This window comes from Arvicola amphibius, chromosome 6 (assembly GCF_903992535.2).
Source record: "Arvicola amphibius chromosome 6, mArvAmp1.2, whole genome shotgun sequence".
Lineage (NCBI taxonomy): Eukaryota > Metazoa > Chordata > Mammalia > Rodentia > Cricetidae > Arvicola > Arvicola amphibius.
In genome coordinates, this window is record NC_052052.2 from 138592023 (window position 1) to 138736201 (window position 144179).

The 144179-nt window shown below is 44.7% G+C and overlaps 2 protein-coding genes across 4 annotated transcripts; both read left to right on the forward strand.

Moving 5' to 3' along the window:
• Positions 1–24955: 24955 nt before the first annotated feature.
• LOC119817452 (N-acetyllactosaminide beta-1,6-N-acetylglucosaminyl-transferase-like) lies at positions 24956–116031 on the forward strand. 3 transcript variants are annotated; one of them, XM_038334685.1, is made up of 4 exons: positions 24956–26386; positions 50750–50844; positions 109332–109424; positions 113202–113396. In XM_038334685.1, exons 1-4 carry the CDS (start codon positions 25465–25467, stop codon positions 113244–113246), a joined length of 1155 nt encoding a protein of 384 aa, XP_038190613.1. In that variant the 5' UTR covers positions 24956–25464; the 3' UTR covers positions 113247–113396. The 3 variants fall into 3 exon arrangements, with proteins under 3 accessions (XP_038190613.1, XP_038190611.1, XP_038190610.1); XM_038334683.1 differs by lacking the exon at positions 50750–50844 and having other exon boundaries at positions 113202–116031; XM_038334682.1 differs by lacking the exons at positions 24956–26386; positions 50750–50844 and adding an exon at positions 78697–79621 and having other exon boundaries at positions 113202–116031.
• Gcnt2 (glucosaminyl (N-acetyl) transferase 2 (I blood group)) lies at positions 51956–52889 on the forward strand. The gene has a single exon (XM_038334686.1). The coding sequence runs from the start codon at positions 51963–51965 to the stop codon at positions 52887–52889; it is 927 nt and encodes a 308-aa protein (XP_038190614.1). The 5' UTR covers positions 51956–51962.
• Positions 116032–144179: the final 28148 nt, after the last annotated feature.

Below are 144179 nucleotides of genomic sequence, written 5' to 3' on the forward strand. Positions count from 1 at the left end.
GATTAACTGAAGATCATGCCAATAGAAAAAGGAGGATTTAATCAAGGATGCTGCAGAAGCTGCAGCAGGCCCAGTCCTGGAGAAGGGATGGTGCTTCCTGGATACACAGTTGTTCAAAGGTAGTCATTAGTCTTTCCAGAGGGGACACCTGCGGGACCCCAGTTGGGAGGGGCAGGAGGTGTCCTGGTCTGTGTATCAGTGCTGTGAAGAGACACCATGACCACAGCAACTCTTAAAAAAGAAAAAAAGTATTTTTCTTGGGGCTGGCTTACAGGTTCAGAGGTTTAGTTCATTATCAGCATGGTGAGAAGCATGGAGGCATGCAGACAGAAAACGCTGGTGTTGGAGTTGCTGAGAGTTCTACATCTGGATCCATAGGCATCAGGAAGAGAGAGAGAGAGACTCTAGGCCTGGCTTGGGCTTTGAAATGGCAAAGCCCACCCCTAGTGATACACTTCCTCCAACAAGGTCATACCTCCTAATCCTTTCAAATAGCACCACTCCCTACGGATTCAATTACAGGAGCCTAGAGGGGCCATTCTTATTCAAACCACCACATGAGGGCAGCTCGTTATTTTGGTGAGGAATGACTTTTTCAGTGTAGGTTGTCATTCCTTTGGGCTGGCTATCTGTGCAAAAGCAGGCATGGGTCGCTCACAATCAATTGCTAATAAAACTCATAAGGGTGTTAGCTTGCTACTTCAAGGGTGGCATTCTCTACAGTGGTGTCAGGACACCCTAATACAGGTTGCAATCAGGGTTTGTTGAAGTGAATTCCTTCTGGTCCTGTCTAGAGGAAGCAGAGATCTTGCTCTGAGTCTAGCATTCCCTGAGACAAGGCCAGTCTTATTCCAAGGTTAGTATACCTCTGCAGAACCATCCTCCCAAAAACCTAAAACAAATTAAAGAAAAATATTGACTTTTAGGAACTCTTTTAATTGGTTAAGTCTGGATCCCAGTGTATAAGCATTTGGCTCCAAAAAAAATATTGAACTGGAAGCTGGGCAGTAGTAACACATTCCTTTAATCCCAGCACTCAGGAGGCAGAAGCTGGTGGATTTCTATGAGTTTGAGGCCAGCCTGGTCTACAAAGTGAGTTTGAGGAGAGCCAGGGCTATACAGTGAAATCCTATCTGAAAAAGAAACAAACAAAACAAAAATATTGAATTGGGTGGGGATGCTTCTGCCTCACTTTCCAAGAGGATGGAATAGGAGGAAGGCAGAGAGTGGACCAGGGCAGGAACCAGGGTTTCTATCCTCCAACTTCTCACTCTCAGAGGACCAATAGGAAGACACTGTTTCAACCTCTTCTTCGTTTACTTCTTTAATTTCACTTAAGCTGAATCAATTTTTTCACATGAAAATGAAAGAAATAGTATATGATGCTTAATATCATTTATTTATTTTCCATGTTTATTATTATTTATTTCTACTGAAGAATTTCTCAGTCTTTACCATTATTGAGAAAGGATACGATCTTAGGATGCCAGCGTTTAGTACAATATTTTTGAAGTAGAGGTGAATAGGAAGTTCTAGAATTTGGATATATAACATACATAATACTACTGTACAGAGACAATTTCAATGGCAACTTTTGTTATATGTTCTGATTTTTTTTTTTTTTAACACGGCCAGAGATCTGCCTGCCTCTCTACCTCCCAAGAGCTGAAATTAAAGGCATGTGTCGCCACACCTGGCTTACTTTTACAACTTTTTAAAGCAAGTCTAGAGAGATTCAGAATATAAGTCAGTTGGTAGCATGCTTGCCTGGAATGCACAAAGCCCAGGTTTCAATGTTGAGTATCACATTAATGAGGCTTGGTAGCACATGCCTATAATTCCTGCACTCAGGAAGTGGAGGCAAGAGGACGAGGAGTTCAACATTATCTTCAACTATATAGTGACCTTAAAGTCAGCATGGAATACAAGATACACTGTATCAACAAAAACCAAAACGTTTTGACAATCCGTGATTCAGGGTGGACTGGGGAGGTCTCAGGTTCTGAAGGTCAGTATTAGGGATTAGAGAGAGATTTAGGGTCGGATTTTCCTTTGAGGGTACCTGATTAAAAGCTGGTCTTTCCTTCCACGTAATTTGGCAGAAGTACAAGAACATGTTAACATGTTAGCTATGCAACGGCAGGTGGAAGACCTGAGACACCAAGTCGTTGCTTGGGAGTTAAGCTGGTGCTCTAGGCTAACTCTGGAGTTTATAAGAAAGAATCCATTTACCGAGATAATTAGAATGTAGAGGACGTGCATACATATGACTTATTATATAATCAGCTGCTCTCCAAAGGGCATCTAAATCTACCTGCTCAGCCAGGTTCAAGAATCAGCTTGTGTTCCTTTGAACTTATTTACTAAATCCTGATAAGGTGGCCCCACAGTTAAGCATTATCAACTTTGTGTTTCAAAGTACAAATATTTTACCGGCCTCTGAAAAGCATAAATATTGCCTTTTGGCTGAGGTTGGTGTCTGAGAGTCTATGTAAGAGCAGATCTTGTGATGCTGAGATAATCACATATTTAATATGTCCTTTAGCCGGGCGGTGCTGGCGCACGCCTTTAATCCCAGCACTCAGGAGGCAGAGGCAGACGGATCTCTGAGTTCAAGACCAGCCTGGTCTACAGAGCTAGTTCCAGGACAGGCTCCAAAGCCACAGAGAAACCCTGTCTCGAAAAACCAAAAAAAAAAAAAAAAAAAAAAAAAAATGTCCTTTAGTTGAGTGTTAAATATCATGCATTGTTGAACATTAAGATGGCCCGTAGAGGTGTATCCTTTCCACCCTGACCAAAGATCAGAGAATTCAAGAATCCTTCTGTTCCTTCATTTGAGTTACAAGGTTTGACCTAGGGAGTCACTGCCTTCAGGATTACTTGGTCTAGGGTGGGTTCACTGCCTAAACAACAGAATGCTTTTCTCGAGAGTTAATGATTTGATGTCTCAAGTTTTGGGAAAAGAAACTGTTCTGGTTGTCCTTTGTATCATGTTAAAGCAGCCTTTTTCCTTCTTTTGTATTGGTGTGTAAAAGTGTATGAAAAATAAATGAGGATGAATTCAGCATTCGGTATTTGCTGAGTCGCCCTCCGGGTACTATCCTACGTCCTTGTAATTTCCTCTTATCTCTGTTCCACCTACTTAACATTTTCTAATCCTCACATTCCTACCCTGGAATGTACAAACCCGCCCAGCGAGGATCTCAACTGAAGTCACCCCAAATATAAAAGGTCTATGACGCCAGCGGGAGTAAAGCTGTAAATATCTGTAAACATGGGACAAAGACATAGTATTCAACTGTCTGTACAACTGCTTAAATGTGCTTTAACAGCCGGAGGAGCTGACGTGGGGCAAAAACAAATGCGGAGATTTTTAGAGTTTGTAGATAATGTAAACAGTATACTTCCTCCGCCTTGCTGGTCGCGTACCAGCAGACGTTTTGGGGCTGCTCCAGGACTCAGAGAGGCCAAAGTGCAGCCCCACCTTCGTCCAGGGCAAGCAGTGGTGCTTTGGTCTTGGAGCCACAGCCACAGTTACTGAGCAGATAGAAAAATATAAGGAGGCCAGGACATAAGGCGTGGCTTTTCCACCAGGCCCACGAGCCAGGCTGTGGTCTCGGAGCTGCAGTCTCTGCCACTGCTGAGCAGGTGAAAAGAGAAAAGGAAGCTCAGGACACGCAGCCCAACAATGGCCTGGGCTACAGCTAAGATTGTGGCAGCCTATACCACGCACACCGTAGCAATTGGGTCTGACCCCCGCAGTGCCGTGGAGAAAAAAAAAAAAAAAAAAAAAAAAGCAGATGACAAAAATGTTTGGAGGGCTGTGCTTCTCACAGCCAGTGCCCAGAGCCCCGGCAAAAAAATGGCTAGAGGCAGCATGGCCTGATAGAAAATCTCCTAATTTTGTGATTGCAAGATTTAAAATTAAAAAAAAAAAAAAAAAAAAACAATAGCAGGTAATTAAGAAAGAAAGAAAAGAAAAGAAGAGAAAGAAAGGAAGGAGGGAGGAATGGAGGGAGGGAGGAAGGAGGGAGGAAGAGAGGGAGGGAGGGAGGGAGGGAGGGAGAGAGAGAGAGAGAGAGAGAGGAGAGAGAGAGAGAGAACAACAGGCAGTGAGGGACCATCCTCCTGGTCCCAAGTCCCCAGTGAGACACAGCCTTGCAGTTGAGAGCATGGCTTGCGCCCCTCCCTGCTCCCAGCTTCAGCTAGCCAAGCATATCCTGGTCCTTATCAGACAGACAAGCTACAAAAATCAAAACTAACAGCTCTATCCTAGCAGACAGCTTGGGGTGGCAGCACTGCTCGGCCCTCCTAGACAGGTGTCTACAAAAATATAAATAAGCAAGTTGAGCCTGTCAGCTAGGCAGACTTATAGTTTGGATTTGAAAGATAGCTTACAAACATTTGATAATATATCTAATGGCCTTGGTTCTATTTATTGATACTTACAGGGGAGCATGAACCCTTCGATGAATCATTAAATAAAAAAAAATTATATCATCAGCCGCCACAAAATGCCTTAAATCATGCCCATTTACTCTAAACTTTTTTTGTGGATACTGGTGAACAGTCTGCCATGGATAGATTTTGGCATGATGGCACCAAGGAGACCTTTGCTAAAGTAAGGTGAAAAGACCCTGGCCCTGGGTTATAGAAAGGACCCAATCCAGTATTAATATGGGATCAAGGGCATATTTGTGCTTTTTTTCCACAGGAAATGATAAGATGAAGATGTGTTATACAGAAGGATGCCAGCCCTCCTGACACAGCAGCCGCTGACGACTCCACAGAAGTAGCAGAAAGGGATTCCTGCACCAGTGTTCCTGACTTATAACATCCATCACGTGGGCAGTCTGAGAAGGGAAAGAAGATCGTGCCGATGACTGGTGATTCCTAATTTCTTGGTGGACCTACTGCACAATCTTCCAGACCTTGGTGTGTCTTGTTTACTTTGGAGCCAGTCCAAAGACACTGACAAAAGATTTGACGGTTTATCCACACTATATCTTGGGACACAGAACTCATTTTGCCAGTGTGGTATTCAATCTGCTGTTGAAACAAAGGACCTAGAAAATGAGACCTCAGTTTTCCCCTCAGAGGAAAAAAGACTCATTACAAAGAGTGACTGAAGCCCCTCTTCAGAGGTGAGGAAGGTAGCCTAAAGTTTTTACTGCGGCTCAGAGACTTGGACAATTGCTTAGAAGAAGGAATATAGTTAAGAGTCTCACCCATCACAGAAACCTTTTCTTGGCCGGGTGGTGGTGGCACACATGCCTTTAATCCCAGCACTTGCCTGGCAGAGGCAGGCGGATCTCTGTGAGTTCGAGGCCAGCCTGGTCTACAAGAGCTAGTTCCAGGACAGGCACCAAAGCTACAGAGAAACCTTGTCTCAAAAAAACAAAAAAAAGAAAAAAGAAAAGAAAAGAAACTTTTTCTTGTCTTTTGATTAAAATAGATTTAAGAGTATTATGATTTGACAAATTGTATGTTTATTGTTAATTTCCACACTAAAATTATATTGACCTGTTAATGTTTGTAACTGCTTTGGTTCACTATAAGATGCTACTGATTTAAAAAAAAAAAAAAGATTACAATTTGTCTAAGAAAAGTTTGACCTTACCGACAAGTTCTTGGAGTGGACATGTTTAATAAGGAAAATTTAGATTTTGATACATCTGAAAACTGTTAAGAAACACAGCCTAGCAATTGCCGGGGCTACCTCGGACATATGGCAGTCAATGGCATGGCTTACAACATTGCCCTTCTTCGATAATAGCTCGATTAACTCTCACATGCCTTATGACATCTCTCAAGCATCATTGTGTTAGCTTTGCTGGAGGATGGGGCTGACTACACAGGTTACCTGGGGTTTAGAGCCTCCAAAGGTCACATGGAAACACTCCTCAGGTCTTCCAAAGCTTGTCCTTTTCTTCCAGCTCTTTACAGTGTGTTTGGGAATGAAATGCTGTAACGTTATGAAAAGTCTCGCTTCCTCCCAGGCACAGACTTCTGAAAAAAAAAGTGGAGGGAGTAATGGGGGAGGGCTGGGCCTGGTGGTATAGGCCTGTAATATCAAGTCTGCATGAGGCTGAATGAGAAAGATTGAAAGTTCAAGACCAACCTGAGCAACTTAGTGAAACTATTTCTTAAAAAAGAAAAAAAAAATGTTTTTAAGAAGATCAAAAGTTGCTGGGTAGTGTTGGCACACACCTTTAATCCCAGCACTAAGGAAGCAGAGGCAGGCGGATCTCTAAGAGTTTGAGGCCAGCCTGGTCTACAAAGCAAGTTCCAGGACACAGTTACACAGAGAAAGCCTGTCTCGAATCACTCCCCCTCAAAAAAAGAGGACGAGAGACTGGGGTTCGATGGTAGAATGCTTTCCTAGAGCATGAACTGCAAAGAAAGCAAAGCACATATTGAACTACTTCGTACAGGAACACTGGGTGGTAGCACCACATCTTGACCAGGTTGGGCCACAGTTGGGCCCCCATGGAGCCGTGGGGGATTTGGCACTGTTGGCAGTGCCGTGAATTTGCAGGTAGACCCTAAACGTGACTCGTACAAGTAAACAATAGGACCTAGCATTTGAGAGTATTTATCATGTGCTGGAGTTGAGTGAATTCCAGCTATTAACTCATCAGTTATCAAAACCATTTTCTCTTTATTTTTCAAAGAGATTGAAAGAGAAAGGTATCGTGTTGTGGGGTGCCCTCTAGAGATGACCTCTCAGACACGGTTTACAGAGGACTGAGCATCTTTAGTCTAGCGGGTTGGGACTACACTAAGGTCTTTGGAACTCAAGTGCAATGTCAAATGTTTAGAGTAAGTTGGCTGTTTTGTTTTGTTTTTAAAGACAGTATCTTGGCAGCTTCAGGGGAAGGTTTTGCACAAACAAGCAGTTTAACCAAAGCTAAGGTAAACAGCTAACTGGAGGGGGAAGTTCTTACAAGCAGGTTGTTTAACAGAAACTACAAGTTAGCTGAGGCAGCTTGACCTCAGGTTTCTAGAATAGAGTTAAACAATTTTCCATGAGATTTTCCATCAGAGAGGCCAAATTCTTGTTAACCTAAAATGGCCTCAGCAAGAATACAAGATGGAGGAACCTCTACACTGTTTGCCTTGTCAACAAAAAGAAAGAAGTAGCTGTGTGGTGGTTGTGCACACTCAGATCCCAGCACTCAGGAGGCAGAGGCAGGTAGATGTATGAGTTCAAGACCAGACTGCTCTACAGAGTAAGTTCCAGGACAGACAGGGCTACACAGAGAAACTTATCTCAGAAAAAGGATGCAGGGGTGGGAAGGCAGAGAAAAGAGACAGAGGAAGGGGCAGAAGGAAGACTAGAGGAAAGGGAAAATTTAAGTTTAAGTCCCATGATGCCATTCACTTATCGTTAGACAGTAGGTGCCATTCATTCATTGTTTTAAAAATTTTTATTTTTATTTTTATAAAATAAATATTTTATAAATATTTTTATTTTTAATTACTTACATTTTATAGATGAGTACTCTGCATATATACCTGCAAGCCAAAAAAAGACATCAGATCCTATTATAGATGGTTGTGAGCCACCATGCAGTTGCTGGGTATTGAACCCAGGACCTCTGAAAGACCAGACAGTGCTCTTAACCTCTGTGCCATCTCTCCACCCACCCACCTCCTTTTACTTTTTGTTAGAAAACTCATCTTTGAGTTTCACCTTCCCAATCTGCAAAATGGGTATGCAGTCAACATCTCTGGGTGTCCATGAGACAATGGAGACAAGTCTGCTGCAGAATATTGGCCACCGTTCACTTTCATTTTTCTTCCCTGGTAAATTGAGTTGACGTGAAAAATATTTAAGTTCCCTCCAGCTTTGAAAAGTAAGGCTTCATATACTTTATTTTTAGATCCAAGTATGGAGCAAGTGCGACCAAGGGGTTGTCAATGGGACCCATCTCAGCACAGCTATGATGGCCTGACTTGAAGAAATGCAGCATCTCTTATGTTGTAAAGTAACATCAGTGTTGGTGACAGTACTCTCTGTACTGGAAGTAAACTCATAGAACAGCACACATTCCATCGCCACCCACCCTGAGCTGTCTACCCTGAGTTGGCCACTAAGACCGGTTTGCAGGATCTTCATACAACATTGACCTAGAGGGAGAAGCCCCACTATTCTCCGCTCCTCTATCAGCGAATCGGTTGTTCCCTGTGTTTCATTCTGAGTCCCTCAAGTCCTTCCCTCTCAGATAAGAGCCACAGACTTGAGGTTGATAGATTTTTTCCATGAGACAATTTAATTTCTTGTTTCACTTCCCCTCCTTACCAAAACAAGAAGTTAGGACAGATCTGCCCCGACCCTGCGTCTGTATATAGATTAAGTCTGGCTGGCATTAGTGCCGAAGTGAAACCAGGCAAGTAGCAAACCTAGACACGAACATCATAGGAAAAAAAGGAAGCAGACAACATTCAGGTTTGTCACCGTGCTGACTGCTGCGTCCACAATTCTTGTACTCTCTTTTAACAATTTAGTTCCAGAAAAATCCCTGAGAATAAGAAACACCTCAAATGTCTCTGTCATTACAGAAGTCTGTGATGTGATTGCCACAGAGGGAAAAATGTATTTGGTGAAAATATACCCATGACCCCACTGAGGAACAGAACTGGCCGAGAATATTTGCATCAAAATCACTACCCAATAATCCTGTCCATAGAAGAGGCTGTGTTCCTACGGCTTACGTGGTAGTTGTTCACAAAGACCAGCACTTTTGAAAGGCTCTTCAGGGCCATTTACACAACCCCAAATGTCTACTGTGTCCACGTAGATGAGAAAGACACATTGGTAATAGGTTTTCTGCCACCCCTTCCAATAATAGGTTTCTCTGCTGATGCAGTAAGCCAGATCAAGCCAAATCAAAAAAGTATAACAACAGGTTTATTTGAGCAAAGCAACTCCCATGTAGGTTCCATCCCAGAGATCACAGCTGGGGTAGCCACAAGCCTCAACTAAAGCAGGGAGATGGGATAGCCTGTAGGCAAAAGGTAATGTCCTGTCCACCACAAGCTGGGTTTGTGCCCAAGTAAGCTTAAAAGCTGGAATACTTAGGTGGGTACTTGGGCTGCTGGTGGCAACAGGGAAGGAAGTTGCAATAGTTGCCAGCAATACAAACTGAGCCTTTTGGCATCTTTTCTTTGTTGAAGAGTCTCTGAGAAGGCAGGGTTTGGAGAGAGAGAGAGGAATGGAGCTTTCTGGATCATGCAGGGGTGAGCAAGAGGTTCCAACCAAACAATCCAATTTTATGGATTTGGTGAGAGGGCTTCTCACCTGCTTCTCAAATGCCTTTCTGACTTGAAGAGGGAATCCAAGGTCCTACAAAGGTTTCAGGGAAGACCTTGTGACCTCCAAAGTCCCCTGAAAGTACATCCTCAATGCCTGTGGGCAGGACTTCCTTCCCCCTGAAACTAAAATAGTTGGTGCCTGAAAGGGCTTAGGGGGAATAACATTACCCCAGGGCATTTGCATCCTCCTTATAGCATCAGAAGAACGAAGTATAAATACTTGGAACAGAAATACTGGCTGTTTTCCTTCATGCTGTGGACCTGTATACAGAAATACCCTTCTCATAACGTCATCATTCACTTTGGCTCTGTTTATGTGGCTCTGACAGGGGAATTTGTTAATTTTGTTCTTGTTTTGTTTTTTGTTTTTGTTTTTCTTTTCAAGACAGGGTTTCTCTACGTAACAGCCCTAGCTGTCCTGGAACTAGCTCTTGTAGACCAGGCTGGCCTCGAACTCACAAAGATCTGCCTGCCTCTGCCTCTTGAGTGCTGGGATTGAAGGCATGAGCCACCGCCACCTGGCTTGAGGAGAGGGCCTTTGATTTACTTGCGTGGTCAAAGGATACTTACTCTCCTGAAGAACACTTCTTAGTGGCTGCAGCTGAGGATGTAGCCTCTCAGAACCCCAAGGTCCAGCCAATACAGATGCCTGAATACTACCACCTGTGAGCTCTAACCACTGAACTAAATCCCCGGCCTTCGTTCATTTTCTGCATTGCTGAATGTAGTTTGGTCACAGTGATGACATAATCTTGTATCCCACTGCTTTCCTTAAGACAACTGCCACACGACTTCTCCCAGCCTCCTGGAAGCAGGAATCCATGGCTTCTGCTTTCACAGCCTGAGCAGACCACACCTTACTCTCCGGTCTCTCAGTACTTGGCGTCCCTCCTGGTTTGCATTGCTTTGTAGTGTGTAATGCTTGCATACAGGGTACTGAATTCCATGATGACACTTGCATTCACACAGATCATTCTGCATTGTAACTTCTCCCCCATTGCCTCCCTCGTTCCCTCCTTTCTGTTGGTCCCTTCCCCCTCTATGAGAGTCTTTCTTCTTCTGTATCTGCCGCCCCCAACAGCACTCCACGTATGACAGAAAGCATGATGTTTGTCTTTCTGCTGCTGCTGCTCTCCCATTGCTCTAGATCCCCTCCGCTCCCCCAGAGCTCCCTTCCTATCTTTGTGACATGTAAAATGTTATTGTCAGGGCTGAATAACAGCAGATACAAAAAAACATCTTTTTGCATGTACTAATTTCACCACAGTTAGGGTTATGTCTTTGTTTTTCAAAACAGGATTTATCTATGTAGCCCTGGTTGTAATGAATTCACTCTGTAGACAGGGCTGGCTTTGAACTCACACAGATCTGCCTGCCTTTCTGCCTCCTGAGTGCTGAGATTAAAGGTGTGTACCACCACCCAGCATGTTATGTTTTTTTGGAATAAAATTACTAGGCCAGGTGGTAGTGGTACATACATTTAATTCCAGCACTCAGGAGGCAGAGTCAGGCAGATATCTCAGACCAAATTCCAGAATAGCCAGGGCTACACAAAGAAACACTGTCTCAAAAAGCAAAACAAAATAAAAAAATTACTAGGTTAAATAATAAGAACAATTGAAGTTCTTGATACACATGACCAAATTGCTCTAAAATTAAATTTCCATCAGCCTACCAGCATATAAGAGGGCTTATTTTATTGCATTTCTGCTAACAATGGGAATTCTGGAGAATTTATTCTTAAAAGCTGTTTGAATTAAAAAGGGGAAAAACTACAGTCCCCCTTCTCATTTATAGAACACGGAGATTAAATACTTCTGAAACGTTAATTTAGCTTAATTTAGTTGTTTTTCAGTTGCTATCTTTCTGTAAGGTAGGAACTAAGATCAGCCACACACACATACACACACACACACACACACACACACACACACACACACACATACACAAGATCATCTGAGTACGTACAACTGAAATTAAGAAGTAGTAACTGCTCCTGAAAACCTGGTCCAGCAGGTGCTTCAGACTAACTGGCTCCTTGGCAATGCACAGACTGGGTCCCACCCCTTCAGAATAGATGTCCCTCCTGGCCTGACTCCACCTCCAGACTGGGTTTGTAAAACACTGACGTACACAGACAGGGCTGTGATTAATCGGAGGTTTGATTCCGCTGTTGGTTTTATTCCGCTGTAGCCGCTGATGAAGCCTTTTCATCCACCTCTTGTAAAATCCCTCCTGACTGGGGTCTGCGTCTTCCATGTTCCCTAAGGTCACAAAATTCAAGGACACGGAGAAGCTGTAAGTTATGTGCTAACGAGGAAGTTGAATTTTCTATCTGTGCCCAGCACAAGTACAGGGTATTATGAGGGAGAGGGTAGATGACGAGGTAAACCCACACAAAACGAAAATGTTTCCTAACTAGAAACATAATTAGAAACTGCGGATTTTTATCCATGTTACTGTCTTCTCTTGAGTAGATGGAAGCTTTGGAAGGTTTTTAAAAACAAGACAAAATGAAGAAATGTCAAATGGCCCCCTCCCCCTTTTATGTGTATGACCATTTTAGGAGGGAAATAAGAGAGTAGAAACGGTATGTAAAAGAAAGTAAGATCTCACCATGTCAACCCTCAAGAGACAACTGCCACCGAGGAGTCAGTGTCATTTAGTCTTTTCAAGGAGCAGACAGTTTAAAACCTGGGTGATCTGGGCTGGAGAGATGGCTCAGTGGTTAGGCAGACAGAGGACCCAGGTTCAATTCCCAGCACCCACAGGGCAGTTAACAGCTGTCTGTAACTCCAGTTCCAGGGCATCAGATGCTCTTTTCTGACTGCTGTGGACACCAGGCTTGCAAATGGTACCAATACATACATGAAGACAAACACTCATACACATAAAAGGGGAGGGGTCATTTGACATTTCTTCATTTTGTCTTGTTTTTAAAAGCTTCCATTGACTCAAGAGAAGATAGTAACATGGATAAAAATCCGCAGTTGCGCATAGTTCCTGTGGCCGGGTACAGTTCATTCCTGAAAAGGCGCGGGGTGGGGGGGGGGGCGGAACCTGCTTGCCTTGCCTTGCCTTGGAAGAACCCATTATCAAGAGAAAGTGGCAGCCTCAAGGTATACAACCAACCTTCAGACTTCCAGCCCAGGATTTGTACCAAATGCTTCTAGTAGCTCAGGATTCCCGGTCCCCAAAGGAGACATATTTGAGTGGGACACCCATCAAAGTTAGAGGTCGTTCAGGGCTGTGTTAGGTCTCAAACACAGGACAAATGGCTAACTGAAGTGCCTATTTAACATATCAGAGCGGACCTGGCCACCAGGTTCTGTCAGTATTCCTCAGTCCCTACCTGGCGTACCCCCTCCCTACCCTAAACTTTCCCAGTCCAGCAGCCCGTCCCTATATAATCCAGCCATTTTGGTTTCTGGGCCCCCTTTTGTCTACCCTTTACCTTCCTGGTCTCCTGGTTCTCTCCTCTCCCCTCCCCATCTCCTCCCATAGTCCAGCTCAGAGTCCTGTTCACTCTGGTCTCTCCCAGATGTCTCTGCTTCCAGTTATGCTCTCTCTTCATACTTTGGGAGGAGTCACATTCTCCTCCTTTTTACCTCTTTTTCCATGCAGTCTGAAACCACATAGAACATCTAACTGAGAACTAAATGTAAGGGCACAACCTGAAGTATGATGATAGGGTTTGAACAAGGAATCCAGAATGTTCTCTAGAGAGGCAAGGTCTGAGTGGCAAAGTGCCCCTAGGGTGACTATCCTGAGCCCTGTACCTTAGGAGACAGTGCAGTTACTGTAAATGGAAGTTTCTCTCCCACCTTCCAGTTCCCTAATAAACACTCTGAGGCTTAATATTAATTACAAACTGTTTGGTCTATTAGCTCAGGCTTTTTATTAACTAGTTCTTACAACTTACCCCATTACTATTATTCTATATTTTACCACATGGCTCGTGGCTTGTTACCTCACATCTTGCTTCCCTGGCAGCTGCTGGCATATCCCTTGACTCTGCCTTCTTTCTCCCTGTATGCAGTTTGTCTTTCCTGCCTATCTATATTTTGCCCTGCCATAGGCCAAAGCAGCTTCTTTATTAACCAATGGTAATAAAACATTCACAGCACACAGAGCGGAATCCCACATCCAGTCAGTTAGATCTTAGTTACTTCCTGTCCTCTTCTTCCTTGAGCACCTTCTGGAGCTGGGAGCCCTCTAGGGTTCTGGAGGGAAGGTCACACCCAGGCAACCATAGCTTGGGGAGTCCGAATCTCAGGTGGCTGCTTCCTGTGGCTCACTATTTTCAAAACTCTGGGGTGTGACGGGAGGCAAACAGATCTTTACATTTGCACATTCCAGCTTGTATTCCCCCACTTACAAGCAATGCAGTGAACTGTCTTTGCCTCGAAGAGGCTAAGAGGATTGGAGGGGGAGCCTCTGTGGAACACTTCCAGGTAATTTTATCCCTCTGGGAACCAGCTCTGCAGAGAAGTGGCTGGGAAAATACACGAAGGAGGACACTGTACGGACCTGGCTTGCCACCATTACATCCTTCTAACTCCCCCCATGGCAGCTAAGACTCAGGAGACTCGTATTCACTTGGGCTACACTTAGATTCTACATTCCCATAACCGAGTACAGTGTTGACTGGGGTGGGATGGGGGGATATATGATGGGATATGAATGAGCGAATGAATCACATTGGACTGTGACCCCGAAGATCTCTGTGTCTAAAGACATTTTTAACGAATAGCTTGTTGCAGGGACAGAGTACTGGAGGAGTTGGAAGGGGAAGGGGGTGCATATAATCAAAATACCTTGCATACATATATGAATGACAAAACAAAACAATAATAATAATAATAATTTGTTTCTTACTATAATTTTCCACTTTAACTCAGTAAATTCACATTTGGGATATGATAAAGGATTTATCATATGATAAAGTATTATCAACTACATTTACATAAATATGGGAAAAATGCAAAGAGAAGTTAAAGCAAATGATAATATGGGGGTGTGGAACAATACTGGGGTTGGTATTCATAAAATCAAAACAAGAACCCAGCACGTGTGTATGTGGTCTTTATTCTAGCATACGCAGGCAAGGCATTCTTTCTTTCTATTTATCCTTCTCTCATATATTGCACTATAATTGTAGTTTCTCCTCTCTCCTCTCCTCCTGACCCTGCTCTCTCCCCGCTACATCCATTCCTCCTCTTTCCCTTCAGCAAAGGGCAGGCCTCACAGGGATATCAACCAAACATGGTATATCAAGTTAAAATAAGACTAGACACATCTCCTTATACTAAGGCGGGATCAGGCAACCCAGTAGGAGGAAAAGAGTCCCAAAGGCAGGCAAAAGAATCAGAGACAGGCCTTGCTTCCACTGTGAGTAGTCCCATGGGCACTGTAAGCTATACGACCATAACATATATGCAAAGGTTATAGATCAGTCCCATACAGACGCCTTGATTGTTGGCTCTGTCTATGAGCCCTGGTTAGGTGATACTGTAGGCTGTTTTCGTGTGGTGTCCTGACCCCCCTGGCTCCTGCAGTCCTTTCTCACCTTCCTCTGCAGGATTTCCTGAACTCTACTTAATGTTTTTCTGTGGATCTCAGCATCTGTTCCTATTAGTCACTGGATGAAGACTCTTTGATGACTATTAGGCTAAACTCTGGTCTACAAGTATAGCAGAACATCATTAGGAATCATTTCATTGACTTTTTTTTTCTTTTTCTTTTTTGCCCGTCCTGTTCGGTTCTATCCCTGGTCTTCGGGCAACCCAGTCTCTGGTTCCTGGCCATCCAGGCATTGTCAGGCATGGGTTCCCTCTCCCAGTATGAGTCCCAATTCCGACCAGTCATTGGCTGACTGCTCCCACAGGTTCTACACCACCTTCAACCCCAGCACATCTGGCCGGCAGGACCAATTATAGGTCGAAGGTTTTGTGGCTGACTTGGTTTCCCAATCCCTCCACTGGAAGCCTTGTCTAGTTACAGAAAATGGCCAGATCACCTTCCATGTCTCCCGTTACTAGGAGTCTTAGCTAAGGTCACCCTCATGGATTCTTGGGAGTTTCCATTACATTAGGGTTCTACCTTGCCCCTGAAATGCCCCCCAATTATCTCTCTGAGAAGTCTCTCCCTCCATCCCACCCCAACCTAATCCATCCTGTCCCCAGTTCACCTGCGAGGGACATTATTTATTATCTGTTACTATGCCATTAGTATCCATTAATATCCTCAGTATTACATTTGACAACTTATGAAGAAGAATGCTTATATTATGCTCCCCAGTTTTCTTTTTTGAAAATAAGTTTTAAAAATTCTAGAAACTAGTAAACATCAAAGCAGTCCTTAATATAAAATTCTGTAGAAAGGGACACTGGCAAGAAGAAAGGCAAAGATGGTTTATGCACTAGATGTGGCTTAGGACACGGTTTTTTGTTTGTTTGTTGTTTCTGCTTTTTTGTTTTGGTTTTTCAAGACAAGGTTTTTCTGTAGCTTTGGAGCCTGTCCTGGAACCAGCTCTAGTAGACCAGGTTGGCCTCGAACTCACAGAGATCCACCTGCCTCTGCATCCCGAGTGCTGGGATTAAAGGCCTGCGCCACCACCACCTGGCCTGTTTCTCTTTTTTTTGAAGACTAGGTTTCTCTGGCTGTCCTGGAACTCGCTTTGTAGACCAGGCTGTCCTGGGTGTCCTGGAACTCAGAGATCTGCCTGTCTCTGCCTCGCAAGAGCTGGGATTAAAGGCCTGAGCCATCATAGCTCAGCAAGATAGTAGTTTTTAAAATTCTTGGACTGGACAGATTTCTATCCTCTTCTCCTATCGGTTGGAACTTACACTTCCAAACTCCAACTCCCCACCTCATTGGCTGAGGACACAAAGCCTCATCCAATGAAGAATTTGGGTTTGGGGTTGCCCCTCCCCCATTCTGATCTTTTGGACATGCCTTTGTCAGAAACCAGCTAGGAGAGGGAGGGCCCTAAAGCCTGCTTCAAGTCTTAAGAACTTAAGTGTATCTCAGGTTGCAAACGGACTGTAACAACTTATTTCTCACCGCCAGACAAGGAGAAAGGTTAAGAATTTAATAGATAATCGATACTCTGGATCTTAAAATGTACATTAACAAAATCCCTTCAAGAACATTTCCAGGGAAGCTTGGACTTCCCTGGATAAGAGGTTACAGCAAAAATGAACCCCTGAACCAGGAGCTAGTGGCATGGCTCACTGGGTAAAAGGGCCTACGGCCAAGCCTGAGGACCGGAATCCAATCCCCCGGATTCATACGGTAGAAGGAGAAGATGAGCTGTCCTTGATCACCACACATGCACACACGCACACACAAATGCACGCAAGCATGCACACATGCACACACGCACACACACACGCACACGCACGCACACACACACACACACACACACACACACACACACACTAAACCAAATAAAATGTGGGGATTTTCTATCCTTTTTTCAAATAAAAAGAAAGAAAGGAGCCGTGGCCCCTGTAAAGTTGCAAGTGTATACAAACCTTTCTTCTGATATTAAAGATCAACTAAGGGGCTGGAGAGATGGCTCAGAGGTTAAGGGCATTGCCTGCTCTTCCAAAGGTCTTGAGTTCAATTCCCAGCAACCACATGGTGGCTCACAACCATCCATAATGGGGTCTGTTGTATACATAATAAATAAATAAATATTAAAAAAAATAAAGATCAACTAAGCAAATCAACAGATTTTTTTTTTATTTTTTCTTAAATTTCATCTATTTTCGAGAAAAACTCTCATTATGTAGCTCATGCTAGCCTCGAACTCCTGATCCTCCTGTCTGTTCCCAGAGACTGAGAGGACAGGTGTGTACTCACACCATGGCCTTTGCGGAAACTTAGCGGGGCCTCCTTCCTCAGCGGGTGACACACCGGCCAAGCAGACTAAAGCACCCATTGCTTCACTGCGGACTGCTCTTTAAGACACAGGGAGACTGGACAGTCTGGGGTTCCCAGGCCTGGTGACCCTGCAGCAGGACGAGCTATTCTTTTGAGTACAATTCTGACTGAGCAGAACTGGAAGAAGGGAGGTGATGTTCCGTCTTGGCACTTTTCCTAGCTCAGTCTCAGCCTTGTACAAATTTCCATCCACAACAGCCATCTTCCATTTCTCTAACGTCAAAGTCAGATTGTGGACTCCATGAGTACTGGAACTTTCCCATTATAATACGATGATGGCGTCTGAGATACATCCCCATAATGTAACGCCAGTGTGTAAGATATATCTGATGCATAAAATCTACCCGACCTTTAAAACACCCGTGACAGCTAAGCCTGGTTCATCAACTTGACATATCTAGAACAAAGAAACCTCAGTTGAAGAATGGCTACCGTCAGATTGACCGGTGGGCATGTTTATGGGGCATTCTCTCTATTGCTAATGATGCAGGAGGGCCTGACTTACTGTGAGTGGTACCACTCTCAGGCAGGCGGGCCTAGACTGTATAAGAAAGGCAAGGCACCAAGGAGCACTCCTCCATGGTCTCTGCTTCAGTTTCTGTCTCCAGGTTCTTGCTTGAGTCCCTACCTTGCCTTTCCTTTGTGACGGACTGTGTTAGACCTGAGGGTTAAAACAAGCTGTATTTAGAAGTGTACAAGGAACTGGCCAGTCTGCCTCCCCCTAAGTTGGGGTTTCAGAGAGCAGTCCCTCACTGGCTTTTGAGGCCACTTTTATGGGGACAGGTTAGGTTTGAGATTAATTGGCTAGTAATAACGTGGAGAGAAGAACGGGAGACTCAGGGCTCCAGGATGCCTTTGGGGTGGATAAGCTGCTGTGGGATAATGCTCTTGTACACTGTAAAGATTTTTCACTCGTATTAGTTTAATAAAAACACTGATTAGACAGTAGCCAGGCAGCAAGTATGCGCAGGGCAACCAGACTAAGAGAATTCTGGGAAGAGGAAAGGCAGAGAGTCAGTCACCAGCCTGATGCAGAGGAAAAAGATGAGAAAGCCTCACTGAGAAAAGGTACCAAGCCACATAGCTAAACATAGATAAGAATTATGGGTGAATTTAAGCCATAAGAGCTAGTTAGTAATAAACCTGAGCATTAGGCCAAACAGTTGATGATTAATATAAGCCTCTGTGTGTTTATTTGGGACTGAATGGCTGTGGGACTGGGTGGGAAAGAAACTTCTGTCTACAATAAGTGCGAGACTATCATATAGAAAAATATAAATCATGTACAATAATACATCATGTACAATAAGTGCGAGAATATTTCATGTAGAAGGAGGGTCATCACACGTCTTCAGGAGTGTAGCAAGGCAAAGGGGGTGGGCATATATCAGGGGGTCACAAGTTCAATACAGTGAAAAACATGGTATGCAGGACACATTAGGCTTAGGTATTTTTATGATTTTTTTTAAAAAAAAATGCTGCAAGATCCTCAGTGGCAGTAGGCAGCAGAAATGCTGTAGGTCCCAAATGGTGGTAGCAGGCCATGTGGCACAGGCAGCAGGCTCTGGGAGCAGCCAGTCCCAGGCAGAGATGGCTGCTGGTCCACGGCTGCCGGTCCCCGATAGGTGGCTGGTCCCAGGCAGGGAGACACATGGCGGGCGGGCGGGAGACAGAGACATGGATAGACATGACATGCAGAGTGAGGTTGAATATTTATTCAGGGGTTTATGAAGGAGGAAGGGAGAAGGGGGGAGGGAGAGAGAGAGAGAGAAGGAGAAAGAGACGGTGGGGGGGGTGTGGAGCTGAGAAGTGGGGAGAGAGGCAGAAGCGAAGCTGCCTCTCCGAGAGGAAGATGGGAAAGAGAGCGAGCTCAGGCCAGAAGTTGAAGATCAGCCTGCCTCAGCCGATGGGGAGGGAGTGGGCGTGGCTTGTCTCTTAAAGGGACCAGGGACCAAAACCATAACAGGTATCAGAAACCTATTCTTATAAGGTATGGAGAATTAATGTCATGGCTAACAATGTGACTCCCGAACAACCATGTGGCTCCTGTTCCATTTCATAGAAGCTGTCAGATGAAATAAATGCTTTTGATCGCGGCATTTATAAACAGCAATAGAAAACTAGAACAACACCCAATCTAAAAATAGAAATATACCCAAGTCAAACCTGATCATTTTCTGCAACGAAGTGGGGCTGTCCAAGCTCCTGTGGTTTGGGGCTCACCTCCTTCCCCGGCACTCAGCACACGAAGTCTGCAGCAGCCAGGCAGAAAGACAGGACTCTCACAAGCACAGTTCCAGCCTTGTTTGCCTCAGTGACATGTCTTGACTGAACTTGACAAGATGGACTGACTTCTCTCCTCCTTCCCCATTGCTCTGTTTCTAGTCACTTTAAGTTAAATCATGGAACCTGATTATTTCTGCCCATTATCCTTTTCTTCCCTGTGGTTTGTCTTCAAGGTCTAAAATTAGCTTGGACACCACTGGCCAGCCATGAGCGGGTTGGGGGTGGGGTGGTGTTATAGTCGCCTAGCTGCCACGGTCTTCCCAGTACTGCAGGACATCAGGGTCGGTTATTTTAGAACTGAAAGAAAAGAAAAAGAAAAACTGAGACTCGTAGCTGACCTAACTCTGAAGAGAAACTAAATCCCAAAGTGGATAACCTGGAGAGTCTTCTCCAGTCTGAGACAGAGCGGGTGGGAAGGAGCTTGTCTTCTCAAGTTCCACCCAGACGGAGCTTGGGAGCAAGAGAACACATGACTATCAGAGGCTCCAACCCTGTGGAGAGAGCCACCTCTTTCCACCCAACCCAGGGAACTTTTTAACCAGGCTTCCTGGCTATTTTAAAACCCTGGCGCTTCAGGCTGTTTCCTGTGGCTGCAAACCCCAGGAGACTAAGATAGATAGGGCTCAGAGCTCAGCTGTAGTGGCAAAGTAACTGAAGAGGAAGGAGGAAGGCGATCAGGGAATGAGCCCAGCAAGATGCCCATGAACTTCACATTAAAACACGAGTTTAATCTAGGTTCTTCTCTCTCTGAAGCCTCACCAGGCTTTCCTAGATTCAGAAGTTCCAAGCAGTTAATTTAGCTTCAGATTTGGGCTCAGAGATGATGTCATGATGAAATGAATTGTGGGAAAGCTACCTGGGGTGGCATAGGTGAGCCAGATGAAATCCCCTCCCACAGGCGCTGGTATAAATTCAGCTTTCCGTGTAGTCGCCATGGTGTAATAAAAGTTGGTTAATGTCCTTCAGTGAGAGTTTGTGATTATGCCCTAAGGATGTAGCAATCTGTTCGGCTGACCTCTGAAACACCTGCGACCTGAGATTTAGTGAATGGTTAGCAGGTCAATACTGGTTCCTAACTTCTTTATTGTGCTTAGTCACCTCCTGAACTTGGACCATGGGGTGTCGACTTTAATCTAATGTTCAAGCTGGATTGAACTGTCTCTGATCCTTTGGGTCACTTATTGCCCTGCCCTAATGGGAGAGCTTAGAAGTCAGGATGGCTGTCTCCGGGGCAATGAATGACTCTAGATATGACCTGGCTGTAGAGATGGTTCAGGAGGCTAAGGGCACTAGCTGTGCTCACAGAAGACTTGGGTTTCGTTGCCAGCACCCACGGGGCAGTGTGCAGCTGCCTGTAACTCCAGTCTCAGGGAATTCAACAAGGCCTTCTGGCTTTCTCCAGCCTCAGGCACACACATGTTACACATACATAAATGTGGGTGAAATATTATACAATAAAGTAAACATGAGTATAAAAAATGAGAAAGAAAATACAATCGTCTTCATAATTTAATATTTATAAGTATGTGTGCATGCATGAGTATGTACCTCTGTATATATTTGTATATATTTTGGAGGTCAAAGGACAACCTATGGACGTCTTCTCTCCTTCTGTCCTTCTGTCCTGTGGGTCTCAGGGATTGAACTGAGGTGGTTTGGCTGGTTGGCAAGTGTCTTTCCTGGTTAGCCATCTTACCGGCCCCTACTCATTCTTCTGGAAGTGACTAGTATTATTCAAAATTATACTGTAAATAATCACGGGCATTTCTGGAAGGACCCTTGAGGCATTTCAGGTGAGGCATAAGATACCACTGCAACCAAGTACCAACTACTATATCTATGCCTTCACTGGACAGACCTAGTGAGCTGAAAAGTCAAGGAACGGCCAGGCGATTCCAGATGCTTCCGTGTCTGTAATCTCTGAAGGGGTAGAATTGAGGTACGCACCAGAACAAAGGTGACGTCATCCTCTGGCTAAATCAGGAGGCTAGACCGTGAGAATGGTTACCCCAGTTCAGGCAAGCACAGTGAGGCAATGACGTCTTCATGTCCCCTTCCCCGCAGACAAGTTCATTTAGTGTGTACAATGTCGGCCTACAGGGCTACGAAACTTGAAGTACAAATTAGAGAAATTGTTTTCCTCTTCAGAAAGATTTTTTTTTTCTGTATTGAGGTAGTGATATGTTCCAAAGTGTTGGGGGCTGTGGACCCCCAGACCCTGAATTTCTTGTAAACAACTTGTTATGCTTGCAGCTGCTCTGAGCAAAACAACTTGCTTTCCTATGTTTGCAGCTGCTCAGAACACGAGACCCTCAGGAGTTCCTGATGGCAGGGGAGTGGTTTCTGGTGGGTTTGGATGGGGCGTGGCTATCAGTTAAGGATATAAGCTGCCCCTGGATACAATAAAGGGGGCATTCTTGTTTCAAGGGTGACGGGTGTCTCTCTGTCTCTGTGTGTCTTTGTGTGTTTAAATCTCCAGGCACTTGCCCGAGACTCACTAACTGTCTCGTAGTACAATCACCTTACTATGGGCGTAGTACTGTAGTACACGTAGTACAGGCGGAGAGTACACCAAGCATTCTGGATGGACACCAGAAAGGCCCTGAAGGAAAGAGCGTAAGTGTTGGAGTCCTGTACAGCTGCACCACAGGAGACACACAGTGAGCTCCTGGAGCATCCCTAGACTGTCTCCGTCCTCAGGATTGGCCCACAGCTCCTTTCCACTCCCTAGGTCCCTGATGCATGTGACACAGAACTGGGAAGGGTCCCAATCACATTGCTTCCAGCTGCTGTGGGAAATCAAGCCATCAGTGACCCTGGCCTCGTCTTCTTAAACAGTGGATTCTGAAGTCAGTGACAAGAGCCACTTTGAAGGGGGATGGCCTGGCATCCCTGGTTTAAACAACAGGATAGAAACATGCACATTCACTTGGTTCGTCATTTCCTTATCTTTTAGTTGAGTTTCTTTACCGCATTTATTTGTTAATTGTGCGTGTGTGCGCACGCACACAAGTCTACCCAGATGAGAGAATAACTTTCGGGTATTTTTTTTTGTTATTTTTTGTTTGTTTGTTTTTGTTTGTTTGTTGTTGAGACAGGGTTTCTCTGTAGCTTTGGAGCCTGTCCTGGAACTAGCTCTGTAGACCAGGCTGGCCACAAACTCACAGAGATCCGCCTGCCTCTATGAGTGCTGGGATTAAAGGCGTGCTCCTTCACCGCCCAGCCGAGAATAACTTTCAAGAGTCAATTCTCTCCTGCTACCACGTAGGTCCCAGGCATTGAATGCCAGTCATCAGGTTTGGCAGCAAGCGCCTTCACTCGCTGAGTCACCTTGGTATTTTTTTTCTTAAGTTGGGAATGAACCACTGCTAAGTAAGTGGTCTACCAATGAGCTACACTGGGGATCCTCTCTGTGTTTTTAATCAAAATGTGTATGTCTGTGAGTGTGTGTGTATGGGGGGGGGTGTCAGATGAAAGTACAAAGTATGAAAATTTTAATTATAAATATTATCATGTTGCCTCTATAATTAAGACACATTGGAAAAGCAGGGATGTTTAGTGGGACACATTTACAGGGACAAAATCTATCTTTCACAAACCATCATTGCCTGGGATCCCTCACTAAAGTGAGCAGGGAAGCTGGGGCATGAAAGTGTAAGCGTTCAGTCTGTGTCTGATTGCTGTGAGCAAATGATTTGGAGAGGGACAGACAGATGAGGACACACATGTGCAAGTCCTTAGAGACACCCTCTCACACACATACCGCCGGCTAACCTACGATATTGCACTCATCAGTGGATTCTAACATGTAACACACTTGGCTGGAACTCAAGGAGGAGGGGTATGGGTGGAGGAAGATTTCAAACGAAAGTAAGAAACGGTGTCATTTTCTGGAAGTATGGGTGTTAGGGGATCTCCCCCGACCTCTGCTGTGTGTGTTTCCTGTCCACTGTGGTATGCTGCTCTTTCCCCTGTCTCAACTTCATTTGGTAAAGAATTCTTTTATACATTATCTGAAGTTTATTCTTATGTTTGACCTATGGTGATAAAAAGTCGTTCTTCCTCCCTGTGCTCAAAGAGACACCCTTTAAACTGTTTACAAATCTGTACTGGGATTAGTGTCCCGGCTTGGAGTCCCAGCTCTTGGTGACAGAGGAGGAACTAAACCAAACTTCACCGAGATTAACATGTGAAAGAAGTCGGTTTGCGGCGGAAGACTGAAGACCTTTCTAACCCCAGCTTCAGCGTGTGAATAGCGCATGCGTAGAAACAAAACTCTAAAACTACAACTCAGAGAGGGTGGGGACTGAAAATGACCATTTGCTGTCAGGATTCTTTCTTCAGCTCCCTAACCCACATCCATCCTTGGGCGAGCAATCCCTTTTTCTGTTTCTTCCCACCCTGCGCCTAACTTAAAAGGTAATATTCCCCCCCCCGCCCTCCACTCCGTGCGCCTCCACCGTTCCCTCCTCCCGACCACTGCCCGTGTTTTCGCTTGTGCTGTATTATAACCTGCACTGTACTCTTCTTTTAAACGCTAGTGAAGTAGTCCTGGTGTTTTTTTCCGAGTCTTTTTGTTTTGTTGTTTTTGGAGACGGGGTGTGGGGGGGGTGTCTTTTGCAGCCCTGGCTATTCTGGAATTCATTCTGTAGACCAGGCTGACCTCAAACTCGCAGAGATCCACCTGCCTCTACCTCCCAAGTGCTGAATTAAAAGCATGTGCCACCACCGTCCGGCTCTGAGTCCATTTCTAAATTCTTGTATGAGTGAGACTAAGAACCTCAAAAGGAAGCCTCAGTTTCCCTAGTAAAACTGAAGAGTCCCAGGAGGAAAAAAAAAATCAACTGAGGTCTGTCATTAGAAGTCAGCCTGGATAATAAGTAAAATAACTGAAGCTTCGGGACCTGAAAGTCTTTACGCCTGTACTATTTAAAATTGACTTGGCTCCTCTCCCTTCTCTGGGCATCAGAACATTCCGCCCGTATCCTGTGCAGGGAAAACACAGAGCAAGCTTGACATCTAGTAACATTAGCTTCCATGGAATTTGAGAGTGATGGGAAGCTGTTGGTTCTAAACGTTTTCCTGTTTGTTTGTTTTGTTTTGTTTTTAAACATTTAGCCTTTATTCAGAATGTCCAGTAGCTTCATGGGAGTTAGATGGTGAGGTCTGCATAGTAGTTAATATGCCTTTTTAAGGACCTTCTCTAGCAGCACAGAAAATTAAGCCCCGGAAAGAATTTGGCTCAACAGTCAGTCTTCTGCCTTGCTTTAAAGCACACCCAGCCAGGGAGGAAAGGGGCGGGGAGTACGGGTGGGAGAAGGCAGGGTTAAGCAATTTATTGTCAAGCATGACTTTTTTTTTTTAATTGACAGAGTCTCTCTCCAGGCAGTGTTCACATGCTCAGAACTTTAGCTGGGCAGAGCTGGTTAAGCAAACAAACCCAGTCATTTGAATGCAATGATTAACAGGAAGCCGGGGAAGCAGGCACAGTTACCACCGGCCGTCCACTGGGAGAAGAGGCTTGGCTCAGAGCTCCAGAAGGATGCATTGCCGGAAGGTCACTGATAGTGATTTCCCTGTGGGGACACGTAGGGTCACCGACCCCAGGATTCTCCCTGGAGTGGGTCATTTTTGTGTAGTAATTAATTGGAATTTTGTGTAGTAGTTGATTGTAAGTTGGTTGGAGGCTGGGCGACAGAGCTGCTAAGGAAGTCTGTCAACGAAAAATGAAAATATAAGCAAGCTAAGAAGAGGGAAGAGGAGAGGAGAAAGGACCAAGACATTACACACCGCTCATTAGAGCTACATCCAGGAGGGACGATGTTCGGACTTGGAGAAAATGTAAGTTAAAAGACACGCCTCTCCAATCCCGTCTGTAAAGACAGTTTGCTCGTTTTCTGGCTTTAGACCATGGGCTCCTGGAACTACCGGTGTCTTTTTAGTCTGTCTGTTTTTGTTGCCTTGATGTTTGTATTTATTTACAACAGCAAATTGTGGGAGAACAATCACTTCCCAAGGGTGATTCCCAACGCTTCTGTCTTAGCAGAAGTCTGTTTTCAGATAGTAAGTGGGGAGAATTTTTACCCAGCATACAGCCTGAGGACAATGACCCTGGAAAACTTCACCTGTTCCCAGTACAGGGTTCAAAACCACTACATAACAGAAACTCTCTCGGAAGAAGAAGCTGGCTTCCCTTTGGCTTTCATAATGACTGTCCACAAAGACTTTGACACCTTCGAAAGGCTCTTCAGGGCGATTTACACGCCCCAGAACGTCTACTGTGTGCACGTGGATAAGAAGGCATCAGAGACTTTTAAAGATGCTGTCCGGCAGTTACTAAGCTGCTTCCCCAATGCCTTCCTGGCCTCTAAGACAGAGGCCGTGGTCTATGCTGGCTTCTCCCGGCTTCAGGCAGACCTGAACTGCATGGAAGATCTGGTGGCCTCTGAGGTCCCCTGGAAGTTTGTCCTCAATACCTGCGGGCAGGACTTCCCCCTGAAAACCAACAGGGAAATAGTTCAGTACCTGAAAGGGTTTATTGGGAAGAATCTCACCCCAGGGGTGCTGCCTCCTTCTCATGCCATCGGAAGGACCAAGTACATCCACCAGGAACTACTAAACGCTAAAAATCCCTACGTGCGCTTTACGCCAAAATTAAAACCTCCTGCTCCTCACAATATGACCATTTATTTTGGCACTGCCTATGTGGCTCTCACCCGTGAGTTTGCAAACTTTGTCCTTAAAGATCAGCGTTCACTGAACTTACTCTCCTGGTCCAAGGACACCTACAGTCCCGACGAGCATTTCTGGGTGACACTCAATAGGATTCCCGGTATGTATATTCTGTTTCCTCTCATCTTCCTCTCAATGGTGTTGTTTATTTATAGCTTAGTTTGCTGTGTTTAGCCCGGGCTGGCCTGGGACTCATGAACTGTCGTGACTTCCTGAGTATCTGGGCGATTTCGGTTATAAGCCACTGTATCTGTCTTCATTTTCACATATATTTCGAGACTGGGTTTCTCTGTGCAGCTCTGGCTGTCCTGGGAACTCACGCTGTAGAATTGGCTGGCTGACCTTGAGCTCCGAAATCCACCTGTTAGGATCAAAGGCGGGTGTGCCACCGTGCCCAGAAGTAAATAATTTAAAATAACAAACCTGACAGTTTCAAATGTTTTTGAGCGTGGACTATTTATTTGTAATTTTTTTTAATTCCTAGTTTTATTTGCAAATCGTGATGTTACACATTGATACGAACCCACTGTGAGATGAACGACAAGCTGCTTAGGATATCTTGCTTGCCTGTCGTTCCTGTGGGGGAGGACATGACTCTTGAAGGCTGCTGTCTTAGTTGACGTCCAGTCATCAGTAGTTACCCTGCTATGCTGCCTTCTCTAACCTATTCCTCTGTCTGTCGGGGATTCTGTACCCTTTGACCAGCAACTCTCATCTATTATTCCCTTCCTAGAGCCATCATTCTGCTCTCCTGTCAATTTCTTTCTTTTTTTCTTATTTTTAGGGTCCACATATCTGTAAAATCATATAGTATTTTGTCTTTCAGTTTCTAACTTTGTTCAGTTTGCGTAATATTTTCCTAGCATGAAGGTTTTTTCCCATGTAGTTACAAATGACTGGATTCCCCATTTAAAAGATTTTTCTGTCTCATTTCATTCACACACACACACACACACACACACACAACACACACACACATACACACACACATACACACACACGCGCACACACACACGCACACACACACACGCACACACACATACACACTCACTCACAACACACACACATATACACACACACACAACACACACACAACACACACAAAACACACACACAATACACACACACGCACATCATTGCTGTTAATGTAAATAAAATATTCTTTACAGGCATTATGCTCACAGGCTGGGAGATACGACTCAAGCCTGTTTTATAGATGAACAAATGGATTAGCAGAGCCAAGGTGCAAACTTGATTGCATGGTTTGGTTTTGCTGACCTCCCCAGCCCTGGGCCTGTAGACCAATCCTAGATGTGTATTTTCTCATGGCACAGGCAGGAGATTGAGCAAACACTAACTACTCAAAAGGAAAAAATTAAAACTACTTCTATTTTAGTAGCACCAGAGGGGACACGTGTCATTAATCTCAGCATTTAGGAAACAAAGGCGGTCTGAAGTCTATAAATTCAAGGACAGCCTGGATTACATAATGAGTACCTGGCCAACCAGGACTACATTGAGATGGAGGGGAGGGGGAAGGAAGAGAGAGAAAGAAAGGCATTATAGTGCTGGAGAGGTGGCTCAACAATTAAGCTACTCTTTTTTTAATTTAAATGTTTAAATAACATTTTTTCATTTATTTTACATATTGGCAGAAGTTTCCCCTCCTCCCTTCCTCCCAGTCCCCCCCACTCCCACCCCCCCACCCCCCCCCCCCCCTTCCACTCCTCCAACTCCAGTCAGTAAAGGGCAGGCCTCCCATGGCCTTGAGCAAAGGTGCTCAAGTTGAGGCAGGACTGAGTTCCTGCCCTTGCCTCAAGACTGGGAAAGGCAATCCAGCACGGGGAACAGGTTCCCCAAAGCCAGCCAAGCCTCAGGGACAGGTCCTTATCTCACTGCTAGGAGTCCCACAAAGAGACATGGACTCTGAGCTTGCACTACTCTTGCAGAGGACCCAAGTTCAGACTCCAGCACCCACATCAGGTAGCTCACATCTACCTGTAACTGAAGCTCCAGTTGATCTGATGCCCTCTTCTGGTACCCAAGAACACCTTACTCTCATGCAGGTACCCACACACAGATAACACACCCACACATACAATAGAGTAAAAACAAAATAGCTTGTTTGAAAAGGGAATAACTTAAGGTTAAATAATATAAAAACAATTTGAATGGTGACTTGAATATTTTTACCCTTGTTACCCCATGGTTAAATTCCCATCCTTTTAAACGGGAAGTAGCTTGACACCAATGCTACGACCCTAGCATTTGGGAGCTAGGGAGATAGAAGGCTCAGGAATTCAAGGTCATTCTGAGCGGACACAGTGCCAGGAGTTCAAGGCCAGGCTAGGCTACTTGAGTGCCAGCCTCCAGAAACTAAAACTTAAAGACAAAGTGGGGGAGGGGATCGGGGGGGGGCTGGAGAGATGGCTCAGCAGTTAAGAGCGCTGGCTGCTCTTTCAGAAGTCCAGAGTTCAATTCCCAGCAACCACATGGTGGCTCACAACCATCTATAATGAGATCTGGTACCCACTTGTGGTCTGCAGGCAGAACAACCTAGAAAATAAATTAATCTTTAAAAAGTGGGAGAAAGAGATAACCTTTTCTTTATTTCTCTTCTTTTCCATCTATCCATCCTCTCTCTCTGTCTCTCTCTCTCCCTCCCTCTCTCTAGCTCTCTTCTTCTCTCTCTCTCTTTCCCTCTCTCCCTCCCTCCCTCCCTCCCCCTCTCTCTCTGTTGAATTAGAAACATAAACGACCCCAAGGAGTTCTAGACCAGTGCCTTCTTAGCAGAAACAAAGACATTTCAAAACTGTTAGATCACACACTCATCTCGCAGTAGTGAAGACACAGTGATAAGCCACAATCTCCTAAACTTCATCTTTTAAAATATTTTTGTTTGTTTGTTTTTCAAGACCAGGTTTTTCCACGTAGCCCTGGCTATCCTAAAACTCACCCTGTAGACCAGGTTGGCCTTAAACTCAGAGATCTGGCAGCCTCTGCCTCCCAAGTGCTGGGGTTAAAGGCGTGTGTCACCACCACCCAACTAAATCTTTTCTATTTTCTATTGTCTATGAGTTGCTCCTGAATTAACTCTACCTTCCTTGACACAAGTTCCAAATTATTTGAGTGATCTCAAGTTCCTTTCGGTGATTTCAGTCAGTGCTATTTGAACTCAACTGAAAAGCAGCTAGAGGCGGACTTGGTGGGGCACGTCTTTAATCCCAGTGCTCAGGAGGCAGAGGCAGTTGGATTACTGTGAGGCCAACCTGATCTACATAGTAAGTTACAGGCTAGCCAGGGCTACATAGTGAGCACTTGTCTCTGGGGGTAAATGTAGCTGCCATCAAAGTTCTGGTCAGATTAGAGTTTCTTTAGTTTGGAAATTCAACACATATTAAGAATGTTACCATCACCTGGAGCTTAAGAAGACTGCCAAAGACTGCCCCTCTGAGGTTGGAATGAGTGGGCAGAACTCCCCTGTTGGGTTATGAATCATTGAGAAGGGCTTGTTTTAGATCTTTGCCCACAAAGCTTCCTAGATATAGGAAGTGTTCAAAGTCTGAATTTCTCAGAACAGGAAGCAGGCAATGTACTGGGTTAAAAGACTCAGGCTTCAAAGACAGGTTGGAACCCCTAAATGTATTATATTTCTCCCCCTTTCTCTCTCTCTTTTCTCTTCTCTCCCTTCCTCCCTCTCTCTGGTTTGTCGGGACAGGGTTTTGCATGTAGTCCAGGCTAGCCTCAACCTCTAAGCAGCCTTCCTGCCCCAGTGTCCTCAGCACTGGAAGGATGGAGATGGACCTTTGTGCCCAGCCCTCCCTACTTTCAGTGACCGGAATAGCAAAGGTGAAATCCCCACTTCTTCCTCCCATGGTACTTAGACTGTGACATGGGTTTAGGTGCGCCACCAAACTCTAATGCATTGTTCCTGGGAGAGCAGCCAAGTGTTAAAAAACCAAACACCCCATTTCTGGTTTTCTCAGAAAGGACTAAGATAAACAAAAAAAGTACTCAGTCTGGGAAAAAAACCTGCAGTTTCTTAATGAAAAACCTTGTCACTAAAGGAAGAACAATCGCTGCGGTGTGGGAAAAAGAATCTGGGGTCAGGTAGACAGAAGATGGCAGAAGCTGAGATGCTGGGAACACAGTGGGCAGCCGTGTGACCCAAACCTAAGCCAGGGAGGTAGAGGCTGAGGAATGTTGTGGGGGAACCCCCTATGTTGGACACATATATGGCCCAGAGACTCTTCCATCCCGACTTGAGAGTCCAAAGTTGTTACCGGTTGGTTGAACAGAAACTATTGGCAACACCCTGCTTCTCTGCATGATCCATGCTTTGGACCTGAACTTCTATTTGAACCCTGGTGGGCAGTGTTATCAGCAAAGAAAGGGAAACCAAAGACGCCAATTCAACTCTGCACAGCCCCTGGGTTAAGTGGGTGGAGCTTCCCTCCTTGCTGCAGAACAGAGTCTGGTCTTGCCAACTCTTATCCTGCTTAAGGGAGGCCTGTAGATAGGTCTGGATCATGAGGGTAGAAGTGAACCAAAGATCTAGGTGTTTGTCTTGTTCAACTGTTAGGCTGCCAATGTGGGAAAAAGCGGCATTTTTGTGGCAAGGGCTCTTCTAGTGATGTGTGCAGCTTTGGGCAAGAGGATAAATTATTATTGTTAGGAATACTTCCTAATGCGAGCTCTCTGCCGATGCAAAAATCCCAATCGAGCCAAATCACAACAAGCCAAATTAGGAAATATCCAGGTTTAATGGGATTCCTGTGCTCTCAAGTGGTCCCGAGGGGGAATGGGATGTGGCAAATGCGACCACCACCGGGAGAAAGGAAAAAAGGCCACATGTTCCTCTTTTGGAAGTTGGTTTAAATACTCTGTGGGGGGCAGTCAGGACCTGGCATCCTGGAATTTGGAGTCCAGACTAAAACAACTCTCAAGCCTGGGATAGATGCGAAGGACTGGGGTCTACACTTCCAACTTAACATACATGTTGGTCACAGTGATTGGAGATTTATAATGAAGAGTCTCATTGATGGCAAAGACAGGAAAAGATGTCACAACTGGAAAGGGCAAAGGCAAGTGAGTCCAAAGGGCAGTGTCTGTGGATAGCTATGAGTGTGGCCCAGCACATTTGTAGATGACAAGGTCATGCATGTCATGATGGCAAAAGATTGAACACTCTTGAACTGGAGTAGACAAAAACAATATTCAATTTGAAAAGGGCTTGAAGAATCTTAATTTAAAGGTTTGTTGTCTGGGGAGTCAGAGGCTAGAAGATCAGGAGTTCAAGGCCAGTCTTTGCTATACAGCAAGTTCAAGGCCTATATGAGACTTCAGTTCAAAAATAAAAATCTGGAGTAGGAGTATGATTCAGTTTATAAAGTATTTACCATGCGCACATGAGGACCCGAGCTTGGTCCCTGCCAGCTACATGAAAAAGCTAGCCATGGCTGTGCACACCCAGAATCTCACCACTTGGGGTTTTCTGGCTGGTTTAGCCAGCCTAGCCAAACCAGGAACTCAAGGTTCAGGCAGAGACCCTGTCTTAAAAAAATAAGGTTCAACTAGCAACTGAAGAAGATAGCATTGACTTCTGGCCTCTGCATGCATGTGCTTACAAGTGCACACAAACATGTGAGCATAGAAACACACAGTTTGACCAGGCGGTGGTGGTGCATGCCTTTACTCCCAGTACTTGGGAGGCAGTGACAGGTAGATCTCTGAATGTGATGCCAGCCTGATCTACAGAGCGAGTTCTAGGACAGGCTCTAAAGCTACAGAGAAACCCTGTCTCAAACAACAGAAAAAAAAACAACAACAAAAAGAAATACACAAATTTTTAAAATTTAGATTAGAATAAATTAAGATTCTCTAATAAATGAAAAATGGAACCAACCCCAATTTTGGAAGAAGAATCTAGGATAACAGAGTCTAGAAGCTCAACTTTCATGAAGAACGAGAACACTGCCCAGGAAAAGTGAATGCTGACCACGTGTCTACTTTCAAAGTTCATAGGAGCCGCACTAACCCAAACAAAAGGAAACTGAGAAATTGATATAAATAACATCATAAAGTGTGTTCCTAACATAAATAAGTGTATGAATCAGAAATATCACTTCTCCATGTGGGTGGGGACTGTCACAGGCGGATCACGCTGTCTACATACCAGTTCTCTCTCTCTCTCTCTCTCTCTCTCTCTTTTTTTTTTTTTTTTTGGTTTTTCGAGACAGGGTTCCGCATACCAGTTCTTGCTGCCATGAAGGAACGGTCAGTTTGTCTGTCTCTGCTTGTCTGGCTTTGCAGATTTTCCTCGAATTCCAGAGTCTGCACCTACTGGGGCAATGCACTAACCTGTGACTCAGAATCTCTTCCCTTCCCTCCAGTGTATGCTTGATTCCATGCCCAGCCATCTCTGAATGCCACGTGCTCTAGATCCTGTAGCAGGAGTGTAGCGAGATGAACGTTAACTTCCTTGCATGCAGCTGCCTAAACCTGTTCCAAGCGGGACATCTTCTATAAGCCACGTGGCTGTGTCCAGTGCTTTAAAAGGAGGAAGCAAAAACATGGCTACCTGCACATAAAAACCTCTGAGAAGCTCTTTCCTTGTGTCTACTCAGGTAGACGGGATACCTGATTAGCAGACAGGGAATTCACACCAGGTTTCAGGGCATTACCCAATAAGCTTTGGTCACCATTGTGAAATAGGAATCTGTGCAAACAAATTAGGACCCACATTGTTATATACACTGTTATTAAACCTCCCTACAAGAATAAGTTTCTGTTTCCTAAGCCTAATGTATCCAGCAAACCGTGTTTTCCAACCTACACTAAACTTGTGGCCCCGTGATGTATGCCCACCCCTTTGTCTTGCTGAACTCCTGAACTCTGAACTCTGAGATTTGACTGCCCTTTTGCCCTTCTAAAATGTGTCTTCCCAGACACCTTGATGACTCTGCTTCCACAAGCTGTATTCTTGCCCTTATCTACCGCACAGACAGCCTTGAGCCCTGAGCACCCGACTCTTCTGCCCAGTTATCTCGACAGCTGATTTCTATCAACCCTAACCCTTTCTCATTAAAGGGACCTAAAAAATAACAAAAACAAAGCAAAACAAAAACCAGTAAGGGGCTCGTCTCTGAAACCCTGGCTGTTAGGAGAGGCAGCTGGCTGTGAAACTGTGTTTCTCCTCAGGTCTAATAGCCTCCCTCACTTCTTCCTTGTCTTTCTCTGGTCTATCCAATCCTCTCTAATCCAGTCAAGATGCTGTTTCACTTTGAGCTCACCACGCTACTGGATTGTCAGTGATTTCCACCTGCTGTTTTCCCCTGGGTGACTGCTCATCATCTAAACTGAATGACTCCACTCCCAATTAGGAAATCATGGTGGGTTAGTTTCCATTGGTCCTGTATCCCTTAGCATTAATGACTTCCAAACTGATCAATGGTTTCTACTTCCTTTGGTACAAATTAGTATTTTGAACCATAGCTTGTTTCAAATTTATGTTAAAGCATGAATAAATGAATAAATGAATGAATGAATGAATGAATGAGAGAAGAACCTTTAGAAACAAATCTTTGTGAGACGCAGGAGGGAAAGAAAAAGAATACCAAAGTCCCCATCTTAGTCAGCTTTCTGCTGCTGTAACAAAAACGGATCTTTATTTTTATTGTTTTGTTGTTTGCTTTGGGGACAGGGTCTCCCTATGCAACCCTGGCTGGTCTAGAACTATGTATACCAGGCTGGCCTGAACTCACAGCTATTTCCCTGCCCCAGCCTTCCAGGTGCTGGGATCAAAAGCACGCATCACCAAACACAGTCAAAACTGATTTTTAAACAATGATTGCACAGAATAATTGTTTTTCTGATATCTCCTTCACACATGGACTTCATGAGCTTTGCTCATTTACCCAGTTACCCATTCTTGTCCTCTCCTCTACCTTCCTATTTGTCCTTGTTTTCCTTCTGTGGCTGTCAGACAAACACTGACCAGAATCAACTTGGGGAAGGGAATGGGCTTATTTGGCTTACAGACTGCAGTCCACCAGCAAGGGAGCCAAGGCAGGAAACTGAAGGCAGGAACCAAAGCAGAGAGCAAAGAGGAACATTAAACACCAATCAAGAAAATGCCCCCAGAGACTTGTCTTTGGGCCAATCTGATGGAGACATTTTCTCAATTGATGTTCCCTCTCTGAAGCAACTCAAGTTTGTGTCCAGTTGACAAGCAACTAACCCAGCACACCATCAATCCCTCTCTCTCCGTTTATACTTTCATGCCTTATATATTTGAAATACATGTACACCCATGTGTGTATATGTATATATGTACACACACACACACACATTCATTCCCCACCTGAGAGAAAACACATAATATTTGTCTTCCAGAGTGTGACATCACTTGGCATAATGATCTCCAGTTCCGTCCATTTTCCTAAAAATGACACAATTTTATTCTGTAAAACTAAATAAAACTCCATTGTGTATAACAACACATTATCATCCACTCATCTGTTGGTAGACACCTAGGCTGACTTTGTACGTCGGCCCTGGTGAACCACACAGTAATAAACAGATGTGTGCACATCTCTGTTGTATGCTGACTTAGTATGGGCCAAAGGTCATACAGCTGGATCACATGATGATTTTAGTTTTTTGAGGAACTTCCATGCTGATTTTCACAGAGGCTGCACCTTCTCACACCCTCTCCAGCAGGGGGCAAAGGCTCTTCTTCACCCACGTCTTTACCGGCATCTGCTTTCCCGATGATGGGTATTCTGACTGCGGGAGCTGAAATAGCCATGTAGACTTGATTGGCATTTCCCCAGGAGCATCTATGTAAAGTAGTCAAGATTTAATTTGGCTTGCAGTTTCGGAGGTTTTAGCCCACAGTTGCTTGGCTCTGTTGTTTTTAGGTCTGAGGTGAGGCAGAGAGAGTATCATGGCCAGAGACACAGTGGAGCAGAGCTGTTTGGCTCAAGGTTACTGGGAAGCAAAGTATAGGAGAGAATGGATCAAGGACAAATCATACCCTCCGGTGTAGGATTTCACCTCCTGACATTTCTACAGTCTTCCAGCCTCCCATTAAACTGGGAAACCATTGATGAGGTCAGAGCCCTCATGACCCGAGGTCTTCACTACTACTCATGAACTTTTTTAAAAAAATTTATTTATTTATTATGTATACAATATTCTGTCTGTGTGTATGCCTGCAGGCCAGAATAGGGCACCAGACCTCATTGCAGATGGTTGTAAACCACAATGTGGTTGCCAGGAATTGAACTCAGGACCTTTGGAAGAGCAGGCAATGTTCTTAACCACTGAGCCATCTCTCCAGCCCAACTCATGGGCTTTTGCAAAGATGTTTCACTTCCAAACTAGCACAGTGCTGAAAAGGGAAGGAATAGAGGAAGGAAGAAAGTGGTGATGGTGAGCCGGGAAACAGACTCCTCTGTTTCTGCTTTCCGATGCCCTTGGATCTGGGCTCTGAACCAGCACTGCTTCACCCCATAGCAAGTATCTTTCCTGGACCCTGGACGTGGCAGGCTTACTGCATTTTCATTTTTAGTGCTGTCGATGTTGTAACCAGTTGAGACTGGTGTGTTCCTTGAGCCCAGGTACCAGGAGCTGAGATTTAAGTAGTGGAAGCATCTTGCCTCCAAAAGAAACAAGTAGACAGCACCTGAGAAATGACAGTCAAGATTGTTCTCTTGTCTCTACAGGTATGCATACACACACACACACACACACACATGTGCACACACGTACACGTGTGCATGCACACACACACACACACCTGTGTATTCTCACCCACATGACACACGAAGAAAAGGAAAGAAAACATGTTGAATAATAAAGATTATGTTGCCCCAGGGCTGGAAAGATGGCCCAGTGATTAAGAACATATATTGTTCTTGCAGGGCAGGGTGGGTCCCGAGTTCAATTCCCAGCATCTCCATCAGGCAGCTTACAACTGCTTGTGACTCCAACTCCAGGGGATGACACTAACCTCAGGTGCATGCACATATACAGACATACACACATGTACATGCAAATAAATAATAAAAATACTTTTTAAAAAGATTATGCTGCCCCTTTATTCTTATTTATATCTTTTAGAATCTCAAAGGATCAAACAGAGACACAAGTCAGTTTTTATATTGTATTGTTCCTCCAGCAGCAGTTCTTTCCTCCCTCCTTCCTTTGTTTTCTCTCTTCCTTTCGGCCAAGCATTTCTTCCTGTGGTGACCTATCTTAATTTTATCATGAGGAAGCTAAAAGTCGATTAGAAGACCCAACAATATGGCTCAAGTGGGTAAAGGCATTTGCTATCAAGCCTGATGACCTGAGTTCAATTCCCAGGACCCACACTTACATATACCAAATGAATGAATTTAAAAGCTCTTTTTAAGTTTAAATAAAATTTGAAGAAACTGAGAGTTGAGGACAATGTTATGGTTTAGATAAAAGCTGCTCAGTTCCTCGAGGGCCAGTGGGCCATGAGGGGCTGCGGGTCCCAGATGAGGAGCTGCGGCAGGTGAACCAAGACCCAGCATGTGAGAGAGAAGGATAGGCACACCCTGCACTGCAGAGAAAGGGTTTGGGTATAGTTTATTTAGTGGGTTATGGAGGGGAAAGGGGGAAGGGGAGAAGGAGGAAGAAGAGAGAGGCACAAAGAGAGGGGGGAAGAGAAGAGAGAGTGAGAAAGAGAGAAGGAATATGTGCAGGCTGGAGGAGGCAGGATATCTGCTTCCCTCAGCAGAAGGGTAGGAGTTGGGAGAGGGCTGGGTTTGTCTCTTAAAGGAACAGGGTACTCAAGTGACAGACCAGGCCAGCAGATCATAACAAACAGAACCAGAGCTGCTGATGTCAATTGAAATACATTTTAGATTTATGAAGACTATTGAGCGGGATCCATAGACACCCTACACCACATCTACATACTCTGCACAGTCAGATGGTACTTGTTGATGGGATATAATCATCATCATCACTACTGTGGTGCCGAAGGTGGCATCTGATCCTCACACAGGATAGGCATGGCCTGTGTCTGCCACTGGAGCTACCCCATCAAGCTACAGAAATGGGAGTTAGCAGCCAAGAATCCTGGCTAAAGCCTGGCTCTACCACCAACAGTCTTCACACAAGATACCTAATTTCTCAGAGCCTAAATCCTTTTAGATTCTGAGGATGAAATATCTCTTTGTAAGTCTGGAAAAGGGTTAAAGAGTTCACAAACTGAACATGACTCAAGAGATGCAAACATGTTTTCCTTCCTTCCTTCCTTCCTTCCTTCCTTCCTTCCTTTCTCTTTTTTTCTTTTTTGAGACAGGGCTTCTCTGTGTGGCTCTGCCTGTCCTGGAACCCACTCCATAGACCAGGCTGGCTTTGAACTCAGAGGTCTGTGTCACCACTACCTAGCAAATGAGAATTTCTTGCTGTTAACTCTTGAGCATTTCATATCACTCTTCTAAAACTCCTGTGTAAGGTTAAGAAAAATAAAGCAAAACCCATGCATTGGGTGAAGCTTGTGATGAGGAGGGGGAGGGAATGTGGCCACAGGAGGTCTCAGGGATTTTGTTTTCTCCCTGTGTCACCTGTGTCTGTATGGTCTTTACTTTCTCAAGGAAGTAGCACTCTGGGACTGGTTAAAAATCTCTCCTAAGAGCTTAGGTCACTTTAGGTTGTCGCTCCCAAGACAAATATTCTGCCCACTCTTGTATCTGCCCTCCCTTTGTTCTGGAATGTTATTGACATTATTCCTTCCTATCAGCTGCCCTTGGGAGCCAACCAGAGTGTCACCACTCCATTCCATTCTCCTCCCCCAGAACCAGCCCCACATACTTCCCTTTTGACACTCCCATGGCATCCAATGGATCTCAGGTCCGCCTATAGCTTGTTCCTCTGTTCTCTGCCAATACCAGATGTGAGGAAGTGAAGTGAAAGACTGAAATCACATTCTGTATTCACCTAACCTCATCATGCAGAAGGGGTGCCAAAAGCTTGTGGAATGAGGAACACGATTAGGGCAGAAAAGATCCATCATTCCTCTGGACAGGTTCGCTTTCCATCCTAGGAATCAACTAATCTTGGGTGGAAATTAGGAAAGAAACAAAAACAGCATCCTGGTCTTTTCCTTCTCATTATTCTCTAGAGTCTAGGGCCTAGACAATATGGTCTAATCGTATAAGCACTCATAGCACTGTTTTTACATTGTGTTAGGTATTTAAAGTCATCTAGAACCAGACAGTGGTGGCTCAAGCCTTTAATCCGAGCACTTTGGAGTCAGAGGCAGGTAGATCTCTGAGTTCAAGGCCAGTCTGGTCTACAAGTGAATTCCAGGACAGCCAGAACTGTTACACAGAGACCCTGTATTGAAAAACCCAAAATAAAGAAATAAAGAAAGAAATAAAAAAATTATCTAGAGCTGGTTTAAAATCTACGAAAGATCTTAGGCTCTGTGCCATGGTATAGAAGGGACCAGAGCATTTTCAGACCCTGGTTCCATAGAGGGGTCCAGAGACAGTCTGGAAAATATTGTCTATAAACACATTTTCCCCTTCTCTTGCATAAAGTTTATCTAATGATTTTTCAGCCCTTGACTCGAGTTTTTAAGCAGTTCTGAGGAAGAGTTCTATGCTACTGTGCCCACACCCACGGGCTTCTTCAAAGGCCATACCCTTTGCCACCTCTGTGACACCATTCAGAAAACACTCTCTGGCGGACGTGTGGGTGATCTGCGGGGTGGGGGTGGGGGCTCTCAGTCGTCAGACTGCTCAGTATAAACAGCCCTCTTTATGAGTCTGAAGATTGAAGTTGTGTGGTTTTTGTTCCTGTCTAGAAAAATGAGGGAATAAGAAAAAAGCATTTATGGAATTTTGCTTGAGTGATTTGGGTCCTGCAAGGCTTTGGTTTAAAATATCCAGAAAATGTAGTCGGAGTGGGTTGTTTGGCTCTGGCTTGGAATCTTGAGTAACTGATGTTCCCAGATAGACCTTTATGTTAGCTTTTTCCTTAGTCCTTTGCTTAGGAAAAAAAAAAGCCAATTATTATCATTGATTATTAAAATCATGAGTTATTTTGTGCTGGTGTCTGAGCCCACATGAACTGCTCTGGTGAGCCACCCTAGCCATCCTGCTGCCTCTGCTCTCTCCCCACTGAGGGGGCACCACCTTGTTTCCTCTGCCCCTCCCCAAGTGCTGCTTATGGTCACATATCCTCCCTGCAGGGCTGTGGTTTAGGACTATGTTAGATACAGGGATTTTTCTCTGTGTGAGTTTCCTTATGTTGCAAGAGAATGACCATGAATTCAAAGCTAGCCTGGTCTGTGCAAGTTTCACGACAGTCAGGGTTACACAGTGTGACCCCGCCTGGAAGCAAATCAGTGCTGTCTCCAAGGGAAACCTAGCCAGGTAAGATGGTTCATGCCTGTAATCCCACTCAGTGACAGCCACTTCCCACACTAATCCTAATTTAGAATCACATTTTCTCGAAGTTGTGTATGAGTAGAAGCATACAGTTAGGGGTCCTTAGTGTGGTAACTCAGGCATGGTTTTGAGTTTATTATTGTTTGGCTTAAATCTGTATCTCACTCCCCATCTGCTTTGCAGCATTGTTTCATGCAGCAGTGCAGGGCTGCGAGGATGCAGGGCTACAGGGGTGTAAGGATGCAGGGCTGCACAAGTGCAGAGGTACAAGGGTACAGGGGTGCAGGGATGCAAGGTTGCAGGGGTGCAGGGGTGCAGGGCTTTGTGCATCCCTTAGGTTACTCACAGACACTTGTGCTGTTCCTGCTTTTATCTCTGAAGAATGCTGCTGTTATAGACATTGCTGAATAACTTTTGGGGACACATGCTGTCATGTCTCCTTAGCAGATAACATGAGTGGAAATGCTGATCCATATTGTACCATTATGCTCAATGTTTTCAAAATTTTGCAATGGAACCCAGGACCTCACACACAGAAGATAGGGGATCTACTGCCAAGCTTGGGGTCCCCAGATCCCAAGTTAGTCATTCTTCTGTGTCAAATGGTTACATTTCTGCTAAATGAGATCCACGAAGAAATGGTCATGCTGGATGGTGGCACAATCTGCAATCCCAGCTATTTTACAGACAAAAGCAGAAAGACAGAACTCAATGCCAGCTTGGACAACTTGGAAAGGGAGGAGGGAGAAGGGAAAAGGAGATTAACTGTCCAACATAATATAGTTAAGGGTGAATCCAAGTTTTTGCCTGACCAGGCAATTAAACAAAAATAAATTAAAGGAAAAAAAAAAAACCAAAGCAGGTCATTTGATGTGAACAGAACACGTGGCTACTGTAATTAGGCCCTCTTTCTGTGGATCTGTAGGAACCAGGTGGTCTGTTCCTTCTTTTCAGGAGGGCCTGTCTCCAGTCTCTTCTGTCTGTCTGTCCCCTCTCCCAGCCCTAGCCTGGAGCTCTCAGGCCTGTCCTAGTATTCGTGTTTGTGACTTTTGCTATTTGGTTTCTTTCATCTCACAATCTCTCCTCTGACCACATTCTGTTGTGGGGGGAAGGGCGCTGTCTGAATCTGTCTTATTGTGGAGCTGAAATCCTTTTCTGTCCAGGAGTGCTTTTAAAAATGCTAAGCTGCAGCCGGACTAGAACTAAGGCTGCTTTGCCTTTTGGCTCTGCCCAGTCCTACATGTTGGAGGTCTGTTCACTGCCTCTGAGAGCCATTCTCTCCGCCCCAGATCCAGGGTGGGGTCATAGCAGGTCCGTGTTGCCATTAAGCAGGTTGTAGCATTCTGCTCACAAACCCCATTTAAATGCTCCATAGCCAGACCTCCTGAAAGAGTCAGACTTCAAAAGAACCCGCCCCAAAACTCTCCATGAACCCTAAAAATACTTCACCCAACAAACAGCAGGAAGCAGTTTGGAGAAAAGAATGTCCAAATTTCCAAAATGATTGTTTATAAATGATATGATACAAAACTGAATACTTCATATTGGTATGGACTTTGATGTACTGATACAAATTTAAGGCCAATTTTGTTTTATATATATATATATATATATATATATATATATATATATATATATATATATAATATATATCTACTGTTGTTTAAGGTATGCGTATATAGCTCATTTAAAAATGTAATATGTAATTTAAAATTACAGATTAATAGATAGTCACTTATAATAGTCAAATTTATAGTCATTTAGGGTTTGTAGATATACAGAGATATATTTCAGTTAGATAACCTTCAACACTTCAAAGACCTACAGAATATGGCATTTAAAATGTTTTAAAAACTTAGACTTTTCTCAACAATGAGACATGTCTGTTTCTGGCAGCACCAATTATTTCAGAGAGGTTGATGGGCATCAAAGAAACTCGTTATGGAATTTGCCTTCAATGTGGCTAGGCTAGTCATTTGGGGCAAGAAACTGCTCTTATCTGGACTGTTTGATGGTGTGCTGTATGAACTGGACATGCAGGACCCACAGAAGTGTGGAAGCTACTCTGTGAAATGATGTAACATTCTGGTGGAATTTTGTTATAGTATGTCAGTATACCTTTTATAGGGGAGAGGGGCCCAGACACGTTTAGCAGAAGAGATCAGGGGGGCAGATGTGTGAGGATGATGTGTAACTGGAGACACGAGAGTCGGAGCTGAGCAAGATGACATGGTCGTAGTGAACTGCAATCTGCAGAAAGAGGGAATAATGGCCTTTTAACTGCTTTTCCTGCCTTTGTGACAGAACACCTAACAAAAGCGACTTCAGGTGGGACGGGTTTGTTGTGGCTCGTAGTTAGAGGAGATGCGCTCAGTCAATCCTTCATGGTCGGGAAGGTATGGCGGCTGGAGTCTGAGAGGGCTGGCTATCCCGGCCGGAGGGTCCGTGATAAACCTGGAAGGGAGGAATGGAAGGGCAAGAGACACGAGAAATGACAGCAAGACCAGCTTTCTGATCAAGCTGCAAATTTTATTATTCCTCAGAGGCTGTTATATAGCAAATGGGCGGGGAGGCGGGGCGGGGGGGGGGGGGGGATCTCAGGAAAGTCTGTGTCTGCTGGAATTCAAGTCTGGAAGGTCTCTGGCTGAGAGAAAGAGATGTTAACTAACAAAGGAGGTGCTAATTACTTCTAAAGCCTGGAGCCTGTTGTCTCACTAGGAAATAAAATGCCAGATTAATTTCCTAGGCCCTGAACTTACCCCACAGAGGGGATAGAGGTGAGTATTTTACCTAACTTGTGAGCTTTAGATGGCTGTAAACAAAATACAGATTTCAAAATATAGGTCTTTGCTTCCGGCAGCTGGCCATGTGTCCAATATCAAGACAAATGAATGCTGGTACTCAACCAACTTTCTCCTAATCCCTTCTTATTGTGCAACTCCAGCCCATGAGATTATGAAAATTGTCCTTCCATCTCCACACCCATGTCGGGATACAGGCACCCACATGAAAATAAATTCATAAATGTTTTTAAAACTAGTGTGGTTATAGGGTCACAGGGGGTAGAGCTTGAAGCTGATTTTTCAAGGAAGAGAGAGAGCAAGCTGGCACCCTGTGTGTCTGTTGGTCACAGAGGTCAGAGAATAAGTCTCTGGACAAGGAAATCTGTCAGGCATGGGAAACTTCCACCTATTGCCTTGTAAACCCGCCCCCCCTTCCCGGAGACTTTCCCTTTTGAAAAGTAGGGACTGTGATTTAGAGACTTAACTAAAAATATCTCTTCCTCTGATTTCTGTTGCCTGGTTTTTGTGTTTGTGTGTGTGGTATATGTGTTTGTGGTGTGTGTGTGTGTGTGTGTGTGTGTGTGTGTACAGTAAAAATCAACCTCTGGTTTCATTCATCCAGTGGGCAGCACCTCTTACTGGTCAGAAGCTCATCAATTAGGTTAGGTTGGCTAGCCAGGGATCCCCAGCTCAGGGATCCACTCATCTCTGCCTCCCTAACCTGGAATTATAACTATTTTCCATCATATTTGGCTTTTATTTCTTTCACATAGATTATGGAGTTTAAACGTAAGTCCTCTGGCTTGCATAGCGAACTCTTTACTGACTGAGCTATTTCCCCAACTGACTTGGTTTTGGGGGAGAGGAGCAGGTAACAAGTAGAGTGTTACAGTTTCATTTATTGGTTCCTGTTGAGATGTAGGCATGCTTTGCCAGAAATCAGGAAAGACACGTATGTGTCTTTTCACAATGTCAAAATTTATTATAACAAGCTACATCAGTTTCTTTGGCTATAATGTGCAAGGTAATCCAAATTTCAGTTGATGACTGGCCACTGGCAAACACAAGTTCTTAGTTTGTAATCTTAGTTACTGACTGATATTATTAGATCACAATTATATATCACTCAGTAGTCATATTTATATATGTGGATATACATAGATTACTCAATGAATAGAAGAAGGTTAAAGAGGCCTGCAGTCAAGTTTAAGGAGTTGTGAGAGCCTTTCTGAAAGCAGAGGTAGCTAATTCAGACTCAACGGGAACTCACTCCATATGGTGTAGGTGGAGTTTCCCTGTCTCGACTGCCTGCTCCCAAATAACTGGCAGCTGCTTCCCAAATAATTGACACGGAGACTTAATATTAATTGTAAATGCTCAGCTGATAGCTCAGCTTATTACTACCTAACTCTTACATTTAAATTAAGCCATATTTCTCATCTATGCTTTGCCATGTGGCTCTTGGTTTGTTACCTCATTTTCTATACATCTTGCTTCCTCTGATTCTGCCCTTCTTCTTCCCATCATTCTCCTAGTTTTGTTGTTCTGCCTCTAATTCCTGCCTGGCTACTGGCCAAATAGCTTTTTATGAAAGCAGTCTGAGTGACAAATCTTCACAGTGTACAAAAGGATTATTCCATAGCAGTGAGAGCCTTCCTGGAAGCATAGATAGCTAATTCAGACTCAGAGGGAACTCAAGCACGTGGTTAGACACTATGTTGATGACCCCAGTGTGGAGATCTGCTAGAGGTGAGCAGAGCTGAGTTGCTGACTCACAAACCCAGCCATGCCTCAGGGTTGAGTTGAGCTGCAGAGGTGAGGTACAGGACCGTGGAGGTCATATCAGCCAGCCCCAGGACCAGGTCCAGGTAGACAGACAGATGGGTGAACAGATGACATCTCTAGGAGGCTGCACCAGTGCTGGGGACCAGACTGACCTGAAACCACAAGGATGTTGGGTATTCTCTGGGGGTTCTTTAGCACACACCAGGTGGTCAGATTCCAAAGGACAGAAGGACAGGGACAACTGTGGGGACCTGAGAAGGAAAGCATGAGACAGAAGGTGTGCCTGACCTGTTCACGGAGTCAGGAATCTTCAGGCCAAAGTTGCCCACAAAGACGGCTATGTCTTCCAAAAGACACCTTGTCAAGGGCAGTAGCTAACCCGGTCTTATGTAGTGCCAGGCTGGTACATCATCTCAATTTTCCAACACTCCTGTCTCATTCTTCAACCTAAACCCTACCCTCATAAATCCACCTGACAGCTTTGTTTGCACAAGAAAAATTCCTGAACTTTTACCATTGCTGTAAACTACATCTCTGAGCAATTTTAAAGTGTGTGTGTGTGTGTGTGTGTGTGTGTGTGGTGCTTTTTAGCAACTTTTAGGCAACTAACTTGGCAGCCACCCAAATTCTATTGTAAAGAAACCTAATTCAGACTCCCCGCTGTGAAGCCCACACCACAGGTAGAACTTTTATTCTCTCCTTGACCATCTCTCTCTCTTAACTTTTGTGCTTAAGATATATCTTAAAATATCCTTTAATAAACTCCAACTTTGTTTCATACTGGCTCATCCCAGAATTCTCTTCTGTAGTGAAACCGGCAGTCTTAGTTTTGCTTGGTGGGGGTTCCTAGGGAATGGGGATGCTTCAGACTTCTGTGAAAGACGGAGTGGAGCTGTGCTTCTGTCCCTGCTACTAGTGATGAGATGGCAGGTCAGTGGGAATTGTCATGCAATATTAGGTGCCTTCCTCCTTTCGGGGTCTAGGTGGGGGGTATTGCAAGCTTCTGCCTGTCTGGTTGGTTGCTCTCTACCCATCCCTATGCTCATGTGAACCCAATCCACTTTGCTAACTGTATAAATGTACTTTCGGAGCATCATTTGTTGGTCTATGCTTGTGGGTGGTACTGGGCATGGTGTCTATGTGTACAGTGAGATACGGTCACCCTGAAGTGGAGTGATACAGAGTGAGGCACAGCCCGCAAGTCACACCTTTACTCATGGAGTAACTGTGAGCAGAGCTCAACAGTTCTACAAGCCGCCGGTTATGAGCTAAGGGTCCATCCTCCATGACGCTCAAGCTTGCTAATATCCCACTAGTGGCCGGGCATCTTGGATTTCAGTTTTCTCATCAGGAAAGTGGGGGCTGTAATTGCTCCCAAGGCCAGTGATTAACCCCCATCACTTATATTTCCTGATTCCTGTTCTACCATCAATCAGGCTGTCTGTGAGGCCCCTTCCCCCTCCTTACATAATCTAGAATCTAGCCGCCTTAGAGAGCGTCCTTTAGTTCTGGTCCCTGAGTGTCCTTTAGTATTAAGTGTAAAATTCCCGATTTTCCTAATGGATTTTCTGCTTCGCATTGTTCCCTGGAAGGGAGGGGACTGCTATGTAATGGCTAGGTGGCTGGTGTCAAAGGAACTAGGGTAGAGAAACCTGAGTGGTCTCTGCTTTAGGAAGAATTTCTTTGTGGAAGACGATCTGGGATATGGTACTGTAGAGGACCCGTAGCTATAAATTATTTGAAAGGGGCTCTTGATCCCTGACTCACCTTAAAATTATTTCCTGGAGGAAATGAACGTAACTGAGTTTTGGAAGCAAAGTCCTGGGCTCTAGCAGCCACAGCAGGTCCCCAAATGATGATGAAAGCAATCGATGAAGAGCAGATGGTGAAATTCCTTCAATGTGGCCACACTGGGAAGAGAAATGGGCAGAGGGATCCAGTGAAATCCATCTGCAGGGTCCTGGCAAGAAATTTAGGCTTATGTAAAGGAAGGAGTGAAGCAGAGGGCCCCAGGTGTGCTAACTCTGCCTTCCTGGTCTGGGGGGTCAGGCTGATAATACTCCCTGCTCTGGTTCTGTAAGGTCGTCAGAAGAAGTCTTTATCACCGTGGCTGTCATCAGCTGAGAGCATCATTCTGATTCTCAAGAGAAGGTTCTTTCCGCTCCAGGGTGCAGCCTTCTCCTTCCCCAGCAGGTTCTCAATGTCTCGTATCTTCATTAATGCTGACATGTCCCCCCTCTCTCTTTCTCTCTGTGTATGTGGTGTTCAAGCATGTGTATGCATGTTCACATGTGTGTGGGTACAAACACTAAAGGCTCTCCACTTTATTTGCTGAGCCAGGGTCTCTCTGAATGTGGAGCTCTACGATGCTGCCAGCTTACCCTTCTCTGGCATCCAAGACAGGCTGCCAGCCAGGGCTATCTGAGCTCTTGTCTTAAAAATAATTGTACCTGTCTGTACTATGCAAATACAGACTTTTTCCTTATCATTATTCCCTACATAACAAAGCATGACAACTCTTTATATGACAATTACATTGCATTAGGTATTTGAAGTCATCTAGTGGCGATCTTAAAATATACATGAGGATATACATAGGGTATATGCAAATATTGTCTTTTTCCATAAGTGACTTGAGCATCCCAGATTTTGGTATTCTGGTAGGGAGCAAAGGATGCCCTATAGAATATATAATATCTTACATCACTGATGCTCTGGAACAACCACCCCGCCCATTCATTTTCCATGATAAATTGTGTTGCGAGGATGAGGTTATCCATCATCTTAGTTCATAATGATTATTTTTCTACATTGCGAGGTAATTTTTAATCACAAAACATTTTTTTTCTTAAAGCACATTACTCAGTGAAGGAAGTCTGGTGTGACCATGAAGGAAGGGAGGGAATCAAGGAGTTTTGGACTGTGGTCCATGGGTTCTCAAACTTTGCTCCAGAGATCTGAACTACCATCATTATCTAGGACTGAAATACAGGTCATCTGACTCCCCTGGTACCTACTGAACACCTGGGGTGAGAATCCTGATCTTGCATTTTTGCACCCCCACCCCAATCCCAGGCAATGGGAACAAATTTTGGCAAGCCACTGATTTGTTCTGTCCTTACCCCACAGCTACAGACAAACCCAGTTTGGCAGAACGCTTGTTTTGGTAACATAGTTAAGAAGTTGCTTACCTTCCCGGGGTTAAACAATTAATCTCTGCAAGCAAATGAAAGTGATATCTTGAAATATGATTCAGGAAATATTACCAAGCCTTGCACCAAGACTGAGTGAGCTCCAGGTCAGCCAGCCTGGACCACAGACAGAGACCCTGTCATTTTCTAAGACCCCCAAAGCCAAAATGGTGTTATTTCTGATTGCTAAATGCAACACTGTCACTGCATGCCACTTAACATGAGTTCATCTGGACGCACTGTAAACTGTGTTTTGCAAGTATTTGCGTCAAACCATCTTGCAGTCAGAAGGTCTTTGAGGTTGACTTTTGCCTCAGCAACATTAGGTTCAGCTCCCTCTAGCTCATGCGTGATGCCATGGACTGGTGATCACTGGGGCCTTTGAAGTTCTGCCTGTTAGCTCTGCCCCCACCCACACTTTGACAAGAATTTAAAATAGAATAATGCTTTGGGTTCCTCAGATGAGAGATAACTTGTTCTGTTGTTAATTAGATAAACGGGATAGAAAGCAAAACTGATTGGCCCCAGGAGGACGGTTTTCCCTAGAGGACCTCATTGGAAGATGTCTGAGTTGTGGAAGAATTGTTGTTTTGGTTAAAAATGGGCTTTGGAAATGTCTTCTTCCTCCTCTTTAGAGCCATGATCATCACGATTGAAACATAACCCAAAAGCATCTTTTCTAAACCATCAGTCGGCCTGGGATGGAGTTACTAATTGATAAGACAGAGCAATTGGGGATGTCAAAGTCCTCTACTTTCTCAGTTTCAAAGTGAAAACCAAATCCCTACGTTTTAAGTTAAGAAGGAATCCCTGAGTCGTTGTTTTCCTTCCATAACAAAGTCAGCTGCAGAGCCAAGCACGGTGGCAGGTGCCTGTCATTCCAGCACTCAGGAGGCTAATGCAAGGAGCATCTAGGGTTCTAGGCTGGACTGGGCTCCTCCTAACGGCCCTGCCACAAAATCAAACCAAACCTCAAAGCAAATCACCTAAACACATCCTTCCAAAGAGAAACCCAAGACCTGATTCAAGTTCACCTCGTTTTGTGAGCCCTTTCTGCCTGGATACCTTGACCCCCTCAAAGCTACTGCGTTTAATTTTCGGTCAGTTCTCTCATAGCCACGCTTCCTGTGCCCCTTTTTGCTATTATTTAACTTTATATTCTGGTGTTTCTGTATGAACCTGCGCCTTCTCTAGCTCTTCCCTGAGTAAAGAATAATGATTAATTGGGGATGAAAAACAAGTCCCAGAACAATTATGAAAGCACAATGAAGCGTGTGCATCAGAACTGCAGCTCAGCAGAGGGAAGGTGCGGGAAAGCCTGAAATCTTCCACTGGTTGCCCCAGCTTGCCTGGAGGTGTTCCTGCACTTGATCCTTTGTGTATTTCTGGGCAGCAAGATTAAGCCCAAACTGTTTGTTTTGCTTTTGCATAACACCCCGGTCTTTCTCCTTTACAGTTGATTGGGTGGGGCAAGCAGTGACTTTCTGAGTTGCAGGCCTGTATCTTGCTTTTCTCTGGGTTTTGCAGGGTCAGGTGAACTCAGTCTTGACCCTCTTTAAGGGAAGGTCAGAGGTGTTGAGTGTCCAAGGGCAGGGACAGGCATCCTCATTCCCCTTTGATTGCTTTTCATTTCTTTCCTATCTTTTTTGCAGTGCGGGGGTTTGAACCAAGAGCTTCATACAGACAAAACTGATCCCGTCGAGCTGGGTCTCTAGCCCCAGTTTAAAATTTCCAAATTTCATTTCATTCTATGCTCATTTCTTTAAAAAAAAACTTTTTATTTCTATTTCAATATAGGTCTCATTAAATTGCCCAGCCTGGCCTTGAACTTGTTATCCTCCCTGCTTTAATCTCTAAAGTGCTGGGATAACGGGACTGTTAGTAGGTTCCAAGTCTTCTTTTGTTTCAGATATATTTTGGAGATGTGTTCTATATAGCTTAGTAAGTCTCTCTCTCTCTATCTCTCTCTCTATCTCTCTCTCTCTCTCTCTGTGTGTGTGTGTGTGTGTGTGTGCTCTCCTTGTTATACTAGGTATTGAACCCAGGGCCTTATGAGTACTAGACAGATGCTGTACCACCGAGCTACATACCCAGTCCTCAAAAAGACTTGTTGGATAGTGTTCACCACATAAAGGGTTCTGTCTGCAGCAGAGAGAATGTCTTTAAGGTGGCCCCAGGGAAGGGCAAGCATGTCTAGCCTGATTAATTGACTAGTTCATGAGTAATTGCTCTCAGAGTGAGGACCAAGGGCATGGTTGCTAAGCCTGCAGGTATCAACTTTGTTCTTGACTCTAGGAAAACATAGGTAGGAAGGCTAAGACTTCCCTGCTCAACAGCCAAAAGCTCACAGTGTCCATTCTGGATAAGCATACTGGACTGCAGCCTGTTCAGAAGGAAAAGAAACAGGCAACTAGCATCCTCTGATACAATAACCAGGTTCGTCAAACATTCTTCTACAAGGTCCAGGATCCAAGAATGGGGAATTGGCCCAAGAGCAGACAAAAGAAGAACAGCTGTATTTTAAATATATGAACAGCCCCACTGGTGTGGTACTGGATTAAATTCAGAAGCATTATGAGACTTCTTATTTTGTTCAGTATCTGTACTTCTTAATATAGTAATGCCATTAATGTTTATCTCTTCGGTCTGTGTAAATCTGAACTCCCATGTTATTGGCCAGTTGGAAAGGGTAAAGAGAACAGATTTACTTACCCTAGTTAAGTTATGTATCTGTATACTTTGTCAGGCTGCAGCGGTTTCAGTATTCATTCTAAGCCACAAGGCTTCGCCAAAACGAAATTACTGATGCCAAAATTACACTCTGCTGTTTAGACACACAGCAGACGTAATAACCTAATATTTAACAGGGTTATTTTTGGAAAGGGGATGAAGCTGGAGATTGAACTGTCCTTTGCCACGGACCAGAGAAGACACTGGAAGAAATGGGAGCCGCTTTCTGGAAAGGCTGCATTTTCTTTTGCTGCTGACCTAAAGACCCAGGGGAGGGCTCCTTAGAACATTTGTTTGAGGCAGGTGCAGAAAGAGGGTAGTAAGGGGGGAAAAATAATCTGCAAGCAGAAAAACAAAACATGTAAATAAGAAAAGCTGGAAGAGTGTAACTCCCATCTCAGGACAGGGCATGCCATTGGGCTGGAGTCTGGGTGCTTTGAATCTCAAGTCCTTGTAGGAAGGAATCCGCTGGCTGGTCTAGTCTACCAGTAGAGACTCTGCAGAGGGAGATTGAGAACTGAAGGACTCTCTTTCTTCACAGGCTGGAACAGAAGCTCATTTTCCCCTGGGAGTCAATGCACAGGGCAAAGACTCCGAATTGTGAAGTGCAGACACATAGAGAAGGAAAATGGAAAGGTAATCGGCAGCCTAGAGGATGCTTAAAACTGCCTCTAAAGTGTGTCATGAGAAGTTGGGTATGGGTGAAAGCCAGCACTTGGGAGCTAGAGTCAGGAGGATCAGGAGTTCAAAGTTAGCCTCTGTTACCTAGTGAGTTCCAGACCAGTCTGGCTTGTTGAGATCCTGTTTTGATTTGTTTTTTGTTTTTTTTTTTTTTTTTAATATAAAGTCATGGAAAAGTCCAAGAACGGAGATCGTTAAGCCCTTAACGCTGTTTAGATGCAAATCCCTAACGTTGTTTGTAGCCAGGATTCAAGCACCCGTTCAGCGAAGCCTTCAGGTTTCATCCAAATGAGAGGGTATAGCTTACCACCTGCTCACTAGACCCCAACATTCTGTAACACCAGAGCAGATGCCTGAGTAAGAGGAGAGGGGTTCATGTCAAAGCCCCCCCCACCACCACCTCTGCCGTGTCAAATCCCTTAGGACCGGAACTCCTCCCCCTGGGAGCTCTTGTTTTGGAAACTGGTGGGGTGGGGCTAGAAAACATTACAATGGAGCGGGGCTGGAGGTGTGCTTTTATTTCAGACTGTGTCATTTGAGCGGACTCTCCCGAAACTGCAGCTACAGAACGGAGGCTGGGTTAGATCTCCTGGGTTGTTAAGCTGGCACACCCCGGAGAGTAGGCAACAGAGCTGGCGAGAGAGGCAGTAGAGGAGGGCAGGAAGCCGCACGCCTAGCCCGGCTCATCCCTTCAACTTTGGCTTTTGCTGTGATGATTGTAACAGGAGGAGGAAGGGCTAGGAGAAACCCCTGAGGAAATAGTTGAAAAAGAGGTAGCAGTGCCAGTAAAACAGCCCGCAGATACAAACGGGGAGGCCCAAGGAAGAGGAGGAAAAGGCTGGGCTCCGGCAACCTGCTGCTGGATTTTAGACAAAGGAGGTTTGAGAGAGGCGGGATCAGATTCTAATATCAGCTTGAGGCGAGAGCGAGCCGCTGAGCTCGGGAAGATGAAACGGCAGGAATTCGCAGTGACTGGAGCATGTACCACAGCGAGAGCTCCCAGGAAAAAGTAAGTCTGGGAAGGGATTGGCGGAGCTTGACGGGAGCTCTGACCTCTCGCCCCTCTCGAAGGCATGCCTCCGTCCCTGCGTTACCTCTTCATAGTCTCTGTGACTACTGTCATCGTTTTTATTGTGCTGTACGTGCTAAGTTTTGGGGGACATCAAAGCTACCAGAAGCTGAACGTCTCGGACTCCGTGATGCTGTCTCAGGTGTGCACATCCTTTATCAACGGGAAAACCCCTTTCCCGTGGAGAAACAAACTAATGATCCATGAGAAGCCTTCTTGCACGGACTATGTGACCCAAAGCCACTATATCACAGCCCCTTTATCTCAGGAAGAGGTCGAGTTTCCTTTGGCCTATGTCATGGTCATTCATCACAATTTTGACACCTTTGCAAGGCTCTTCAGGGCTATCTTCATGCCTCAAAATATCTACTGTATTCATGTGGACGAAAAGGCAACCCCTGAATTCAAAGGTGCGGTGGAACAGTTGGTGAGTTGTTTCCCCAACGCCTTTATGGCTTCTAAGATGGAGCCCGTGGTCTATGGTGGAATATCCCGGCTCCAGGCCGACCTGAACTGCATCAAAGATCTGTCCACCTCCGAGGTCCCCTGGAAATATGCCATCAACACCTGTGGGCAGGACTTCCCCCTAAAAACCAACAAGGAAATAGTTCAGTACCTGAAAGGGCTTAAGGGGCAGAATCTCACCCCAGGGGTGCTGCCTCCAGCACACGCAATAGGAAGGACCAAGTATGTCCACCGGGAACACCTGAGCAAAGAGCTTTCCTATGTGATCAGAACCACCGCACTGAAGCCTCCACCTCCCCACAACCTCACCATTTACTTTGGCTCTGCCTACGTCGCTCTATCAAGAGAGTTTGCCAACTTTGTTCTCCATGACCCCCGGGCAGTTGATTTGCTCCATTGGTCCAAAGACACTTTCAGTCCCGATGAGCATTTCTGGGTGACGCTCAATAGGATTCCAGGTATGTGAGAGTCCGTATTGCATGCAAAGGAATGCCTGCAGGTCATCTTAGGCTGCATTTCAGGGGTCAAACTACTTTGAATGGAAAATATTCATTGAAAAAAAGAATGTGTCTGTGTTGAGTTCATGTAAACTTTCTTCTTATGAGTCCTTAAACAATGCAATTTAACAATTATCATATGGTATTTCCACGGAGTTAGGGGTTACAAGTCATGCGGAGAGCATGCCCATCAATATACAGGAGGTTGTGTGTGCATAGGTCATATGAATATGTTGCACCATTTGATATAAAGGACATATCTACAGGCTTTCATCACCCAAAGGGGCCCTGAAATCAATCCCCTAGGGATGCTGAGGGGTAACTGTGTTTAAAGAACTTTTGAAGTATCTGCCTCTTAAAAAAAAAAAAGGAGAAAGACAGACAAGAAAGGAAGGAAGGAAGGAAGGAAGGAAGGAAGGAAGGAAGGAAGGAAGAAAAGAAGGAAAAGGAAGGAAGAGGAATTAGAGATGCAGACTGCAATGTAGAGCCCTTGCCCTAGTCCTTTTTAGGGGAGTGCCCATGGTGCTCTCTGAATGATTGGGATCATTCCCAATCAATGCCTTCCCGTGTGATGCTGGCAGCTTACATCTGCCAGTCATCTCTTAGTACTGTGTTTAGTTTGTACTAGAAGTTTTTCCTCTCCACAGATATATCAGACTTTCTCTTAGCCCAAGATCTTTGCCTGACTGCCCTCTTGCCTTCCCCTAGAACCACACAGCTTCTTTCTCACCCGCCAGACCACAACTCTCCAAGGAGGGCTACTCTTGTCAACTACCTGCCCCTTCCCCCGCGCACAGCCATGTGCCAGCACACTGCCCAGTTTTCCCTTTAAGGAGTCACTATGTAGAATGATCATGTATCAGTGATCCGCCTGAATTTGTTCCTGGTCTTTCCTATGGGAGCTCCATGAAGTTGAGGTCGTTTTCTGTCTCTCTTTGATTGCTATATCCCCAAAGATTAGATCCCATAGTAAACGTTCAGTAAGTTTGTGTTAGATGAAATAGTGTAAGTAAGCAAGGGATGAGTGAACACATGGGGAAACATGGAGCTTTACTATGTACGGGGCCCTAGCAGACTGTGGAAGATGCGGAAGACTGCGAGATATTTGGATGTATACAAGTACGGGGCTGGAGAGATGACTTAGCCCTTGAGAGCACATACTGCTTGCTCCTCCAGGGAACCAGAGTTCATTTCATTCCTAGCACCCACAGAGGATGTCCCAACAAGCATCGGTAACTCCAGCTCCAGAGATCTGACTCTGGCCTCCACAGCCACCTGCGCTCACTTGCAGGTACATGCCACCGCAGACATACTTATGAACAGGTAATTTAAGAAATAAATTTTATTTTTTAAAAAAGAAAACCTTACATTTCACTTCATACAAATAATGAGATCCCAAGACACAGCCCCTTCTTTCTCAGCGAAGTGTTTTTGCCTTTGATGATTGACAAGATAAGTTATTTTGATGACAGTTGTATTTATTTTGTGTGTGTCGGTGGCAGAGTATGTCACGGCACAGATGCGGATGTCAGAGGGCCATATTCTATATCCCAGGAAACCAAGTTTGATGACTTGTCCTCGGTAAGCTAATTAGCACAGCCACATTAACAGTAAAAGGCAAAAAGAGATTTATCTCCTGTAGCCACAGTGGGAAGAGGGGAATCGGGGCATCACTGGATCGCTTTAACTTCTTAGGGTATGTACTGTGACCCCCTAAGTTCGATAATGAGGATGGCTTCGGGGAGTTGGCTTCCTCCTTCCTCCATGAGGGTTCTGGGGCTTAAACTTGAGTCAATCCTGGCAGCAGGTGCCTTAATCTGCTGAGCCATCTCACTAGCCCTGAATCATGCTCCTGGAAACGTATATAAAGCATAAAGCGTGGTAGCGTTTCTCTGGAAGGCAGCAGCATGCCCTGGACTCAGTGGAAAAGGCAAATGGATTGCTAATGAACTAGACAGCACTAGCCTGTGAGAGAAAAGCAATCATTGTTCTGCCATTGGGGGAGTGCCAAGTTGGGAATGCTGGGAAGCGCTCTGGGCAGCAGGGCCGAACTGGCTGGGTAATAAACATACCCGTGTTCTGGAAAATACCAGGGGGTGTGGTCTCTGAATCCCAGGGTGACTGCCAGAGACACCTAGCTTGGGTTCAGCGCACCCTGTCATCTTTTCACCCTTGATCTGTCGTTTCCATTATTGGTGTGTCATTTGGGGACATTAAGCACTTAGAAGCTGATTTCCATATTTAAATATTTATCCCTTTTCTATTTCCAGTATTCTCCTAAAATTCATGAGAATTGGAGTCTGGCCATGTGCACTTTGGGTACGGTACTGAGTAAGATAAGGTCATTATGTGACTCTGACAAAGTAGGGCTTGTCACTTTTTGTAAAATAGAGAAAGAGATGGCTAGGTGTGGCAGTACGTGCCTGTACTCTCAGCGCTCAGGAGAGGACCAGCAGGGTGTGAGTTCAAAGACAGCCAGTTTAGACATCAGGGTCCTGCCTCAGAAACTAGGGATGGAGGGATAGAGAGACGGAGGGAGGGACAGAGGGAGGCAGCTATGAGATTGAGTTTTGATTTTTGTGAAATATCTCTATTTCAGCAAGGGGTGGAACAGTTTGACCCATGCCAAATCAGTACCTCCCCCAAATCGAGAACAGAAGAACTTCCTTTCTCCCTCAGCCTCCTTCCTCTTTCCTGCCAGTCAATAGACAAAAGAAGCAGTAAAGAATGACCAGTGTCACCAGGAAGGTGACATCTACCTGCTCTCCTAGTATGTGGATGCCAGAGGAGGAAGAGACTCCCTTGAGCCTAGAAATTTGAGTCTAATCTGGGCATCGTAACAAGACTCTATCTTAGTGTAGTGATCAAATATCAAATAGTGATATTTCATTTTTATTTTATCACATAAAGCTTGCCAGAAGATCAGAGAGTAAAACAGCCCCCCTGGTTAGCTTTATAGACCAGGCAGTGGTGCTACACAACTTTAATCCCAGTAGCTATACCAGTTTGCCATAGAAACTGGACAGTAGTGGCGCACACCTTTAATCCCAGCCCTAGAGAGGAATATAAAATGGGAGGAGACAGTTCTCACACACAATCTCATTCTGAGGATTCCTGGAAGCAGGGTCGCCATTTCGGACTGAGGTAGAAGATAAGAGCCAGTGACTGACTGTTTTGCTTTTCTGATCTTCAGGTTGAACCCCTATATCAGTCTCTGGGTTTTAATTAATCGTGCTACACCCATTTTCAAAATAGACTAACTAATTTAGTCCAGGAGAGAAAACCTTTGTGGCTGGAGGTCTGTAGTGTGGCTTGCTGGCTTCTACCTTCTCACAGCAAAGTAGAACCGTGAAGAAAGTGTGCAAGTTCACCCATTTCCAGCAACCAAATAAGAGGTTCAGCCAGAAAGAGTCCACTTGTTCCTGCAGAAGACACAGTGCCCGGAATACAGCACCTGGAGTAATCTGGGTGGCAGAGCTTGGAGCCTAGGGGCTCACACTGCCTGTTAGCTTCATGGACAATGCTCCGTTCTCTGCAGGAGCTGAGGGAGACAGCTCCTCAGCTGAGCAGCTCCCCGTGGAGGAGGCCAGGGCAGCCCATGCCAGTGGCCTGTCCACCCCAACTCTGCATGAGACACATTTCAGGATAATAGGTCACTTCCTAGGGTTCTGCCTTCTTTCTTTCTTGGACAGTTGGGAGTAGTGTGGTTTAGAGAGAAAGGGAATCCTGTTTGTTAGGTGTAGCATTCCCAAATTACTAGTGAATTCGATCACACACCGCTAAAAGTACTCTCCAGTCTTCAAACCAATGTAAAAGTCGAATCGTGCTTGGCTAGCCTTGGCATTTGACTGTGGAGCCATCTTGGTGGTTTATAGTTTGGGGCGTGTGTGTGATTCTCTACTCCCAGGTAGCTTTTAATCACATTAACTCTGCGTTCAGCATTGTCACCTTCTGAAGAGAAAGGCTGTCAGTGCCAGCCCTTGACGTGCAAGTACAAACAGTGTTATTTCTTCCTTCAGGGCCATCACCCGCTTCTCTCCTGAAGACTTCAGAGTATAAGCAGTAGTTTTAGGAAGAGGCTGCCCAAATGGATTCACTTCCCCAAAACGTTCCCAAGAGAAATATGACTGAGAGGCTGAGCTGTATCTGATATGGTGTCAGAAAACGAAGTATGAATCATTTAAGAGGCTGAGAAGAAAGGCTACTCTCAGAGGCAGCCCCGTGTCACATGACATCACACGGCTCTTGCTTCCTTTTTTTCCTGAGTTGTCTTTCTATGGGGAGAATGGCTTGTTTCTCAGTTTTTGTCATGGCAGTAGAAGTGGCGTCTGGCGGGGGAATGTGGCTTAGTGGTATGGCCCTTGTCTAGCCCATGCCATGCCCTGGGTTCCAACCCTAGCACAGAAAAACAAAAGAAAAAGTCAAAGCAAAAAAGGAAAAAAAAAAAAAAGTGTGACCGGAAGTTATCTATACTCTGTGAACTCACCCTCTTAAAAATTTGAGGAACTTGCCGGGCGGTGGTGGCGCACGCCTTTAATCCCAGCACTCGGGAGGCAGAGGCAGGCGGATCTCTGTGAGTTCGAGACCAGCCTGGTCTACAAGAGCTAGTTCCAGGACAGGCTCCAAAGCCACAGAGAAACCCTGTCTTGAAAAACCAAAAAAAAAAAAAAATTTGAGGAACTTGGGGTTATATAAAAATGAAATATGTAGATTAATTCCTGTACAAAAGAAGTATGAGGAAAAAGAAACCACAAGTACCAGAATAATCTCTCTGAAGACAATGAGAACACCCCAGGATGATGATGCATTCTTTCCAACTCTCTAAAAGACAAGAAAAATGGTCTAAGGCAGGGAAGAACAGCATGAGTCAGAATGAGAAAAGTGAAAGAATGGGGGCTAAAATTGCAATGCTACTTTAAGGTAAGAGAGCTAGGACTGTAGCTTGGTGGTAGGACCCTTGCCTGGCAAGCAAGGCCTTGGAAAAAAAAGATGGAGGGGGGAGGAGGAAGAAGGGGGGACAGGCAGGGAGGGATGGAGAGAGGGGCAGAAGAGGAGGAGGGGAAGAGGGAGAAGGAGGGAGGGTGATGGAAAGGAGGGGCAGAAGAGAATGGGGGGGTCTGAAAGGGGAGAAGAAAAAGCAGGGGAGAGGCTGGGGGGAGGTGGGGGCTGGGAAGAAGTGGGTGGAGGAGGAGGTGAAAGAGGAGGGAGGAGAAGATTATTGGGAGGAAGGGAGAGAGAGAGAGAGAGAGAGAGAGAGAGAGAGAGAGAGAGAGAGAGAGAGAGAGAGAGAGAGAGAGAGTCAGGTAACTGGGAAGATCACAAGAGAGGTCCAAGGGAGCCCCAGTCTCAGGCCTCCAGAAAGCCAGGGAGCAGGCCTGCCGTTCTGAAGTGGCTCTCTGAGCAGCATTCTCAGAGAAGGCCCAGTGGGACCCCAGGTTGCTCCGACACTAGGCAGCCTCGGGTGCTGAGGCACCAACTGCCTTGACACCCAGCGCTTGCTCCGTTCTCACTGTTGGAGGCCACCTTGAAAAGGGCTCTTTTTTCCCTAGCTCTTCTTGTTCTGACATATTTTTGTTTGCCTCCCCAAGAGAGAGCTCTAGAAGCAATGCAGCTCTGTGTGGCCATGGAGTGTTGTATGGTATTTTGTTGTGTTTGGGGTGTGTGTGTGTGTGTGTGTGTGTGTGTGTGTGTGTGTGTGTGAAATGGATCCCCATCTATGGAAGTGTTGGCTGGTCTAGCTTTTCCACAGCCTGCTGGGATAGCTAAGTTATCTTTTCTCCCTTTAGAACAGGCCAGATTCTAAAGAAAAGGTGAAGTTGTTTTGGTTTCTGCCCTTCTGTCCCCCTTCCCACCCCCAACAACAGCCTTGTTTGTTCTTGGGAGTCTTTGCTCATGAGCAAGCTGACCTTTCTCTGCCATGATTGTTTCCGTCCCTAACAATGTTTTCATTTGCTTCTTTTCCGTTTTCTGCCCATTTGTATATGTATTTATTTTCAGTGCTCCTTTGTCAAACAAAATGGTCTCCACCTTAGAAGAGACCACATGATCCCATTTCCTCCTCGTATTTTAAATTCTAAAAATAACATATTTCCTCCTTTGATTTATTTTGCCATTTTTAACTGTGACACATTCTTTGGGAGAGCGCGCTCACATTTTAGGTTGCGAGTGACAGGCACTCAGCTCAAAGTAGCTTAAACAAATCCCGGGGATCTGGCCTCCAAATCAAGGGTGAAACAAAGTGTCCGGTGTCTTCCTTACAAAGCCCTCTATCCAGAGGAGACCAGCCATCCCTATTTGTACAAATCCGAGTAGTGGGGGTGGGGTGGGGCAGGGCCTGGGAATTTAGTGCCTAGAACCAGACACGTCCTTGGGTAACATGGATGAGTCTGGTCTCCCTGTCTCTGGCTTGCTCTAACTTAGCTTCTCTTGGGCAGATTTTCTCCATGCAATGCCAAACAGGCCAGAAATCGCTCCAACTTTACTTGATCTGGGTGACTGGCTTTCCTGGGAGAAAGGGAAGATGGTTTCCTGACAGTTCTAGAACAGATCAAGGAGGCAGGGCCCTCACATGGGTACTGCCTGGTCCACATTTCCATCAAAGCCAGGCCACACTCAGCTGTTCATCTTGTCCTCACTTGGTGTTAGAGGGCAACCCCCTATGTGGCTTTAACCACCTGAGACGTTATAGCGTGGAAATCTATCTTCATGAAAAAGTAGTGAGTGACCCCTTCACCATATTGCTTGCCTGCAGAAAATATTTATTTTTAATATATATGATTTAAATTATTTCTTTGAGAATTTCAAACATGCATACAACAGTGTATTTGATCATAATTACCTCCACTCCTCCCCCTAAGTCCTCCCAGAGCCACTCCTTACCTCCCTACTTGCTCCCAATTGCATGACTTTTTTTTTTTTTTTTTAAATAACTTACAGTGTCCAATCTGTGCTTCCCAAATGCTTGCCATTGGGGTCAGTCTACTAGAACATGGTCAACCTATCATGAGCGACATCCTTAAAATTGACTCGCTCCCAAAAACTCATCACGTATCAATAACTCCTCTGTGAAGGATGGGGTCGGGTGAGCCCCTCCCTGATCCATGCAGGAAAGCGATTGGCTTGATCTTGTTCTGGTCTTGTTCAGTCAAGCATGGGTGCTGTCAGTTCATGAGTGTAGCTGTCGTGTCCCAGGGGCACTGTTCCTTTGAAGTCCATCTACCCCCACTGACTCTTATAATTTTTCCACGCTTCCTTCTACGATAGTCCCTGAGCTTAGGTGGGTGGGCGGATGATATAGAGTCTCATTGCAGCAGAGTACCCCACAGGCATTTATTCCCTGCGCCTACAACTTAACCAGCTGTAAGTTTCATCATTAGCCGCAATCCACTGCACAAAGAAACTTCTCTCATGAGGCCTGAAAGCCATACTTATCTATAAGAGAGTGTATATTTAGAGACTGGTTTGATGCTATGTCAGTTTAGCAAAGAAATAGCAGTGGGTTCACCCCTTGGGCCTGTGAGCTCCCCACGATGGGTTCCTAGCCAGATTTACAGTCCCAGGTGTGTTTCCTGGATGAGACTGTTGACAAGTCCCTCCCACTTCCCAGCAGCCTCCACAGCACCTTCTAATACTATGACAGAAGGAAGGAAGGAAGCTTCCATGGTCTCTCCGCATCCTGTGACTAAAGTGTGCCTTTTAGCAAGAGTCTTACCAATAAGCTCGGTAGGTAACTGAGAGCAAGGACAATTGCCTGTGTTACTCTGAGGGTCTCCAGCATACCCCTGACAACAGCCGGGAGGATGTAGCCCATACACTGGGTTTCTTATTTGGCAACCTAAATGGGAAGGGATGGGGAAGATAGGGCAGAGATGGAGGAGGTAGGAGGAGGTGTAACTAACACTAAGAATGTTTGAAAAAGCTACATGGAAACCTACTTTATAAGCTTCCTAAATACAAAACATACATATCTGTTCTCTCTCTTTCTCTCTCTCTCTCTCTCTCTCTCTCTCTCTCTCTCTCTCTCTCTCTCTCTCTCTCTCTCTCTCTCTCTCTCTTTCTCTCACATACATACACACACACGAGTTTAACTGGAGTTAGCCTGCACAGGGGATAATACTCCTCTCAGAAGCCATAGAAACCTTGGAATCACAGTGTGACTTCATTGTGTGTGGACACGCTTAGACTGCAAGAGGATTTCTTCTGCTTGATCTCCTTCAGTGCTGATGGTGAGCCCATGGGAGGAGGCCTGCTGTGCCCAGTGTACGGATGAGGAACTTAACATGATAATGTCTGACAGGGAAGGAGTGAAAAGGCCCGACTGTATTGGCCTGGGGCAAGTTGTGCAATGGTAGAGGTCTTGCTGGGGATGCTCAAGGCCCTGGGTTTGACCCCAGAAATAGACACACACACACACACACAATGATACATGTCTATGAAATATCAGTGACACTCATTTCGTTCTATGCTGCTGAAAAACATTTTTTAAAAAAGAATAACTTAACTGAATACAAATATTAAGTATTCCTTAAGAAGGAAGAACAAACAGAACCGTATAATAAACAGGGAAAAGCAAACAAAACATTATGTACTAATTTTAAATTAATTCTAGTTTTATTAATTCTTTATTTAGTTATTATAGTAACTCCAAGAGTCCAGATAATGAAAGGGCAAATTCATATTTATTAAACTGTGGAGTGGTTATATAACTGGGCCTACAAGCATTTTCCCCTTTCTTCCTAATGGTCCATTTTCTCGGATATCTTGGCTTTTTCGTGTGAGAGAGCCCAGAAAGGGGAAGGAAATGCACACTGACTGAGCATCGTCTCTGTTGAATCTTCACAGGAATCCTATTGGTGGGCAAATGGGAAGATGTCCTCTGGCCTATGAGTACCAGACATAGTGTGCTCCAAACGCTGGACGCACAGGAGCTCACACACATCTGGTATGCTGGCCACGCTCATAGATAAACTCATGCCCCTCCCTCTGCAGGTGCCAGAATTCTACCCCTGTAGACTGGGATGTCTCCCACTGCCTCTCACCCACACCGATGGAGATTTGGCTTTGTCTGGGATGCAGGCTTCCGAGACAGAGTACCAGGACAGAGTTCTGGCTCTTCCAGCCCCAGCCATGCAATCTGGCATCTGTAAAGTTTGCTTAGCAGATTTATTCCATGGGCTAAAAGCATACACCTTGTAGCCCCAGGTTTGAATCTGAGCTCTTCTATGTGCAAGATGTATGACCTTGGATAGGCTACCCAGCTTTTGTATCCTAGTTTCTCCGTCTGTCAAATATATGATGAGGCTTTAATCATTTAGACCAGTGCTTTCAATAGGGCTGATGTGTCACGGTGTGCGGTAACTGTAGTTCACGATGTGTATCTCACACCTGAAATGTCTGGAATCAGACATGTTTCAGATTTTAGAATTTTTTTTTTTTTTTTTTTTTTTTTTTTTTGGTTTTTCGAGACAGGGTTTCTCTGCAGCTTTTTTAGAGCCTGTCCTGGAACTAGCTCTTGTAGACCAGGCTGGCCTCGAACTCACAGAGATCCGCCTGCCTCTGCCTCCCGAGTGCTGGGATTAAAGGCGTGCGCCACCACCGCCCGGTCAGATTTTAGAAATTTTTAAATCCTTTAACAAATATAATGTATCTGAAAGGTGGAACTCAAGTCCAAACATGAAATTCACCTATGGTTTATATACATAGCTGTAAGGTGTGTATATAAAATTTCACATGGTATTTTTTAATAATTTGGTGCACAAATTTCCATGCTGGAATTCTCCACTTGTGCTGCCAATATTTAGAGTGCTTCAGATTTTAAAGTTTTGGACTAGGGGTGTGTAGTGGAGAACATAGTTTCATCTGCAGAGTGGTGATTCTGTCAATAGATGTGTAGGGAGCTGGGTGCCGACCTGGAGTTTAGTCATGCGTTTGACAGGTTCAGAAGAGAAAGGAAGAGGATAAAGTGTTTGAAGCTAAACAAGAGAATTAGAGAATTTGGTTAATGCTATGCTACATGAAAGGACCTTCTTCAGATCAGGTAGGTTACAAAATCCTCTTGGCAGGGATGGCATACCATATGCATCTCCAAATGAGAACCGGCCACGCACACTCTGGGAAGGAAGTCACAGGCAGAGAGAATAGGAGCCACGGAGATCCTGTGATAAGAGAACAGGCTGGGGCAGAGGGGTTAAGAAAAAGAGCTGCGGTGGAGGCAAAGCGGGCACAGCATGAACGCTATTGGCTCTTGCTCAAATGTTGTAGGGTGATAGATACAAACAGCATTCTCCCCAGGGAATAGCGGCAAATGCATCCAAAGTTGAGGGAGATGCTAGGCTGAGCACTAGGTACAGGCATCCAGTAAACTGCTTCTAGCCCCCAGCGCCCCAACCACCAGCACCCCAGGCACCAGCTGCCTCCCTATTCCTGCTGTCAAGCATCCTGTGAACCTCTCGTAAAATAATATGTCTTCTAAAGCTGACTCCATTCCAAAAATGATCTGAATTTCACTTTTCTTGTGGGTGAACGTATGTAGGCCACAGTACCAGTGTGGAGGTCAGAGGACAACTTACGGTCAATTCTGTCTTCCTCTTCCACTGTGGGTTCTGGACATCCGACTCAGGTCATCGTCTAGTGGGACAAGTGCCTTTGTCTGCTAAGCCATCTCACCTCTCCGAGCCACTTTGGCCTATCCTCCAGTGACCGATGACCTCGATAAAACTATTCCTGGTCATATGGTCACTTCTTTCCTTAGAAACTGCTACAGCGTGACATCCCAGCCTCTTTGCTGGGCCCGTGGTGCTCACTGCCACCTGGATTGGGGAGTTTCCAGCGCTTCCTTGAACTGGGCCCCAATCTCTTGAACATGTCAGCTCTACCGGCTACCTTGTGGCCCCAGCTGTGCCGTTTCCATGCCAGGATAGGATGTGCTGGGATGTTCGTCTAGTCTCACCCACACCTGATTGGCAGACGTTTTTCTCTTAAAAGACAGCCTAGAGTCGCACTGCCTGCAAAGCCTCTTCTCATGCTTGCTCTGGGCTCCCACACTTAGGCTGTCAGTCTGCCACTACTGTCTCGAATGTTCCTAGGTAGCAACTGTTCATGCCCGGCTTTCCCTTAGATAGACCACAACCACTAAGACACACACTGGCCATGCTTAGTACAGTCGTGGCTTACATTCATGCCATTTACATACACTCGACTGGATGCTGTTTGCTTTTTGACTTTTTTTTTTTTTTTTTTTTTACTTTTCCTGAAGATTGGCCCATTTGTTCCTGGGAGGAGAAAGGATTCCAGTCAGACCACCAGAGCCTGAATTTCTTGTAAACAATTTATTTTCCTCTGCTCTGAGCAGCCTGCAGCTGCTCTGAGCACGAGACACTGATGGCAGGGGGCGTGGGTTCTGATGAGTCTGCAGGTGAAAGATCCCGAGATCTGGGGCGTGGCCAGAGCACTATATAAGCTGCCCCTGAGCGCACTAAAGCGGGCATTCTTGGCTCAAGGATGTCCTGTGGCTCTGTCTGTCTCTGTCTGTGTATTTTTAAATTTTTAGCCTAGTTCCTGTAGCACGTAGCAAGTAGAGCACCGAACGTAACGGGTGTAGTTTCACACCAGTCAAGCAGAAGTGTGTGGGGGTCAGGGGCTCCATGCAGGAGAGTGCTTACAGGAACGTAGGAGCTGCATCAATGACTCCTAAAAACATGTCCCTGGATTTCCTCTACAACTCCAGAGACCTCATGTCTGAAGACCCTCTCCTATATCAGCCATTTACTGTTTCTGTAGCATCCTGGAGGGGCCTTGAGAGTTCTGTAAGTTTTACCCAGTGGTGGTGGTACTTGTCTTTAATCTCAGCACTTGGAAGAGACAGAGGCAAGCGTATCTCTGAGTTCAAGGTGAGCCTGGTCTAAAAGACCAGATTCCAGGATAGCCAGGGATACAGAGAGGAAAACAAAAAAGCTCCGTAAGTTTCTTATGGGTGTCATAAGCCTCGAAATCTCCCTCCTCTCTCCCGGAGAGAAGTTTCAATCCTGAGGAAACCCTACAGCATGTGTAGACACTTACGTAGATTTATTTCCTTATTCCTTGTATCTGAGTCTTCACTTTGTAATAATCCAGGCCAGCCTCAAGCTCATGTTCTACTTTTCCCAGTCCTCCAAGTGCTAGCATTATAGGTGTGTGCCCACACTCAGATTTTACATAAAGTTAAGTGGTGGGAATCATCCCAGCTTGGCCTCCATTGCCCCCCATGAGTCTGGGGTCCAGAGGGCGGCAAGGACTCTGCTTACCACTGCAGTGGTGTGATCCCGAGGCTGATGAATGTTAGAGCGCCGTGTACATCTGTGGCATAAGAGCCCCAGCGCTAGCCAGCTTCCCCATCTGTTGCTCATTAGGAGAAACAAGATTAAAGGGGAAATTGTCTGTGTTGGAATGATGGAAGGCCTGCATGTCATCTTAGCATGACACATTCCCAAGGGATTTTTTTCCAAAGGGACTGAGTGTTAACAACACCACTGTTTCCCAGTAAAACCGCCTTTGCTCCTGCCCCCTGTGAGGATCCATAAACTGCCCCGATGATTCTACTCGCTGACTGTATAGAGCAGCTAGCAGTTGCCAAAGCCAGGGAAAATTCATTCTCTTTTTTTCCATACAATTCAGCATTCTGTCCATCGTCCACAGTGCAACACGCAGACTCGTTCTTCTAGAGTTGTGTGGTGGTTGTTGCTTATTTTCTAGAAGCTGTTTCTACTTAATAAGATGGGATAAAATGCTAGGGAGAGATGGCTCAGCAGCTAGGAGCACTGGCTGCTCTCAGAACTGAGGTTCTGTTCCCAGTACCTATACGGAGGCTTCTGTTTGTGACTCCAGGGGATCCCATTTCCTCTTCTAGCCTCCTTGACAACCAGGCAGGCAGATGATGCACAGACATGCCTCAGGAAAACACCCATATACATAAAATAAAATTTAAGAAGTTGAAATCAGTCTACCAAAGAGAAGGACGGAAGTTGTCTTTGAATTAAGAATTTGTCGTAAATCTTTCAGCTCTAACTTCAAGATCATGACAGGGCTGTCACGCTGCCAAATGGGTCAGAGTTCATGGTTTTGCTAATCCCTCCTTGGGAAACTTTTACTGAAATTGATAATTTTGTCCTTTTTGTGTATTCTTGGTCACCAGTGTTTGAAATGACTCTGGGATACTAGCTGAGTTTAGCACAACCGTTCTCAGGGAAATTGGAATGAAGGAAATTGAGGCTTTGGGTGAACACATTCCTTAATTCTGTTCTGGGTTTCCCCTTTTGACCTCACTGTTTCTTATTTATATCTTGGCGATCTTGACATTGGCAGCAAATCCCTAAAACCGTGCATAGTTCACCTACCCCTCCCCTGTATTTCTCTTTGCTTTTGGGGTGCCTGTTTCCAATCTCCTACTCATTCTTACTTGGCAGATCCTCCCTTCCATCTGCCTCCCCCCTCCCACCACCATTATTCCCAGTAGCCAACTTCCCTGGCCAGAACTCGCTGCCCCCTGCCTCCCATCGAACAGCACGTTCTGTGCATCCCCGTGAAAGATATCTAGTGAGTTCTGGGTTCTCGTCATTACCACCCTTACCTCAGGCCCTTCAGTCCTCATAAGCTGACTGCCTTCTAACCCATCCAGATGATCTCTGGCCTGTGTGCCCCTTCAAAATCATCTAACGCTCTGGACACATATCCATCAAGGCATAGCTCTGGCAAAGATGTCTGTCGAATCTAAGACTTTCTGTAAGTTGTCACAGTTTATTGAGTCACATGGGTAGTCTGGACTCTGAGAGAGAAGCCCCAGCACCCCAGAAGCTCGGTCTGTTCATTATATACAGTTGAACAGGGATGTGGGGTTATTATACAGCCAAACAAAAAGCCAGGGTAATTAATCAAGCTAAACAAGGAGGTAGGGTTATTATACACAGCTGAACTAGGAGGCAGGTTTAGGTAATCTTGGCAGAAACAGTCTCTGTAAGGAAGCAGTGTTCCATAAACATCCTGTAAAACTCTGTGCTACTACGTGTACTACGGTACTGTGCCTGTAGCCTGCCCTATGGGACCATTTGCGAGCAAGGCAAGCAACTAGAGATTGAAACACACAAATACACAGAGATATGGGTCATCCTTGAATTCCCCAAGAATGCCCCCTTTATTGTGTTCCAGGGCAGCTTATATGGGGATCCTTAACTGATAGCCACGCCCCCAGCCAAACCCACCAGAAACCACTCCCCTGCCATCAGGAACTCCTTAGGATCTGGTGTTCAGAGCAGCTACAGAGGAGAGCAAGTTGTTTACTGGAAATTCAGGGTCTGGGGTTCCACAGTCCACCAACATATCCAAGGAGAGAAAGGTAGGAATTTTCTGCACACACTATCAATGTTTGTGTTCAGACCTTTGGAAGTCTTTGGCACTCCTCTGAGCCTCATCCAGGGAAGGTTTTGACCCTCCTGTGGGGCTGAGGCATTAGTCCCTGACTTGGCTGTATCCATGTCAAACCCTTCCTTCTCCAAGTTGCCTTGATCATGGTGTTTTATCCCAGCAACATGAAAGTAGCAAATACAGCATGCTTACCTACAAAGCCATGCTGTGCATTGAGGAAGCAAAAATGAGCAGTCAAGCTGGGTGTGGTGATGCACACCTTTAGTCCTAGCACCTGGGAGGCAGAGGCAGCCGGATCTCTGTGAGTTCAAGGCTAGCGTGGTCTACAGAGTGAGTTCCAGGACAGCTAAAGACACACAGAGAAACCCTGTCTTGAAAAACAAAAACAAAGCAGCCAATGGCAAATCAAATCAAAGAATACATTTGCGTAGTGACATTTCAATTGTATTTTAATAAATAAATAAAGCTTGCCTGGGGATCGGGAAAGTAAACCAGCCACACTGGTCAGCCTTACAGCCATATTGAAAAGATCACAGTTTAACTGTGAAGATGGGGAGGATACAACACGGTTCTTTCTCAAGGAAGCCAGAGACTCAGGTTGGCTTAATAGGTTTAGCTCTGTGCCAAGGTCAGCCTGCCCCTTCTCTGGATGCTTCCTGTTTGACCTCAGTAGCCATCTTTTCTGCGCCCCAATCCTTGCATAGCTCCGTCTTCACTGAGTTGTACTGTAGTCAAGTCTGAGTTCTGTCTCCATCTCGGGGTTCTGTAGAAAGGAGACCTCTGCCTCGAACTCCAGCTCTTCTCAGGCTTCCCACATAGAAACTGCCTTCCCCAGACCCTGCGGTGCCAGGAAAGGCTGACCGCTCCCTGTTTTCCTTTTTGATTCTCCCACACAGTTGGTGTGCACGAGCTAGCTGCCCTCTCCCCCACTTCAGAGCCCTTTTGTTTCTCTATTATCTTACAACTTTTGGACTTCTCCTGGCAACCCCTCGACGTAAACCAAGTCTCCCATTGCAACTTCCCTATAAGAACAGCCCTCCTCTTCATGACTAGTGTTGGCATTTCAAGCCAAAGGGAGCCATAGAGTACATTTTATTCCAAACTTAATGCACAAATTTGGAAATTATGAGCCAGAGAGATGAAATGACTGTTGATTGGCCTGCCCTTTGAAATGGTTTATGAGCCTCTTGTCACCTCCTGATCATCTTAGAATAAACATTCTCATTCATAAAATCACCCCCCCCTTTCAATTAATGCCACACAACATATTCACATGTAGTGGGGGGGGAAAGGGGATAGAGATGGTATCATTTGTGATAATTATCTTTTTACGTTTCCCCATCATTTGTGACTAAAACCTCATGTCTGCAAGGGGACTGGGGAATTCGTAGTAAGCTTGGTTCAGATGCAGTCTTCTGGGTTCACTGAGAACCCATCTTGGGAATGTTCTGCCCCCGTGCCTCTCTAGGAAGAAATGTGAAGAAGGTCACATAGACTTTTGTGTGCTGTAGACACAGCCTTGCCAAGTGGTTCTTCCCTCAGTCTTGCCAGTGGTTTGAGGTTCTGTTTCCCTTTCATTCTGATCAATTAGTGACTATTCTACAATCAGTTGTACCTTTCCTGCAATGATTCTCAATCTGGGCATGGACTGAGACCGGACACGGGGGACAAGGATGGGACGATGATGGGACACCAGCTCTTTCTGGTTTGCCTAGGACTTACTAGGTTTTAACACTGAGCACGGCATGTTCTGGGAACTCCCTCAGTCCTGGACAAACAGGGACACCTGGTCACCCTGAGATTTCTTGCCTCCACTCTCACTCATCCTTCTTTCCCCAAGGCATGGCAGAATCAAGAATTAAAGACTGAGGATCTAGCCTAGCTGCTAGAGTGCTTGTCTAACATTTGAGACACGCTGGGGTTGATCCCAATGCTGTATAAACTGGTGTGGTGGCAGACAGATGCAATCCCAGGTCTCAGCAGGTAAAGACCAGGGATCAGAAGTTCAAGGTCATCCTCAGTAATATTGTTTCAGGCCAGACCAGAATCTGTACCTCAAATATCTCTCTTCTCTTCACGGATGCCTCTTGCGATAACTTCTCAGCACTAGGATGGCTGTTGAGAACAACTCTCTCATGTAGCTCAGCAACTCCTGTCAGTACAGATAGGCAAGCTTCCAGACCCTTTAAGAACACATTGTGACAGAATAAGCAAATGGTGCTGAATACACAGTTTCACTGTCTTAGGAAAAGCAAGATTATAGATTAGTTAAGTTCATTTCAAACAGTAGTGACTTCAAATATAGCAACGTTGAAGCTGGAGTAAGTGCTCATTTTTACGAGAGGGGAGGAGGGAGGGAGAGGGGGACAAAGAGGGTGAGGGAGGGAGAGGGTGAGGGAGGGAGAGGGGGAGGGGAGGGTGAGAGAGAGAGAGAGAGAGAGAGAGAGAGAGAGAGAGAGAGAGAGAGGAATTGTGACTAAAAAAATCAAATGTCTATGTCTCCTGGACCAGCACTTTGAAACTAAAGCCAGTTTATCTAGGGGGAGCAGCAGATGCAGAATTTGGTACTGCTGGACATATCTTGCTGGCAGGCTTGTGTCAGCTATAATTCCCAAGGGAGTAGAAGAAATACCTGAATTTGGTGATTTGCCCAAGAACTCTGTCCTAATTAACAAACTGTCCAAACTCAAGCAAATGTCGTCAGGCTCTATTGAAAGAGTAGATTGGGTAAGCTAGAAACAAATTAAAAATTTCATAGGGTTATTGAAATTAGCAGCTGGCGTAAATGGCTCCCTTGTTTTGTTTCCATTTATTTGAAAACGTCCAGACAATGAGATCTTGATGGTACAGACTCCTGGCTGCGGCTGTGTTGTAAAATGTCTGGTCTCCCGGTCTGGTTGGAGCTTGGTGGAGACTTCATGCTTAGCTTGTGGGAGTTGGAGATTCTGTTCCCAGCACCAGTACTGTAAGACAAACAAACAACAAACCCAATTAACCAAACCCCCGTGCATCTGGAAACCAGTTGGAAGTAGTTGGTGTGAGATGGGACCTCAAGAACATGAAGATTTGGACCCGGAGTGCCGAGACTTGCCTTGGGAATTTGCAGCTCTCCCCTTCCCCACAAAGGAGACATCGGAAATCCGATAAAGGTTGTTTTAAAAGACAAATAGTTACTTAGGCTGTTCTTTGACGTGGAACCAAATAGCCACATATAAAATGTAGGGTTGAGGTTTCCTGTTTGCTGCTGGGTTTGGTTTTTGCTTAGGGAGCCTTACAGCTGACAAAGGGAACAAACGCTGCTACCCAGAGGGGCTGGCTAAGGAAGCAGAAAAGTGTGGCAGAGAGAATAAACGAGGCAGGTGGGAATGGCAGAGGGAGACACAGGTGGCTTTTTAGACAGATGCCATCGCTGTTCTCCTAGACTTTTTCTTTCTAACTGGCAGCCTTAGCTGATCATGAAGGCACACACCACCTGTGATCCCAGCACATGCTGGTGGGACGGGCCAGGCAAGAGAATCAGGAGTTCAAGAACAGTCTAGGCTACATGAGATCCTATCTCAAAAAAATAACACTGCCTCAATTATATTTAATAATAGAGAAACTCGGGCACATTGAGGGCAACAAATGCTCTCAGGGTGCACAATTGAGCCACCACACTGTGCTGTACTTGCCTAGTTCAATCTTGTAATAAGCCTGTAAGACACTCTGAGCTCTTATTTTTAATATTCATATGTATTTGTATTTGCTTGCATATGTGCCTGGGTACCATATGCATGGCTGGTCCCTTCGGATGCCAGAAGAGGGTGCTAGATCCCTTGGGTCTGGAGTTACCAGTAGTTGTGGGTTGCCATGTGGGTGCTGGGAATAGAATCTGGGTTCTTTGGAAGAGCCGTTAGTGTTCTTAGCTATGGAGCCATCTCTCCATCTCCATCCAGCTGTGTTTTAATGTCTCCATTTTATAGAAGAAGAAGAAAGGAAACAGAGGCATACAGGAACATCCACCATAAATGACAGCATCAGTCTGCCCAGTCATGTCTAGAGCTAGCCAAACCAACTTGTCCACTCTTGATTCTTCGGTCGTCCTCTTAGGAATGGGTAGCACCAGGGTATGTGTGCCAGTGCTTTTGTGCACACTGGCCCATTTCATCTCCGCGACCTTGGAGCTTCTGCTATCTGCATCCTACAGATGAGGAAGTTGTGGTTAAGAGCGTCGGTTACTTGTCAAAACTCTTCCTAAGCCCAGCACTGCACCCTGACAAACAGGGTAGGTAAAGGGGCATCCCTGTTTGTTTGAGGATGATCAAGGTTCCCATCACCCCTTACTTCTTCCTGGGCAAACATGCAGATGGCAGTAGCCAGGCGGTGGTGGTGCACGCCTTTAATCCCAGCACTCGGGAGGCAGAGGCAGGCGGATCTCTGTGAGTTCGAGGCCAGCCTGGTCTACAAGAGTTAGTTCCAGGACAGGCACCAAAAACTACAGAGAAACCCTGTCTCAAAAATAAAATAAAAAAATTTAGGGCAGAAATCAGCCTGAGAGCGTCTGTGGCCTTACCCTGGCCTGTTCTGGTATTGTCCACTATTTCCTCCTCCTCCTTCCCGTTTTTTTGCTTTGGTTTGCTTGTTTCAGGACAAGGCTTCTCTGTGTACCCCTGTCTTAGAGCTCACTATGTAGACCAGGCTGGCCTTATAGAGAACGGCCTGCCTCTGCTCCTGAGTGCTGGGACTAAAGACATGTGCCACCACGCCTAGCTTCAGTTTTTTTCTGTTTAAGATTCTTTTTAATTTTTTTATATTATGTGTATGAGTGTTTTGTTTGCATGTATGCCTCTGCACCATTGTGTTGTGTGTCTGATATCTGTGGGGAACAGAAGAGGGTATTAGATTATCTAGAACTGGGGTTACGGTTGTGAGCTGCCATGTGCTTGCTGGGAATAGAACCCAGATCTTCTTTCTGCGACCATACCCCTTGTTCTTAGCTGCTGAGCTATCTCTCCAGTCCTGGTTTGATTTTCTGCAGACCTGCCTCTGCCTCCCCAGTGCTGGGATCAAACTTGTGTGCCACCACTGCCAGCCTGGTTTGATTTTCAGCCAGTTGAGAGCAGCATCAAAGAACAGACTGCTTCCTGAAGAGTTATGTTGCTTTCCGATTTCAGTGATTGTGGAAACGTCACTGGACAATGTAGTCACACTTGTGCTGCAGCAGCCATGTGGAGCAACAGCAAGAGAATGAATGAAGGAGCTAACCACAGGCTTAAAATAGCCACTACCCGGCCCTTTCAGAGAAGGTATTATGATAAACATATTTGCCTGGAATTTTTTGAAGGAAAAAGTTGGATCATGATCGTGAGTTTTCTAGACAACACAAGCCTACTCTGTTAAGCACAAAATGATTAGTTCAAACATATTGTTGGGCTGATGGGCAGCTCAGCAGCAGAGTGTTTCCCTAGTGTGCTGGAGTCAATGCTCAGCACTACACACACACACACACAGACACACACAATGATTAGGTAGCTTTCAAAAGTGTGGGACTTTTGTTGTTTAAGAAACAGGCTTAACTCACTTGGTTTTTTTTCTTGTATAAAACACTATAGGGTTGCTAGGGATGTGGCTCAGTTGATAGAGTGCTTGCCCAGGCATGGTTGGCTCCTGCCTGGAATCCCAGCCTTTAGAAGATATAAGCAAAAGGGCCACATAGTGAGTTCAAGACCAGCCTGGGATACAGGAGAACAAAAGCAACAGCAGCAACAAAATGGATGTGGGTCCTGTATCCCATGCAGGGAGGCTCTGGCACAGGTTTTCAGAAGATGATCCATGAGTTCCTGATAGGGAGGGTTGATGAACACGGTATGGAGTTTCCAGAGGTCAGAGGTCTAGGAGATAGCATCAGAAGTGGCCTCAGTGAAGTCACCCAGGTGTCAGTGCAGCCACTGTTGAGGTGGAGCAGTCACTATAACCAGCATCAGCTTCTTGGACACAGAAGGGGAGGAGGAGAAGCAGTGCAGAAGTCTGTCCCGTCACAGGATGGCATGGACATGACAATCTTGTCATTTTAGCAGCCTGTCTACACAGGATCAGAGGGGATCTTTGTCAAGGTGGAGCAGTTAACACCAAGGCCATCGTGACCACTTTAGTTTCCAATGGTGACAAAAATCTTTGGTTGTTGTTTTGAGTCAAGTTCTCTCTGTGTAACAGTCCTAGTTGTCCTGGAACTAGCTCTTGTACACCAGGCTGACCTTGAACTCACAGAGATTCACCTGCCTCTGCCTTCCTTGTGCTGGAATTAAAGGCGTGCGCCACCACCTCCCTGCAGGTGACAAAATCTCGAACCTAGTCTAATGGCTAGTATGAGTCTTATATACCAGCCTGATCTTCAAAGCCTCACCCTTGAGGGTTGTCTGCAGGAAAAAGCCATCATTTCTGGACTCTTTGATGGGCAGAGGGAAAAGACTGACCTTTCCCAGGGACTTGTTCTTTATACTCTGGACTCAGCATCCCAGCTTGGTGACGGAGGCCATTGCCTGTCTTCACCCCTGCCTTCATGACCCCTGTGGTCTGGTCCCAGGCTGCCACACAGTCCTAGGAAGCCATCATGGTCCCCTGGGGCCACTGCTGAAGCCTCTGTGATCTTTCAAGCCTGGGTCCCTGGAGCATCTGCCGTTTGCTGTTTTCTTAGCGAAGAGGAAAGCAGCTTTTTCAAACAAAATGAACAGACTGTGAGTCTGTTAGTTTGTATTTCTATTTAGCCTTTGTGCTCTGCTGCTTTTCAGAGGAACAGCTGGCGTTGATCTAGACTTGCTGACATCGAGCTTCTTGGTCTTCAAGTCCTTTCACAGCGAAGAATTTACCTCGTTTTGTAAAGACTCGAGATGTTAGTCTTACACAGTAACAAGGCAGTCATGGAAAGGAGGCGTGGAGGTAGCAGACAATCGTAGTCTTGGGCCTCAGGAGGCTGACACAGGAGGATTGCTGAGAGTCTGAGAACAGCCTGGGTTACCTGAGTGAATTCAAAGCCAGTGTTGGCTACAGAAACAGAGCCTAAGTAAAAAGAAGGGTTCTGAGCGCTACCATGATGACTATTTGGAATCTAAATGACTTCACGAGATTTTGAACTTGAACCTGGTTCATTCTTTTTTTTTTGTGCAAATTTTTATTTATTCTTTTCTCATATATTACATCTGACCACATTTTCCCCAAAAGAAACATTTTATTTACTTGGAAAGCTGCATGAATGTAAAACAGGGCCTGAAAACTGAAAAACATAATGTCATGTTCTTTTTTAAATGATCCTTCTTTTTGACTTTTCCTTTTCAGTGTCAAATTGACAGGTCTGCTTTAGTACCTGGTTCATTCTTGAACCATCGCCTGTTGCTCACAATAGGGTGCCTCTGTTTGTTGTTCCCACATCCCTACTTGACTTTAAGAAAGTTTGTTATGATGGTATGTGAACAAAGAGTGAAAAAAGGCCAGAGTCCAAAGGGACCAATACTGCCCCTGAGTTTTGATGTTAAATGGGAAGTGGTAAAAGGGTTATTCTGAGTACCACATACAATTGTGTGTGTGTGTGTGTATGAGTGTGTATATACTTTGATTTTAAAATCTGTTAATTATTTGATAGCAATTTAAAAACTGTGAACTGTTCTGATGAAAGTCAAACTATTCTCATGTTTTGGAACATCAGAAGAGCTGGCAGCACCAGGTCTCTGACTCAGTATGGCGTTAGTTGCTAGCATGGCAAGGGAGGTGCTTGCTTTGGGAGGGAAGGAGTACAGGTTCTCATTCCCTCCCCACCACCCTTCCCTCTTCCGATGTCCACACACCTTAGCCAGGTGCTAACTGCATCTGTCAGCTCAGCCTTCCTGCTTCCCCCAGCAGCAGGCTCTCATATCCTCCTGCACAGGAGAGCACAAGGCCTGCCCACACTTCTGATCATTGTATTGGTTGCTGGAGGATTTTCTGCTTGCTTTTTTTACCTCCTTTTGGGCCGAAGAATTAGAAGTTTCTGGACAGACACAATAGAAGCCTTCCATGCAGGACAGGATGTAGTAATCTTGCTGGAGTCTGGAGGACTCAATCAAACCATTCCTTTTGGAGCGCCCACGAATGAGCGAGGGCATGCAGGATTCAACCTGTGCCTGGGTACAGGTTGTGTGGTGTGGCACAGGAGGGTAGCCACGATCAAAAATTAATTCTGCCTTTCACAGTAACCAGCACAGGAAGACAGAGGGCTCCTAATAGAGAAATAATAGTAAATTGAGCAATGAAAGTGAAACTCTGATATGACCCTAGAATGATGCAGGAATGTGCTAAATACTGTGCCCTACAGATGCAAATCTTATGTCAGTCAATAAATAAATCAGCATCACCTTGGTTCCATAGCCAAGAATCACACCTAGAGTTCTAACTGTGTTCTGCTTCTGTTAACTCTTCAGTGTTAATGAGAAGTCAGTCGTTGCAGGGAGGACGGTCCTTTGTCAGTCTCCCTGATTGCTCAGTTCTTTGCTGGTGTGTGGGTCTAACTCTGTGTGTTGTTAGTTGTCTTTCTGTCTCTTTTGTGACCATAAACGTTATCCTGAGCCACAGAGAGGCAGGATACAAAATGTTCACTTGAGGACAGTTTTTAGTAGTGATATCCAAGTGGCGTGAACAGAGCAGAAATAACGCCCGCGATGGAAGTTAATCGCTCAGCTCTCCATAGCTCAGCTCTTCATAGAAGAAAAATGCCTGCTCGGTTACCACAGAGACCAAGCCAAACAAACCTACTGCTGAGGCTAGTCAAGAAAAAGGCACGGCAGCTTCCTCCCAGCCCATTCATCAGAGCCAGGGCCAATGTGCCAGCACTAACTACAGAAGTGCTTGGTGAGGTATGACTTTGGTAAACTACAGAAATGGTGAGGTATGGTTTTGGTGGTGGTGGTGGTGACCCTATACCATGCCTTTAAACCATAAATCATGTGCCAACATCCCAGCCTCCCACTCTTCCTGCACCCCGCTCCCATCTCCCAAGTATAATCTGCTTGATGATAAATTCTTGAATTCACTTTACTTTGGCATCCATCCGTACTCCCTTTGTAAGATCAGTTTGGAACAAAGGGAAGGGGCAAAATTAGAACCTCTAATTTCCCCTCTGCCATTAGCCACTGCCCAGCCAAGGATATATTTTGCATAAATGAATAAAGCCCATCAAAATGGTCTATTTGGGTGTTCCCTTTATATAGCATTCTCTCTCTCCCTGTCTCTGTCTTTCTCTGTCTCTCTTTTTCTCTCTCTCTCTCTCTCTCTCTCTCTCTCTCTCTCTCTCTCTCTCTCTGTGATTATTTTTTTCTTGAGCCTAATGGGGGGGGTGAATGATAAAGGAAGAAAAAGGGTTTTGTTTAGTTGTTTTTGTGTGTGTGTGTGTGTGTGTGTGTTTGCTTGAAACAGGCTTTCTCTATGTAACTCCAACTGTCCTGGAACTTCCTATATAAACCAGACTGACCTCAAACTCCCAGAGATCTACCTCCTTTGTCTCCCAAGTGCTGGGATTAAAGGACTGCACCACCACACCCAGTCTGATTGCTTTGCTGAGACACAATCTCATTTGGAGCCTGAGCTAGCCTAGAGCTCGAAATTTGCAATCTTCCTGTCTCAGCCTATCAAATGCTGAGGTTATAGGGATTAAACTGCCACACCCTGTTCAAACTGTGAATTTGGAGGATTAATTAACCCACTTAAAAGCTTTAAGGTAAACCAGGTAGTAGTGGCACACGTCTTTAATCCCAGCACTCAGGAGGCAGAGACAGGCAGATTTCTGAGAGTTCGAGGCCAGTCTGATCTAAAAAACGAGTTCTAGTACTGGTTCCAAGGCTACACAGAGAAACCCTGTCTTGAAACGCCCCACCTCCCACTCCCCCCAAAATGCTATAAGGTAAAAATTTTCTTTTATATTATTAGACACAGAAATCAAAATATCAGTTCATTAGTAGGATCAGAAGTATAGGCTACTTTTCAAAAGAGGAAAAAGTAACCAAAGGCAACACTTTCTGAATCCACACTCAGAAAGGAGCCTGCTTCCACCTGGAGTATGAGCAGGAGGAGTCTCACTTAATCAAAGGGATCTGCAGTGTGGCACTTGTGCCATTGCATAGAGGTAGGGCCTGGTGCTTGCAGAGGCCAGGAACGTCTCCCTGGAGCAGGTGCCAGTGTCTCCCAGCTTCGTCATAGGACCAGCCTGGGTCCCCCAAGCACTCACATTCCCTGTGAGCTGGCAGGCCACACCAGGGTGCGCAGGTAAACTAAAAGAATTCCGAGCCTTGCAACCAGACCTGCTCTTCCTGGTTTCCCTGAGTCACAATGACTGAGACTTCCAGGAATTTTACAACAGCCCAGAGCATTTGTTCTTTCTTCAGAGTCCAGGAAGGGCGAGAGTAGGGTGGGCGGGACAGAGACTAGAGAATCCCGGGAGGTTTAGGAAATGACCACAAATGCGGCGGTACCCCGCTGTTAAAGGAGACTGGGTGGCTAGGTGCTCGGACATCGCCAATAATACGGTGTTGACAGTGCGAGACATCCGAAGCTCATTGTGAAACAGAAACCAATGGCTATCACATTTCGCCACACTGTCATCAGCTCAGACCCTCTGATATGAGAAGTCACCTTCAAATCGCGTCCCGTCCCGCGGTTTGATTCTTGGTTCCCTGTTCTAGTCGTCAGAGTAAGCTTAACACAGGCAATGATTTAATCCAGCAGGGCTCACCACAAAGTTTTTCTTTCTTTCTTACTGCTGATTATCTATTTAGGCGTGTTGCAAAGCCCCTTTTCCTTATCTCTGCCTCTGCCCAGGGGCAGAGATAACCCTGAAATGAAAAAAATAAACTAGAAAGAAGAGAAACAAACACCTAGGAGCCATTGCCCTAAGGCTGGCCAGAAAACAGAGCCACTTCTTCTGGAAGGCTGGGGGTGTGCAAGAATAAAGAGCAGTTTAGAAGGTAGGAGGGGAGGTGGGTGGGGTTGATGCTTGAGAAAGTCGGTTCCTGGTCCCAGCACTCGGTTCCAGAACGCAGTTTACTTGGAGGCACCTCTTGCTTTTCCTTTGCCAACGAAAAGGCTTCTCGGAGGCTGGGCGGGGCTGGGCTCCTCCTGGCGTGGATTTGGCAGCTAGGGGCTTCTGGCTTGGGCTGCTAGCGCTCTGTGGGAAAGCTGCGCATCTCCAGCCCATCCCGGAGGATGGACCAGACTTAGCACTGGAGACCTGCGCCTTGAGAACTGGGGAGCGCGAGCCCGCAACTCTGCGGGAGAAGCCAGCGAATCTGGGGGAACCAAGTCCGCCTCTGGCTCCTAGGCTTTCAGAACTGTGAGCGCTTCTCAGTCTCCGGAGATAATTCTTCCCGCCTGGAACTGAAAATAATGAACCTATGGATGAGTTGCGTTTTCGCTTTCACTGCGCTCAGCGTGGTGATTTTTGTGGTCTTTTATCACAGCCAGCTAAACCCTTACAGCCTCTACCAGCCGCTCAACAGCTCCAGCGAAAAGACGTCTGTCATCGCCTGTGATTACGGTCTACGAAATAATACGTTCTCCATGTGGGGGAATACATTGCCACATCCTTTGGGAAGAAGAATCTCTTGCCAACTGTACCGGACTGAGAGCCACTATATCACCAGACCCCTGTCGGAAGAAGAGGCTGCCTTCCCCCTGGCCTACGCCATGGTGATCCACAAAGACTTCAACACCTTTGAAAGGCTCTTCAGGGCCATTTACACGCCCCAGAATGTATACTGCGTGCACGTGGATGAGAAAGCCCCCGGGAAGTTTAAAAAAGCGGTGTGGCAGTTACTCGAGTGCTTCCCGAACGCTTTTCTGGCTTCTAAGACTAAGAAGGTGGTCTATGGTGGCTTCTCCCGGCTCCAGGCAGACCTGAACTGCATGGAAGATCTGTTGGCCTCCAAGGTCTCCTGGAAATACGTCCTCAACACCTGCGGGCAGGACTTCCCCCTGAAAACCAACAAGGAAATAATTCTCCATCTGAAAAGATTTAAGGGGAAAAACATCACCCCAGGGGTGCTACCTCCAGAGCACGCAATTGTACGGACTAAGTATGTCTTCCAAGAACATACAGGCAAGGGCGGATATTTTATGAGAAAAACAAACACTTTGAAAACTCCACCTCCTCACCAGCTGACCATATACTTTGGCACGGCCTATGTGGCCCTCACCAGAGACTTTGTCAGCTTTATCATGAATGATCAAAGGGCCCTTGATCTCTTAGAGTGGTCTAAAGATACCTATAGCCCTGATGAGCATTTCTGGGTGACACTCAATAGGATTCCAGGTCAGTGCCCAATTGTCATTGACAATTCATCTTAAAATTTTATATCTACTCTTTATTTTTAGATTGTAAGTGTGTGTGTGTGTGTGTGTGTGTGTGTGTGTGGTCAGGACAGCTCGAGGGGGGTCATTCTCTTCTTCCACCACACCGGCAGCAGGGATTGAACCCAGGCATAAGGCTGGGTGGCAAGTGCCTTTACCTGCCCATCCATCTCGATGGCCCCTTTGATACCTCTTACTTACTGAGTTATAAGAACGCATTCACTAAAGTTACTTAAAAGAATTTTTTTTAAGTTCTTGAAAATGATGAGTTTGGTTGCGTTTACGGACTGTTTTGTGCTGGTTCTGTGGTCTTATAAATATCCAAGAAGCTGTGATCTAAGGGATACCTCAGCAACTGGCAACACTGTGGTTCTACCTTCTATTGTGTACTGGATGCGAGTTGGGGTTTCACCCCATCTTTAGAGTTTACACTGGTCATAGTCCATCATAAGGACTGAAGTCTCAAGTGCTGGGAGATGGGTTTCTAAGTCAGCGTTCTAGAACACGTGAGGGTGGAACAGGCTGTGTTTCTATCTGAAGGAAGTCACTGAGTAAATTTCATGCAAGGTTGTGGGCGGGGCTGTTTCTACACATTGGGACATCTGTTTGGATGTTCACAAAGCTTTGCTCTGATTCTCTCTGGTGCCCAGGTCTCAATTAGTCTCTGCTGAACAAACCCAGCCTGATGTTTCGTCGTTGCCTAGAGGAGTGGGTAACGGACACGGGGAGTGTGGCTGGAGTGAGTCCATACAGAATTCTCAACTTTCAGCCCCCAATGTTCTTTTTACTAGCCATTCCTGTTTACAGCCTTGTGCCTTCACCCACAGGAAGTCTTTTTGATGGTTTATGGTGATTTGGAAACGGAGCCAAGGTATGCCAGGCAGCTGTCAGCCGATGACAGTAACAAACTCCTCCTTTGATTCAGACCTGGGCTGCTTTTCAAAATTGCTGCCCATAAGTCGTGTGAGCTACAGGGGAGTGTCCCAGCATGCTGGTTTCCAGTATTGCACCAGATGACTGGAGGGTGTCCGTTCTAGGTAAAGATGGCCATATATCTGCCATTTTAAAAATAGTTCCTGGCTTTCTGAGTTGCAGCCTTATCTTTGGCATATTTTCGGGTGCTGTTGGAAGCAACCTTCATACTAGACTCAAGGCAGTTATACATATTTAGGTCTCTCATAATTCAGCATTCCTAATGGCTGAACTAGAAGGGTAGTCCCAGAATTTTCTGGGACTGTTCCTTAGAGGCAGAAAGTGAAAAAGAGAAGAAGCCAGGTGGCTAGGGACAGACACATAGGCTGTCCTGTAAGAGTTTATTTCAGAGACGCCAGGTTTTCAGTTCACAGAGATTCCCAGAATGATGCAACAACCATTAGGGTGCATTAGTAACTCTATTCTATCCATTTCTTTTTTTTAATGTTTTATTTTGACATTATTGTATTCATGCTTACAATGTATGAGTGTGGGCCCACGTGTGGAAGTCAAAGGGTTTTGGAGTTCTTTCCAGGGATTATACTCAGATCGTGATACCCCTATACTTGCTGAGCTGTCTTGCTAGTCTGACCGATTTCTGTTTAAAACACATGTAAATATTCCACACGTGGCAAGTGGTATTCTCTTTGTCGATACAGTGTGTACCAGATGTTAGGTCCACTTTCGCTATCCCCGTGTGGGGTTGAGTGGAGCCTTAGTTTAGAGGAGTGCTTGTGCTTATGTGGGTCACACAGTTGGCCCCAGATCAAGCTGGGGTCTTGTAGCCCGAAGCTTCAGCTATTTCTGCTGCAGCGGGAAAAGATGGAATAATCATTTCTTCTTCCCTGCATATCAGAAATGTCCTACCAGAAAGGACAAGGATCAGGGAAAACAAGATTCACAAAGACGTGTGCGTGCGTGCGTGCGTGCGTGCATGCATGCATGTGTGTGTGTGTGTGTGTGTGGGTGTGTGTTGGAAAGCAAACACATGAATCATTTTTGGTCCACTTTGTTACCCAGAGTCATAAGGTATTCCTTTAGGAATTAAGTATCATCTCACACACGCGCACACACACACACACACACACACACACACACACACGCACGCACACAGAGGCTTCTGTGCCCGTTTCCTTGTGTCCCCTGAAGCACGCTTTGGTCTGACTCCTCTAAGCCATCAGTGAACATTCTTAGCCGCTGGGAGTGGGAACAGCAACTGGGCTAAGACACTCTCCGCAATCTCTATGGCAATAAGGAAAACAGAGTTTACCCTCTTGCCACGACCTCTCACGTTTTCCCCATCACTGTGGTGTGTGCACCTGACTGCATGCTTCACCGTGGCCTCTTAACAGACTTTCAGGATCAGGAAGCAAGAGCAAGGTTGGCCAATTCCTTCTGCCTTCTCAGTCTCTCTGTGTGTGTGTCTCTTCTCTCTCTCTCTCTGGTGATCCACCCCTTCTCTTCCCAGCCCCCACAGTGACGTCAGGTGAAATGTAATCAAACCAGTTATGTTTCCAAAAGGAGCTTTTGGAAGCCAGGAAGTGGGTTTCTGAGGAATTTCACATGAGATAACTGACACATGGGTTTAAGCTGTTACAGGTCACTGTCATCTCACCACATCAAGCTGGTGGTGTCACTGCCCTTCATGCCGTGAACACTCCTTAGGGACAAAGAATCTTTCCTTTGTCTCTATGCTCAGCATTTGTAGGTTGCTTCGGTAATAAGTATGAGACATCTCTTTCTTTCTTTCTTTCTTTTTCTTTCTTTCTTTCTTTCTTTCTTTCTTTCTTTCTTTCTTTCTTTCTTTCTTTTTTCCTTCCTTCCTTCTTTCCCTCCCTCCCTCCCTCCCTCCCTCCCTCCTTCCTTCCTTCCTTTCTTTCTATTTTTATTTATTTTGAGACAGTTTTATGCAGTACAGGCTGACTTTAAATTTATGTGGTGGCCTGCTGTTGACCGTGGACTTTTGATTCTCCTTCTTCCACCTCAGAGGCTGGGATTGCAGGCTTCTGATATTATGCCTACTTCCTGAGGTGCTGGGGATTGAACCCAGCACCTGGTGTTTGAGAGGCAGGCACTCTGATCAACTGGCCTGCATCCCCAGCCCCGGGAGATCTTGGTAAAGAAGAAAGGAAATGAAGTGTCTTGAGGACTTCACACTCACACGGAGTGGAAAAGAAGTTTTTCCGAGTAATGGCTTAGCTGCCTTTATCGCTTCATGGTAACGCATGCGCACACGCACGCCCACGCACGTGCCGCGGCACGTCAGATGACAGGAGTTAGTGCTCTTCTACCACGTGTGTCCTGGAGAGTGGAACACAGACTGTCAGTCTTGGCAGCAAGCACCTTTCAGTGAACTAGACTGACTCGACATTTTCAGACATCAACAGCTTCTTTAGTTCTTCTTTGTGACAAGCGCGGTCCCTCAAATTTCTTTGTTTTGCTTTTTATTGGGGGAAGGGGAGCTGGGGTTTGTTGTTGGTTTGGGTTTTGTTTGTTGTTATTTTCTTTGAATGTCTGTTTCTATTTTTAAAATACTGAGCTGCAGCCAGGTGGTGGTAGCACGTGCCTTTCATCCCAGCACTCGGGAGGCAGAGGCGGGTGGATCTCTGTGAGTTCGAAGCCAGCCTGGTCTACAAGAGCTAGTTCCAGGTCAGGCTTGGACAGGCTCCAAAGCTACAGAGAAACCCTGTCTCGAAAAACAAACAAACAAAAAAAACAACATTGCAGAGCTGCAGAGATGGTTGAGAGAGGTTAAGAGTACTGGTTTCTCTTTTAGGGGTTCAATTCCCAGCACCCAAATGGTGGTTCACAACCATCTACAACTGTAGTCTCTGATCTGATGACCTCTTCTGGTGGGCAAATAGATGTACATGTAGACAAAACATCCATATACATAAAATAAATCACATATTATATATATGTGTGTGTATATATTATAGATATATACACACATTTGGTTTTTTAAAAAATAGGAAGGGCTAATGGTGTAGCTCATGGATTAGAGTACATGCTCAACATACACAAAACCCTGGGTTCAATTCTCAATGCAAAAACAATTTTGAAAAAATATCCAAAGGCTCAGGGTTGTGAAGGCTGTGTTCTGTCGGTCACTGAACTCACTGTTTCTTGGCATTTCCTCCCAGAGGTATTTTATTATGTTTTGAAATAATAATACCACTAACAAAACACTGTAGGAAACTCTCCAAGTAAGTGTTTTATAAGCTCACTACAAATATATCCAGTTTAAAAAAAAAAACAAAAAAAGGTCTTTCTTTTAGGCCCCATGCTGTGTGCTAGGAACAAAATTCTGCATGGTGTATTTGTTATTTAAACAGGTGGTAGGCAGACATGTTGGGGGAGCTATTTTTAATTCAAAAGCCAATTCCTTATTTAAAACATTTTAAAATCTAGGTCTTCAGTGTTCTGTGAGGTTTGGTGACTGGGGAACTTTCGGCCCGTGTGCAATGGTGGTAAGTGCCCGGTGTGGTCAGGCAGGCTTGTGAACACATTCCATCCTTGCTTAGAGCTTTGCCATGGCTTCCCATTACCGTCAGGGCCATGACCTCCATCCCCCGCACCTCACCCATCCCCCCACCCTCATCTCTTTTTATAAAATGACCCACACTTGATACGCCAACGACTTCTGGACCCTAGCATTTCTGCAGTCTATACCTTTCTATTTAGTGTTGTTTGATGACACTCTGTCATTAAGGATTCCCTTTCTACCAATCAGACCCAACTTCTCTTTGTGCTGTGTGACCGCAGCAGATGACATGTCTTCTTCGGTCTTTCTGATGCCCTTCTCCAGAACAGCTAGTGTTCCATATCTGGCTTTCCTATCGCCAAGACTGCTTCTTCCAGCACCAAGTCGTGGTCACCGGGTAGTAAGCATCTCCTTATCCCCAGCTCCTCGGCATTTGAGCCTCTAAGAGCAAGCAATGTGACCTCCGTCTTTTGTGTTCCTTGTTTCTGCTACACACTGCACACTGTCACTGTCATCCTGCTCACAGAAGATAAACAAAGGATGCTGGATGGTTGCAGAGCTTGGGGAAGGTCAGAGAGGTGATGGAAAAGAGAGAGAAAGAGGGAGGCACACTTAGTAAGCTCCAAAGCTCCAGAAGGAATGCTAAGAGGACTGAATACTTTGTTAGAAAATATGCTTCTCGGCGCTGGAGAGATGGCTCAGTAGTTAAGAGCACTGGCTGTTCTCCCAGAGGACCTGGGTTTCATTCCCGGCACCCACATGACAGCTCACAATTGCCTGTAATTCTACCTCCAGGGGATCTGACACCCTCACACAGGCATACATGCAGGCAAAAGACTAATGTACATTAGGTAAAATAAAGTTCGAATAATTAAAGTCATTAAAAAAAGAAAATGTGGTTCTAAGTAGTCACCCTAGGACAGTAACGCAATCAGTAGGCATCCAATACCAAGGCAGGGCACCAGTGGGCAGTGCATGCAGACGCCTCCACTGCGTATCTGCCTTATACACACCTGCACACGCACCTGCTTTGAGTGGCTCCCACACCTGGCACTGTGTCCACCCCGCTGTGGGTACCCTCTGGGCTATTCCATGATTCCTGCACTGTCTGCTCTTGAGAAAGTGCTTTATAATGCTGGCTTAGGAAATAAGCCAAGACTGTGAAAGGTTGAGAAAAGACCATGCCCAAGCATAGGCAGAAACACAGACGTAGCTCTCACCAAGTCTAGACACTGACCGTGTTCTCTCCAGGAAGGTTCCTGGGGCCTTAAACAAGGTGGAGCTCGATCAGTACCAGGCCTTTTCAGATCATGTGTTGTGTTCTCTGTGCATCAGCCCGAATTTCAAATGCAGTTTCCGGAATAACACAGGATGCTATCATTGGTGTCCTCATGGCTGGGAATGATAACCCCCAAGGGTCAGTAGAGTCCAAGTTTAATCAGCAGCTCCAAACACTTAGGTCTGTTTTTGTGTATAGAAAACAGTTGTTTGGTCAATATGGAAATAAAGTTAATATAGTTAAAGGAGAAATTACACAACATGTGTGTCCATGTGTTTCTGTCTCCTGAATAGTTTCAAAATATCATGTTTTGCATAGCTAGATCATATCAAATTTATGTAATAAAAAGAAAACATGATTTCAAAATACTACATTGGTGGTGGGTGACCTATTTGGCTTATTCTTCTTCTTTGGTAAGCGACTGGAGGTTCTTCTCTGGCCAGAAATCCAGATAGGTTCATGAGGCTCTTGGGGGAAGATTTATATCTGCACTGTTCCCAGATCTTCTGTAATCTAGACTCATGGGTCAAACACCATTAAAATGTTGAGGGCTTGGTAGAGAAGCCAGGGATAGATCGTAGCATCTTAGATAATCAAACTGTGTTGACAGTGTGGCTGTTTGTGGAGTCATTGTAATCTTTCCAGCTTTGAGCTCCAATAAAACAATGTGCCACTCCTTTAGTGGAGAGTCTGTGCCCAAGTATCTTTGCTTTCTACCCACACGGAAGGAAACTATTAGGAAGCACTTCTCTTAATTAACATTAAATTCCGAATCGCTAGACTATTTTATAAGACAGGAAAATTCGGAAATCGGGCATAGTCCTGTTCACCTGTAATCTCAGCACTTCAGAGGAGGAGGAGGAAGAGTTAGTGGGAAGGTCATGAGTTCAAGGCCAGCCTGGGTCTCCTAGTGAGCGTTGTCTACAAAGTGGATTAAAGCATATGCGAATATTTCATTATGTACAAATGCAGCTATAATTGGCAAGCATCTGCCAAATTGAATTTAACATGAATTCAATCCCAATAGAAAAGTCCGCTACAGTTGCTGCTTTAGAACTTGCAACATTGTTTTCTTTCCAACTCTGCCATCCATCTTTCATTCTCTAACAATTGTACAACACAGACCTTTTCTGGAAGCTGAAGGCCTTTTTTGTTTTTAACAACAATAAAAATGTAATTACATTTCAATGACTACTCAGAATAATTTGATTTTAATTGTATACGAAAGTCACAGATAGTTGTTATAGGTACATTTCAGTTTATACAATGGAATCTTAATTATCACAATTATCTCTAACAGAAATAGCTATATCTTACTCCTATGAACTGAACACGTCAGCATTTCTTTCCATTCCTTGTGATCACATAGAAAGTTTGACCTGTTTTTTCTAATGCAGAATCTATACTTAAATTTATATATGCACATGTATGTATAGATGAATGTGGGCCATGATAAGGGAAGAGGCCTAAAGGAGGGTGGAGGGCGTGGTTCAGCACATCTTTAATTTTAGTACTCAGGAGGACGGGGAAAGAGGCAAGAGGATCATGAGTTCAAGACCAGTATCAATATCTGTTCTCAAACATAAATCAGGGACAACCCATTTTGGGGACCCCTCCTTGTCATAGGGACAACTTTCAGGGGTTAGTTTTCTTCATTGCTACTTCTTAATAAAACCTTGCCTCACCTTCAAAAATTGGATTAAAGTATACATGACTTTGTTAAGTATAAGTCCATTCTTATTGGATGAGAGAGGGTAGTAGAGGGCTTGTGACATGAAAATAGGAGGAGGAACAATTGGGGGAAGGAAAGGGACCAGCGAGTGTGGAGCGAAGGGGTGGGGACAGAGTAAGAAAGCATAGAAAGACACGTGCATATGGAAATGTCACACTGTATATTTATTTACTTGGCATTCTATTACTTGTTTTTTATTCTGTTATCTGTTATTTGGTCTTCTAACTGAAATTAAAATGAAAAAGGATGTGCAAATATACAGAAAGAAGATTAGAAAGCTGTATGGCAGATTTACATGAGATATACGTGTTAATAGCTAAGGGCCCCGTGAGATGGCTTAATGGGCAGAGGCGCTTGCTGCCAAGACTGTTGGCCTGAGTTCGATCCCCAGAGCCCCTATGATGGGTGAACCAAGTCCTAGAAGTTGGCCCATATGACCTCCATATGTGCACATGCTCACACACACAATAGATAAATGTAATATAAATAGTACATTGAATATTAGCATATGCTTCATACCTTAAGTATGGGCTTCTTTGAATTGTGAGACTAAAAAAAATATTTTTTTCCAGCAAACGGGGTGGGGGGGGTGGGAGGAGGGAGCTGGAAACCAGAAAAACATTGTTTAAATCCTTCTTTCCAGTGTTTGCTAAATGGGTGATCCTAGCCTAAGACGCTGTTGAGCCTTAGGGTGGTGACTCTGTGGAGTTCCCAAGACGTGCACGTGGTCCTGGGGCTGCCAGAGCTCTGCCCACCTCAGAATCTCCCCGAAGAGCCCTTCCAGCGCAGGTTCCCGGGTCTCTGCTTCAGCAGCTTCGCCATCTATATATCTCCAGCAGGTGCCGTGGAGTTCTTTCTCTGGGACACGTGAGAACTGCTGAGCTACCCCATCCTTCACAGACCCCGGCACTTTAAAATTTGCAGCAAATTTTTGGGCTGGTATCTTAAAGGCTATTGGCTGAAGGAGCGGAAGGAGCTCCCGCGGCACTGTCTGGCAAGGGACGAGCTGTCTGAGGGAAAGGTAGCCACGGGTGAAAAGGACACAGGCTTCCGTAAGAGAAAGCTTGATGATGTCAGAAACAGGCTTTCTGACAGCCACGGATAAGTGGCTAGTGTCTGGAAAATACCCTTATTAAGGAAATAACAGGGGCTTTGATGGTAGGTAAATATAACGGTGAGGTTAGTTTTGTCTCTGTCAGCAGGGCAACCTTGCCTGACAATCTGAGTTCAACCGGGGACCCATTGTGGAAGGAGAGAACAAACACCTGAAGGTTGTTGTCTGACGGCCTGTGCTCTCAGTAGCCATCCACATACAAAATAAATAAGTGAATGTCTAAAAAAATATATTTAAAGAACTAACAGTGAGCATAAAGTGTCTACTGACTAACATAAAGAAAGCCTGAAATTGGTCTAAGTTCTTATATTACAGAGACGCTGACGATATTTTTTTTAAAAAGACATTAATTTTAGTCTTTGTTTCACTACCAAAGGATGTGTGTGCCTTGACTTACCCACTATGTAAAACTAGGTTTAAATATGCTGCCCCCCTCAAAATAGCAGAGATTCAGGAAAACGTTTTTGATTGCTTTGACTTCCTTGAATGTTATTAGTGTTTTTGTTTTGTCTTGAGACAGGGTTTCTCTATGTTGCCTTGGCTGTCCTGGAACTCACTCTGTAGACCAGGCTGGCCTCGAACTCAGAGAGATCCACCTGCCTCTGCCTCCCGAGTGCTGGGATGAGGCGTGCACCACCACCGCCTGGCTATTGGTGTGATTTTTTTTTTTAAGACTCCTAAAAGCCTGGCTGAGTCCGCACCACACAGCAGTGCTTTAGACACCAGAGCAGCCTGTCCACAGTCGCATCTGCCTAAAAGGAGTAGGAACTGGGGTTAACTGAAAGCTTTGTTTCCTTTCGTTTCAGAAAGGACTTGTTTGTGTAGAGTATAACAATTGCTTGGAAGAGGAAATTCACACAGCCAGGTCATAGAGGCTTCCAGAGCCCTTGACACAATCACGTGGGCTCATGGTTGGGGGAGATAGTGACGGAAAGCCACTGTAGTAGAAGGAACCTGCCGGGTCACACTGCATCCACAGTCAGAGAAGAGAGCAAACGATGATGCTTCTATGCAACTCACTTTCTATTTATTTATTTATTTATTTCAATTTTTGAAATAATAGTATAGTTACATTATTCCTTTCTTTTCACTAAACACTTCCATATAACCCTCTACACTCTCCTTCAAATTTATGATCTCTTTTCTCTAATTGTTATTGCGGGCACATTTGTGTGTGCTCATGCAAATATATAATCTTAAATATAACCTGTTCAGGCTGTATAATGTTACTTGCATGTATGTTTTCAGGGCTGGCCTTTGACACTGGGCAATCAATCAGTGTGTTCTTTCCTGAAAAGGACTACATCTGCTCCCAGCTTTTATCCAATTGCCTGTAATTCCTTGGTATGGTTGAGGCCCTGTGGGCTTTTTCCAGTCCAGTTTGGCGTGTCCATTAATGTCGTCCTTGTTTGGGCAGTCATGCTGATGTGACTTCGAGGGTAAAGTTACTAGGAGACACAATTTCATAGCAATCTCCCTGGTCCCCTGGCTCTTACTCTCTTTCTGATCCCTCTTTCACAGTGTTCCCTGAGACTTTAAAGTGTTTTGTAGATATGTAAGTTGGAACTGGGCTCCCAACTCTGTATTTTGATTAGCTGTGGTTTTCTGTAGTGTTTTTCCCCCCATAGTTTTTCTGTCTGTTGCAGAGAGAAGTTTCCTTGATGAGGCTTGAAGACAACAGTTCTCTGTGGGTATGAGGACAAACGTCTATGGATTGTTGTCAGGGGTTATTCTGGTTCAATAGATAAGTAGTTATAGATTCTCCTCCAATAACCATGACTTCAGTAGCACTGAGTAGTTGGTTAGCCTTCCGGTACTAAGTATGGTATCCCTCTTGTTGAATGGGTCTTAGGTCCGATTAGAGAACTGTTGGCCACCACAAAGTTACGTGCATCACTCTACGCTCCTAAGGTTATCGTGCCATGCTGGTCATTGATATGTTCCTAGGCGTCATAGAGGGAGGACTGTTGGTTGCCTCCCTCCTTTGGAAGTTTTCATGGTGTCTTCTGGTCCTCAGGGAGGAGGCATTCAAGTCAGTTCCAGCTCAGTCGCCTTTGGGTCCTGGGTCTGAAGTGCATGGTGTCTTCAGCAATACGAACTTATCTTCCTCCTGGAGGGGAACCAAGGCAAAGGCAATAGGTTGTATGATTTGAGAGTCTCTTGGGGCAGCCCCGACCAACAACAACTCAAAAGAGGCTTCTCATGTATGGTGTTGGAGGTTTCGTTAGGTGGCCTTTGGCTCTTGGAGGGAGCACTTTTGGTTTGATTTGTCTGTTGTAAATAGTTAGTGATACGATTCCTTGTGCTTTTTTCAGACATTCTTATTGTTATTTCACCTCCCTTCTGTATTCATCTCCTTCTTGGTTCCCTAAAGAGAATCCCTTTTCCTATTTCCTATCAGCTCGCGTGTATCCTGCTGTTATTGCTTTTTATTTTACATCCCTTCCCCTCCCTAAGGAGCCCCTCTTTCCTATTTCCTTGATCAGATTGCTTGTACCCTGCTTTCTCCCTGACTTTTTCTCCCCAGCTCCCCTGTTCTGGCAATGGTTTCGGGTTTTGTTTTGGTTGTTTTGGTTTTTTCCTGGTTTCTGTAGTTACCACAGGCTATGTATTCACACCTGAAGATTTGAAGCTAAGAACTTCCATTGAGGGGGGACATTCAGCATCATTTGTCTTTCTGGGTCTGGGTTACCTCATTCAATATGATCTCACTTTCTCTTTTTTGTATTTCAGGATCTCAGCCCAGTGGGTCTTTCTCTTAGGTGATACTAAATCTCATTAAGTAGAAAACTGAGATGGGGTGTGTGTGTGTAAAATGTATGTATATGTTTATATCTATATATGTATGTTTAGGTATTATGTATGCATGTGTTTATGTGTGTATGTACAAATGTATATGCACATATCTGTATTAGGTATATGTTTATATGTATATATGATATGTATACATGTATATATATGTTTACATATATTTGAAAAATAAAACCAAGGCCTTGACCCACTGCATGACTCTTAGATTATCAGTTCTATTTTTGTTAGAAGTAGAATATTCAATATAAAGAAAAAAGACACCCCTAAACAGCACACTGCCCTTAGTCTCCCCTCTTCCCCAATACCACAATAAGAAGGCAGAGGCCAAGAGACTGGGAATCTCAAGCAGAATTCTGACTCCCCTAATTCATAAAGAGTTGTGCTGACAGATTCAACTTTTTAAAAAGAAGACAAAGAAACACAGTCTGATGTATTCCCTAAATATTTAAGTTGACAAAAGTATTTTCACATTTCAACCAATTGTTGTGATTGGATTTACTAGAGGACCATGTAGAATACTTATTGGAAAAGAGAAAGCTGCTTATTTCTGACAACAATAGCAACTCACAGGTTTGTCATACATGTTACGTTTTCTTAAAAATTGTAACATGTGGATAATTCCTGAGCCTGGCAGGTGAACCTGGGTTTATCAGTATCCACTATCGTGTGATGTGCTTATATATTTACAGTAAGGTTTGACAATTATCCCCACAAGAAGCTACAGTTGACATTCATGTTAGTTTTGAGGAGTCTGAATACCCCACAATGGGCAGGATGTGGCTGGACCAGCAAAAACCTGTATAGAGTGTTTATGGGAAGGGCTCTGTCATGCGAACATTCGAGGCCCTGTTATCAAGATTTAGTGTTTTCCCTGAGGTTTCTCTGCCCTTGCAGTGGGGTATAGAGAAAAGAATATGGACTCTGGAGTAGGAAAGGCCTTTGGAGTCCTCCCCTTGTTGCTTCATGGCTTGTCTGACCCTGGACAAATCACACAACTAATGCAAACACAGCATGAAAGGTTTGGGGCAAGGTATGGTGCTCTGTGTGCAACCTCAGCACTCAGAGGCTAGAACAGGAGGATGCTGGGGCCACTGGGGGTTTGAAGTGGAAGGAAAAGACGTTCAGATGGTGTTTGAGATTTTGTTAAAAAGTAGGAATTGTTTGAATTCAACTTCATCCCCATAAAGCATATCTGAGATATATCTGGAGACAAAGCGCTGGGTGAATGTGTTCATGTGTTTATATTTTCTTTCTTGTCTTGTCTTTCCTTTTATCTTCTTCTTCTTCTTCTTCTTCTTCTTCTTCTTCTTCTTCTTCTTCTTCTTCTTCTTCTTCTTCTTCTTCTTCTTCTTCTTCTTCTTCTTCTTCTTCTTCTTCTTTCTTTTTTGAGAGAGTGGGTTTCTCTGTGTGACCTTGGCCATCCTGGAACTTGCTCTGTAGACCAGGTTGGCCTCTATATTAGGGATTCACCTGCCTCTGCCTCCCAAGTGCTGGGATTAAAGGTGTGCACCACCATGATGCCTGGCTCATATTTCTTTTAACAGATGTTTATAGAGTGATGGGGATTGCCAGGTGGCTGTAAGAGACCCCAAAAGACTGTCAGGATTGGAACAGTGGCTTGTAATATTTTTTTGACAGACCAACCTTCTCCTTCCTTCCTTCCTTCCTTCCTTCCTTCCTTCCTTCCTTCCTTGCTTCCTCCCTCCCTCCCTCCCTCCCTCCTTCCCTCCCTCCCTCCCTCCCTCCCTCTCTCCCTCCCTCCCTCCCTCTCTCCCTCTCCCTCTCCCTCTATCCCTCCCACCCTCCCTTTCTCCCTCTTCTTTTCTTTGTCTTAGTTTGCAGTGCCAGCAAGTGAACCACAGCCCCTGCTTGCTATCACTTGAGCCACAACTCACACCCAGCACACCTTTGACTTGCGTGGATATGTGTGCATATACGTTTCTCTGTGTACACAGGTGTGAGTCCTCGTGTGTCCGAGTGTGACGTAAAGTGCTTACAAGGCCCTAAGCAGTGGGGAAGCAAGCAAAGGCAAGGACCAGATGAATGGTGTTTCTACGAAGGCTCACAATTATTTTGTAAACTTATGTAAATATTGGATTCCTGACCCTTCGGCAACTTCTAGTGTAGTATTGCTGTGGGGTGTTCTTCAAAGAAGACTGTATAGACATGGGATTAAGTCAGTAGAAACACTGGCTGACTAGCCAGTGGCTACCTTGGGCATCCGCGATCCCAGTGTAGCTCTGAGCCTTTCTCAGGGTGAATTTTTTTTTAAATGTTTATTTATTTATTTATTATGTATACAATATTCACGGTAGGGGGCACCAGATCTCACTACAGATGGTTGGGAGCCACCATGTGGTTGCTGGGAATTGAACTCAGGACCTTTGGAAGATCAGGCAATGCTCTTAACCTCTGAGCCATCTCTCCAGCCCTCTCAGGGTGAATTTTTAAGCACAAAAAGATGTTTTGGGTTGACACACTGTAGACAGATTTTGGGGTGGGGGGCTCACCAAAAATGACGAGGAGACTCATATTAATTATGAAAGCTCAGCCTTAGCTTAGGCTTGTTTCTAACTAGCTCTTATAACTTAAATTAACCCATTTTTATTAACTTACTTCTTCCTCATGGCTTTATTACCTCATCTCTGTAGTGCCCATCCTGCTTGCTCTGCGGCCCCTGGCATCTCTGCCTTCTTCCAAGCATCCTTTCTGCCTGGAAATCCTGCCTAGTCCTTGCCCAGTCAGCTTTTTATTAAAGTAGAGTGACTCATCTTCACAGAGTACAAAAAGATTATTCCACAACGACACACCTCAGTTAAAAAGAACAGTTAGCCAGAAGCAGAAGCCAGGAAGCAAGGCTAGTCCATTTAGAGACTCCCCCAGAGCTATGGATGTTGATGGTGTTGATGGATTAGGTCTTTGTGTCATCTTGGCAGGTGATACTACCATCTAAATGCTGAGCTTTATGACCTGCATGGTACTTCCATCATGGAGTCAGTTGTGCTAAGGTCTGGGCTCTGGTACAGTATTACATATGGAAACTGTATGCATCAGAATGGAACAGAGCACTGTTTGAGGCTGCTGGGAAGGGCTGAGATGCAGTTGTCACTGGACGAGGATTGTGTGTGTGCGTGTGTGTGTGTGTGTGTGTGTGTGTGTGTGTGCTGCCACACCCAGTTTAATGCAGTGCTGGGGTTTGAACCCAGGGTCTTGTGCATGCTAAGCACAGACTCTACCAACTGAGCTATATCCCCAGCCTCAGCTCACTGAGGTTTCACTGCTTCTTACCTGTTTAGCCCTTACCTGTTTAGCCACGTGAGAAAGCGTAGTCTCAGTACTTCCGGCACCATTGAGAGTTCCCTTTGAATCTCTTCCCACTGAAATGACTGTTCTGAGCCCGTACATTAGATGTCTCGTCTTGTGTTGCTGTATAACTTTTTAAAAAATTTTTACTTATTTTTACTTTATGTGTGGTATGCCTGTACTCTTCACCCCACATTTGTGTTGTGCCCTCAGAGGGCTAGAGGGCTTGGCATCCCCCAGGACTGGAGTTAGAGGTGACTGTAAGCTCCCGTGTGGGTGCTAGGAACTGAACCTAGTGCTTTCAACTGCGGAACCACCTCTCCAGGCCCCCTGCGATATAACTTCTGATTCAAACCATTGCTTTTCATCCAAATGTATGGACTAAATGGTTGCTTAAGGGAAAAAAAAATACAGGCCTAGGTTTTTTCATTGCTGCCTCTTCCTAAGGACTGGGCATAAGCAAGGGCACCAATGCATCCCAGGCCCGGGGCAAGACCTTTCCCTCATGGCTCTTCTCTTAGCTGACAGAACACTCCAAATAGACCCGGACTGCTGTTTTGCAGGAAAGGAGAGGCTTGTTATAGACAGCGGCTCGGTTCCCAGAACTAACAACCTATATATACCCCAGTTTGTGGTGTGCAAAAACAAATGGAGCTCACTGCTGACCTTCGACAACTTTTGAGCAGGGTTGGCCTGTCAATCAGAGCTAAAATTAGACAGCCACCCTGTGTGCGCGAGTTTTTATTGGACTGTTTGTGCGTGGATAGGGAGGAGTGGTGGTTACAAGTTGTAGCTGAATTCTTGAGTTGCAGCCAACCCCGGGTAGCCCGTTGCCTTCTTTTGAAGGTGAAGAAGGCACTGTGTATAGAGTAAAAATGACAATCTGCTAACGAGCCAGGAAAGGCTTTACCCCGGGCAATAAAACAAACCGCACCAGCCGGGCCCTTCTGATGACTTTAGGAAAGCAGGACTCTGCTGCACCTCTAATTGAAAGTCACATAAAACCTAGTCAGTACCACATGAACTAAAAACACCCAACCCAAGCTGTATATAAACATCGAGCTGTTTCTAAAGATGGAGGCTGCAGGAAAATCTTAGCTAGCCGAGTCTCCCAGGTTTCCAGAACCTGATCAGATTTATGTTCTTAGGAAATAGGAATTTTTTTGTTTTGGTGTGGTTTTGCTCACAAGCCCAGCAATTAGAGATGCCTGAACTCTGAGTTAAAGAAATCCAAAACAGCTGGGCGGTGGTGAAGCATGCCTTTGATGCCTTTAATCCCAGCACTTGGGGGCAGAGGCAGTGGCAGAAGCTGGCCAACCTGTTATACAGAGTGAATTTTAGGACAGCCAGGCCTACACAGAGGAAATCCTGTCTCTAAAAAATAGAAACAACCTCCTAAAAACCCAACATGCATTTCTAACCTTAAAGACAACTTGCCTGCTGGGTATGGTGGCACAAACCTTTAATCCCAGCACTTGGGAGGTAGAGGCTGGTGGATCTCTGTGAGTTCAAGGTCATTTTGTCTACATAGTAAGTTTCAGGCCAGACTTGGATCCAAAATAGAGAGACCCTGTCTCAACCCTGTCCACTAAAGGTGGCTTTTGAAGGTTATTTGCCACCTATGTTCAGTGTAGACTAGTTAGCTAGTTAATAGCTGTGTAGTTTGGGTTGGGAGTGTAGATCAATGGTAAGCGATATGCTAAACAAATATGAGGCCCTGGGTTCAATACCATATATATAACTTACATTCTGATCTTAAAGTGGCATAGGAGTATTTATTTGTGCAAAATGCATACTTTATGAAATAGCATTCTCTCATATATGTATCTACTCTGTCATATATGGATCTATTTTAGGAAGTTTCTCCTGTATTAGGTATCCATACTGCCTCTCAAATGCCCTAATTTTAGGTCTCTCCCTAATATTCCCTCCCATATCTCTCTCTCCTTTCCTCTCCTTATTTGATCCTCCTATTCCAGCCCCCCATCCATCCATATCTATCTATTCTATTTCCCTTTCCTAATGAGACCTATATGGTCTTTTTAGTCCCTTACTCTATACCTACCCTCTCTGGTTCTGTGGATTATAGTTTGGTTATCATTGACTTAATACCTAATATCCACATATAAGTGAATACATACCATATTTGTCTTTCTGGGTCTGGGATACCTCACTCAGGTAGGATGATTTTATTTAATTCATCATCCATTTGCCTGTACCTTTCATGATGTCATTTTTTTAATGGCTGAGTAATACTGTGTAAATGTACATTTTCTTTATCCATTCTTCTGTTGTGGGACATCTAAGTTGTTTCCAATAGCTGGCTATTATAAATAGCGAACCAATGAACAAGTCTGAGCAAGTGTCTCTGTGTCAGGATCAAGCATCCTTTGATTATACGCCCAAGGGTGGTATAGCTGGATCTTGAAGTAGATCCGATTCCCAGCTTCCTGAGGAATTGCCACTCTGATTTCATAGTGGCTGGATGAATTTGCACTCCCACCAGCCATGTTTGAGAGTTCCTCTTATTCCACATGTCACTTGTCTTGTTGATCTTAGCTATTCTAGCAGGCATAAAGTGAAATCTCCAAGTAGTTTTGATTTGCACTCTCCTGATGGTAAAAGATGTCGAACATTTCTTTAAGCGTCTCTCCGCCATCTCAGTTTTCTCTTTTGAGAATTCTCTGTTTAGATCTGTAACTCATTTTAAAATTAGAAGATTTGTTTTCTTGATATTTAGGTTTTTGAGTTCTTTATATATTTTGGATATTAGCCCTCTATCAGATGTGTAGTTAGTCAAAATCTTTTTCTATTCTGTAGGCCGTTGCTTTGAATGATGGTGTCCTTTGCTGTGCAGAAGTTTCACGAATTCCCACTTGTTAATTGTTGACCTTAGTGCCTGAGCTATCAGTGTTCTGTTGAGGAAATTGTGTCTTGTGCCAATGCACTCACGGCTATTCCCCGCTTTCTCTTCCATCAGGTTCAGTGGATCTGGTTTTATGTTGAGGTCTTTGGTCTACTTGGACTTGAGTTTTGTGCAGGGTGATAAGAATGAATCTATTTGGGGTTTTTTTTTTTTTTTATCATGAAGCAATCCAGTTTGACCAGCACCATTCATTGAAGATGCTGACTTTTTCCCTGTGTGTATTTCTAGCCTCTTTACCAAAAATCAGGAGTCCATAAGTTTTGTGAATTTATGTCTGGGTCTTCAATTTGATTCCACTGATGAATGTATGTGGTTTTGTGCCAATACCATGCTGGTTTTATTGCTATAGTTTTGTAGTACAACTTGAAACTGGGGATGGTGATACCTTCAGCAGTTCTTTTATTATTCTGGGTTATTTTAGCTATCCTGGGTTTTTTTGTTTTTCCATATGAAGCTGAGAATTGTCCTTCAAGATCTGTGACAAATTATGATAGGAATTGCATTGGATCTGTAGACTGCTTTTGGTAGGATGGCCATTTTTACTATGTTAACTCTACTGATCCATGAGCATGGGAGATCTATTTTCTGATATCTTTTTCAATTTCTTTCTTCAATGTCTTAAAGTTTTTATCATATTTCTTTCACTTGCTTGTTTAGAGTTACTCCAAGGTATTTTTTATATTATTTGAGGCTCTTGTGGAAGGTGATGTTTCCCTGACTTCTTTCTCAGTTTGTCATTTGTATATAGGAAGGCTACTGACTTGTGATTATCAGTGTTTATCAGCTGTAGGAGTTTCGTGGTGGAATTTTTAGGGTCACTTGTGTATGCTCTCATATCATCTGCAAATAAAGATACTCTTACTTCTTCCTTTACAATTTGTATCCCTTGTTCTCCTTCAGTTAGTTGTCTTGATGCTCTAGCTAAGACTTCAAGTACTGTATTGAATAGATTGGAAAGTGTGGGCAACCTTGTCTTATTGCTTGTTGACTTTAGCAGAATTGTTCTGAGCTTCTTTCCATTTAAGTTGCCATTGGCTACTATAAACTACCTTTATTATGTATAGGTATGTTCCTTGTATATCTACTCTCTCCAGGACTTTTATTATGAAGGGGTGTGAAATTTTGTCCAGGGCCTTTTCTGCATCTAATGAGATGATCATGTGGCTTTTGTCTTTTAGCTTGTTTATCTGGTGGGTTGCATTTATCAATTTCTTGTTTGTAGGTATTAGGCTTTGTAGTATATGTGTATTTTCACTTTGATCTGTTTATACTTTTATGCATTATTTAACTCAACCCTTATTGCCTTTTTGTTTGTTTGTTTGTTTGTTTGTTTGTTTCTCAAACTGTAGAGTAACCCCTTGAGAGGAAAAAAGAAGATTCCTAAAGCAATGTGAAGCTAGGAGTAGCTAATTTGTGTAAACTGAAAAATCAACAACTGCTTCTTCAAACTTTACTTTTTAAATTCCAGAAACTTGAAAATAAAAATTTCCAAGGTTAGATTAAAAAAAAACAATAAACTCTCTCTTCACTGAGGCTCAATACTTAGGACTGTGGGAAGGTCACAGACAATACTGCCCATCCTGGGCAGTCAGGGAAAGAGGTCCGTAAACCACTGGCAGGAAGGCAGACGTAGTGGCAAAACGCCTGTAATGCCAGCAATCTGGAGGCTGGAGCAGAAGGGTACTTCACATTTTGAGGTCAGACGGGCCTTCACAGTGAGGCTTGGATCAGCCTAGGGTACAAAGTTAGACCCTGTTTACGTATATTCCCTCACAAACAAACAAACAAAAACACCAACCCAGGAAGTGTCGTTAGGGGCACTTACTAGCATGTGTAAGATCTGAGTTGATTTCCCAGTACCTCAGGAGAAAATATCAAAGTGAGTTCCATTTTGGCCTTTAGGAAAGGGAGGCATAGCTGGGAGGGGATGGCTCAGTAGGCGGAGCACTTACCTACTGTGAGTTTGATATAGTGAGTTCCAAGACAACCCAGGCCACATAAGTCTTTTCTAAATAGGTAAATAGATAAATAATCAACTGATGGATCACTCTGAGGTGAGGCCTGCTTGTACTCTCCGCCCTGGAGTAGCAGTGACCAGAGGGTATTGGTCTCACAGGCCAGGCAGATTAGCATAACAGGTGAACTCCAGGCCTATAGGAGACCTTATCTGAAAGGAAGTGGTGATGTTCCTGGGGGTGGTGTGTAAGGAAGTCCTCTGGCTGCCACAGGCACACATGCACACAAATAAATAATTAGAAATAGCGGTGGTTGGGCCTAGTCCAGATCCCCAAAAGGGAGTTTAGGCTTTGTTTTTGACAGGGTCTCTGAGTGTATGTAGGCCAGGCAGGTTTGGAAACTGACAGTCCTCCTGCCTCACCCTCTCTGGTGCTGGGATCACATTCTTGCTCAATGCCAACACTGGAGGGGAGGTGCTGAGGTTGTTCTCTTTTTCAGAATTCCTCAGATGTTTCTAACGCTGCCAGGGGGATGAAACACCTGTGTGTAGAAGCTAGCCGCAGATAAATAAAAGGGGCCAGAGAGATGGTGTAGTAGCTAGGAGCACATCAGATCCCTCTGGCCTCCCGCACCCCACCCCGTGCACATAATTAAAAATAACAAAAATGCAGTAAAATTGTAAGCACTGTAAAATGGGGCCTCCCAGCTGGTCTGCTTCACCTTCTTCAGTCCTCATCACCTCTGCTGTGAAAGGTCAGGGAAGGGTTTGCTGGAAAACAAAACCCTTCCCCTGGAAGAACGCTTTTGAGATTCTGTGCGGTGTTCTTCTGAGCGAGTACTGCCAGAGCTCTGGGTGGTCTTTCCCTAGCGTGAACTGATCCCTTCCCCACTTGCTTCTTTAGCAGACATACCCCCACCCCAATCTGATTCTTTTGGTAGCCTGAAGGGGGAGAGCCAATATCAATAACTTGTGGGATTTTGTTGTTGTTATTTTATTGTCTTGTTGTTGTTGTTTTGAGACAGGGTTTCTCTGTGTAACAGCCCTAGCTGTCCTGTAACTAGCTCTTGTAGACCAGGCTAGCCTCGACTTCATCATTTTGTTTGTTTTTGAGACAGAGCCTTGAAACCCTGTCTCAAAAAACAGGGTGGATGATGCCTAAGGTTGCCTTCACACACACACACACACACACACACACACGCCACACTCATGCACACCACACACACACACACACACACACACACACCACTCACACACACCACACACACACACACCACATTTAGCACTAAGGCACATGACAAGTTTAGCACTGGATTCACTTCCCACTGCTGGTAAAAGAGTGCGTGTCTGTGTGTGTGTGTGTGTGGCTGTCTGTCTGCCTGTTTTTCTGTCTGCGTCTGTGTACCACCAGCAGTTACTCTAGGATATAGGTGTTTTGCTGGAAGCCCAGGCCCTGGCATCTGCACACCCAAAGGATCTGGAATGTTGTGGTGGAAGCTCCACCCCAAGCCTGCTTCCCCATCTCTCTCCAAACCCTGTTGCATCTCAGAAAGCCTGCCAAATGATGACCCCTCTGCCTGAGATGCTCAAGACCATTCCCAGGGGGTACTTAAACTGCCCCCCAGAAAACAGACACGTGGTTTTCCAGTCTTCCTTTCCCGTCTCTTCTCTGATGGCTGGAAAATCATCCTGGGAGCATTTTATCCATTAAACCTGTGCTTTTTCTAATTCAGTTTGATTTGGTCTGATTCGGATTGTTGCATCAGCAGAGAGGCTTATCAGGGTGCAGAAACTTTTCCATAGGAAGTATGTAAGAAAGAATTTAGATACGTTTTATTTTAAGATAAATTTTTAATCTTGAAGTAAAATCAACAAGTCGGGCTGAGCTGCAGTTCAGTGGTAGAACTGGCTGTTTAGCATGTATAAAAACACAGCAAACTCTCATCCCACCCCAAGCCATCCCCTCCACACTCCTGACTCACTTCTGTCTGTTTTCTGGGTTCCAGTTTATTCAGACTGGCAACAAGGTGGGATGTATCCGTACATTTATATAACCGCTTAGGTTCTGAAACTCTTGTGGAGGTTTTTCCTTACTCTGTTTTGCCCTTCCCCGTTCACAGTCAGAGAAGAGTTCATTCGTTAGCAGTGATCAGATAAATGCAAAGATGTTTCACTGTGGATGCTAGGTGACTGTTTAGGGACTGAACAGCTGTAGAATACACACCCACAGTAAACAAAGTAGGCCTTAATCAGATGCTAACTAATGATGTTTATAGTCAGGACAGGGTCTAGGTGCCTTGATACCACAGTCCCCTGCTATTAGCATTCAACCTGTTTATCATTAAAGATAATCAACAGTGATGTTTTTCTATATTTTTCTTTTGTTGAATTATTAACATAGTCACAGGCCCAATTACTAAATCAGTGATTCATATATGTGTGTGTGTGTGTGTGTGTGTGTGTGTATCAATAAACTTTGTTATTAAGAAGTCTTAACATCACAAATATTTTTCAAAATAAACTATTTCCTTGACTCTTTTTTTTTTTTTTTTTTGCTGTTTGCTTTTGTTTATTTGTTTTCAAGACAGGGTTTCTCTGTGTAGCCCTGGCTGTCCTGAAATCCACTCTATAAACCAGGCTGGCCTCCAGATCTGCTTGCCTCTGCCTCCTGAGTGCCGGGATTAAAGACGTAGGTCACCCCTGCCAACCTGACTCACATTCTTTTAAAGATTTATTTATGTTTATTTTATTTGTGTTTTGACTGTGTGTATGTCTGTGTGAGGGGTGCCAGATCCCCTGGAACTGAGACAATTGTGAATTGTGAGGTGCCCTGTGCATGCTGGGAATTGAACCCGAATCCTCTGGAAGAGCAGCCAGGGTTCTTAACCATTGAGCCATCTCTTTTATACAAGTTGCTATCCTGGGTGTATGTGCTGCTTTGTTTGTTGTTTTTCCATCTTCTATAATGAAGGGTGATCTTGCGCCTCAGGGGACTTCTGGCGATGTGTGTAGAGATGTTTAATTGGCACACTGGGGTGAGAGGATTGTTACTGGGTCACGGCCAGGGCTGTTGCTAAATTTCCCGCAATATACCGGACATCCCGCCATAGAGAATCATATGTAAGTTGTTGTGGTTTAAGAGTAAAAATTGATGAAGCACTTGGTCCCCAGCTGGTGTCGCAGTCTGACGACTGTGGAACCTTTAGGGGTTGGAGACTTGATAGAGGAAGTACATTATTGGGGTGGGCTTGGAGGTTTTATAGCCTGTCCAAGTTGCTGTTACCTCTCTGCTTCCTGAGTGTGGTTGCAGCCAAAATGATCTTTTTCTCTGTGAAGTAGTTTTTTGTCTTTGTATTTCATCATAGCCGCAGAACAGAAACGTGTGTGGCTCCCGAGATTCTGATGGAAGGATTATGTTTTCAAATTTCCATGAAGTATCAATTACTAAGCACCATACATGCATTGTGTTTCTCACTGGTCACCTCTCTACCCTCATTGCTTCCACATCTGCAAAGCCAACCAACTACAGACCAGAAGTGCTAAGAACAAAACATTCAGATCTCTATGGAGCATGGACAGATGCTCATTCCCTCGACAGCACAGGATGAGAACCGTGGACACAGCATTACATTCTGCTAGTATTTTACATCTCCGAAGTCGCTGGAGCTCCCAGAGCCTGAGCTCTGGCCCCTTAGGCCTGACTCAGCTGCCCACTCTCAGTCAGCCAGTTAAATAGCCGACTGTGAACAGAAGTGAAAGGAGATTTAATCCATGCTGGCCACATTCGAAAGGACAAAGAGGCTCCCCCTAAGCCCATCTTCCCCTGTTGGTATGAGGGTTTCCAAGGCACACGGAGCTAAGCGGACCCTGGACAAGGTGGGGTTTGGTCCATCATTGTCTCTGCTCCGAGTCCTCCCGCAAGGTGGTCTGCCGTTGCCAGAACCTGTTCCTGGGAGCCAAGTTCTCCCTCTGGCTGGCACCAGGTTCTGCCGGCAGTGTCTCTAGAATATTCTCCTTAGGCCGGCCATGGTGGTACCCGCCTCTAATCCCAGCATTTGGGAGGCAGAGGCAGGTGGATCCGTGTGAGCTGGAGGATAGTCTGGTCAACACAAGAGTTTTCCAGGACAGCCAGGACTACACAGAGAGATCCTGTCTGAAACAATAACAATGACAATAACAGACCATCCTCTTTCGTGCCAGGCCGGTTATACAGGCAGATCCTACACCATTTTCTACGAGGGACTTGAACATCTTCAGATTTTGGTATCCAAAGAAGCAGGGGGAGGGGGATCCTTGATCCAATCCCCCAAGGATAGCTAGAAATGGCTGTGCTGACCAAATCCTGCCAGGATTTGTTACACTTTGTCTTCAAGAGAATAATTGGTTGTTTAAAGTCAAACAACTAATTGTAGCAGACAGACTTCAGAATTCCTGTGTCAGTCAGTATGGGTAATAATGTCACAGTCAACAGCCTCAGATAGAGCTTATCTTACAAAACTTATTTTCTTATCTTATTTTGATATTTTGTCTGTACTGTAAACAAATAAAGTTTGCCTGAAGATCACAGTGCGGAGCCACACTAGTTAGCCATAGAGGCTAGGCAGTGGTGGCATACACCTTTAATCCCAGCACTTGGGAGGGAGGCAGAGGCAGATGGATGTCTGTGAGTCCAAGGGCAGCCTTGGCTACACAAGACTGATCCTTTTTCAAAGAAAAACAGCCAGGCTGTGGTGGCTCACACCTTTAATCCCAGTACTTGGGAGTCACATGCCTTTAATGCTAACACTAGTGAGGTGGAGACAGGAAGGCATAGGGCTGGGTAGAGAGAAGAATAGAAAGTGAGACATGAGCTCCAGGCATTCAGTCTGAGGACTTGTAGAGACAGGATACCCACTTCAGTCTGAGGATTTTTTTTAGAGGTAACAACTAGGACTGGCTGCTCTGCTTCTCTGATTTTTCAGCTTTCACCCCCTAATATCTGACTCTGGATTTATTAGTAAGACCAATTAGCGTTCACGCTACAGAATTGGTCTGAATGGATAAAGGCAGGGAGTAGTTATGGTAGCTTTTCCACCTTGTTAGTCAAGCTTCAACAGCTGTCTCATGTCTAGCACCATCATTAAATTGTGAGACATCTCCTTCAATATTTGATATTTAAATTCCTTGTGGGTCTAACAAGTGTCAGGGGACATATCTGAGCTTGAATCGAGCAATTGCTGGAACTCGTTATCATGCATGAGTCTCCCCACATGAGGAGAAAGCTCTAAGAAGATAATGAGGAGAAACGAGGTTCATATAAATCGAGCTCGTATTTCAAAGAATCTTATTCATTTATTTAACAAACACAGCTATTTAACCAGTAAAGGCCAAGACCCAAGAAAAACATTCCAGGTCCCTCCGCAAACTGTATCTCGAATGTTCTATTTACAGACGCCTATGAAGAGCAAATGAGAGAATTGGATTTTTTGGTGAAAATGTTTTCTCTGATAACATTGACAATCTTCTTTTTGCCTTACCCTGGAAATAATGAGAAAAATGAACTTTTGTTAGGTTTCATGTGAGTCAAAGATGCACTCTTACCTAGTGCCCTGTGAGGATACTTTCAGATCCCAGATCCCTGACCAATAAGCATGGTAATGACAATAATAGGAGCAACAACAACAGAGTTGAACCTGTATACAGCATTTATTTCCCGTCATAGTATTGAGAAGACAGTTGTGTGTGTGTGTGTGTGTGTGTGTGTTTCAGCATCTCATGTATCCCAGGTCGGTCCCCAACTCACCATGTGGTAGAGGATAATCTTGAACTTCGGATCCTCCTGAGTGGTGGGATTACCGGCACCCAGGCATTTGCTACCACACTCAGCTTATTCGGTGCTGAGGATCAAACCTGGGGCTGTGTGTGTGCGAGGTGAGCATTCTACCACCTGGGCTAAGCCTCCAACTCCCACTTTTTGACCAGCATTTCCTAAAGGAAGCTAGATAGCAGTATAAACAAATGTCACGCGAGTAAGAAGCCCAAGTGCTGTTTTATGAAACTTCTGTTCGCGTTATATGGATGTGTGTGTGAGAGACAGGGGTAGATGATGTCATTTCCCTCCCTGGGGTTTGCATACAGTCTAAACTAAAAAGCCACTGGCTTCCTTTACTCACTTCCCTGGCACAGAAACTCTCAGCTTTAAAAAATGCCACATAATACTGAGCAGAGGACCTGGGTTTGGTTCCGAGGACCCACGTGGCAGCTCACAACTCCAGTAACTCCGGTCCTGGGTGATCCAACACTCTCTTCTGGCTCCTAGGATACCAGACACACACACACACACACACGGAGATATACATGCAAGCAAAATACACATATGCATAAAATGAAAATAGATGAAAAATACATACATACGTCTCAAAGACACAAACTGAAGAAAGGATATAAAAATAGCAACTTTTGACTATTGGGGCAGATTTGAGTGGGATAGGAGAGAAAGAACAGGATGAAGATTGAAACGAGATGAAGGAAGGATCTCAGAGAAGGAGGGGAAGGGAAGGTGTCATTGTGGCCTCATCACGACGTCGTCCCTGCCCTCATCTTTTCTTAGACTTAGCCTTGCAGAGGTTTCTGCTATCCTGGGGAGGTGCTGGTCCTCTTCCAGGAAGTCTGGGTGGAGCCCAAGATTCTGCATTTCTAGTGCGTTTCCAGGTAATGCCAATGTTTCAGTCCAAGAACCACATTGGAACAGCTCGCTTTATGCCAGGAACTACACCCATTTCTTCCAGACTTCTCTATGCCCCAGGAGTGTATGGGAGATATGTGGGGGGGGGGGGCACAAAGTGAAATTGCTCCCTCTTCTGTTAATAAATGTCATTTTATGCACAAGTGTGAACCACAGATAATATTTAAGCGGACATGTTTGAGGCCTGTCATCAGACAGAAGGTATAGGAGTTTGCAATTTCATTTGCTAGAGATTAATGCGTGCATGTGTCTATTCAAAAGGTAGGGCGTTCTTGTAAATGTGCTGATACTATCGCGGGGATAATGGAATGCGTTCCTCAGTTTGTGCAATCAATATTGATGAGCGTGAAAGAGAAGAATGCCTTCTCAGAAGTGTACTTGCTTAAAGATTAAGGGCTGTATTGTCAGGAAGGTGTTTTACATCGTTGTCTGGTGAGCTTATTTAACCTAAATACACTCATAAACATCATCACACACGGATTACCTTGACAGAGTAAAATAAATTGAATTCCCTCCTGGCTTTCTACATTCCCCAGGCAAGTTTTAATATACATTCTTTTACTTTTAATCTAGGTTATTTAAGAGTATGTATCAAGAGCAAAATAAGGAAGCGTCTTTTTGGATAAGCAGGTACTATAATAACCTTTAAGGTGTTTAAGCACAAAGCAGAAGGAAGTGGTACCATTGTAGTGTTTCTGTTAAATGCTTTCAAGCTTGGGAGACAAAACCAAAAAGAAAAAAGATTCTTACTGGTAGAGAGCCCAAGGGTTAAAAATCCACACTATTTACAGGAAAGGTTGTGACAACATTTCATTTTAGTTGGGAGACTTGGTTCATAATAATCATGTGTCAACAGGTCGGCAGAACAGGGCTGTTTTCTTCTGAAATGTAGATTTTAATTAATTTTTTTAATGAGATGGGTTAGTTTTAAATGCTTAATTCTATTCAATTTCTTTCAAAGGTTGGGTCTCAGACCTTCCTTCCAACCCATCCCCCCTTATTGGAAAATGCCAGCTTCTTTGGTCAGTTTGAGACTATAATAAGTCACATTCTAGCTGTCCTGGCAGGGAAAAGAAAATCTAGAGATACACAGGGCCCTCCTTTCAGCTATCAGACCTTAAAGTAATGAATCCCAGAGCATTAAAATCTGCCCCCAGGAAATCCTCAATGGGTGGTGGGAAAAGCTGAGGACCTGGTGCCACCAACGGGGACCTCACCTCCTAGGAAGGGATTTCCCACAGTTCTGACCACCTTACAGAACAGACAGAAAGGTAGTGATAGGTGAGACCACACCATACCCAAGGCTGCTGAATTATGCACAATCCTTGCACTCTAGTTAAGCCTAAACCTCACGTCAGGACACTAGAAAGACAAACTGGCTTCGGGGTTAAGACTGGCTTCGGGGTTGTGTCGGGACCCCATGATCTGCTCTTCCCAGTGTGGCCACATTGAATAAACCTTTCTCTGCTTTTTACTATTGTTTTTGTCCAATCGTGCTGAGGACAAGTAGACAGTCCTAGCCTGCGGAGCACCAGAGCCCAAATCTTTCCCCTAAAAAGTCCACAAAATCGAGAGTTTAAACAGCACAGAGATTGTCTTGCTGTTCTGAGCTTGGAAGTAACACTGAAGTCGGAGCGCCGACTGGACCGTGGCCCCATCTGCTTCTGAACACACCCTCCATTTCCTTGCCTTTGCACCTGAAGTCCTCACTGGAAGGGAGGGTGCGGGGGGGGGGGGCCGAGGAGTCCTTCCCCTACCTTCAAACCACCATGGCTGACCACATCTCTTCATCCCTACCCCTCCACTGTTACTATAAACTGGATCCCGAGAAGCCCTGAATCCTCACCCTGGAGTAACTAAGAGTGGGTGAAAGGGTGGCTTTTGTTGTTGTTGTTGGCCTTCCTTTTGCTTTTGCCTCATGAATTTTGCTTACTTCTGCTCCTAAGGAGGGTCTGTCTAAAATCCAAGGCTACTGAAACTATTTCATCTCCCTGGAGGTCAAAGGGCATAAAGATAAAAGGAGCAGGCACCTCCCTGTCAGCTTTTACAGCATCAAGTTCTGGGGCCCCACTCCAACGCTCCACCCAAAGTGGCAGGAAGTCTCTAGTGATTGTCCTGAACCTGCACTTGTGCTGAGTTCTAGGAACAGCAGAGCCCCAGAGATCTGCTTATCCCATGGTGAGATCACACCCAAGCAGGGGCAATCATCTGGGAACTGCCCTTGGCCTGCCAAGCAGTCGGGATTTCTTCCAGCCACCTTGCATAACCAAAAGGGAGATAAGGATCAGCCAGATCAGGCCTTGTGAAGACTAGTTTAATCTGCCTGCCTCTTGCCTCCATCCCGCCCTCTAAATAGTTGTCCTTCTATTTAAATTTAAAGCTCTCACGTCTGTACCCCAAAGATGAATACAGACACGGGGTTATTGGCCCCCCCCTTTATACTTCCCAATATGCATGAAATCTTTATTCCCTGCCTTTGACCACTGATCTTATCTTTGATTGGTGTCCTGGAGTGAAAGGCTGAGTCTAGTGGAACCATGCCTCCCCGGGCTAGGGCCTTTGCCCTAAAGCTGGTAGTGTTACTGCCTACCCGTGATGAAATTGCACCCATCCAAATAATTCAGGATAACCTATTGAAGCCTAGCTGAAGGGCAGTTCCATTCCTCTTTGCCATGTAATACAGCATATCCACAGGTTTCAGTGTTTAGAATGTGGAAGTGTGTGTGTGTGTGTGTGTGTGTGTGTGTGTGTGTGTGTGTGTAGAAGGGACATTATCCTTCCTACCAAAGTATGCTTTATCATCTTAGAATTTTCTAAGAGAGGACTGTTGCATTTGGGGCACAGATATTTGCATAGCATCTTTACCTCTAAATAATATTCTGTATAAATTAAATTATAAATTGCATTCGTCATGGTGAAAGATGCCACAGTTCTCGCAAAGCAGAGGATGCCTCTTTCATGGTTGTGTTGATTCCATACACTCTCAAATGCTTTGGAGGTCTGGATTCTAAAACCCTCCACCATTTCCAGTCACGAGTTCTGTATTATTTGAGGGTATAACTGCCCTGTATGGCTAAGGGGGCCCTTTCATGACTTATCCAGAGTGTATTGAGAAGAATGGAGTCTGCTGAGATAGCTTGCCACTGTGTTGTTCGAATGGGACAGCGTTGTTTCCCCATAGGACATGAGGCAATGCTTGCAGGCATTTTTGGTTGTCACATTTAGGAAGAGGGTGCTGTTGTTGTCTGGTGTGTAGAACCCCAGGGGACCGACTGTTGCGCAGTACACAACAGCCCGAAGGACAAAGAGGAGCTGTGGAGACTGAATTGAGATTGAGCTCCTGGTTCTTATTGCTCTTTTATCACCATTGCAGGAGTTCCTGGTGCCATGCCAAATGCCTCCTGGACGGGCAACCTCAGAGCTATCAAATGGAATGATATGGAAGCTTTGCACGGAGGCTGCCATGGTAAGGTCTCCTGTTCTGAGCTCTGTTGCCTGTTGCTGTAGGCATGAGGGTGACTGTAAACATAACAGACGGGGTTCTTGCACAGAGAAAACTGGAGTACACAGACAGATGGGGGTTGTTAGAGACGCCAGGCGCTGCGTCACGTTGTCTCCTGACATTAAGTTTCCATTTCTCAGACATTCTCAATCTCAGAGCTGCCAAGGAGAGACAGCACTTTCAAGTTAAAGTGAACTTTGTCCTTGCAAATTTCTGCTTTCTCATTGCCCCTTGCTTACCATTCCTTTTGAGAATACAGGGGTTTGGACAGGTGATGTCACATCCTTGTGACAGAGCATGCTCACACCTTGCCCCACATCACGGGTCGTGGGTGACTTGGTGTTTGTGACCCCTCTGGCACAGGGCAGGTGATGTCAAGGAGAAAGGACTCTTTCCAAAATAGACAAGAACTAAAGACCCTAAGTGGTTGCCTTTTGCAGCAGGGTGGAGGATGGGACGAGACAGGGTCTTAGGTAGCCTAGAGTAACCCAGAACTTGCTATGTAGCCAAGGAAGACCTTGAAATCTGGATTCTCCGCTTCTGTCTCCTAAGTGCTGGGGTTGCAGAAAATATGCCCCGCACTCTGCTAGTCGTGGTCATTTCTGTAGACACGCATGAAGAAGGAATTCCGCCAGGCATCATGCACTCCTGACACCACCTAGCACATAGTGAGCGGTGCATCTACCTGCTTGTGCTGCTGTACCAACGCAGCACAGGTCGGACAACTTATACGGCAGAAACTTCCTCATTTTTCTCAAGACTGTGATCTCAAGATCACAGGTCACAGAACTGGCTTCTTTCTTAGCCTCTCTCCTGTGGCTTTTAAATGACCTCATCTCCCTGTGTCCACATGTGTCTTTTTACTGTATCCTATTTTCCTCTCACAAGAGCTGGGCGTAGTGGCACAGGCCTTTAATCCCAGAATTTGGGAAGCAGAGACAAATAGATCTCTGTGAGTTCAAAGCCAACCAAGTCGACATAGTGAGTTTCAGGACAGTCCGAGATACATAGTGAGACCCTGCTTCAAAAAAACCCGGTCCAGTTCCCATTGTCTGTATACATCACCCTCACCCCATTTCATTAAGCCAGCCACACTCTGCTTCCCCCCAGTATATACACAGTCCCCTCTGATCTGCCTCATGCACACCAGCCACCCAGGTGGCATCATTACCTTGAACTATAGCCTTCCCCTGTCAGAGAAGCTACTGCCCCAATAGCACAGGCTTGCCTGCAGCCTCTCCTCTCTGCTTTCTCTCATGCCCTGTCCCTCCTTAGTCGAGTAGGTGGACTGGTCAGCCTTGTATTTTTCTAGGTGCCCTTCTTGCTCACCAGCTCGGAACCGAGCTAACTGTACAGAACCTGAGCAGCCCAAGCCCACCTCAGACTCATATTTCATCTTTCAACATTAAATATCTGCTATGCCAATGAATGCTGGAAAGCTTCATGCCATGAAGGGCGTAAATACTGCCCTCCAAACCAGTACATAGGGAGAAGAGAGACGCAGAATCCAGAGGGACTGGGACATTGCGTGCCATCACTGCAGTGACTCAGTAACACAACATAGAAGAGGTTCTGGAAGGACACTCAAGTGTCCACCCTTTCTTTAGACTCTTGAAACAAAGCACCCCAAGGCAGTGGGGGTCCCCAGGAATCTCCTACTGGAGAAGGAAAAGGTTGAAGCCTGGTGCCAGTCAGTGGGAGAACTTGTCGCCCTGGTAGATGGTTCACACAGGCCTGACAGTTTGCCTGACTGCCGCGCTGAGTGGAACCACACCGTGACAGGGACTGTTTCACACCTCTGGTCTTTTAAACCTCAAAGATGGGTGTGAAGCGAGTCACTGGGTCTCCTTGCTCCTCTCCTCAATGCGACCACATTTAATACATTCCCTTTGTCTGCTTCTCATCATTTTTTGTTTGGCTGACTAAAGAAGGTTGAACCTGGCTTACTGCAGCTGGGACCCTGGCTCTGACCCCTAATGACGCTTATAACACTGTCACTCTGGGGACCAATCCAACTTTCCACCCTTCCTGTTTCCGACGCATCTCCAGCAGAATCCCGACTCAAACAGAAATTTCCCCTCTCTCCAGTGTTTCCAGAGGCATTACCTTCAGTTTTTCCACAACCACTACCAGTCACCCTGTGCTTCCCAGGTGAACCCATCCACACCCCTCCCTCCCGGCTGCCTCCATTCCTGCACTCAACAGTTAACTAAAGTAATGCAGAAATATTTACCAGCCACTGTTCCAGAGGCAGAGGACGCAGAAGGGGGCAACATGGTCTAAAATCCCTGCTTTTCTGGAGCATGTAGTCCAGCCCAAGAGTAGCAAGGCCTTGCCTAGAAAGAAAGACAAGAAATAGTATCTCCCTTCCTTTCAAAAATGTGTAAAACACTGCAAATAGATAAATGTCACATATATCATAAACTATTCATGTGTGTCATTTATAGTCAACACATTTTAAGATACTTATGACACATAAAAAATGAATGTATATATGAAACAATAAATGTGTAAGGCTTGGGTATAATTGTATGATATTTATGTGTATATTACCTACACAATACACATATTTATGCATGCGTTCCTTTTTGCACACACACCAATTGGTAGTAAACACCAAAACACGAATGAATGAGGGAAAGGTGGTAGGGAGGGTCTTACTGAGAAAGTGACCTTGAGGTGGTGACCAGCGCTGGGCTGTGTGTTATCTGGGAGAGAACAGGTTATAGGGGTATAGGGAGAGCCCCTGGAAGAGTCAGGGGGAGTGAGGCTGCTGTACTTGGGGCTGGCAGGGGGACAATGTGTTTGTCTGAAATAGTTGAGGAAGAGCAAAGAGTGACCAGAGTCTGGAGTTTCAAATGCCAGACACTGAGCAGAGAAGATCTATTCCACCTGTGTGGTAACAGAACCTTGCTGGCTGCTGGCTGGCTGCTGCTGCTGCTCTCCCTCTCCCTCTGTGTGTGTGTGTGGGGGTGGCTGCAGAGTATGATGGAACAGCTTGGGGAGGGGCAATTGTGAAAGAAGATTATTAAGAACTTCGGTGCTAGCCTGGCACATGGAATTGCAGCACTCAGGAGACAAGGCAATCAGGTTGCTAACTGAAGACCGGCCTGTGCTACACAGAAAAACTCTGTCTCAGAGTCCACTGCTGACTGACATGCTACACTGGGGAGGCTTTACAGTAGCACCCAGAGGTGGAGGCCACAGTTGCGTAGACTCCATCAGAGCTCAGAGAAGAGGCAACACAAGCCGAAAGAGCCTCTTTCATCCCTGCACTTCTAGAACTTACCTGTAACTCTCATGTGCTCACACACAAACTGCTTTAGGACCCTGTTTTCATAGTCTTCAATGCTCTTCTTATTCAAGTGCGTATTTGTGCCATTTGTCCTAAGCGCTTTAAGCTTCTAGTGGGCTAGGGCAGCCCAGTCATGTTTCATTGGCATCTCACCATACTTGATCAGGTTTCTGCTACCTCTAGTTCACCGCTCTAAAGACAGGTATGTCTAGCCGGGCGGTGGTGGCGCACGCCTTTAATCCCAGCACTCGGGAGGCAGAGGCAGGCGGATCTCTGTGAGTTGGAGGCCAGCCTGGTCTACAAGAGCTAGTTCCAGGACAGGCTCCAAAGCCACAGAGAAACCCTGTCTCGAAAAACCAAAAAAAAAAAAAAAAAAAAAAAAAAAAAAAAAAAAAAAAAAAAGACAGGTATGTCTAACTGTTTTTTCACCCCGTCTCCCCCAACAGGTCACTATGTGCATGGCATCTGCATCTATGGAAACGGAGACTTAAAATGGCTAATAAATTCACAGAGCCTATTCGCTAACAAATTTGAGGTCAACACATACCCTTTCACTGTGGAATGCTTGGAGCTGTGGCTTCGAGAGAGAACCCTCAATCAGAGTGAGACCGCCATACAACCCAGCTGGTATTTTTGATCCACAGCAGCTCTGGCCGGAAGGGAAAACAGAAGGTGTAAAAGCAGAGCCTTCCTCTCCAAGAGACCCTCGCCTTGGCTATGCAGAAGGCTTCAAGAACTGGTTTCAGGAAAATATCAGGACCTGGCTTCACGACTATGCTTAAATTATCCAGTGGACACTGTGATACACTGTCAGGGTGGCAGGGTGTAGCTGTCCTGCCATTTTTAGCTAGTCTGGTCATTTCTTTTGAACATCTCTTCTGCGTCTTCTTTTTTCTTCTTTTTTAAAGACAGGTTCTTGCTGTACATCTCTGGCTACCCTGCTTCTTGCCAGGTAGCCCAGGATGGCCTTGAACTCTCATCAATTCTCCCACCTCGCACCCACCAAGTGCTGCTATTACAAGTGTGTACAAACACACCTGGCTCTGCTGTCTGGCAGTCACCTGATGCTACTGTTGTGGTCGATGATAAATTTAAATGCATCAGCTCTTTGTGCCAGATACTCATATTAGTATATCCTGTTGGAAAGGAGAATGGTAGGTGGTACTATCTAAGGAAATCAAAACTTGGTTTTTTTTGAGGAGGAAGTGTTATTCATAACCATCTTTGCAGCAACTATGTGCCCAGCCACACATAGGCGTAGAGATGGCTTTCTAGTAATTCACCGATTTCATTAAATCAGGAATGGATCGACTGCGGTGGTGCACGCCTTTAATTTCAACACTCCGGAGGCAGAGGCAGGCAGATCTCTGAGTTTGAATCCTGCTTGGTCTATGGAGAAAGTTCCAGGACAGCAAGGGCTACACAGAGAACCCCTGTCTTGAAAAACAAAAACAAACAAAAGGAACTGATCTTGAAGAGCTGAGGAACTATATAGTTCAGTGTCTGAGCATTTAACGGACACATGTGCGGACTTGAACTCCATCTCTAGTATCACAAACAGACCTGTGAACATGGACATTCTCAGTTTACTTGTGTCTGAAGTTGTGTGTATAGTACAAAAGCCATTAACATGCGACAGAACATGTCCTGAAGACAGGAGACACTCTGTGGCTGCAGGAAGAGGACCTCAGGGATGCTGGGCGTTTCCATATTCTATTCCAGAATGTTCTCTTTCCCACCGAGAACCCTGAAACAGCGTCAGAGGAATGACGGGATTCTTTCTTCCCCACAGAAAAGGTGCTAGTGCGGTCTGGAGCCTGTGAATAGCTCACTTCTGGGGTTCTGTTTCTGTATGAGTGATAGGGACCCAGTTCTCTTGTACACAGCTTTAACCACACCAGGACAGCCTCCAGGTAGCTTTGCAATGATTGGTGCTGACAGGCGTTCCTGAATACTTAAGAGCTTGATTGTACGTGGGTATTTGTGTCATTTTTCATTCATTCATTCATTCATCCATTAGTCTAGTCTGCCTTCACTAAATGCCTCTCAGATGTCTGTGATCCCCTGGACACATGTTGACCCAAGAGGGAAACCAGACAGATATTTTCTCCGCTGTAAAACTGGGGAGTATATCAGCCTCTGAAACCCTGCTCTAGAGTCTTACAAAATGACTGCACTGCGCATGTGCCCTGGCCTGGCTATATATAACATCAGACCATAGGGATCAGTAATTACAGTCAGGTTAGTCCAGAGACGTGGGGGGAAGGAGAAACAAAAGCTAAAGCCTGTTGGCCCCCACCAGCTCCTTCTTGTCTCGTTTTATTCAAAAGTCACAGCCCTCTCTCTCAAGGATGACGTGAGCATCCGCATCTCTCAAATGATGTAACGAGCCTTCGGGTGACTTGTTATAAGTTCTTATATTTGCTCCTTTACAATCATAAGTGTCCTTCTGATCCTCTCAGCTCATTTCCATAGGGCTGTTGAAAGAAGGGAAAATAAAGCCATACGTAGTATCTCCAGAGAAGGCAGAGCTTAAAAATGGACTCTTAATTTGGGGAAAAAGTTACATCATTCAGAAAAATGTGAGGTTAGAACTCAGCATGTGGGGGTGCTTGCCGTCAAGCCTAACAACCTGACTTTAATTCCTGGGACCCACAGGATGGAGGAAAAAGAGTTCACGCCCACAGGATGGAGGGAGAGAGTTCACGCCCACAAGTTACTCTATGACCCCACCACACAAACGAATAAGTATGATTTTTAAAATGTGACCATCTTTGCTAGCTCTCTTGTATTCATAAATATTTATTTCTTCTAATGGAAAAAGCCCTTGCTTTAAATGGCATCACTTAGCACGATTTCATTCTTGCACTGTAATTGTACCTGCTGAGTGCTGATCGTCTTTAAAGGGAATCTTTTTCCTTCTACCAAAAAATAAAATAGCACTGTATCGAGGACTCAGGGGTTGAAAGCAGGTATACATGTGGTCAAGGTCAAGTCTTAGACTGGTCTCTTTTTATTACTCGGATGATAGCACCTGAAAAGAAATGTTTTACACTGGATCTCTCCTGGGAAATGAGAAATGTTTTCTGGAATAGAAGTTTACATGCCCGTTGCTGGTCACCTCTTTCTTGTAAATACTTTAATATTGGAAGAGAGTAACATCTGAGCTAGTGAGCTAGCTGTGAAGGTACCCTCATCTACGATATCCATTTTGGTTTTGATGTTTTCTGTTTTTATTTTCTTAGAAATAAATTAATATATTGTTTTCCACCTTCAGGGATAGTGTGTGTATTTATTTGATAACTGGTTAATATGCATTAAAGAACATGCATTAAAAAAAACCTCAATGGCCCAGTCTCCCCAGCTTTTAAAAGGACGAAAGAAACATATTTATATATGTGTGGCTGCATAAAATCATCTGCCCACTAAAAAAAATAGCTGACCTTTCCCTTTGTGGGGTGAGGGGAGAGCAACTGAGAATAAAGATGAAATGGGAAATCGGTTTTATATGTGCGATTGTGTGTGTGGTATGTATGGACACTGTCTTTCCTAGAATATTGAGCTTGCCCTTTGGGCTGGATTGGCTGGCTGATGAGCCCCAAGGATCCACCCACCTTCACTCCTCCCTTGTATTGGAGTTATGGGCATGACCTCTTCCCTTCTCTGGCTTATACCGTGGGCGCTGGGGATCCTAACTCAGGTATTCAAGTTTACCGAGCAAGCATTTTTACCAGGCATAAGTCATCTCAAAATTGTCTGCTGTGTTGGTCAGGCTTTCAGTCAGTAATCCCTATGACCAGAGACTCCGGGGAAGCAGTATAACTGCAGGAGCATTTGTTTAGAGTCACAGTATTTGGAAGTGTCAGTCTAGTGTGGGAGAAAAGGCATGGCAGAGCATCTGGGAAACAGAAAATTTTGTTTTGTTTTGATTTGATTCAGGAGGGAGCCAGAGCAAGAGAGAGATCCCAAAGATACAGTCCCAGCAATCTACTTCCATCAAGGAGTCCCCACCTCCTATGCAAAGTTGTGCATCTGTTCTGGTTCCCTGCAAAGACAACTGCTTCCTGCCTCATAGGCACTAAGCTAGCAGTTATTGGAGACCATTCAACAAAGCCCTGCCTCACAGGTCGTACCACAAGTAAGTTAGTGATTTTTCAGGAGCCGTTTGCATCAGGTTGTCTAGCAACAGGAAGTGAATGACACCAAGCAATTTACCTTTGACATTAGTCACCTGTCAAATGTGATACATGAACCAAATCCTATGTGATCTCTCCTAGTCACCTGTTCTGTTGGGGGCTGCAGACCTCTGGCCCCTTGACTTTCTCTGCCTGCCTCAGACCCTTTGCCTGCTGGAGTAAACGGAGTAAACAACTTGTTTTCCTGTGCCTGCAGCTGCTCTGAGCACGAGACTCTCATGAGTTCCTGATGGCAAGGGAGTGGTTTCTGGTGGGTTTTACAGCTGGAAATCCCAAGAGCTGGGGCGTGGCTACCAGTATAAGGATCCCTGTATAAGCTTCCCTGGAGCACAATAAAGTTGTCATTCTTGTTTCAAGGATGACCGGTGTCCCCATGTCTATGTCTGTCTGTGTGCATGAATTTTTAAATCTCCAGCCTAGTTCCCAGCTCACATACTGTCCCATGGTGTAGGCGCTGTACTGTTCTAGATGGAGAAAGCAAACTTCTGGAATAAACCAATGAAGTTTTAACAGTGCTACCGGAGCAGTATGGTGGCACAGGGGCACAGATTGGGGGGCGGGGGTGAGGGCTTCATTTGATGAGGTCATCAGGAAGTTCTGCCTAGTGGGATACTTTGCACTGCAATTTTGCCATCTGCAGGTGAACACAAAGACTGTAGCTGGACATTAGAGTTTGCTTTCATCATTCTTCCTTCTAGTCTTGGGGAAATTCCAGCCAATTACAGACTCCTTGGAACATAGCTGGTTCCAGAGCTTAGGCAGGGAAGACCAGACATGAGCCAGGAACATGCTGTTGCAACGTGTGGCATCATGTGTCGCAAGTTCAGGGGCTGACTTGAACTCTCCTACTCCCTCACAATTATGACAGTAATATATTGTGACCCAATAACTAAAATAAGAAACCATGCATGAATAATACATGCATATGCCCACACGCATATATATAAATGCATGTATAAAATATACACATTATGAAAATGTGTTAAGAAGCTCTTGACTTGAAGTGAGTTCTTGCTCTTGATTCTGACAATCAGCCAACAAGTCAGTCATGGTTCTTTCCCTTACCCAGGACTGAACAAACTGATTCTGTGATGGGCTAGGGAGTAAATGTGACGCAATAGTCGTCGTCTTCGTCCCTCCCCCCCCTGCAATCTAAGGGCTACTTATTAAGTAAGCACTTTGACGATACATGCAGAGTCAATGAATAAGACACATCAACCAGGCCTGGAGGGGTGCGCTCAAATCTCAGAACACAGGCGGTGCAGTTGAGGCCTGTCTAGGTTACAGAGTAAGACCCTGATCTGGTCTGGAGCTCAGAACTCAGTAAGAGGGTGTAGCCCAGGCTCACTAGAAGGTTAAGAAGTGAGTTAAGGTGCAACATGATGAGGCTGCAATTGTAAAACTAGCCACTGGGGTGCCGGCAAGATTCAGTAGCCAACCGGGGCACTGCAAAGTTTGCTGGGCAGGCTCCCCCGATAAAATAATGGGAAGCCCTTCTGCAGGATGACGTGAACCCTTCTGTGAAGGCAACAGCTAGGACGCTGCCAGCATCCTCTCAGAAATTGCTTTCTGGTTCGCCCACAGAGTTCGCCAGAGGCGAACAGCACTGGGAGTCTTTTAACCTCATTAGAGTGCCCAAGTGACACTTACCCCGAAGCCACCGGCAGGGCATTACTGAAACTCACTGGGAATCCGCCCTCCCAGTTTAGCTGAGAAGAAGGTCAGCTCCAAGCTACCAAACTCAAGGCAAAGGCCTACAATGACTGGAAAGGAGATTACTTCCTCTTACGGAAGCCCTCGTTCTGCCTTTGCTGCTGAAATGCCCTGTGTGCTGGCAAAGAAGTGTTTCAATGGCCCAGCTCTGTATTGGAACGAAACACACATTGGAGCTGAAAGGGAAGAAACTGCCCAGCACTGTCCGCCCGTATTGTGTTTCCATTGCTTGTAGGCTCCCAGAGACCATCATAGGATCACAGGAACATGGCGGGGTCGGGGGGGGTGGGGTGTAGAGGACATACAAACCGCAGAGCCCCCTAAGTGAAGACATGTAGCAAGGTTTTTTTGTTGTTGTTGTTGGACCATCTTTGGACAGTCTTATTATTAATTATGAAAGTTTGGCCTTAGCGTAGGCTTTTTCCTAACTCATACCTTAATTAACCCATAGTTTTTAATTTACGTTTTGCCATGTGGCTTAGTTACCTCATTTTAGTACAGCACATCCGACTTGCTCCCACTCCGCTGCCGAAATTCTGTCTAGACTCCTCCCTGGCAGTCCCGCCTATACCTGCTGTCTAGCTAGCTATTGGCCATTCAGCCTTTTACTACACCAATCACAACCGTACATCTTCCCACAGAGTACAAATATCCCTCAACAGAGCCGCTTCCTTTCCCCCACCCTCCAACTGGAAGATGGGTTGCCCTCTAGTCAGCCGATGGTCCCTTGTTGTACAGCAGTTTCCTCCACGCTGAAACATCCTTGGGGGGGGGGGGAGGGATGCTCACAGGACTCAGGCGGTTATAGAAAACCAGCATAAAAAAAAAAAAAAAAAAAAAAAAAAAAGAAAACCAGCATGCTCGGGTGCGGAAAGTTACAAGACTCGGGTCTCTCCCCGCATTCACATGGGCAGTAAGCAATGGCGGTGGGAGAGGACACTCTTCTGTGAGGTTGCCTGCAACTTCAACAGGCAGCTCCAGGGATGCAGCCTTTTGTAGTCTTCGCGGTTCTTCAATGTTGCAACTGCCTTTAGGTGCGCTCCCACCCCCATCATGCTCCTAGAATTAACCAGAACACACTAATTGGTTCACAGAGCTATTAAGTGTGGAATGGCTTCTTTGGTGTGCCATCAATGCCGTATCTGGGGTGAATACATGGTAGTTCCTTTCTCCACGGGAACTCATGCAGTAGTCCGACGACACAATTACAACCCAATGGGATGCTCTGTTACCTCACAGCACAAATCTAAAGTGGATCTCCCATAACTGACATAGAAAGTAGCAGTGAGAAGGAGAGAGATTAGAAATGGTTACCACGTGCACAGAAATACACACAAATAGGAAGCACACAAAGCTACTAGGTCCTTACTTTTATAATCCACCAGAATTATAGGATATATCTGTGAATTTCTTCCACCATTCACGTTCTGCTTCAGCCTGGCCTCAGCCAGCTGAATTTATTTCCCTTATGGGGTGACTGAAATCATCTTTTCTGAATTGTATGACCCTCAATAGTTTTGTTTCCTTTGGGCCGCCATAGTCTTTAATTAACCTTTGTGATTGGGCTTGGAAATACTGAGAGATGCCCTATCTGAGTTCCAGTGTTTGATTTGCACCCACCTTCCTTTGGGTGTGTAATCTCCTTCTTGAAGAATTTGATCAATTATTTTCACCAGTAGTTTTGGTTAAGTGGGATTATCAACTTGGAATAGCCAAGCAAACCTCATCTTTGGATGCTGGGGGTCTATTGTGCGTCTGATGACCACACTGAAAAACCACCTGCCTCCACCTTAGGCTTAAAAGACATCTTATAGTAAACACAAGCTAGTTTCATTCCTGTTTATGATTAAACTTCTGTTTCTCAAGGATTGGGCTATGCCCCACCTGTACGCTTAACTACAAATGGTTCTGTACTGCCTATTCCAGGAATGACAATCATATTTTTGTTTCAAAATGTTATTTATAACCATCTTGCAACCCTACCTTTGTTTCAAAAGATTTTATGATCCCTATGACTACATCATTATGACTACCTATTGTTAGGACTACTTTGTTACGCCCACCTTGCAATTCATGTCTTTGTTTCCAGAGGTTGTGAGAGCTAACTTGTTTGTCCTGTTCCTATAGCCCCACCTATTTTGTCTGCCACCCCCCCCACACACACACATTTGGAACCCCCATGCCTTGGGTTGTGAAAGCGAGTCTTCCTCACATCTAATGCTGACCTCTCAACCCGTGCCTTAGGGGGAGGCAGCCTGTGTAAACAAATAAAAAGCTTGCTTTAGTTAATTGCTTGCTTTAATTAATTCGGTCATGATGACTGACATTGGTGGTTTTTCTCCTCCCATCTTTGAGGTTAACACACACCTCCTCTGCTGAATTCCAAGGTCTACTGATCAGCTAAATTCCAGCAGGAAAACAGTGAACGTGGATTAAGAAACACAACTATGGAGCCATTCCCATTAAAGGTTTTGATTCCCTGATCCACGTGTTATGGGTTCAGAGAATGTAATAGACAGAGTGTAGTCCACATTCCAAGGAAACAGTAAAAAGAAATTCTCCCACAGCCAATACTTCAGGCAATATGTTGGGTAGTCAAAATGGTTAATCTCAAAAGTCAACTTGATGAGATCCGGTTACCTGGGAGATGGGCCTCTGGGCGTATCCTGGGGGATTATCTTGATTAGACTGAGTTAGGAAGACCCCACCACCCCCTCTGTGTGCAGAATCATGGACTACATAGAAAAGAGAAGTGAGCTGGGCATAAGCATTCATTGGTCTCTACTTTTCGAATGCAGCTGCAGTGTGACCAGCTGCCTCAGGCTCCCGTTGCCGTGACTTCCTGTCATGGTTTGTAGTGTGAAGCGGCAGGCTGCGTTCCCGCTGCCCAGTTCCCAGCAACCGGCTAGCTTTATCCGAAATAATTACACGGAAACTGTATTCTTTTAAAACACTGCCTGGCCCATAGTTTCAGCCTCTTATTGGTTAATTCTCACATCTTCCTTTAACCCATATTTAGTAATCTGGGTAGCACCATGAGGTGTGCCTTACCAGGAGAGATCTTAACCTGCGTCCATCTCGGAGAGGAGCAGCATGGAGACTCACCACGCGACTGCCTGAAGCGTCTCCCCCTAACTCTACTTCCTTGTTCCCACAATTCTGTTCTGTCTACTCCACCTACCTAATTTTCTGTTCTTAAAGGGCCAAGGCAGTTTTCTTTATTAATTAACCAATGAAAGAAACATAGACAGATAACTCTCCTCCATCATTTCCCCTTTTTCTGTTTAAACAAAAAAGAAAGGCTTCAACTTTAACATAGCAAAATTACATATAACAAAACAGTTATCAAGCAAGTATTACAGTTACAATATTTAAATCTATTTTATCTTTTATCATAACTAAGGAAAGCTATAACTATCTATTTATTCTTCAACTCCATCAAAGACTCCAGAAGGATATAATGCTACCTAAGTAAACAAGAAATAAGTAACTTATAAAACTCTAGAAATGACAGAGACAACTCGCTGCCTGGACAGTCACCCAAAGTTCCTCTGTACCGTTGGGGCATCCATCTTCAGCCTTTAGGCCCATAGTGTCCAGCAGACTTTTTCATGAAGCAGGAAATTCCAAAGACAGTTCAGTCACTTTCTGCTGTGTCCTGCAGAACGTCTCGCAGACTCTTTCATGAATCAGGAACCCCAAAAGGCCATCTCACCTTTAGGCAAGTTCAGCAGTCCTCTTTCTGTGGGTTCCTGTGTCCAGTTTATGCAACAGTCCAGGCAAGAGCAGTTCCTTGCCCAAATGGCTAACAAACTCCATAAGTAGCCTCTTCGATGCCCATCTTCCTCTCGAAGTAGATTGGTGCTGCCAGGAGCAGAAGTGTCTCATTGTCATGAAAAACCCTAAGTTATTAAAACATTAAATGCCATATTCTGCAGTCTTTGAAAGATATGAAGAATGTCTATCTAACTGAAATATGTGTCTACATATCTAGAAAATCTAATAACATGACTATAAGCTTAACTATTATCAATGATTATCCATTAACAACCTATATTTCCTAATTATACATTACAATTTTTAAAGTGAACTACAATCACAATAGCTTAATCAAGATCAGAAATACATATACATATAACAAAATTGACCTTAAAATCTATACCAATGCAAATTCATATCTATATCATCTCCCCCTTTAAATGTAAAAGAACATTTATAAACAATATTTGGGAAAATGGGCGCAGTTTTTTCTCTCCAAACTGCTTCCTGCTGAATGGGGGCGCTGTTATTTAGGTCTTTCATGGTGTAACCTGTGTGCTAGGTTCCTCTCAGTTGGCAGTTGAGTGAAGTAATTTTTTGAGGGTGTTCACAGCAACCTTTCAGGAGGGCGTGGTCTATCATACCATATCGGGATAGAAGCAATCCACAGGGTGTCATCCTCTGTGAAAACAAAAGAAGAAACTCTTTTCCAAAGCATCATGTTCTTAGATCCAAATCCTGAAGTCATACCGTTAAGATGTCCATTCTGGTCTAGCCTGGCAGCCCATATAATGAAATGTCTCTCTGTATTTAGCTCCTTTACAGTCAAAAATTTCAAAGAAAACACAATAAAATACATAATCCAGACTCTCTGTGAATTTTCCATTTTTATGTGGCTTATTTTCACTCTATCACTTTACTTCTTTCTCTTTAAAGACTTTACCCTTTTTTTAAGGCATTAACTTTATTCTCTATATATTTATTTTTTCTCTCTCTCAAGCCTACGTTATATTCATCCAACATTGTGAGCCATTTAAAGGCCTTCTATGTCTGAATCTTTCCTATTGTGAATCTGTAATTTTTTTACTATCCAGGAGCACTTTTGTTTTGTGCTTTTAAATCGCTACACACTTAAGAATCTAAGCTGTGACATTCCTAGGTCAAAAACAGGTACTGCAGGCTTGCCACGCCCAGTCCAACATAGCTGAGCCGCTTGTGACTCTGAATCGGTTGCAGCTCTGAGCTGCAGAGCTGCGGGCTGCTCTGGATGTTGGCTCCACCTCTCTCCAATTTCAAAATGGAGGATGTACCATTTTCTACTAGCTCTGGGGCTGCCAGGTAGGAGCCGCACTCAGCACTTTAACTCTGAGACTGAGCGTGCAGCACAAAAACTCTTTTAATCCAAGTTACAGCCAAATCAGATGCGCAGAGCACTGCGCAGACTGAAAACACCTCTCTCTCTATGGCGGCGGCAGGAATCCGCAAACGCTGTCCCGCTCGCCTAAGCCTGATTCCGCCATCTGCCCAGGTGCAGGCAGGGAGCAGTGAGCCATTGGCATGGTCTCAGAGTACTTTCTTTCCGATACCAAGCGGGCAAGGTTTTTAAGTGGATTTAGTGACCACGTTGGAGCGCCAATCTGTAGTGTGAAGCGGCGTGCTGCGTTCCCGCCGCCCAGTTCCCAGCAACCGGCTAGCTTTATCCGAAATAATTACACGGAAACTGTATTCTTTTAAAACACTGCCTGGCCCATAGTTTCAGCCTCTTATTGGTTAATTCTCACATCTTCCTTTAACCCATATTTAGTAATCTGGGTAGCACCATGAGGTGTGCCTTACCAGGAGAGATCTTAACCTGCGTCCATCTCGGAGAGGAGCAGCATGGAGACTCACCACGCGACTGCCTGAAGCGTCTCCCCCTAACTCTACTTCCTTGTTCCCACAATTCTGTTCTGTCTACTCCACCTACCTAATTTTCTGTTCTTAAAGGGCCAAGGCAGTTTTCTTTATTAATTAACCAATGAAAGAAACATAGACAGATAACTCTCCTCCATCAATGGTTGACTATGCCCTTGTTGTGTGACACTATTCCTGAGAAGACGTGAACAAACGTCTTCTCAGACAGGAAGTGACCCCAGACAGGAAGCTGACCACAGGCCAAAATGATTACACAGCTGAAGTCCAATTTGGTGAACCAATGAGTTCCTCTAGGAGTATGTGCGACAGCTTACTCAGAGGAGCCAGGATGACTCAAAGGCAGCTGCATCACTGAAAGTCTACCCGTGGTGGGTGGTGATTCTCAAAAGCGGGACTTCTCGAGAGCCCCCTGCATCTTGCAGGCATCTTGACAAAACGGAAAGCCTCTCCTTAGTTGTCCTTACTAGCGTCTACCAGGAGGAGAGTGCGGTTGTGCTAACTCGCATACAGGGACTTCCTGAGACTTGCGAACTTTTTACTTCCTGAGCCTTAATGAGCTTTCCTCAGAGAAGAGATATTTCAATTCAGAGGAAACTGCTATACAAGGACCCTTGACCTGTGAGCTCAATCAAACCCTTTCTTAAGTTGCTGTCAGCAGGGGATTTTATCAGAGCAACAGGAAAAGGGCAGGACTCTGCTTTGGAGAATGCAGAGGAGCACCTAAATCAGCTTGTTATGTAGTCACACTAGAAAATTGATAGCAACAACATCTTGTTACTGGGTGGGCACTAGACAGCTTCAGTTGGTCACTCTATCAACACCAGTGGAGCACACACACCCAGGAACTCTCCCTTGGAGCAGCTTCTCAAGCCTGCAGTTCCATCATTAGCCATGCCTTCTCTCCTCCTGTCAATGGTACATCTTTGTTCAGATGCCTCCTACATTTAACGTCGTAATGTGAAGCTTCCCAGCATCCTTTCAAATAGAATTCAGTGAACTCTCACAACCCTATCAACCCGCTTCGCAACCGTCTGTATGATACTATACTTATCCCCTTCCACCTAGAAACAAAACTGGAATACTTCAAAGCGTATCTAGGGCTTTATGTAATTTTACCTCAAAGTACTTCATTGCGCATCTTACAGGCAAAGAAAACTAGGACATTTCTCACCAAACATAATGCCATCATCACTCGGATAAGATCAAGTCCTTTAATTAATTGAATTCCCACTTCAACATTCTCTAAATGTAAAATAAAATAAAATAAAATAATAAAATAAAATAAAAAAGAGTTGGGGCTGGAGAGATGGCTCAGCAGTTAAGAGCACTGGCTGCTCTTACAGAGGACTCAGGTTCAATTCCCAGCAGTCACACAGCAGCTCACTGCTGTCTGTAACTCCAATTCCAGGGGATCCTTCACACAGATGTTCATGCAGGCAAAACACCAATCAATGCACATAAAAATAAATAAGTCACTGAAAAAAGTATAGAGTTGACTCAAGGAAATTGTAGTGGTCTGTCCTGTCCCTTTAAGAGACAAGTCCCACTCACTCCCCCCTTCCACCTAGGCAAGCTGGTCTTCCTTTCTCTTCCAGCCTGCTAGTTCTCTCTCTCTGCCCCATCTCTCTTCAGAAGGGGTGGCTGCAGCCTCTCCTCCTCTCCCCCACTTCTTCTCTCTCTCTGTTTCTCCCTCTCCCTTCCTCTCTCTCTCTCTCCCTTCCTCTCCCTCTCTCTCTCTCCCTCTCTCTCTCTCTCCCTCTCTCTCTCTCTCTCCCTCTCTCTCTCCCTTCCCCCCCTCTCTCTCCCCCCTCTTTCCCTTTTACTGAATAAACTGTACCCACTTTCTCTGCATGTCTCTCATCCACCAAGGCTCCTCCTGGCCCCTCGCCCCTCGGGGAAACTCTGCAGGTTTACCTAAACCATTATAGAAATAAGAACCTGAACAAGATTCCTCATTAAATTTGCTCATAATCTCTTTGAAATTCATTTTCTTTAACTCTTTCGTTGTAGACTATCCCACACTCAAATATTGACTGATTGCATTCTTATTTTATTTTTTTGTCTTGTTACTGTGTCACTTCCTACAGACCAAGAATCAGATGGCAAATCATGTTTGTATTAAGATTTGATTGGCTGGGAGGGCAGGGGACTCTCTGGGTCGAGCTGAGTGCTTTACCTGCGTCCTGATTCCTTGTATGTGATTATTAGCTGTCCCATTTTAGTGTGCTATAATCGCTAAGTGATTTCCTACACGTGCTTCTTTCAGACACCCATGAGTGTTCCCTGGGAGAATCTCCCTGCTCCTACACTGCTCCTTCTGCATTCACCTGTCTTCCTTCCAGGCAGGACCTTCTGAGACAATACAGCCTACATATTTCTTTTGGATTGGCTCCCACGTTCTAGAATTCTCATTTGTCTTTAATTCTTCTTCTCCATTCTTTAATAAGAGAGACATTTGAATAGTCTTAAAAAACAGAACTACTGAAGGGCAGATTCATTTCTTTGATTTTTCCCAGGCAGACTAGCCAACCCTTCTTCGCCCTTCCTATTCACTTTTGTTATTCCTCTAAGATCGGGTTTCTCACATTACAGTTAATGTGTGGTTCTCTACATATCCAAGTTGACTACCTTCTGGAAGACACAGCGTCTTATTCAGTCTCCTAATTTCCTAATGCAAGCAGGCAGTGGTGGTACACACCTTAAATCCCAACACTCAGGAGTCAGAGGCAGACAGACTTCTGTGAGTTTAAGGTCAGCACTGTCTACAAATAGAGGACAACCAGGGCTGGCACACAGAGAAACCCTGTCTCAAAAAAAAAGAAAAGAAAAGAAAGAAAGAAAGAAAAAAGAAATGATGTTTATTGTTGAATAACAATACATCCTTACAGGTAATAATAAATATTTGAAGAAAGTTAATAAAAGGTATTTTCCCATTATAACTTTAGTGTGCTTATGTTATACTTAAATGTTTAAGACAGTAATTTAGTTTTGTGTTAGTAATTTTATGTAGCTATAAGATATATTTACAGGGGCTGGAGAGACGATAGTTCATCAGTTAGATCACTTACTGCTCTCACAAAGGACCTAGGTTCAATTTCCAACACCCACCTGGCAGCTCACAGTCATCTACAGCTTGAGTTTCGGGATACTGGATGGGCTCTCCTGGCCTTTCTGGACACCAGGCATGACGATGGTGCACATACATACATAGAGGGCAAAAAAACCCTCACACCCATAAATAAAAATAAATAATCTTGTTTAAAAAGAAAGAAAGACAAATTGCAATCCACCATTTAAGACTAGAGCGATGATGCTTATGGGGATTTGGGGGTGAGAGGCACTGAGAGGCAACACTTACAGTAGCCATTAGCAACAAGGCCCGCGTGACTGCCGCAGAGTCTGTGTTGCTGTCCAAAGATAAAGTAGGCATACTGGGAAGTCAGTTGTATATGTACAAAAGAGTTACTCGTGGTGCTCTTTACATATATATATATATATATATATATATATATATATATATATATGTATACACACACACAGACACACACACACACACACACACACATATATATATATATATTACACACACACACACACACAGATGATTAATTGGAGTGACTTACAGGCTGTGGTCTTGCTAGTCCAACAATGGTTTTCTCCTGACAAAAGGCCAAGAACCCAGTAGTTGTTCTGTCCAAGAGGCTGATGTCTCAGCTTGTCTTGCGTGTGTCTTGGCATCGTGAAGTAGGTTTTAATGCCAGTGAAGGGATGTCTCAGCAGCAGGATAAATGAAATTGCCAACAACAGCGAGGGCAAGCAGGCAAGAAGCAAAACTTCCATGTTTCCAAGTCCATATATATATATATATGTATATACATATATATATATACATATATATATATATATATATATATATATATATATATGATCTTTTGAGTGTTTCTTTTTTTTGCTTTGGGGCCTGTCCTGGAACTAGCTCTTGTAGACCAGGCTGGCCTCGAACTCACAGAGATTCGCCTGCCTTTGCCTTCCGAGTGCTGGGATTAAAGGCATGCGCCACCACTGCCTGACCCAACATTGTGATTCTTAACAGTAGTAAAATTACAGTGATGAAGTAGCCACGAACTAATTTTACAGCCAGGGATCATGGCAACATGAGAAACTGTGCTTTAAATTGCCGCAGCATTAAGAAGGTTGAGAAACACGCACTAAGAACTTTCGGTAGATGGTCTCAGTTTTTCACAAGGGAGCCACGATCCAAGCCCTGTTATGATTTTTGGCTTTGGAGAGGCAAGCATTGCCACGCAGTCAACAAGTTGTAAATAGAACGCGCAAAACAGACTATTTGACATGGAGCCACTTCTTCTGGCCCCACTGCATGATCCCATAAGAAAATTCTCTAGTTGGAAAACAGTTTGACATTTCTTGATATGATAGAGGAAATATTTATTTATCACATCCTCCTCCAGTCTACCCATTGCCCAAGATATCATGTCCAATTCAGCTGTTTGGTCATCTCCCTGCAGCTTGCCTAACTGCATCTGCCACCCCAATTTACACATTTTTACCTCCCTATTTCTCTCTTCTACCCCAGTTTCATTTTCCTCGCCTTGTGTGTGAAAGGGAGAAATAGAGTTTCTCTTTTCAACCCTTGAGAGTTCTTGGTAGGCACAGGTTCCTGCTAATAAAGACAGTTTAACCTAGAGGAAAATAAAACAGCAGCAAGTGTTTCTTCATTATACCACATCTATACGATGTAAGAAAAGGGACCGCCAAGAAAGTAGCTATTAGTATTTTAACACAAATCAGTACATCTTAGCAAAATGACAAGACAAAGGAACAAGCAACTTCAGTTCTCCACGCAGGAGAACTCTGGGAAAGCAGGTGTTTCCAGAGATTCCTGTTGGCACCATCTCCAAGCTGCTAACAGCCCAGCCCAGCCTACATCTAATCTCAGGCAGGCACTGAAGAGGGAAGAGGAAAGACACTTTGCTTTTCTGTTTGGTCCTTTTCCCTTTCTCTCTCTCTCTCTCTCTCTCTCTCTCTCTCTCTCTCTCTCTCTCTCTCTCTCTCTCTCTCTCTCTCTCTCTCTCTCTCTCTCTCCTCTTTTTTGGTTTTAGACAGGGTTTCTCTTTGTAACAGCCCTGGCTATTGTGAAACTCACTCTATAGATCAGGCTGCTCTGTAACTCACAGAGATGCACCTACCCTGCTTCTGCCCCTCCACTCTTGCCCAAGTGCTGGGATTACACCACCTCCCAGCTGAGAAATGCATGGTTTTTGTGTGTGTGTGTTTTGCTTTGTTTTTTTGTTTTTTTTGAGACATGGTTTCTCTGTAGCTTTGAAGCCTGTTCTGGAACTCTCTCTGTAGATCAAGCTGGCTTCAAACTCACAGAGATCTACCTGTCTCTGCCTTCCGAGTGCTGGGATTAAAGGTGTACGCCACCAGGCGACACCCACTTCTTTAAATAGCCTCCCACTCCATTTTTAGGGGAAATGAATGGTTCAGTTTCCTTCTGATGATCTCTCACACAAACCTCTCTTGGGGCAACCTTTCCAAGGTTTCTCCCCTTTACCTACTGGTTATATCAATCTGGACGTGAGAAGTCTCAGAATGGAATTAGGCATCCAGCATCTCCATTCCTGCCCTAAGTACTACTGTATCAGGCTGGGCACCATCACTGCCTGCTGCCTCACTTGGCCTCACTACCATCTAAGCTCTAACAAGGATGGATGCTTTGTTGCCTGAACATTTCCACTGCCTGCAATGACCACTTCAGATTTTTTTTCCACTCCCAAACTGCCAGCCTCCTCCACCAATCTCACTCTGAAGATGATCTTCCTTCCAAAGTCAGAGTAGCAAAGGAAGCAGATGGGGATATCTTTAGTTTGTTGCCTGCAGTTATATGTAGATTTTGTCCCATAAGCTTCCCAGTTAAAAACTTGTACCATATGACATAGCTGGGCTGTCCCTGCTCTATTACTTCACAAAGGACTTGCTTTCCTGTCACAGAGGCAACTCCCCATGTCGAAATGCTGGCACATCTGGAGTCATCATATTATGATTAACAAGGGACTGTCCAGAGTTGCACATGCTAACTCTCACCACAATGCCAGCACTCAGGAGGCTGAGGTAAGACCAGCTTATGTTACCGAGTGGGAGTTTATCTCAATACAACAGTGGGCTAAAACACAGAGGCTCTAGAAGGTTGTAATGAAGTTGGAAAGTTCTTACTGCTTCATGACTTTTTTAACAGTCATCCTAGCATCTCAGATTTGGGGCTGAACCCAGGTTCAGTCACCCATCCTTGATGAGCCTATTAAAAGAGTCTAATAAGTGTGAAAATCGGAATAGGAGATTCATTCAATGTGACCACACTGGGTGGACAAGTGAGCTGGTAAGCCCTCCCAAGTCCATCTTTGGGGTCCTGAGTAAGAGTGAAGCTCAACAACAACAACAACAAAAAGCCGGGCGGTGGTGGCGCACGCCTTTAATCCCAGCACTCGGGAGGCAGAGGCAGGCGGATCTCTGTGAGTTCGAGACCAGCCTGGTCTACAAGAGCTAGCTCCAGGACAGGCTCTAAAGCTGCAGAGAAACCGTCTCGAAAAACAAAAAAAAAAAAAAAAAAAGAGTAAAGCTCAAACAGAGGACCAAGGATATGCAGTCTCCAACAAGGTATGGCCCGTGGCTGTCTGGGCTTCAGTCTCACCTTGTAAGGTGTCAAGTTGTTAGAACCCTGTGAAATCTCTTTCTGGGAGACAAGTTCCCCTCTGACTGGGGCTCCCTCCCCCCAAGTGAGATTTGGAGAGAGGAAATTCTCATTTCTTTAGAGGCTAATGTTTCAATAGTTTGATAGACTTGGAGACACAGTTTCTCTTTAGAATACCTTCATTTTTATTCCAGGTTTATCACATCAGCCCAAAGCATTCCTCTTGTGTGTGTCAATGAGGCACAAACACCCCTTACCTTGTAGAGAACTACAGCAATACAAAGATGGACATATAAAATAATCTGCTATTTGTTTGTGCTTTTACTATGGCATCTTTAACTTTTATGTTGTTACTTTAAGGCACAGATCTTCTATCTTAAAAAAAAAAAGGAAATTGCGTGGGCAGCAGCCTTGAACACCTCATGTTTACCACATCTTATTGGCATCAAGAGCAGGAGTAGTGATTGACCTAGGACATCTAGGTTCCATAAATCACTCTGTGGTATTTTTACAAAGATGAATTTGCTTGGTGACACATTTTACAGCCCATCCCTGGATGATAAGTGGCATGTGGCCGTACTTTTATCTTTGTTCTAGATCTAATTCATTCACCCATCCAAGGTAGTTTAGATAGAGTGGGTAGGGTGAGACCAAAGATGAAATGGAAATACCCAAAACCAGCAGAAGGGCAAATGGGAGGCCGAGCCAGATAAAGCAAGAGGTGCGAGTGTTTCAAAACACCACTGGGCAAAGGATTCTATGTCCTACTACATATTGTGTTTATTTCGACTTTATTCACAATAGCAAGGGAATGGGACCAGACTAGATGTTCATCAAAGGATGAATGACTAATGAAAAATAAGTAATAGAATTTGTTTTGTCAAAAAGGGAAAAGAAATTTATAGAAAAACAAATGGACACTCTTATTTTAAGAGATACAGAAAGATAAATACCATATGGTATCTCTCCTATGTGGATCCTAGCATCTAAGTTGTGTATATTAATTATATGTGTGAGCGTGAGCCTGGATAGATGTTATATAACCAGAAAGGAACCACAGATGGGGTAAAAGAGGTTTCGAGTCAGGTAATGGGGTACAATAGAACACCTGTAACATGAAAGCTAAAACGGAGGGGGGGGGGGCTGGAGAGATGACTCAGTGGTTAAGAACACAGATTGCTCTTCCAGAGGATGTGGGTCCAATTTCTAGCATCCACATGGAAGTTCACAACTGTCTGTAACTTGGGATCTGACCCTTTACAGTGATGCACATACAATAATTTTTTCTTTAAAAAAAGAAAGCTGAAAAGGTACTGCTTATGATGGAAGGGTACAAGACAGGGGTAAGGGCATAGTGGAGAAGAAAGTCCTAGTTTGCTTTCCATTGCTGTGTTAAACACCATGGCCAAAGCAACTCTGGAGGTGGAAGGTGTTTCTTTCAGTCTGCAAGGTACAGACAATCCATCATCTAGGAGAGTTGGGGCAGGAGCTCACAGCAGGAACCTGGAGGTAGCTGCTGAAACAGAGACCCCAGAGGAACATTGGTTGCTGGTTTCATTTCATGGCTTGCCCAGCTTGTTTTCATAGATAACCCAGGATTGTGTGCTTAGAAGTAATATTGCCCACAGTGAGCTAGGCCCTCCCACATGTGTCATCAATCAAGAAAGTACCCCCACAGGCATGCCCACAGGCCGATTGGGTGGAGGCCATCCTTCAATTGAGAGTCCCTCTTCTCAGGTGACTCTAGTTTATGTCAAGTGGACGAGAACTTGTAGGCGTTCATTTCCCCAGCTGCTCAGACCTGAATAATCACACAGAAACTATATTAATTCCAACACTGTTTGACTGATGACTCAGGCATATTTCTAGCTAGCTCTTACATCTTAAATTAACCCATTTCTATTATTTTGTATTTTACCACAAGACTCATGGTTTGTTACCTCTTGCTTCTTGGGCAGCTCCATGGCATCTGCCTTCTTCGACAGTGACATAGCATCTCTCTAACTCTGCCTACTCTCTCTCTCTCTCTCTCTCTCTCTCTCTCTCTCTCTCTCTCTCTCTCTTTCGGATTTCTCACCTGGTTGTACTCTGCTAAACCATTAGTCAAAAGAGCTTTATTAATTAACCAATAAAAACAACACATATACAGAAGGACTTCCCACATCAAGAACTGACCAGGACAAGGGGAAAAGGAGAATCAACAAAATCAAAGTATGAAATTGACATATATAGGGCCAGTGAGATGGCTCAGAGAGCAGGGGCTCTTGCTACCAAGTATGATGTCCTTGAGTTCGAACCCTGGAACTCACATAGTAGTAGAGACATGACACCTCTAAGCTGTCCTCTGACTTCCGCATATACACTATGGCATATATACCTAAATTCCCCATACCTAATAAATAGCTTTAAAAATTGCAGATAATGCTGTAATAAAATGTATTTCTTTGTATTCTAAGAATAACAACAACAACAAAACACTAGTGAGCTGTAAGCTAGAGGCATACATTGTGATCCCAGCACTCAGCTGAGTCTGGAATATCAGTATGTGTCCAGTGGCAGAGGCAGGAGAATCAGAAGTTCAAGGTAACTCCTAGCTACATAGCAAGTTGAAGGCTAGCCTGGGTTACATGAGACCCGGCTCAATGTGCGCGTGCGCACACACACACACACACACACACACACACACACCCCACTCTGGAGTGTTTCCTCAACCATCCAAACCTATGAAGTGGATTGTGTGGTGCTTTGAATGACAAAGGTCCCCATAGGCTCATATATTTGAATGCTTGCTCCCTCTTTTGCTTGCTTGTTTCTCTCTTTCATAACCAAATCAGGGCCTCAAGCATGACAGGCAAGCACTCTTCCACTGAACTACATGTGCAACCCAAATGATTGCTCTCCTAAGGGATCTGGCCAAAGGTGTTACACTCAGCAGTGGAAATGGGCTGATATAGGCCATAGTGAGCTTGTAGGCAGGGTAGAGAACACTGCAAGCCCCAAGGCCAGAGTGTCTGCCTGATATAAGTGACTTCCCCACAGCTGCAACCCATACACAGCAATTCCCTACATTTAAAAACAATTGTAATTATTTATGGCGTACGTGTGTTTGGGCACGTGCACGCCATGGTTTGGAGGTCAGAGGATGGTGTGTGAGAGTCACCTCTCTTTTTCCAGCACAGGCTCCAGGAATCAAACTCAGGTTGTCATGTGGGCTCCAGGGATGAGACTCGGGTGGTCAGGCTTGACACCAAGTGCTATTACCTACTGAGCCATCTCCTCAACGCAGAAAACCCCAAATTTAAAACTGCTCACCTTTAATTCCCCTTCCAACACAGGTGTCTGTCCTTGGAAGAACTGGGCGTGGTGAGCGTGCCTTTAGGCCCAGCAGAGGCAAGTGGATCTTTGTGAGTTCAAGGACAGCCTGGCCTATAGGGCTATACACAGTGAGAATTTGTCTCAACAAACAACACCTCCGCTTGGATGTCTCATTGGGAATCTTAAAGTCAGCATATTCCAAGGTAATCCAGACCCCTCTCTCACTCCACAAACCAGGTAACACTGAATCTGCATCCTGCTTCTTTCCTGGTACCACTCTTTTCTCACCACGGTGCAACCATCATTTGGGCTCCTGGAAGCATATTCCAAATGGGCTCCTAAGACCTCCTTTTGTCCCGATCTAGTTTGACATCAGTGTGATGTTGCTAGAAAACCACAGATCTGCTATTTTCAGGCCTCAAGAATCTTTGTCTTTTTATGGAAAAGTCATGAACTCAGATTAAAGTGTGCAACCTTAACAGGATCTTCAGCGCCCCCTACCCCCATCTCTGACTTCCTCTCTTCTTTCTCCATATTGGTGTATGTGTGTGTTTACATATATATGTATACATGTGTAAACATGGCATACACATTCCATGTATATCTGTATGTTTGTGTGTATGTGTCTATTTATAATCTTTGTGTATGTATCTCATAACCAAAAAACATGAAAATTTACTCATTAGACAGTATGTGGGCCTCATGTTCCACACAGGAATGGGAAGGCATTACAGGTTCCCTAAGTATCACACAGTCTGGGGAAAAAAATTAAGAAAAGAGTGGGGAGGGTGGGGAAAAAAAATCACACGATATTGGGAGCCATCTCACATTATGAGAAATCTACCAAGAAGCATCTCCAAAAGCAAAACCTTTGTTTCTACAGTAGCTTTAGGGTGCGGTTCTTGGAACGTCAGTTTTCCATTGACAACATCTTGGTATCAGGAAGCTTTGTTTGAGCAATCCCATGTCCATTTCTACACACTTCAGGAAGACTTCTCTAAGGCGAGAAAGGACAAGTATCAAAAGTCCACAGCCCTCCCCTATGACGTCAGCAAGATCAGGCTGTCTGAAACACCTGTCAGGATCCCATGGGTTTTGTTTTGTTCCGAAGCAGCGAAGGAATGAGAGGGGCTCTTGAGGCAATTTTCATGAAAGTCAGTCACAACCACTCACCAAAGCTCTGCCAGGAACACATTTTTTTTTTAAAAAAAAAATAATTTACCTATTTGTATTTTATGTACATCGGTGTCTTGACCATATTTATGTCTGTGTGAGGGTGTCAGATCCCCTGGAACAGGAGTTACAGACAGTTGTGAGCTGCCATGTGGGTGCCGGGAACTGAAGCCAGGTCTTCTGAAAGAGCCATTGCTCTTCACTGCTGAGCCATCTCCTCAGCTCCTGAACATGTTCTTCTAAACGGTGAAATTTCTGAAGGCAATGGTAAGGCTGACCATCATCAGTCTTCGAGTTGGCACAGACACGGTACCGTAGCTAGACTAATAGGGAAATTAAACCATTGTAAGACTTAGAAAAGAGGAGCTAGAGAGGCGGCTCATGGCTAAGAGTGCTTGCTATGCCGTCCTGAAGACGGGTTCAGATAGCTGGCACCCACATAGCCAGCTGGGCATCCTGTGCATGCCTGTAACCCCAGCTCCAAGAAGGGTGAAAGCAGGAGAATCTCTGAGGCTCATTGCTTTCCAGCCTAGCAGATCCCCAAGTTTAAGGAGAGATTCTGCATCAAAGGAGCCAGTAGAAAATGGTAGGGAAAGGTACCTGGTGCTTTCTTCCTGTCTTTGTGCATAGGCTCAGGTGTTCATGCGTGTGCACACACATGTGCACACACACAAACACATACATATGTACATATTTTAAAAGTGTCTTTTTAAAAAATTAGAAAAAGGAACTTTTCTCTCATATGTATTTTTTAAGCTTATTTTAAATTTGGCATTCACAAGTGTTTCCTGTATGTATGGCTGTGCACAGAATGAATGCTTGGTGTCCACAGAGGCCAGAGGAGTTGGAAGTTACATTGTGAGTCACCATGTAGGTGTTGGGAATCAAATCTGGGTCCTCTGGAAGAGCAGCCAGTAATCTTAGCTGCTGAGTCATCTCTCCAGCCCCTCATATGTAGAATTGAAGGCAAGAAGGAAAGCTTCGTTATATTTACCCAGTCTGTGCCTGGACTTTTAGGGACATTTTCTTCATTATTAGCAAGAAGCTTCAAAGCAATTGCCATTAGTATTACTTAGGCTTAGCTATGAGTTTCCATTATTTATTTGCTGCATTTTTATATTCCATTTATCTTTCTTTGAATTAATATTTTATATGGTTGGAGTACATCTTTGAGTAATCATTTAATAAATGTTTTGGAAGTGGTGCAAACTGCTCATGGTTTTCATTTTCATTCTTAAATTATAGATAAATATACATTTAAATTTCCATTACAACTTTGCTTTGGTCACTGTTAGTATCAAGTACCCCTAATGAGGAATTTGGAACCAATGAGATTTTTCTCTTTTCCAAGGGATGCATTCTAGTCTCTCTCTTTAGAATCTTTGTAGTTCTCTCCTTGTCTTTGAAAGCATGGAATTTCACTAGGAAGTGTACAATGTATGGCTTTTTAAAGAATTAATATGCTTGACCCTCAATACATGTTTCCAATGAGAAGATTCAATTTGTCCTCCGTTCTTGAAAATGATTTTCTCACCAGGTAGTGGTGGCACATGCCTTTAATCCCAGCACTTGGGAAGCTGAGACAGGTGGATCTCTGTTCTGTGAGTTCGAGGCCAACCTGGTCTACAAAGCTAGTCCCAGGGACAGCCAGAGCTGTAACACAGAGAAACCCTGTCTAGAAAAAGCAAAAAAAAAAAAAATGATTTTCTCAATGCCATTGAAGGCTCTTGTCAATTCATATTGACCCTGGGATCTTTCCCTCTGGGAAAGGAAGCCCCAAGCCATGGTGACAGGAACCAGGGCTCAGTTTCTCTAAGCACATATCTACATATCTGTTTCTTAGTCTGCATGGCTCTTCCTGCAAGCTTCTTGGCACTCATAGGGACAAACTATGTCCCTATCTGGGTCTCAGAGGCATCCAGCAGAGGCAACCCTGCACACAGCCTTGAACATCCAGATGTAGGTTTGTTGATAACACCTACAGCATCACACCTGATGCCACAAGCCCTACAGTTCTTTGGGCCCTCTTGAAATCAGTATGTCTTACTCGTCAAACTTGGTTGCTCACAGTTTCCATCTGGGTAGAGCAAACTGCCCAGTCCACTGACTGACAACAGTCCCAACAAGAACTGTTCATCTCTACAATCATACAGGCAGTAAGGAGTTCCATTGTATCATCTCTTCCCTCCCAAGGTGTTCCTGGACCACAATTGTGCAATAGTGAATGTTCATCTTTTACATTGTTGATACTCACATTTTGATAGAGGGCTCTTTCCACATTGTGTTTCTTGACAATTATAAGAAAGGTAGGAAATGTCTATGGCTTACTTTTATTTGACCAACTTCATAAACATTCTGGTTATTTCTAACGTGAATAAGTTAACCTAGTTAACTGTATCCATGTCTGGCTGTTTAGGAAGTCACATAAGAATGAGAAGAAACAAATAATTTCTTGAGTTCTAGATATATTAGAGAGTGTCCAGATATCTCTACCCAGCTTTGAGATAATCATTTGGTCAGCCTCTGGCTTTGAAAAAAGGACTTTGCAGAAAAGAAATATATTAAGGAATGTAATGAGTCTTTCTCTGTTCCACTAGCCAGTTCCCAAATAATGACATGGAGATTTATTATATGAAAGCTCAGCCTATAGCTTATGTTTGTTCCTAACTAGCTCTTATAACTTAATTCAACCCATTTCTATTAATTGACTTTTTTCCCTGTGGGTTTTTACCATTCTTTCATTCTATATGTCCCACTCCCTCAATGTCTTGTTGGCATTCTCTCCTTTCTTCTTCCCAGAGCTCTCTCTGCCCCAAAGTCCCACCTAAACCTCCTGCCCAGCTATTGACTGTTCAGCTTTTTATTACACCATTCACAGCAATACACCTTCACACAGTATAAAAATATCCCACAACAAAAGGAGTAATTTACATCCTAATACTCTGGCTAGGGAAGTAACAGGGTGGTAGAGCTTGTGGTTAGCATGTGCAAGGCTATGTGTTCTACTTCAGTCACTAGCATCAGAAAAGGAAATTCTGGTGTATCTCCATGTTTACTAGTGTTGAAGACTCAGAGGAAGACCATACCAGAGCTCCCCAGTCCTGGAATTAAAGGCGTGTACCACCACACCCGGTTCTTTACAGTTGTCTGGTTTTTCACTCTCAGCTCTTCATGCTCTCTCTGCCTCCACTGTCCCCTTTGCTCCCATCTGATCATTTCCTCAGACTGTTCAGCAGCCTCCTGGGCAGCTGTTGAATGGCTGGGCTTGTCCAACTCTTTAAATGAACAGAAGCTGTTCTGTGACTAGAAACAGGGAGCGGGAAGCCACACCAATCACAGCAAACCTCCCAAGCAAATGTAGGTTTGTGTTGCAGCATTCACTACAGGATCCTTTCAGAAGCCATCCCAGCAGTATGTGAAACGCTTCCTCTCTGGCGGGAGTAGACAGCATGGCTACAATGTTATTCACACGGTTACAATGTTATTCAGCGTTCACTAAGGCTGGTTGCCACAGCAAAACTTCTGGCGTTGTTTAAAATAGCCAGGACTGCCTCACCCAAGAACTGCTTGCTCTTCCTCCAGGAATCAGAGCAAGCAATGGAGCTAGCTGCATAGTGTCTCTAAGAGTCCATGGAATGTTCCAAACAGCTGGTATTGGCACAAGAGTAGTCAAGTTGGCTAATTAACTGAAAGTCCTTTTCCTGAAGGCAGCCAGGGAAGCAAGACACAACCGTCAATTAGGAAGTCATAGTGCCCCTCCCTATTCCACCATGCATATATAAAAATGAGCATCAGAAGCAACAAAAATAGAAGTTATTGTAATGCTAGCAGGGATTTTCTAATTAATTATTTATTTGTTTATGTGCATTGGCATAAGAGTCAGAGTCCCTAGAACGGGAGTTACAGATAGTTGTGAGCTGCCACGTGGGTGCTGGCAATCGAACCCAGGTCCATCTGGAAGAGCAGCCAGTGCTCTTCACGGCTCTCTTAACCATCTCTCCAGCCCGCTTCTAGTAGGGGTTTAAACAGATTTTAAAGAGTGATTCTGGGGCTGGAGAGATGGTTCAGAGGTTAAGAGCATTGCCTGCTCTTCCAAAGGTCCTGAGTTCAATTCCCAGCAACCACATGGTGGCTCACAACCATCTGTAATGGGGTCTGGTGCCCTCTTCTGGCCTGCAGGCATACACACAGACAGAATATTGTATTCATAATAAATAAATAAATAAATAAATATTAAAAAAAGGAATGATTCCACCGTAGCAATGCTAACACCTGCCCAGTGCCCAGAGAGAGGTGGGTTCCTCTCTCTCATCAGCCCTCATCCTCTACAGACATTCAGCCATGTGCTTACTGAATGACTCCCAGAGGGAGCCTTTCCTGTTCTTTGGCAGTTCCCATGGTGTTCAACGTGATTCCGGAACTTGTTGTAAATGCAAATTCTGGCGCTTCATCTAAGACCTACAGAATCCGAACCCCTTGCGGGGTGGAAAGGTAAGACACTCAGGTTCCTTTTGTGGAGGGGATCCTGATGCATCCGAACTTTTAGTAAACTCCACTGAATGAGGAAATGCATGAGTTTTAATTCAATTATTAATCTAGTTTTAGAAATTTAGATAAGTAGTTCCTTTGAAACATTACTGTAAATATGGAATGAGCTGGGCCTAGTGGCACACTCTTGTAATCCCAGCTATTTTGTAGGCTGAGACAAGAGGATTGCAAGTTCAAGGCCTGTACGGGCTACACAGGGAGTTCAAGACCAGACTGGGCAAATTAATAAGATCCTGTCTCAGAGCTCTTTAAAAAAATTTCAAAGGGCTGGGATCCATTTTAGCAGTAGTGTTTTCCCTTCGTATGCAAGGCCATGACTACAATCTCCAGGACTCAAAAGAGGAAATGTAGTAAATGCCAGCCTGACAATGCTGTAGGCATGCAGCTCCCACACTGGAGAGCCAGCCAGCTACAGACAGGAAACATTCAACAGAAAAACCCATTTTGTCTCCACTGAGCCAGTTCAGACTTCTGGTCATTGTTCCAGAACCAGACAGGGTGGCGACTACTTACAAAGCATTTGCCTGGCGTTAGGTGACTCCAAAAATGATTTATAGTGTCCAGATAACAGTACTTGTGGGTAGAGGCAGAAGGATCCCAAGTCAGAGGCTAGCCTGGGCTATGGAGCAAGGCCCTGTCTCCACAGGGAATAGAATATATAGGCGAGTACTGCAACTGCTTCCTCTTAGTGCTCATATCGGTCTAAAACTCCCACGTGGGACTCATGTGAGCAAGTTGCTGACATCTTTCTGGGACTTTCCAAGAACAGTATGTGGAGAAATCTTCACTTTCTCTTTCCCCGCGCACCAGCAGACAAGAACTCTTCCTTTAACACCCCCCACCAAAAGAAGAAGAAGAAGAAGAAGAAGAAGAAGAAGAAGAAGAAGAAGAAGAAGAAGAAGAAGAAGAAGAAGAAGAAGAAGAAAGAAAGAAAGAAAGAAAGAAAGAAAGAAAGAAAGAAAGAAAGAAAGAAAGAAAGAAAGAAAATTTGGGTGGTGGTGGTACTCGCCTTTAATCCCAGCACTCGGGAGGCAGGGGCTCTGTGAGTTCAAGGCCAGCCTGGTCTATAGAGCGAGTGCCAGGACAGGCAGGGCTACACAGAGAAACCCTGTCTGGGAAAAAAAGAAAACCTTTAAAAAATGTCATATCTAAATGTAAAATGAAAGGAACAGAGAGTGAATGTCTTAAGGGAAAAACAGTTGGCCATTCTATATTATGGTTGTCTTTTATGGTTTCCAACCAATGAAATTCAAATGTCTACACCTGTCTCTAGGTCACTTTCTTCTCTGAATAGGGCTTCTCATGTCAGTAATGGAGAAGTGGTACTTTCTTTGCGTCCAATTTTGGATTTGTGCTGTGGAGTGAATTATTAGAAACCACAAAACTGCTTGGGCTCTGTGGTGCTATAGAATATTAGTTAAAGATATGTTGCATTCGTTTATGCTGTGGAACATTTGTTTAATGCTGCGAAGATGTGTTGCATTCTTTTATGTTGTATTTGTTTAACTAGGTGAAGCTGTGTTACTTTGCCTCCCTGAAACACCTGATTGGTCTAATAAAGAGCTGAACAGCTGATAGCCAAGCAGGAGAGAGAAGTAGGCAGGGCTGGCAGGCAGAGAATAAACAGAAGCAAGAGACTATGTGTGTGTGTGAGAGAGAGAGAGAGAGAGAGAGAGAGAGAGAGAGAGAGAGAGAGAGAGAGAGAGCACAAAAGAGGGATCAGAAAAGGAGAGGAGGACACAAGGGGCCCACCACTCAGTAACACAACCAGACAGGGAATAAGAAGGAAAAAAAAGATATACTGAAATTGAAAAAAGATAAAAGCCCAGAGCCAAAAGCTAGACAGGATAATTTAAGAAAAGCTGACTAGAAACACACCAAGCTAAGACCGGGCAATCATTAGAAAGAATAAGTTTCTGTGTGTTTATTTGGGAGCTTGGTGGTGGGCACCAAAAGAGCAAAAAAAAAAAAAAAAAAAAAAAGCAAACAAACCAACCACATTGTGGTCATACCACATTGCTAGAGGCGTTTCTACTATGGCCTGATTTCTACATCAGTTTAATGTCGAGTGTCAGCACAGTTAACAGCCCATTCCCTCTGCAGAACACACCTTCAGTGCATGCATTAGAACACTCCTTCCAATACCAGCGAGGTGTATGAGGTAAGGGGCTTCTACTACTACTGTCTGGCCCATTTGGGAAATGCTTAGAAACGGCCCATTGTCAGTCAGAGCCTTTTATCCAACAACACGGAGAGGAAAACACAGCCTCTCTTGGATGAATTTGAGCATAGAACCACGGTTTGTGATTTGAATTGTTCATCTCTTTATAGAACTCATGTGTTCCATAAACCACAGTTTGGGAAATCATGGCCTATAACACATCTGCCTGGTCCCCGAAGACAGTTCATGTCTTCTCCCTCCACACTAAGTTTCTACCAGACATCAAGAGTGGTCCTCCCTGGAATGTGTGTATATTACTTGCCCACACATCTCAGGTTTTAAGTAGCACATCTTGGGCACCATGTCTAAGCATTAACAGCAGCATCATTCATAATTACCAACAGTTAGAAACAATCCAAATGCTCACCCATGAATAAATAAAGTACATTGTGGTAAGTATATTCAATGGAATGCTATTTGGAGAAATAGATTCCCTCATGCTGCAACACAGACGAACTTTGAAAATATTTATACCAGCTGAAAATTCATCAGACACAAAGGCCGACAAACTTCAGCTTGTCTGATGCTATTTGTATGAGAAGTCCAACATAAGCAAGTCCGTTACTAAAGAATCACTGAGAATTCTGGTTATGGGGGTTGAGACAGAGAGAGCAGGAGCAGCTATCATCCAGGGGATGTGGACTTTCATTATGGGGAGAGGAAGAATTCTGGATATGGATGGTGGTGATAATTACACAATAACACGTGTGTCAAACTATTGAAATGTATCTTAAAATGGCTAGCAGTTAATCTTACCTTATGTATATTTTACTGACCCAAAAATTTTAGCTGGGCATGGTGACACATAAACCTGTAATCCCAGCACTAAGGAAGTTGAGGCAGAAATATTAAGAGTTTAAGGTCAATCTGGAATACAAAAATCAAAAAGACAAACTTTTTTTCATGCATTTACTTACGCATGTGTGTGTATGTGCGTGTGCGCACGCGTGGTGTGTGTGTGTGTGTGTGTGTGTGTGTGTGTGTGTGTGTTCTCTCCACTACAGTGTTTGTATGGAGATCAGAGGACAGCCTTTAGGGCATGGGTTACTGCAGTCTAAACATACAAAAATGATACCTACGATTGGCTGAGGCTGGGCAGTAGACATGGTCAATTTAGGGAGTCTTCTGCTGAAACCCGAATTCCAGTCCATTGAGGGAAAGCTGAGACATACCATTAGATTTTTGCCATGGGCCATTTTCATTGTCAAATTGATTGGATTTAGAACCGCCATGGAAACTCAATATTACAGTGAGACTCAAAAAGCCAAGAGGAAAAAAACGTATCTCTTGTTCTAGCTTCATTATCCACATCTTAAAAAAGCTCTATTTTCTAAGCACTTGGGAACCCAAGGCAAAAAGATCACAACCTTGAGCCCAACTTGGACTGTATAGCAAGACCATGTCTCAAAAACTCAACCCAACCCAAAGAGCAGCCACCAAAAGAGACTGTTTGCCTTGTTTTCCCCTCTATCTCCAGCGCTGGGAGGAAAGGATGCACCGTCACACCCTGTTTAAAGAGGACCAAACCCTGCTTCATGTGTGCTAGGCAAGCACTTGGCTGAGCCATATCCCTAGCCCTCCTTTTCATTTACACACAAGATAGATGTAAATGAGGTTAAATTGGTTGTTCCTTTAAAACACATATGGAAACAGTATAGATTTGTGGTCATTTCTCTAACAAAGAATTACTTGACTAAATTCAAATCTTTGCCCTGCTGATTTGTGTCTGTGTCTTCTGCATTTTACTGTCAAATCCCAGAGCGAGCTTTCTGACTCAGTCTGAACACATCTTCCTGGAGCCCGGTAATCACCGTCCTGCTCTAGTCTTCTTAGGGGAGGGCACAGTTTCACCCCTAAGGGGCAGTTGGCTATGTCT

Excerpts from the sequence above, each read along its gene's own strand:
- Gcnt2 (XM_038334686.1), top strand. The coding sequence starts at position 51,963 with ATGCCTCCGTCCCTGCGTTACCTCTTCATAGTCTCTGTGACTACTGTC.
- LOC119817452 (XM_038334682.1), top strand. The coding sequence starts at position 78,697 with ATGAACCTATGGATGAGTTGCGTTTTCGCTTTCACTGCGCTCAGCGTG. Across the intron at positions 79,622-109,331 it reads GACACTCAATAGGATTCCAG|GAGTTCCTGGTGCCATGCCA; the intron begins GTCAGTGCCCAA and ends TCACCATTGCAG. Across the intron at positions 109,425-113,201 it reads TTTGCACGGAGGCTGCCATG|GTCACTATGTGCATGGCATC; the intron begins GTAAGGTCTCCT and ends CTCCCCCAACAG.